This window comes from Phyllobates terribilis, unplaced genomic scaffold (assembly GCF_046119375.1).
Source record: "Phyllobates terribilis strain yellow unplaced genomic scaffold, ASM4611937v1 Scaffold_10__3_contigs__length_209671492, whole genome shotgun sequence".
NCBI lineage: Eukaryota > Metazoa > Chordata > Amphibia > Anura > Dendrobatidae > Phyllobates > Phyllobates terribilis.
In genome coordinates, this window is record NW_027362770.1 from 87,762,064 (window position 1) to 87,906,242 (window position 144,179).

At 46.6% G+C, this 144,179-nt stretch overlaps 2 protein-coding genes across 2 annotated transcripts; both read left to right on the forward strand.

Annotated features, from left to right (window-relative positions):
- Positions 1–4,741: 4,741 nt before the first annotated feature.
- LOC141164033 (SCAN domain-containing protein 3-like) lies at positions 4,742–9,070 on the forward strand. Its single transcript, XM_073649200.1, has 2 exons — positions 4,742–6,506; positions 8,994–9,070. The coding sequence occupies exons 1-2, from the start codon at positions 4,742–4,744 to the stop codon at positions 9,068–9,070; spliced, it is 1,842 nt and encodes a 613-aa protein (XP_073505301.1).
- A 37,283-nt stretch (positions 9,071–46,353) lies between these two features.
- Positions 46,354–93,190, forward strand: LOC141164420 (uncharacterized). The gene is made up of 10 exons (XM_073649620.1): positions 46,354–46,733; positions 47,137–47,208; positions 47,975–48,030; positions 49,345–49,476; positions 51,189–51,338; positions 51,468–51,647; positions 51,730–51,853; positions 51,937–52,034; positions 52,230–52,320; positions 91,986–93,190. The coding sequence occupies exons 4-10, from the start codon at positions 49,468–49,470 to the stop codon at positions 92,882–92,884; spliced, it is 1,551 nt and encodes a 516-aa protein (XP_073505721.1). The 5' UTR covers positions 46,354–46,733; positions 47,137–47,208; positions 47,975–48,030; positions 49,345–49,467; the 3' UTR covers positions 92,885–93,190.
- Positions 93,191–144,179: the final 50,989 nt, after the last annotated feature.

Here is a 144,179-nt window from a genome sequence, read left to right on the forward strand (position 1 = left end):
CACTTGGAACCCCCAGGTGCTTCACAAATTGATTCGTAACAATGAAAAAGTGAAAAAAAAAACACTTTTTCATTGTTACGAATCAATTTGTGAAGCACCTGGGGGATCCAAGTGCTCACTATGCATCTAGATAGGTGCCTTGAGGGGTCTAGTTTCCAAAATGGGGTCACTTGTGGGGGAGCTCCAATGCTTGGGGACACAGGGGCTCTCCAAACGCAACATGGTGTCGCTAACTATTTGAGCCGATTTTCCGTTAAATTTGTTAGCGGACACCATGTTGCATTTAGAGAGTCCCTGTGTGCCCAAACATTGGAGCTCCCCCACAAGTGACCCCATTTTGGAAACTAGACCCCCCAAGGCACCTATCTAGATGCATAGTGAGCACTTGGAACCCCCAGGTGCTTCACAAATTGATTCGTAACAATGAAAAAGTGAAAAAAAAAACACTTTTTCATTTTTATGAATCAATTTGTGAGGCACCTGGGGGTTCCAAGTGCTCACTATGCATCTAGATAGGTGCCTTGGGGGGTCTAGTTTCCAAAATGGGGTCACTTGTGGGGGAGCTCCAATGCTTGGGGACACAGGGGCTCTCCAAACGCAACATGGTGTCACTAACAATTTGAGCCGATTTTCCGTTAAATTTGTTAGCGGACACCATGTTGCATTTAGAGAGTCCCTGTGTGCCCAAACATTGGAGCTCCCCCACAAATGACCCCATTTTGGAAACTAGACCCCCCAAGGCACCTATCTAGATGCATAGTGAGCACTTGGAACCCCCAGGTGCTTCACAAATTGATTCGTAACAATGAAAAAGTGAAAAAAAAAACACTTTTTCATTTTTATGAATCAATTTGTGAAGCACCTGGGGGTTCCAAGTGCTCACTATGCATCTAGATAGGTGCCTTGGGGGGTCTAGTTTCCAAAATGGGGTCACTTGTGGGGGAGCTCTAATGTTTGGGGACACAGGGGCTCTCCAAACGCAACATGGTGTCCGCTAATTATTCAAGCAAATTTTACAATCAAAAAGTCAAATGGCGCTCCTTCCCTTCCGAGCCCTGCCGTGCGCCCAAACAGTGTTTTTTCCCCAAATATTGGGTATCTGCGTGCCCAGGGGAAATTGCACAACAAATTTTGGGGTCCATTTTTTCTTGTTACCCCTGTGAAAATAAAAAAAAATGGGTCTAAAGTAAAATTTTTGTGAAAAAAGTTAAATGTTCATTTTTTTCTTCCACATTCAAAAAATTCCTGTGAAGCACCTGAAGGGTTAATAAAGTTCTTGAATGTGGTTTTGAGCACCTTGAGGGGTGCAGTTTTTAGAATGGTGTCACTTTTGGGTATTTTCTGTCATAAAGACCTCTCAAAGTGACTTCAAATGTGATGTGGTCCCTAAAAAAATGGTTTTGTAAATTTTGTTGTAAAAATGAGAAATCGCTGGTGAACTTTTAACCCTTATAGCTCCCTAAGAAAAAAAAATTTTGGTTCCAAAATTCTGCTGATGTAAAGTAGACATGTGGGAAATGTTATTTATTAACTCTTTTGTGTGACATATCTCTCTGATTTCAGGGCTCAAAAATTCAAATTTTGAAAATTGCAAAATTTTCAAAATTTTTGCCAAATTTCCGTTTTTTTCACAAATAAACGCAAGTGATATCGTAGAAATTTTACCAGAATCATGAAGTACAATATGTCACGAAAAAACAATCTCAGAATCAGGGGGATCCGGTGAAGCGTTCCAGAGTAATTACCTCATAAAGTGACAGTGGTCAGAATTGTAAAAATTGGCCTGGTCATTAACGTGCAAACCACCCTCGGGGCTTAAGGGGTTAAAGGGGTTGTCCACTACTAGGACAACCCCTTCTCATGTTTGGCCTCGTTATTATAAAAACACTCATACTCACCACCCGTCCTGGCACTGTTCAATTGGTGCTGTGACTCGCGTTCCCGGGGCTCACATAAGGTTGATACATCACATAAGCCCTGCGCACAATCAACGCTGTCTTCACTGTCCCCGTCTTTAGACGTATTGAAGATCAACTGGAGGGCATGGCCTAGACATAGCACAGAGAAAACACACACACTGAGAGCACTGTCTTCAGTACTTGTTCCTGGGGAAATTATAAGCAATTTACAGCCTCCAACATGCCGTCCGATATGGGAAAGAAAGACGAGATTGGAGGTTAATCTGAGGTCCTCCACCTCCATCCGCATGTCTGGTGTACAGCATTTCTTATCAAAGGGCTCATCTTCCCATTCCGACGCCATTACAACCTCACCTCAGTGTGGAAAAAGAAGCAGTCTTAACCCTCATGACGCCAGCAGTGCTTGCTTCACATGGAAATTTACCCATCCAGTCAAAGGGGATTATTCTGATGTGGGGAACCCATTATTGATTTGAAACATCATATTGCATCTATCCCTACTAAACAAGACATGGAGCAATATGTACAAAGGCTGGAGACCACATACAAAACTGAAATCCATTCCCTCACTTCTAGCATGTCACAGTTTACTGACAAGGTACGGAGATTAGAGGATGAGGTCGTACAAGGTTGCTGCCATTATAATGCTCATAAACAAACACCGGATCTTCACAGCCAGCAAATAAGTAGTCTGTTTAATATGGCTGATGACCAAGAAAATCACAATAATATCCAGATAAGAGGTATACCTGAAAGCACCAATGCACAAGCGATTATGCCAACACTGCGAACGTTATTCAATAATATCCTTGGTGATCCTATTGATAAAGAGCTGGCGATTGACAGGGCGCACTGTACATTAGGCAGTTTAGGCATTCATAGCCCAAATCCTGACCGTTCAAGGGACATTATCTGTCACATACATTTTTTCAATGTAAAAGAAGCCATTATGAGAAAAGCAGGGGAGTTGAGTCCTGTTGATTTCAATGGAAAATGCATACAATTGTTCACAGATCTGTCCTGAATGACACTTGCTAAAAGAACGATATTGAAACCACTACTTGATGCCTTCTGGGAAAATGGCCTAATGTACTCCTTGGGGTACCCATTCCAGCTGTATATTTTCAAACATCCAAGCGACATGAGACCATTCTGTGATGTCCTGGACATTCTTATAATCCATATATCTTACTGGCCACCTGCTCTACCATTGCCACAGAGAGTTCCAGCACGTTGCAGAAGGCTTTCAATTGATCAGGAACTTGATGATAATGCACCCAGAAGGGAAAAGAACCTGCCAATCAAAAGAGCTCCAAGAATGAATCTTGTTTTCCCTGATGAGAGAGACAGTTTGCAGATGCTTACTTATTTCTTTAAGCATTTGATAAGATATATCTAAATAGAGTTTTAGGTGCCACTCTTCCACTATACAGAATGTCTCAGTTCATATCTTAGAACGGCATTTAAGTTGAGTTCACATTATATTATCGTAATATCAGGATGTACTACTTTGCTCGCTATAAATTCCATGGTTCCCCCTAATAGGAACTCTAGGACTGAAGGTTTGACTTACGCCTGTAAAGACAACCCCCAGTTAGGGACTTGCATTGGGATCTGCTTGATTCGCAATTTCCTAGTGTTCGATATATTCATAATCTATACCTCGTAGACACTGAGAGGTACACGTTACTATCTACCATCTAGACTTCCTTTTTGATCTTAATCTTTCTCTCCTTCCCTCCCTTTTTTTTCATATAATATGGCACAACTTAAAACTTGTTTATTGAATGTCAGAGGACTTAATCTTCCAGAAAGAAGAGCTTGTGTTATATCATATGCATAAACAACACGTTAATTTTCTCTTTCTTCAGGAGAACCACTTTAGAGGCGATTAATACCTCCATTTACTAACAGATATTATTCATCTTGGCATCACAGTACAAATGCTGTTTCGAAGTCAATGGTGCTGAGTATAGACCGACACAGATCACTGCCGCTTACTATTGTAGAAACACTGACACGGAGGGGAGGTATGTGTTTGTTAAGATCTCGATCTATTCCAAAATTGTGACTTTGGCAAACTTCTATCTCCCTAACTGTGACCTAATTAAGACATGCCGTCAATACTTAAGCAAACTAAAACATTTTGTGGAGGACCTTATCATCATTGGAGGTGACTTTAATTTTGTCATGGATCCTTCTTTAGACGCTTCCCTGGGCCGGAGTCACCAATCTAAATCAGAGGTCCCCAACCGCCGGTCCGCGGACAAGGACCGGGCCGTTGGGGTTTTTCAGCCGGTCCGCGGCGCCGCTGACAGTTGTAGAGGATCAGCAGGGAGAAAACCAGCATGTGATCAGTAGCCTATAAGAAAAGAGGAGGAGAGACTGGCAGTGAATAGATAATTAGCCATGCGGCCCTACTCGCAGAATGTGCTCAGGCAGGAGCAGGGACAAGCAGGTCATGTGTGTCCAGCGCTCCTTCCCCTCCTGCTAGCTGCAAGTTGGAGGGGGAGGGGCTCTGGATGCTAATGGGCAGCTAGATATGACGTCAGGCGTCCCACCCTTATGACTCCTGTAGCTGTGTTCTGGTGTCGTGCGGCCCAGCAGCAGATTTTCTGGTTAAAGTGAAAAAAGCAAATAACAGTGAAAATTCATAGCAACAGTGGCTGTGTCCAGTAGCAGCAGTAGTGGTCATCATCATCAGTGCCCGTCTCCAGTAGCAGCAGTAGTGGTGGTCATCATCATCAGTGCCCGTCTCCAGTAGCAGTAGCCATCTTTCTGTGTTAGGGGCCCACTACGCCTTCACCTCTAACCCTTGTAAAATGAGTAAAAAACAAACATCACTGAAGAGCTTCTTTGAAAAGGAAGAAAGACCCAATGAGACAGATGAAGACTCCATGACTGCTAAAAAAAAGAAAGCTGCATTTAAAAGAAAATACAATGAGTCCTACTTAAATTATGGGTTCATCGCAACTGGCGATTCACATGCCCCAAGCCCACTCTGTCTGATATGTGGCGACCGGCTATCCAACGAGGCCATGAAGCCTTCAAAACTGGTTCGCCACTTACAGACCAAGCACCCTGCATCAAAAGACAAGCCTTTGGAGTTTTTTGAAAGAAAAAAACACGAACACGAAGGACAGAAGCAATTAGTGAAGGCCACCACATCAACAAATGTGTCTGCTCTGAGAGCATCATTCTTAGTGGCTAACCGCATTGCCAAGGCTAAGAAGCCCTTCACTATTGGTGAAGAGTTGATCCTGCCTGCCGCTAAGAACATTTGCCAGGAACTTTTAGGAGAGGCTGCGGTTAAAAAAGTGGCACAGGTTCCTCTTTCAGCGAGCACTGTCAGTAGACGAATTAATGAAATAGCAGAAGACATCGAGATACAATTGTTGGAGAGGATTAATGCGTCACCATGGTACGCAATCCAGGTTGACGAGTCTACTGACGTTGACAACAAGGCAATGATGCTTGTTTATGTGCGATATATTTTTCAGGAGGATGTGCATGAGGATATGTTATGTGCATTATTGTTGCCAGCCAACACCACAGGTGCAGAACTATTCAAGTCTTTGGATGATTACATATCAGGAAACCTAAACTGGTCATTTTGTGTCGGTATATGCACAGACGGAGCAGCTGCCATGACGGGACGGCTTTCTGGTTTAACTACCCGGGTCAAAGAGGTTGCGTCTGAATGCGAGTCTACGCACTGTGTCATCCATAGAGAAATGCTGGCAAGCCGAAAAATGTCACCTGAACTTAACAGCGTTTTGCAAGATGTGATTAAAGTTATTAATCACATAAAAGCACATGCCCTTAACTCACGTCTGTTCGAGCAGCTCTGTGAGGAGATGGACGCGGAGCACAAACGTCTTCTCCTACACACAGAAGTCACATGGCTTTCTAAAGGTAGAGCACTGGCCAGAGTTTTTGAGTTACAAGACCCGCTTTATAGATTTCTTTTAGAAAAAGAATCGCCACTTGCAGCACATTTCAGTAGTAAGGAATGGGTCACAAAACTTGCTTACTTATGTGACATATTCAACTTTTTGAACGAACTTAATCTGTCACTTCAGGGGAGAATGACAACTGCCTTCAAGTTGGCAGATAAAGTTGCTGCATTTAAAGCCAAACTGGAAGTGTGGGGACGGCGAGTGAGAACAGGGATATTTGACATGTTTCAAACATTAGCAGGACTTTTGGAAGAGACCGAGCCTGAGCCTTCATTCTCCCAGCTGGTGCATGATCACCTATCTCAGCTTTCAGAAGAGTTTGAGCACTATTTTCCGACCACAAAAGACCCACGAACTAGGAAGGAATGGATTCGCAACCCATTTGTGAACAAGCCAGGTGAATCGACCTTGTCCGTGCTTGAAGAAGACCAACTGCTTGAGATTGCAAATGATGGTAGCCTTAAAAGTATGTTTGAGACTTCAAATCTCCTAACATTCTGGATTAAAGTCAAGGCTGAATATCCTGGGATCGCCACCAAAGCACTGAAAACTCTGCTTCCTTTTCCAACATCCTATCTTTGTGAAACTGGGTTTTCTGCCATGACAACAGCAAAAACGAGATTACGGAGTAGACTGGACATAAGGAACACACTTCGGGTTTCACTGTCTCCCATCACCCCTAGATGGGACCGTCTTGTTGCAGGAAAACAAGCCCAGTGCTCCCACTGATCCAGGGAAACAAGCCTGGTGCTCCCACTCATTCTGAACCTATGGTAAGTTGAATCACATTCTCATTATAAATGTCATAATTATATAAGTATGCACTAAGCTCCACCCCTCCATAACCCCACCCACATATGACCAAAGCCCCGCCCCCACCCCCACCGGGCCATTGAAAACTGGTCTTGCTTAAAGCCGGTACCTGGTGCAAAAAAGTTTGCCGACCACTGATCTAAATCACCCAAAAGCTTTGCTAAAGGTGCTTTAGTCTTTCCAACTGGTCGATGTATGGAGGATACTACATCCAGACGTAAAGGGTTATACATATTATTCTCCTTTACACAATACATATAGCCAGTAAAGTGGCTAATGGTCGCGTAGTCGATAGCTACCCACATACCTCACCTCTGGGTGTGGTTAAAAGCCTATATAATGGAGGCTGTTGTTTGACACATGGTCTACGTTTGGAGGGAGAAGGCCTCCTGTGTGCTGTCTCCAGACTGAGCTGTGTGCTGGACACATACCAACCTGTATGACCACAAGTCCGGTTTACCAGAGACTTTGCTTAAAGTACTGTTTTCTTTGTTTTTGCGTGCACCGAAGGCTGTTTGTTTGCATTTTACTTTCTGATCGGTTTAAGAAGCCAATAAACCGTTCTTGACTTTTAAAGGAACATGCCTCCTGTTTGCCTCACATCGCACCTGAGTGAGTACAATCCCTACAAGTCGTAGAGATTTTTCCTTAATTAGCCACAACTTTCTTACATGGCAACCTACATCTCAGATAGGAATTGCTATATGGTCAGATCATGCTCCTGTATATGGTAATCTCAGTATACCTGACTCCACCAAGGCTTCAACTGTTGGAACTTAAATGATAATTTGTTGAAGGACTCACTTTGTCTCTCAGACCTTCTTGACACTATATAACACATCCTAGATCTGAATGAATGAAATATTCTCATTGAATACTTTGTTCTGTACAAAGTTGAATGTGCTGACAACAAAATCACACAAAAATCATCAATGAAAATCAAATTTATTAACCAATGGATTTGGAGTCACCCCCAAAATTAAAGTGGAAAAACACACTACAGGCTGATCCAACTTAGATGTAATGTCCTTAAAACAAGTCAAAATGAGGCTCAGTATTGTGTGTGGCCTCCACGTGCCTGTATGACCTCCCTACAACGCCTGGGCATGCTCCTGATGAGATTGCGGATGGTCTCCTGTGGGATCTCCTCCCAGACCTGGACTAAAGCATCCGCCAACTCCTGGACAGTCTGTGGCGCAACGTGACGTTGGTGGATGGAGTGAGACATGATGTCCCAGATGTGCTCAATCGGATTCAGGTCTGGGGAACGAGTGGGCCAGTCCATAGCTTCAATGCCTTCATCTTGCAGGAACTGCTGACACGCTCCAGCCCCAGCCGACCGCACCAGCATATGGTCTCTCAAGGGGTCTGAGGATCTCATCTCTGAACCTAATGGCAGTCAGGCTACCTCTGGCGAGCACATGGAGGGCTGTGCGGCCCTCCAAAGAAATGCCACCCCACACCATTACTGACCCACTGCCAAACCAGTCATGATGAAGGATGTTCCAGACAGCAGATCGCTCTCCACGGCGTCTCCAGACTTTGTCACGTCTGTCACATGTGCTCAGTGTGAACGTACTTTCATCTGTGAAGAGCACAGGGTGCCAGTGGCGATTTTGCCAATCCTGGTGTTCTGTGGCAAATGCCAAGCGTCCTGCACACTGTGAACATAACCCCCATCTGTGGACGTCGGGCCCTCATACTATCCTCATGGAGTCGGTTTCTAACCGCTTGTGCAGACACATGCACATTTGTGGCCTGCTGGAGGTCATTTTCCAGGGCTCTGGCAGTGCTCCTCCTGTTCCTCCTTGCACAAAGGCGGAGGTAGTGGTCCTTCTGCTGGGTTGTTTCCCTCCTACAGCCCCCTCCACGTCTCCTGGTAGTGCCTCCAGCCTCTGGACACTACACTGATTGATACAGCAAATCTTCTTGCCACAGCTCGCATTGATGTGCCATCCTGGATGAGCTGCACTACCTGAGCAACTTCTGTGGGTTGTAGAGTCCGTCTCATGCTACCACAAGTGTGAAAGCACAACTAGCATTCAAAAGTGCCCAAAACATCAGCCAGAAAGCATTGGTACTGAGATGTGGTCTGTGGTCCCACCTGCAGAACCACTCATTTATTGAGGGTGTCTTGATAATTGCCAATAATTTCCATCTATTGTCTATTCCACTAGCACAACAGCATGTGAAATTGATTGTCAATCAGTGTTGCTTCCTAAGTGGACAGTTTGATTTCACAGAAGTTTGATTTACTTGGAGTTATATTCTGTTGTTTAAGTGTTCCCTTTATTGTTTTTAGCAGTGTATATGAGCATGATGAAACATCCTCACCATTTCAATGGGAAGCACTCAAATGTGTCCTCAGAGGGATACTAATAAAACATAGATCCAGGCTAAAAAGAGAGACCAGCTAAAGTCTTCTATTTGCTTGAGCGGACTGATCTCCTTGACAAACAACATAAAGGATCTGCTTCCCTCCAGGTATACGCACACCTGCTTAACACTAGAAAGGAGCTAAGGTAGTTTCTTGGATAGGGTACACGCAAATATTGTGTAATTTCTGGGCACCTACTTATGAATTGGCCAATTCATGTGTACCTGGTAGTTGCGGTAAGGTGTTTCTAAAAATACCAGGACCTACCAATGTGAATACCTCTCTAAGGAACATCCGCATGCTTATGTGTGGGAAAGTATATATGAAATATATGAAATTTGAATTGGCCAATTTATGCACTAAGATTTCTCATTTATTTCTATTTTCTAGAGCAGTAATGCTATTCAAATTTCATATATTTCATGTTCGCATACTTTGCGTTGCAGTGTGCTGCTTTGTTAGTATTTTTTGAGGTAGCTTCTCCTAGTAAGCACTTGTTCACACCTATTTCTTGTATTGGAAGTGCCATCAGTTTTTTTCTGTTTATATGTTTAAGCTTTGACTGAGCACTCCACCTCTATGCTGCAGGTGGTTTTAATTGCCGTAGGATCTTACTTTCCCACACATAAGCAGACGGATGTCTCTTAGAGAGGTATTCACATTGGGAGGTCCTGGTATTTTGAGAAACGCCTTACCGCAACTACCAGGTAAACAGGAATTGGCCAATTTATGCGGTAAGGTTTCTCATTTATTTCTATTTTCTAGAGCAGTAATGCTATTCATATTTCATATATTTCATGTTCGCATACTAAGCGTTGCAGTGTGCTGCTTTGTTTGTTAGTAAATACAGTAAAAATCACCCCTATGACTGAATGAGCAAGTAAGTTATAACTATATTAAGTGCTTTTGGCAAATGATTACAGCACTGATTTTCATGGAAAAAGCATGTTACTGATGCACATTGCATCAATAATTGTGACCTTGGGACAGTTTAAATTATACAAATGACACGACAGGTTCCCTTTAAGAGACTGTGGCACCCTTCTATTACAGGTATCACAGGACCCAAAAGGGTGCATGGACGGACTTCTCCACAAGAGGCCCTTACTACACACAGACACCTCCACCCTTCCACTTCATACCACCAGAGGGAGCCCTGTTAGGGATATATATACTGGAGGGTGGAGTTAGATAAAGTGTGCTGGCACTAGAGATCAGGGAAGAAGCAGCATGTGAGCTGCTGTGCTGAGGGCCAGCCAGGGCCTAAAGCACGGGCTGAAGCCTTGGGGCCTAGAGTGGGGCCGGAGGCAAGGAGAAGAGTGAGAGGAGTTATGGGGGCAGAGGAGCATCTTAAGCTCACCCCAGAACACAAGCCGAACACCGGGTCCGCGCCTACAGGGTCCTCTACGCCCAGTAGGAATAACCGGTATACCAGGAGGATTCTAGACCCCTGGTCCACCTGAAACTACAATCATCTAAAGAACTAGGAACCACGAAGGCCCCAGTGTCCAGGGATAGTGGTAGCCAGAGGAAAGTTCTTACCACCAAGCATGCAGGTGAGGAGAGTCAAAGAGTACAGAAGCTAGGCCTAGTTTCAGGCTGGTCAGAAGCTTCAGAGAGAGAGGAAGAAACAGATCAGGAGGCCTTATACCCGCTCACTGGGGAGAGTCCAGAAGTGCACCCTTCCTATCAAGTACCCTGGACCCTACCTGCCGTCTACACCAGTAAAGGTACTGAAGCGAACCCCCTGTGTATGTGTCTGTTATTCTCCCCTGGCCCGGCTGGGCCACCTCTCACCCGCATTCCTTCCATCAACCCTGCCCCGGGGGCCCGCTCCGCCTGTGTGGAGCTGAAGCATCCCAGCTGCCATCCCATCACCCCCGGAGGTCTGCAGCAGCGCTGGTACCCATTACCAGAAACCACAGGTGGCGTCACGAGGCAAAACTGTTATTCGTCCCTTCAAGTAACAAGCCCCTTTTAAAGAGTGACCCCAGAGTACGGGCCCGGGAGCCGACTGCCGTGACCTATACAGAAGGTAAAGGCCCGGGTACCAAGTCCTCCATATCCCACTGGGTGAGTCAAGACCATTCCGTCCTTTCAGGAAAGGGGCAGGCAAAACATAAGGACATAAAATGGAAAAAACCCAGGAATAAAGGGAAGGCCTTCCAGGGAGACTGTTTTTTGTCTGGGTTTCCAAAAAAAATCAGGGAGACAATGACACCAGGGCCCAGGTAGGTGGAAGGTTAAAAATGTACTTCCTTGCCTGGGAGAAAATTTCCCAAAGCCCCTAGGTACTAGACACCATTCAGGACAGGTTAAAATTCGAATTTCTCTCTATCCCCCAAACACATTTATTATTACCAAAAATTAACATTCGGGGTTAGGTCAAAACGCCTTAGAAAAAGTTCTGTCTCTAATTCAGAAGGGAGCGTTAGGTTATGTTCCAAAAGGGGAGGAAAAAGAGGGTTTCTACAGTCCCCTATCCCTAAGAAAAAAGCCAGACCAGTCATTCAGGACAATCATAAACCTAAAAGGTTTGAACAAATTTTTAGTGCCCAAGAGATTCAAGATGGAAACTATCGAGTCAACGCTAAAGCTATTTGTTTCCATGATGTTTCATGGCCACTATAGACCTCAAAGATGCCTATTACCATGTGCCTATTTTATAAAGTCATCAAAAATACCTAAGGGTAGCAGTCAACATTAGGGGACATCAAATGCACTTGCAGTTCCAGGTCCTCCCTTTTGATCTATCTATGGCCCCAAGGGCATTCACAAAAATAGTGGCAGAAATGTCAGTGCACATAAGGGAAACAGATGTGCTATTCATCCCATACTTGGACAACTTTCTCATCATGGGAGAGTCAGAGACCGAATGCAATTTAGAAGTAATGCAAGTGACAGAAATTTTAGCCTCCTTGGGATTGCTAATAAATCTAAAAAATCTTGGGTAAAACCAAGATCAGAACAGATCTTTTTGGGAATCTTGCTAGATTCAAGAAAACAAATGTCTTTCCTTCCGAAAGAAAAAAAAGGGAAAAACAATAGGACTGGTTTCAGAAATAATAAACAACCCAGAGACTACCCTAAGAAGGGCTATGTCTATCCTGGGGTCCCTGACTTCATGCATCTCAGCCGTAACTTGGGAGAGATTTCACTTCAGATCCCCCCAATGGGAAGTTCTAAAAGAGGAAGAGAATGCGGGAGGGTAGATGAAGTAAATCTGTCTCATGGAGTTCTGTGGGAAATCAGTGACCCCAAAATACTTACCATGGATGCAAGTCCCTTTGGGTGGGGGGCTCATACGGGGGTAAAAATCCTGCAAGGGGAATAGCCCCAAGAGCTAATAAATGTGTCTTCCAACAGAAAGGAGTTAGCGGCATCGGCCTGGCATTATGGGGGATCGTGCCAGATGTAAAAAAACAGCACCTCAGAGTACTGTCAGACAACAGAACGGTGGTAGCTTACATAAACAAGCAGGGAGGCACAAGGTCAAGGGGCCTTATGGCAGAGACACACAAAATAATGATCTTGGCAGAAGAAAATCTAAAATCCATTTGAGCAGGTTCTGTCGGTGTAGATGCCCTTCTCCACAAGTGGCCAAGGGATCTAGTCTAAACTTTTCCCCAATACACTTGATTCTGGCAGTTCTCAGGAAAATACGAACAGACCATGCCGTGGTAATTCTAATAGCACCCTTTTGGCCCAGGAGAACATGGTTCACCTGACTTGTTGGCTGACAATAGGAACGTGTAATGCACACGCCCGGGCTGAGCGGCGTGTGCGTGTGATTCCACTGGACCGTGCCGGAGAGTGAATGCCTGGAGGGGCGAAACTAGGTATTCACCCGATCCGACCAGGGTCGCACGACGGCATACGACGCCAGTGCACCAAGGAGGAACCGAGCAGAGGGACCAGGTGCTACTCCAGGACAGACCCCGGACACGGCTGTTGACCCACACAGGGGAATACAGGAACAGACTGGTTAGGCTGGCAGACAGACTGGTGGGAATAGGCAGGCACGACTGGTATGCAGGCAGGCGGGTATGCAGGCAGGCGGGTACAGGCAAGCACGGCTAGAGTGCAGACAGGAAGGCACTAGCAGGTAGGAACACAGGCGGGATAGGACCCAGTACACACTGGGACTCTGGAACAGAACCACAGATGTGGCGGACAAACACAGCAGAGTGAGGCCGCCCAGAGAGGTGAGCGAGAGCAGGGCAGGACGAGACCGCCTGGAGCGGTGAGCAAGAGCAGGGCAGGACGAGACCGCCTGGAGCGGTGAGCAAGAGCAGAGCAGGACGAGACCGCCTGGAGTGGTGAGCAAGAGCAGAGCAGGACGAGACCGCCTGGAGCGGTGAGCAAGAGCAGAGCAGGACGAGGCCGCCTGGAGCGGTGAGCAAGAGCAGAGCAGGACGAGACCGCCTGGAGCGGTGAGCAAGAGCAGAGCAGGACGAGACCGCCTGGAGCGGTGAGCAAGAGCAGAGCAGGACGAGACCGCCTGGAGCGGTGAGCAAGAGCAGAGCAGGACGAGACCGCCTGGAGCGGTGAGCAAGAGCAGAGCAGGACGAGACCGCCTGGAGCGGTGAGCAAGAGCAGAGCAGGACGAGACCGCCTGGAGCGGTGAGCAAGAGCAGAGCAGGACGAGACCGCCTGGAGCGGTGAGCAAGAGCAGAGCAGGACGAGACCGCCTGGAGCGGTGAGCAAGAGCAGAGAAGGACGAGACCGCCTGGAGCGGTGAGCAAGAGCAGAGAAGGACGAGACCGCCTGGAGCGGTGAGCAAGAGCAGAGCAGGACGAGACCGCCTGGAGCGGTGAGCAAGAGCAGAGCAGGACGAGACCGCCTGGAGCGGTGAGCAATAGCAGAGCAGGACGAGACCGCCTGGAGCGGTGAGCAAGAGCAGAGCAGGACGAGACCGCCTGGAGCGGTGAGCAAGAGCAGAGCAGGACGAGACCGCCTGGAGCGGTGAGCAAGAGCAGAGCAGGACGAGACCGCCTGGAGCGGTGAGCAAGAGCAGAGCAAGACTGCCGGAGCAGTGAGCAAAAGGATAAGAGCGGAGCGAGACTGCCGCATCAGTGAGCAAAAGGGTCAGAGCGGAGCAAGGCTGCCGGAGCAGTGAGCAAAAGGGTCAGAGCGGAGCAAGGCTGTCGGAGCAGTGAGCAAGGAGTCAGAGCAGGACGGACAGGGCTCTGTTCACACAGAACAGACAGGAAGGGAAAGGCAGAGCCAGATACCCACAGGGTACTTGCAGTGAAGTAGCGAGTGGACCACAAACTCACAAACGGGAGTACAGAGACAACAAGCAGGAGTTAGGTACGAGTTCAGACTCTGCAGAAAAAGGAAAGGAACGGACATAGAGAAAAAACAGGTAAAAGATAGGAGAGAGTTCAGACTGGAACTGAGTGTACGGAGGAGACCGACACTGCAGCGGGATACAGGAGCGGGTCTGGGAATACGGCCCCCAGAGAGGCGGGACGAACAGGCAAGGAGCGTGTTCAGACTGGCCTGGAAATACAGCCTCCAGGAAGACGGAACGAACAGGCAAGGAACGTGTACAGACTGCAGGTTAGGGTACACAGATAGGACACAGTACAGACATGGGAACAGATACTGCAAGACAGGTAACATAGACAGGACCTGGCATGTCAGAGACAAAAGCCAACTGACAGGGCAAGATGCTCAGGCAGGGATTGATTGGGGCAGCTGGGTTAAATACCAGGTGACAGACAGCAATAGGCTGAGGACGCACAAGGGGTGTGACCCACAGCAGGTACAAAAAGCAGGAAGTGATCGGGCGCCGCCCTTAAGCAGCAGAAACAGACACAAACAGACAGCATGGAGGGAAGCCAGAGAGACATTCTGGACTGGAGATCAAGTGCGCGTTCTTGCACAGTGGGAGATGGACCACTATGCAAGGACGCCGCCAGGTATGTTACAGTACCCCCCCCCTTACGCCCCTCTTCTTCAGGCCTGCCAGAATCTTCCGCAGGGAATTCGAGGGCCAATCCTTCACTTCAAGGAGATCACTTCCACTGTCCACTGGAAAAACTGGTCTCATCTGGTTAGCTAGGATGCTACCTCCTATCCAGCCATCCTCAGCAACAGACGAAACGGGTGGAGTACCAGGAACAGCACACAAGGAAGTCTCTCTCCACATATTTTCAGATGGCACCCCAGAGGGTACAGGAGACAACTGGAAGTCCTCCACCGGGTTGGAGGGGAGCAGAGACTTGGGGGTAATCTCTGCTTCGAGGTACATCTTGTCAAATTCACAGGAAGAAATAGACGGGTTATCAGGTACAGGGTGAGAAAAGTCACTGTCTCTTTGTTATCTGGTGGTACCCCGGAGGAGTCAGGAAACAACTGGAGGTCCTCAGCCGGGTCAGAAGAGTGCAGAGGCTCGGGGAAAACATCTGCTTCAGAGTACACTAGGTCGGACTCACTGGACGAAGCAGGCGAGGTATCGGGTACCGAGTATTGGAAAGTCTCTGTCCATTCACCACCAGGTGGCACCCCGAAGGGTTCTGGAGACAACTGGAGGTCCTCCGCCTGGTCAGAGGGGTGTAGAGACTCATGGGTAACCTCTGCTTCAGAGTACACTAGGTCGGACTCACTGGACGAAGCAAGCGAGGTATCAGATCCAGGATATAGGAAAGTCTCTGTCCATTCACCACCAGGTGGCACCCCGAAGGGTTCTGGAGACAACTGGAGGTCCTCCGCCTGGTCAGAGGGGTGTAGAGACTCGGGAGTAACCTCTGCTTCGGAGTACACTAGGTGGGACTCACTGGACGAAGCAAGCAAGGTATCAGGTACAGAGTATAGGAAAGTCTCTGTCCATTCGCTACCAGGTAGCACCCCGAAGGGTTCAGGAGACAACTGGAGATCCTCCGCCTGATCGGAGGGGTGTAGAGACTCAGGGGTAACCTCTGCTTCGGAGAACACTAGGTCGGACTCACTGGACGAAGCGGGCGAGGTATCCGGTGCAGGGTATAGGGAAGTCTCTCTCCAATTGTCCTCAAGTGATATCCCGGGAGATTCAGGAGGCAACAGGGGGTCCTCCGGTGTGAATTCTGGGTGGGCAGTAGTCTCTTCGGGCAGGAGAACTGGTGCACTACCCACGCACATTACCCGTTGGGGCTTCTCCGGGATACAGGGAGATGAAGCTTCAGTAGGGACTTCAAGGTTGGGGTCAGGAGGTCTCAGGGAGGACAGTACCTGGCGTGACGGCTTGCCTCTACGTCTAGCACGTCTGGACTGCCTCTTGAGGTTGGGAGAAGTATTCCGGAGAGTGTAGTCACCCTGTGAGGATTCTGGGTGGGCAGTAGTCTCATTGGGCTGGAGGACTATTGCGCTACCCACACACATTACCCATCGGGGCTGCTCCGGGATACTGGGAAGTGAAGCTTCAGCAGGAGCCTCCGGGTTAGGATCATCGAAGACCATTAGAAAGGCCACCAGGAAGGCCATTATGTCCAGGACGATAGGATCCTGTGCGTCCCATAGGGGAATGATCCAATTCAAGGCATCACCCGCTAGGTAAGACATCATGAATCCCACCTTAACCCGATCTGTGGGAAAACATAGAGGGTAGAACTTGAAGTGTAGCATGCATTGCTCCACAAATGCACGACTCTGTCTTGGATCCCCATAGTAACGTGGCGGATGCGCAGGAACGAGAGCTGATAGATCCATCTGGACGGGTGCGTAATTCGCCTGGAACTCAGCTAAGGAAAAAAAAAAATTATTTATTTATTTTTAATGCATGTATTCGCTGGAAAACATCTCAGAGAGCGAAGGCCGTGGGGCTCAACGGGAACCATGGCCTGAGCATGCTGTAATGCACACGCCCGGGCTGAGCGGCGTGTGCGTGTGATTCCACTGGACCGTGCCGGAGAGTGAATGCCTGGAGGGGCGTAACTAGGTATTCACCCGATCCGACCAGGGTCGCACGACGGCATACGACGCCAGTGCACCAAGGAGGAACCGAGCAGAGGGACCAGGTGCTACTCCAGGACAGACCCCGGACACGGCTGTTGACCCACACAGGGGAATACAGGAACAGACTGGTTAGGCTGGCAGACAGACTGGTGGGAATAGGCAGGCACGACTGGTATGCAAGCAGGCGGGTATGCAGGCAGGCGGGTACAGGCAAGCACGGCTAGAGTGCAGACAGGAAGGCACTAGCAGGTAGGAACACAGGCGGGATAGGACCCAGTACACACTGGGACTCTGGAACAGAACGACAGATGTGGCGGACAAACACAGCAGAGTGAGGCCGCCCAGAGAGGTGAGCGAGAGCAGGGTAGGACGAGACCGCCTGGAGCGGAGAGCAAGAGCAGGGCCGGACGAGACCGCCTGGAGCGGTGAGCAAGAGCAGAGCAGGACGAGACCGCCTGGAGCGGTGAGCAAGAGCAGAGCAGGACGAGACCGCCTGGAGCGGTGAGCAAGAGCAGAGCAGGACGAGGCCGCCTGGAGCGGTGAGCAAGAGCAGAGCAGGACGAGACCGCCTGGAGCGGTGAGCAAGAGCAGAGCAGGACGAGACCGCCTGGAGCGGTGAGCAAGAGCAGAGCAAAGCAGGACGAGACCGCCTGGAGCGGTGAGCAAGAGCAGAGCAGGACAAGACCGCCTGGAGCGGTGAGCAAGAGCAGAGCAGGACGAGACCGCCTGGAGCGGTGAGCAAGAGCAGAGCAGGACGAGACCGCCTGGAGCGGTGAGCAAGAGCAGAGCAGGACGAGACCACCTGGAGCGGTGAGCAAGAGCAGAGCAGGACGAGACCGCCTGGAGCGGTGAGCAAGAGCAGAGCAGGACGAGACCGCCTGGAGCGGTGAGCAAGAGCAGAGCAGGACGAGACCGCCTGGAGCGGTGAGCAAGAGCAGAGAAGGACGAGACCGCCTGGAGCGGTGAGCAAGAGCAGAGAAGGACGAGACCGCCTGGAGCGGTGAGCAAGAGCAGAGCAGGACGAGACCGCCTGGAGCGGTGAGCAAGAGCAGAGCAGGACGAGACCGCCTGGAGCGGTGAGCAAGAGCAGAGCAGGACGAGACCGCCTGGAGTGGTGAGCAAGAGCAGAGCAGGACGAGACCGCCTGGAGCGGTGAGCAAGAGCAGAGCAGGACGAGACCGCCTGGAGCGGTGAGCAAGAGCAGAGCAAGACTGCCGGAGCAGTGAGCAAAAGGATAAGAGCGGAGCGAGACTGCCGCAGCAGTGAGCAAAAGGGTCAGAGCGGAGCAAGGCTGCCGGAGCAGTGAGCAAAAGGGTCAGAGCAGAGCAAGGCTGCCGGAGCAGTGAGCAAGGAGTCAGAGCAGGACGGACAGGGCTCTGTTCACACGGAACAGACAGGAAGGGAAAGGCAGAGCCAGATACCCACAGGGTACTTGCAGTGAAGTAGCGAGTGGACCACAAACTCACAAACGGGAGTACAGGGACAACAAGCAGGAGTTAGGTACGAGTTCAGACTCTGCAGAAAAAGGAAAGGAATGGACATAGAGAAAAAACAGGTAAAAGATAGGAGAGAGTTCAGACTGGAACTGAGTGTACGGAGGAGACCGACACTGCAGCGGGATACAGGAGCGGGTCTGGGAATATGGCCCCCAGAGAGTCGGGACGAACAGGCAAGGAGCGTGTTCAGACTGGCCTGGAAATACAGCCTCCAGGAAGGCGGAACGAACAGGCAAGAGACGTGTACAGACTGCAGGTTAGGGTACACAGATAGGACACAGTACAGACATGGGAACAGATACTGCAAGACAGGTAACATAGACAGGACCTGGCATGTCAGAGACAAAAGCCAACTGACAGGGCAAGATGCTCAGGCAGGGATTGATTGGGGCAGCTGGGTTAAATCCCAGTTGACAGACAGCAATAGGCTGAGGACGCACAAGGGGTGTGACCCACAGCAGGTACAAAAAGCAGGAAGTGATCGGGCACCGCCCTTAAGCAGCAGAAACAGACACAAACAGACAGCATGGAGGGAAGCCAGAGAGACATTCTGGACTGGAGATCAAGTGCGCGCTCTTGCACAGTGGGAGGTGGACCACTATGCAAGGACGCCGCCAGGTATGTTACAGAACGTCGTGGGTACTTCCGGAAAGCCTGACCCTTCTACCTCAGGGTCCCATATTAAACCCCGACATAAAAAAAATCTTCATTTAATGGCCTTTCGCTTGAGCGTGAACTGTTGAAGGCTAAAGGATGTTCGGAAAAGTTAATCTCCACCCTTTAAAATCTAGAAAAAAACCACAACATCAGATATTTATTCCAGGGGAAATTTCCTAGAGTTTTCAAAGATAGATCTCCTAAAAGAGCTCTGTCTTGGAATTTCTGCAGAAGGGGTGGGAGATGGGATTGAAAAAGAACACCCTTAAAGTCCACACAGTAGCTCTTAGAGCTCTTTTTGACAAAAAGGGATCATAGACCATCCCTTGCTAATTTCTAAATTCTTTAGGGCAGTCAGTCCCTCAGACAAGAGCCGCTCCTTGACCTAAAACTAGTCCTTAAAGCACTAGTTAAATCCCCATTTAAGCCCATATCAGGTTGTGTGATAAAAAATCTGACCTTAAAAACGGCCCTCACTTCAGCTAGAAGGGTAGGGGAGATACAGGCACTATCTATAAATCTGCACCTTAATAGGTTTCTGCCAGACAGAGTTATTCTTACCTCTGACCCTGCCTTTCTCCCAAAGGTAGTTTCCACCTTTCCTAGATCCCAGGAAATAGCATTACCGTCCTTCTGCGAGAACGCCAAGAATGAAGGGGAAAGGGAATTCCACACCCTGGACGTTAAAAGATGGCTGATAAAATATTTAGAAGTAACCGGGGAATTCAGAACATCTACCTCCCTGTTTGTTCTCTTCCAGGGTCCCAGGAAAGGCCAGGCTGTGTCCAAAGGATCCATAGCCAGATGGGTCAGGATAGGGATTGCCCTAGCCTACACTTTGGGAGGTTTCCCCCCTCCTGATAATATTAAAACACACTCCACAAGGGCTGTCTCTACATCATGGGCAGAGAGGGCTAATGCTTCTCTAGAGCAAATCTGTAGGGCTGCCACAAGGTCTTCACCCTCCACTTTTTTTCAAGCACTATAGGTTTGATTTGGGTGCTGGGGACTTGTCTTTCGGAAGGAAAGTCTTACAAATGGTGGTCCCTCCCTAGGGAATTCCTTTAAAATCTCTCTCTATGGTGCTGTCGTAGGGAATGGGAAAAATGATGATTACTTACCGGTAATCAGATTTTCCAGAACCTACGTCAGCACCCTTACTTATTCCCTCCCTTCTCACCTTTCCTTGTTGAATGGTGCACATCTGGCTCACAGGGTGTCACATAAAAAAAGCATAATATATATATATATATATATATTTATATATATGCAGTACAGACCAAAAGTTTGGACACACCTTCTCATTTAAAGATTTTTCTGTATTTTCATGACTATGAAAATTGTACATTCACACTGAAGGCATCAAAACTATGAATTAACACATGTGGAATTATATAGTTAACAAAAAAAGTGTGAAACAACTGAAAATATATTCTAGGTTCTTCAAAGTAGCAACCTTTAGCTTTGATGACTGCTTTGCACACTCTTGGCATTCTCTTGATGAGCTTCAAGAGGTAGTCACCGGAAATGGTCTTCCAACAATCTTGAAGGAGTTCCCAGAGATGCTTAGCACTTGTTAGCCCTTTTGCCTTCACTCTTCGGTCCAGCTCACCCCAAACAATCTCGATTGGGTTCAGGTCTGGTGACTGTGGAGGCCAGGTCATCTGGCGTAGCACCCCATCACTCGCCTTCTTGGTCAAATAGCCCTTACACAGCCTGGAGGTGTGTTTGGGGTCATTGTCCTGTTGAAAAATAAATGATGGTCCAACTAAACGCAAACCGGATGGAATAGCATGCCGCTGCAAGATGATGTGGTAGCCATGCTGGTTCAGTATGCCTTCAATTTTGAATAAATCCCCAACAGTGTCACCAGCAAAGCACCCCCACACCATCACACCTCCTCCTCCATGCTTCACGGTGGGAACCAGGCATGTAGAGTCCATCCGTTCAGATTTTCTGCGTCACACAAAGACACGGTGGTTGGAACCAAAGATCTCAAATTTGGACTCATCAGACCAAAGCAGATATTTCCATTGGTCTAATGTCCATTCCTTGTGTTCTTTAGCCCAAACAAGTCTCTTCTGCTTGTTGCCTGTCCTTAGCAGTGGTTTCCTAGCAGCTATTTTACCATGAAGGCCTGCTGCACAAAGTCTCCTCTTAACAGTTGTTGAAGAGATGTGTCTGCTGCTCGAACTCTGTGTGACATTGACCTGGTCTCTAATCTGAGCTGCTGTTAACCTGCGATTTCTGAGGCTGGTGACTCGGATAAACTTATCCTCAAAAGTAGAGGTGACTCTTGGTCTTCCTTTCCTGGGGCGGTCCTCATGTGAGCCAGTTTCTTTGTAGCGCTTGATGGTTTTTGCAACTGCACTTGGGGACACTTTCAAAGTTTGTCCAATTTTTCAGACTGACTGATCTTCATTTCTTAAAGTAATGATGGCCACTCGTTTTTCTTTACTTAGCTGCTTTTTTCTTGCCATAATACAAATTCTAACAGTCGTTTCAGTAGGACAATCAGCTGTGTATCCACCTGACTTCTGCACAACACAACTGATGGTCCCAACCTAATTTATAAGGCAATTTATAAGGCAAAGTTATTAAACCTGACAGGGCACACCTGTGAAGTGAAAACCATTTCCGGTGACTACCTCTTGAAGCTCATCAAGAGAATGCCAAGAGTGTGCAAAGCAGTCATCAAAGCAAAAGGTGGCTACTTTGAAGAACCTAGAATATAAGACATATTTTCAGTTGTTTCACACTTTTTTGTTAAGTATATAATTCCACATGTGTTAATTCATAGTTTTGATGCCTTCAGTGTGAATGTACAATTTTCATAGTAATGAAAATACAGACAAATCTTTAAATGAGAAGGTGTGTCCAAACTTTTGGTCTGTACTGTATATTGAATAGAATAGATGTAGACCTGATAAGGAGTTTTGGTTTTAGGTTTCTGCAGCAAGGACTGTAAGGCTATAAACCCTGCCTGTAGGCCTCTAATGCACTAGTATCCCTTTCTTCAGCAGCTATCCATACACTAAATACTGATAGTAATACTAATAATGCAAAACTTTCCCTTCTAGAGCAACTCTCCCTACTCTGTTTCCAGGGTACAGTCTCCTATGTGATGTATATACAGCAGTCTCAGTGTCTCCTATGTGATATATATACGGCAGTCTCATTGTCTCCTTTGTGATGTATACTGTAGCTCTCCCACTGCTTGAGTCTGTACTGTATATATATACTAGATGGTGGCCCGATTCTAACGCATCGGGTATTCTAGAATATGGGTCGTGGCCAGGCGCGACCAATCCGCGAAGCGGGGTTTAAATTGTGCACCAATATAGCTGATTGGTCGCGCCTGGCCGGCCGCGACCAATCAGTGAAGCGGGGTTTAAAGGGGTTGTCCACTACTTTAAATTAACCCCCCAGTGTATCCCCCCGGGGCCCCTAATGAATTTCGTAAATACCTCATGTTGCCAATACTGCCTGCGCGCGGCGCTATCGCTGACCACGCACAGGCAGCACATGACCCCCGGCTGCAGCCGGCTCTTGCTTCCGCTTACGTCACGACTATTTGTGGCTGCAGCCAGGGGTCTCCTGTTCCGCATTCCACGGTGAGTGACGGGTTCGGCGGGTTTATCCCCCATCGCGTCACACCCGGCATCCGTGCGCCCATTCGTTGAGAGAGCGCGCGGCCTTTTCTTAACAATGTTTTCAAGGCTGCGGTTATCCCGGTTGCTAGTGCACCTTTTTCTACCACACTTTTTCCTTCCACTCAACTTTCCATTAATATGCTTGGATACAGCACTCTGTGAACAGCCAGCTTCTCTAGCAATGACCTTTTGTGGCTTACCCTCTTTGTGGATTGTGTTAATGACTGCCTTCTGGACATCTGTCAAGTCAGAAGTCTTCCCCATGATTGTGGATCCTACTGAAACAGACTGAGGGACCTTTATAAACGTGTAGAAAGCCTTTGCAGGTGTTTTTTGTTAATTATTCTAATTTACTGAGATAATGACTTTTGTGTTTTCATTGGCTGTAAGCCATAATCATCAATATTAACAGAAATAAACACTTGAAATAGATCACTCTGTTTAACTCTATATAATATGAGTTTCACTTTTTGTATTGAAGAACTGAAATAAATTAACTTTTTGATGATATTCTAATTTTGTGAGAAGCATGTGTATGTCTATTTAAACTAACCAACGGAGTTCCTCTAATGCTCTGTAAACCACTGAGGTGTGATAGAGGGCTCCGCGGTTTAAAGTTGTAGGGTTCCCTGTCCTTGGGGTGGATGCTCTCTCTCTATGGTGCTGTCGTGGTTCTGGAAAATCCGATTACCGGTAAGTAATCATCATTTTTTTCCCCTGCTTCAGGTGCAGACTCATTTCTAATCTGGGACAGATCTGCTGGGGTTAGTTTGAGACACGTTCTCATGAGATCAGGATCTTTTCGTTCCTTTACAGAACTTGGTGGCTCCTGCCCAAGTAGGCATCTATCCTGGCTGGCTTATTTCCAGCTCGGGTCATTTATAAATTCTCACATATTTTTGACTAGTATAAAAGATAAACTGACTCTGTTTGAAATCTTAATCATTCAGGTAGGTACTAAATTTCTATCTTGTATACAGTACAGACCAAAAGTTTGGACACACCTCATTTAAAGATTTTCCTGTATTTTCATGACTTTGAAAATTGAACAATCACACTGAAGGCATCAAAACTATGAATTCACATGTGGAATTATATACAGAAAAATCTTTAAATGAGAAGGTGTGTCCAAACTTTTGGTCTGTACTGTACATAAAGCAACACAAAGGGAGACCTGCAATGACTCTCTACCCTTTACTGCGTTTTGGGGGAAGGAATAGGATAGTCACATTTCAGAGGAGGATTGGAAAAAAACATTCATACTCTCCCACAAATTCTATATTACTTGCTGTGCTCAGGAGAAAAACTATAAGATTCTATCTACATGGTACCATTGTCCCACAATGCTACATAGGATCCTCCCCTCTGTGTCGGACTTGTGACGACAGTGTGGTGGTGCAACCGGGTCTATGTTACATATATGGTGGGAATGCCCATCATGGTCGGGTTCGGTGGACTACATCAGACCTGCATGGGTTTTTTTATGGGTTTTAATAAATCAGTGAACCAGGAAAAGTGTTGGGGCGTGTTTATTCAAATAAAGTATTTTCTGTGTGTATTTTGATTTTTGATTACTGGGTCAGTAATGGGGTTTTCTGATAGACACTTCTTCATTAGTGATTAGCGAGCATGCTCACTACTGCTCGGTACTCGCCCGGCCATTTCACTGCTCGACATGCTCGGCGAGTATTTCCAGGATGCTCGGGTGGGAGCTCGGGTCCCCGCCCTGCAGGTTTGGCACTCTTTTTAAAGAGCCAATGAACATGCAAGGATTGCTTGCCACGCACTGTAATGCCATAGCCATTTTGGTTGTGGCATTACAGTGATTGGCTGGCCACAAAGCGTCATCGGGTCTATATAAGACCTGTTGGCCCTATACTCATCACAGTCTAACCCAGAAACAGGCAGAGTAGGGAGAGATGCTGCTGAGCTAAGGAGAGAATTGGTGGTGTAAGAGATATAGATATTCCACACCAGGATACATATCCATCTGAACTAACAGTCCTTCTCAGGACTAATCCAGCTGCATATATTCAGTGGTGATAGCAGGAGTTAGGCAGGCAGGGTTTGTGGCAGTGTATACAGTACAAGAGGGTCCATTGAACGTTCTGTCTTATTCATGATTATTTGCTTAAAAAACAATCCAGAGTACACCATTTTACTGCTCTATTTGCTTGTTAGCAGAATACAGCCAGGTTTTTTTTAATTTTATTTGCATTACTGTATTGTGGAAGTAGAGAAACTTTTTTCAATGATCAGATGTAATCCCATATGACTGCGGTAATAATTTAGAAATTTTGTCGAGCGTGCCAAATATTACACTCCATTTAAAGACAGCCAGCTTTGTTTTGTTGAACCAATTGACACTTGGTCGCTGACAAATACCATACTATTAGGCAATTGACTGAAACCGTGGCCATCAGATGTGATCCCTCATGACTGTCGTAATAATACAGAAATTTTGTGGAGCGTGCCAAATATTACACTCCATTTAAAGTCTTGCAGTTGTGGGTTCAAACCTATTCACAGTTGATCGCTGACAAATAGCATATCTGTGAACAATGTTGTCAGAGTATTACGCCACTTTTGCGGACTGACAAAAAAAAAAACACACAAAAACAAGCTAAAATGGAAAAAATGTAAAGAAACATTCTTTCCAGGGTAATGACTTGTACATAAGGCCAAAGAAATACAAAAAAAAAAGTTATGGACTGTGGAAGACATTTATGCGACCAGAATGAACACTCCTCTGGAGCTGATGATACCACCTAGCACCTGTCCTTATTGTAAGTGCATCTAACAGCGTTATTGATAGGGAATAGAATAGATTTTAAATTTTTTTGGGCAGCACGCAGTATAAGGCAATAATACCTGGCTAGATCGGTGTAATACGCTATCCATACTGCGATACCACACCCGTAAACGTATTTCAGATAAGACAGGTAATCTAGAATTTAGAATCTATTTGAATTGTCCTTCCCATTATTAAGGAGTGAGTCTCCTATACTGTTATTGCATATGCAGCAATTTCAAGGGCTGCCAAAAATTAGGACAAACTCCAATACACATTTGAAGAGACCTAAAAAAAATAAAAAATTTAAAAACACAGTAGGATCTTTAGTATAAAAACCAGATTCGCTAATGTAACCTCAGTGTAATCACATTGTACAGCTCCTACACCTACTCCTCCTGTTCGGCCTCCATCTCCGAAAACACCACATCAGGCACAAGCAGGAAGCACTGCAGCACTGCCTCGGCCAAGCGGCAACAGGCTGTGCTGAAGATAATATGCTTATTCTTAGATGACAAACCACACACCGTTGCAAAGTTGTTGAAAGCTGTAACACAACAGGCAGATCTGTGGCTCTCACCACTGAACATACAGCCAGGAATGGTTGTGGGTGACAATGTTCGGAATCTGGTGATGGAGAAATGACAGAGTAGATACTGTTAGAACCCTCCTGTTAGTTTTTTTTCTGTCTTGTTGGTCACATGACTTTCTGCCTTTATAATCCAGCTCCGCCCTTCTGGCTTTGCTGGACTTCAGTGTTACTTTACTCTTGAGCTAGTCAGGTGCCTTTGTACCTTACTCAGTAGTTCGCTTGGTCCTTGGACCACTTTGTACTTTTTGTTTGTTTGTCTTTTTCCTGCTATAATTTCTACTAGGAGGTGTCCAATTTTTTCCCAGTCCTTAGTTCTTGTAGGGACCCTTCCCTTATATCTATAGGTCTGCGTTCAGACTAGCCGAGGACTGAGGCGGGTCTGTTCACAAGGAACAGGTCCCCCGTTGCATCGTAGGGTATCAGCTTAGTCCTATCGTAGGGACAGTCTTCCTATCTTTCCTTAGTGCTTGTAGCAGTTCATAACAGTAAGTCCAGCCCTAAAAACTAATAAAACACTCTAAGGAAAGAAATCCAGATTTCAGCATGGTGTCGGTTCAGGAGTTGGCCCAACGCCTGCAGGGACTGTCTTTGGAGGTGGCCGAGCTCCAACAACACGTGAGTAGCTGTCCTGGAGCGCATTTTGTGGAGCCGAAGGTAGGACTTCCAGATTTTTTTTATGGTAAACAGCAAGATTTTTTTTCCTTTAAAAACGCTTGTTTATTATATTTTCGTTTAAGACCCAGATCCTCTGGAAATGAATCACAGCGCATTGGGTTTATAATGTCACTTTTGCGCAAGGAACCACAGGGATGGACCTTTTCTCTCCAACCTAATGATCCGTGTTTTAGATCAGTGGAAGATTTTTTTTCTGCTATGGGGTTGTAGTATGACGATCCTGATCGAGTCTCATCAGCTGAAACTGAATTGAGACGTTTGAAGCAGGGATCAGGTGATGTGGAAAATTATTGTACATACTTCCGTAGATGGTCTGCTGAAGTGGAATGGAACGATTCAGCATTGAAATGTCTCTTTCTTGCTGGGCTAGGTGAAAGGGTTAAGGATCTGCTGATTGCCTTTCCAACACCTGGAACCTTGCAGGAGGCAATGCAATTAGCTATACGTGTGGACAGGAGACTGCGTGCTAGGGTTAATGAAGAGAAATCTATTGCTATTGCTGCTTCCAGTCTTCAGAGGGTCTGCTCAGACGGCGGAGAACCGATGGAGATTGGGGCGATGTCACCCCGCTCTCAGGAAAAAGACCGCAGGTTTGCTAAGGGATTATGTTTTTAATGTGGTAAATCTGACCACTTTATTAAGAGCTGTGAGCTTCGTTTGAACAAAGAAAAAAAAAGGTCAGTTACACCCGTATTGCCTGTTTAAATTCAAAGGGGATATTTCTTTCTGGAAGCACCTCAGTCCAGGAGGAATTGATTGAATTTCGGGTATTTGTGGATTGTAGTTCTACACTCAATGTGATTGATAAGGGATTTTTGGAAAAATTTAAATTAGAATCCAAACTTTTGTCATCTCCTATTTCTGTGGTTGCTGTTGATGGCTCTCCTTTGAAATGTATTACTCACAAGGTTTTTGAATTTCCCCTCACCATTAATGGTATTCACCAAGAGAATTTGGATTTGGCGGTATTAAATAATTTGCCTTCTCAAGTGGTTTTGGGGTTACCTTGGTTAAAATTGCACAATCCTGTTCTGGACTGGTCTACTAATGAAATTAAGTCTTGGAGTCCTAAGTGTTATGATAAATGTTGTAATGGTCGCATTGCTGCTGTGGAAAATGGGGAATTACCTGTACCTATTCAGGATTTTTGGAAGTTTTTTTCTGAGGAGGAGTCGCAAGTTTTGCCTCCTCATAGGGACTATGATTGCACCATTGAGTTTGTCCCTGGAGCTACTCTTCCCAAGAGTCGCTTATTTAATCTGACTATCCCTGAGAGAAAGGCCTTGGAGGAATACATACAGACAAGCTTGTCCGCCGGTCACATTAGACCTTCTAAGTCACCTGTGGCTGTTGGATTTTTTTTTGTAAAAAAAAAAGGACGGCGGTTTACGTCCATGTCTGGACTTTCGCAAAATTAATAAAATTACTGTATGCAATCCCTACCCACTGCCGTTAATTCCTGACTTGTTTAACCAGTTAGTGGGGGCCAAGTGGTTCTCTAAAATTGATCTCCGGGGGGCATACAATTTGTTACGAATGAAGGAAGGTGATGAATGGAAAACTGCTTTTAACATTCCGGTGGGTCATTTTGAGAATCTGGTTATGCCTTTTGGTCTTACCAATGCACCTGCATTTTTTCAGAACCTTATTAATGACATCCTAAGGCCGCTGATCGGTAAGAATGTGGTGGTGTATTTGGATGACATTTTGATTTATTCGCCGGATCTGGAGTCTCATTGGCAGAGCGTACGTGCAGTTGTTAAGTGACAATTCACCTTTTGCTAAGCTGGAGAAATGTGAGTTCGCTGTGCAGAGGATTAGTTTTTTGGGCTACATTATCTCCAGCGAGGGCTTTGAGATGGACCCGGTGAAGGTTCAGGCGGTGCAGGAATGGCCTAGGCCTATTGGTTTGAAATCGATACAGAGATTTTTGGGTTTTGCCAATTATTACAGAAAATTCATTAAGAATTTTTCTATAATTGTTAAGCCGCTGACCGATCTCACCAGGAAAGGTGCGAATACGGTTCAGTGGACTACTGAGGCCATTGAAGCTTTTGTGTATCTCAAGGAGAGTTTCAGTTCTGCCCCCATCCTTATGCAGCCTGATGAGACCAAGCCTTTTTTGGTCGAGGTTGATGCTTCTTCCATGGGGTCGGTGCTGTTTTGTCTCAGGAAAACAAGGATGGAGTACATCCCTGTGCCTTTTTTTCAAAAAAAATTTCTGAGACCGAATTTAATTACGATGTTGGTAATCGGGAATTGCTGGCTATTAAACTCGCATTTGAACATTGGCGTCATCTCTTGGAAGGTGCTAAATTTCCCATTCAGGTTTTCAATGATCATAAGAATCTGATTTATCTTGATGCCGCCAAGCGCTTGAATGCCCGTCAGGCTAGGTGGGCACTTTTCTTTTCACGGTTTAATTTTTCTGTTACTTACATCCCGGGTACCAAGAATGTTAAAGCTGATGCTTTATCTCGCAGTTTTTCTCCCATGGTTGGTACCGAGGAGGAGGAGAACATTTTACAGGAAGGTGTTGTGATAGCAGGATTGGACTCTGTTTTGGAAGATGGGATTCTGAAAGCCCAGGAGAATGCCCCATCTAACACTCCCCATGGGAGGTTGTTTGTGCCTAGGAACTTTAGGAGAGATTTGTTTGAGGAGTGTCATGAGTCTCGGTTGGCAGGTCATCCAGGAATTTCTGAGACTAAGAGACTTGTAGGTCGCAGTTTTTGGTGGCCTGGGTGGCAGAAGGAAGTCATTAAGTGAGTGCGTCAATGTACTGTGTGTGCTAGATCTAAGTCTTCACATGCTCCTGCTGCAGGGTTGCTTTGCCCTCTGGAGGTTCCTAGTGCACCTTGGACGCATCTTGCTATGGATTTTATTACTGACCTTCCTGCCTCTGAGGGTTTCACTCTCATCTGGGTGGTCGTGGACCGTTTTAGCAAGATGTGTCACTTGGTTCCTTTCATCAAACTGCCCTGCGCTAAGACACTCACTAAGGCTTTTGTTAAGGAAATCGTCAGACTCCATGGCGTTCCTACCGACATTGTTTCTGATAGGGGACCTCAGTTCGTGGCTCGTTTTTGGCATGCTTTTTGTGACAGGTTGGGAGTCCATTTGTCATTTTCTTCTGGATATCATCCTGAGTCTAATGGACAGACAGAAAGAAAGAACCAGGATGTTGAACAGTTTTTGCATTGTTTTGTGGCTGACAATTAAGAGGGGTGGTCTGAGTTTCTGCCACTTGCTGAATTTGCTCTTAACAACCATACATCCTCTTCTGCTGGGTGTTCTCCTTTTTTTTGTTGTACTGGGAGACATCCGTCGTTTGGGTCTTTCTCCAAATTGGTATCGGCTGTGCCAGAGGAGGAGAATTTTTCCGATGATTTGGAGAGAGTTTGGACTGATGTACGTGGTAACCTTCAAGAAGCTAACAAAAAATCCAAGAGGTACTTTGACAGGAAACGTCAAGAGGTTTTGTTTACGGTTGGTGACATGGTTTGGTTGTCCTCTAAGAATTTGCGGTTGAGGATTCCTTCTAAGAAATTGGGCCCGAAGTTTGTAGGGCCGTTTAAGGTCCTTCAGGTAGTTAACCAATCTGCTGTTAGGTTGGAGGTTCCCACCTCCTGGAAGATTAATCCGGTGTTTCATGTTTCCTTATTGAAAAAAGCTGATGTTTCGGATAGGGATGCCACTGTCCCTATTCCTCCGGTGGTGGAAGACGGTGAATATGAAATTTCTCGCATTCTTAATTCTAGATGGTATAGAGGGAGATTGCAGTATCTCGTTGCTTGGAAAGGTGTCGGTCCCGAGGATAACTCCTGGGTAAGGGCGGATGATGTCTCTGCTCCTAGACTTGTCGGAGCGTTTCACAGGAGGTTTCCTGATAGACCTGGGCCTGGAGGATCCGGAGGATCCTCATAGAAGAGGGGGTACTGTTAGAACCCTCCTGTTAGTTTTTTTTCTGTCTTGTTGGTCACATGACTTTCTGCCTTTATAATCCAGCTCCGCCCTTCTGGCTTTGCTGGACTTCAGTGTTACTTTACTCTGGAGCTAGCCAGGTGCCTTTGTACCTTACTCAGTAGTTTGCTTGGTCCTTGGACCACTTTGTACTTTTTGTTTGTTTGTGTTTTTCCTGCTACAATTTCTGCTAGGAGGTGTCCAATTTTTTCCCAGTCCTTAGTTTTTGTAGGGACCCCTCCCTTATATCTATAGGTCTGCGTTCTGACTAGCCGAGGACCAAGGCGGGTCTGTTCACAAGCAACAGGTCCCCCGCTGCATCGTAGGGTATCAGCTTAGTCCTATCGTAGGGACAGTCTTCCTATCTTTCCTTAGTGCTTGTAGCAGTTCATAACAGATACAGTTTCCCTCTATGCCAGTCCTTTCACCGAGCTAAAGAATATGGCTGTGGTGAAATACAACGCTCACCGAGAAGCAGTGTCAGACTGAATAACATTGGGTCCACCAGAGGATTTAATTCTGAGGGCCCACTTTTCTCCCTCGCTCAAGAGCCCCATAGCAGGTTTGCGCTATGAACTCTCCTGAAGGAGAAGCTAGGGCCCACCGGATTCTCCGGTTCTCTGGTGGGCCAGTCCAACCCTACCGATAAGCAGCCCTGGCTAAGAAAAGTCTGTGGGAAGGTTCCCAGACACTCTATGGCTGCTTTTTTAATGAGGGGGAAACCCACGCAAACACGAAGAGCACATACAAAATCCTTACAGATGTTGTCCTTGGAGGGATTTGAACCCAGGACCCAAGCGCTGCAAGGCTTCAGTGCTAAACACTGAGCCTCTGTGCTGCCCTCTCTGTTCTCCCTCTGATATCTAACATGCTGGAGAAAATGGCACCTACTGCCACTCAGTATCTTCAGCTCCTTTGTGAGAAACTAATGTATTTGGGCAGCCACTCAGTTTAACAAATAAAATTCCTGAGAAGGAAGTTGTGGATGGCTTCTGGTACTGGGGGCACTGCTAATACATGGCGTTGTGCCAAAATTCACTGGAAATATTCCAGCCTAGTTGGAGCCAAGCTAATTCCCACAGAAAAGTACCAGCAGCAAGCTAAGGAGATGGTGGCCTCTATCATCATCACGACCTGCAAGGTTTGCATTATGAACTCTCCTGAAGGAGAAACTAGGGCCCACCAAAGGAGTCTCTGGTTCTCTGGTGGGCCCGTCCAACCCTGCCAAGAAGAAGCCCTGGCTAAGAAAAATCTGTGAAAAGGTTCCAGGACACTCTATGACTGCTTTTTTTTTTTACTGTGGATTGGCTCCAGCAATCTATAAGATCACTACACTGGCTCCCAATTGCCCAGCGTATCTAGTTCAAACTAATAACACTGACCTACAAAGCCATCCATAACCTTTCTCCTCCGTACATCTCTGAACTAAACTCTCCTGATATATTCCCTTACGTAATCTCCGTTCTAACATGCTGGAGAAACTTGCACTTGCATCTTCTGCTACTTTGTGAGAAACTAGTGTATTTGGCCAGCCACTCAGTCTACTAAATAAAATTCCTAAGAAGGAAATTGTGGATGGCTTCGCTACTGGTACTTGGGGCACTGCTAATCCCATGGCGTAGTGCCATAATTCACTGGAAATATTCCAGGCTTGTTGGAGCCAAACCGATTCCCACAGAAAAGTACCAGGAAGTTAGGAGACCTCTATCATCATGAATAATTTGCTCGTTGACTGGGAGACCGACTACTGCTGCTATCTACCTTGTGAACAAACTGCGGCCAACCTCATATAGGGTGCGGGTTAGGGGTCTGGTTAGAGGAACTCATCCCCCGTCCCCACACAAACATGCCTACTCAAAACCATATACCAACTGGAGAACACATGAGTATAATGGCATAAAAAAACTATTAGTAGTGTAGGGATTTTTACTCACTGAGCCCCGATGGAGGTAGGCACGGGTTCACACAGTGATGCAGTCCACGGGTTCAAACAAACTGGTGGTTTATTTAGTGTCCATACACCAGTTAAGAAACAAAAGTAACAGCCTTTTCCTGGCACAAAAAGGAATTACAGAAGAAAGCTCAATCTAACAAGTTCATGCAGCACGGCCTCAGCCGTTTAAACAAGGTGCTTTTCTCTGCCTCCTGCAGAGTCTAAGAAGCACCTGCAAGTACCTGCAAGGTCTGCTCACCTTGCCCAACAAACACAGACAGACAGAGACAGGCGCAGCTGTCTTAAATTAGCCTTCCAAGACCTGGACTGGAGGTAAGTGAGCAGCTGTTCCCCCCCAGCTCTTTCAGCTGCTCGTAAAACCCGGCCCTGTAATCCGGGCCCATTAAATTCCTCTCAGCACTATGTGTGCTGGAGCCTGCTTCTCCAGGTCCTACATCACCGAAGCTTGGCACTTCGGAGACACATACTTCCCATCCACGACCTGTCCGGCAGCCACCTTACATACCCCCCCATCTGCCCAAAACCGGGGGGCTTGGCACCTTCTGTCACCATACAATAAACCCTTGACAAGGCATCAGCATACCCATGTTGTTTCCCAGGCCTATGCACTATCCGGAAACTAAAATCTTGTAGAGCCAGGAACCACCTAGTCACTCTGGCATTGTTCCCCTTCTTTTCTCGCATCCACCTCAGTGGGGCATGGTCTGACACTAACCTGAACCTTTTACCTAACAGGTAATACCTCAGAGCATCTAACGACCACTTAATGGCCAAACATTCTTTTTCTACAATGGAGTAGTTCTTCTCACAAGCGGAGAGCTTCCGACTGAGGTATATTACAGGGTGTTCTTCTCCGTTAATCTCCTGGGACAAGACTGCTCCCAGCCCGACATCTGATGCATCCGTCCGGACCACAAACTCCTTGGAGAAGTTGGGCGCCACCAAGACTGGTTGTTTACAGAGGACCAGTTTCAATTCCTGGGAGATTCAGGTTGCAACCACTTTTCGACCAGGTGTAGGAGGTCGAACATCTGGGACCGGGGAGGTTTGTCACTGCAATAGGCCCAGTGGTGCACCCGTTGCGCCCTGACAGTCAGAGTCACTCCCAAGCGTGCCAAAATCTCAGTTTTCAACTTAGCGTACTCTTTTGCGTCCTGCAAGGCCAGGTCATAATAGGCCTTCTGTGGCTCGCCTGTCAAATATCGCGCCAGTACCTCCGCCCACTGCTCTGAAGGCAATTTCTCCCGCTCTGCCACCCTTTCAAAGACAATCAGGAACGCCTCAACGTCATCACCCGGGGTCATCTTTTGTAATGCTCTTCTTACCGTCTTCCTGACGTGTAAGTCATCACCTGGATCTGAGGATATGGAGGTCGTCCTGTCACGGATCTGCTCTGCCAAGATCTCCATTTGTCTTTGCTGCTGTTGGAACTGCTGCATCAGAAGTTTATTTGTTTCCTGCTGCTGCTCCTGTTGCCTGCTCTGCTGCATGATCTGCTGCACGCTCTGCTGGCTCTGCAGGTACTGCTGCTGAAGTTGCTGCTGGTGCTGCGCTTGTTGCGCCTGCTGTTCCTGCAACAGATGTTTAAGCAGGTCCTCCATTTTGTCCGGCGACACTTGTTGGCTTATGGCCGACTTCACCCAGAACATATACGTCTTCTTGTAGCAGTCACACTGCCGCTTGGAATCTGTGCCCGTGCTTCTAGCACCAATTGTAGGGATTTGTACTCACTGAGCCGCTTTGGAGGTAGGCACGGGTTCACACAGTGATGCAGTCCACGGGTTCAAACAAACTGGTGGTTTATTTAGTGTCCATACACCAGTTTAGAAACAAAAGTAACAGCCTTTTCCTGGCACAAAAAGGAATAAGGCTATGTGCCCACAATGCAGAAATGCTCAGGATTTTTTTCTGAGCATTTCTACATCTCCCTGGCAGAAAAAAACGCATGCGGATTGTACATGTGTTTTTCCTGCCAGGGACATGCGGATGTGAAGTGTTCTTCACTGGCATTTCCGCATGCGTGTGACAAGCGCTTTCCAAGCGATTTTAGCATCACTTGGAAAGTGCTTGATAACTCGGTCACACTATATAAATCCATGCAAACAGCATGGATTTATACAGTGCCTACAAGTAGTATTCAACCCCCTGTAGATTTAGCTGGTTGACACATGCGGAATTAACTTGGCATTGTGACATTTGTACTGTAGATCAGCCTGGAAGTGGGAAATGCACTGCAGCAAATTTTTTTTTTTTTTTTTTAAAACGTTAAAAGTTAATTCAGAGTGTCATTTATTATTCAACCCCTCAAACCACAAGAATTCTGTTTGGTCCCCCTAAAGTATTAAGAAGTAGTTCAGGCACCAAGAATAATGAGCTTCACATGTGTGGATTAAAGATCTCTTTTGCCAGCATTTTCTGACTATTTAAGACCCTCCCCAAACTTGTGAACAGCACTCAGACATGGTCAACATGGGAAAGACAAAGGAGCATTCCAAGGCCATCAGAGACAAGATCGTGGAGGGTCACAAGGCTGGCAAGGGGTACAAAACCCTTTCCAAGGAGTTGGGTCTACCTGTCTCCACTGTTGGGAGCATCATCCGTAAGTGGAAGGCTTATGGAACTACTGTTAGCCTTCCACGGCCTGGACAGCCTTTGAAAGTGTCCTCCCGTGCCGAGGCCAGGCTTGTCCGAAGAGTCAAGGCTAACCCAAGGACAACAAGGAAGGAGCTCCGGGAAGATCTCATGGCAGTGGGGACATTGGTTTCAGTCAATACCATAAGTAACGTACTCCACCGCAATGGTCTCCGTTCCAGACGAGCCCGTAAGGTGCCTTTACTTTCAAAGCGTCATGTCAAGGCTCGTCTACAGTTTGCTCATGATCACTTGGAGGACTCTGAGACAGACTGGTTCAAGGTTCTATGGTCTGATGAGACCAAGATCGAGATCTTTGGTGCCAACCACACACGTGACGTTTGGAGACTGGATGGCACTGCATACGACCCCAAGAATACCATCCCTACAGTCAAGCATGATGGTGGCAGCATCATGCTGTGGGGCTGTTTCTCAGCCAAGGGGCCTGGCCATCTGGTCCGCATCCATGGGAAGATGGATAGCACGGCCTACCTGGAGATTTTTGCCAAGAACCTCCGCTCCTCCATCAAGGATCTTAAGATGGGTCGTAATTTCATCTTCCAACAAGACAACGACCCAAAGCACACAGCCAAGAAAACCAAGGCCTGGTTCAAGAGTGAAAAAGTCAAGGTGTTGGAGTGGCCTAGTCAGTCTCCTGACCTTAACCCAATTGAAAACTTGTGGAAGGAGCTCAAGAACAAAGTCCACATGAGACACCCAAAGAACCTAGATAACTTGGAGAAGATCTGCATGCAGGAGTGGGCCAAGATAACTCCACAGACCTGTGCCGGCCTGATCAGGTCTTATAAAAGACGATTATTAGAAGTAATTGCAAACAAGGGTTATTCCACAAAATATTAAACATAGGGGCTGTATAATAATTGACCCACACTTTTATGTTTAAAATTTAATAAAATTCAACTGAGCAACATAACTTTTTGGTTTGTAAGATTTATGCTTCTGTTCATAAAACCTACTCTCGTTTGCAGTTTGAAGGCTCTAACTTATTTGCATCTTATCAAACCAGCTAAATCTGCAGGGGGTTGAATACTACTTGTAGGCACTGTATAGTGTAACCCGAGAGAATCTTAAAAAATAAACCTATACTTACCTTCTGATGGCCCGTGCAGTCTTGCTGCGCTCCTGTGCTGGCTGCCGGCTTCGCCGTACGCTGTACTGAAAAACCTGCTGTCACATGACTCTGACGTCACCGCAGGTCCTTCAGTCCTGCACGATTGCCGGCAGCCAGCACAGGGTAGGAGACCATCAGACTCTCCTCTCCTCTACACCCGGGTACCATCCGCACATTAGAACGCGCCAATTACACAAGTACAGATGCAGTCTTGCGGAATTGGTGCGTTCTAATGCAAGTCAATGGCGGCGAAACGCAGCGCTTCCGCAAAATAATTGGTAGTACTGCGTTTTTTTCCGCAATTATAATCCGCAGCGGAAATTTCTGCAGCATGTGCTCAGCACATTATCATTGGGGAACATGGCAGGCCTTCTACCATGCGTTTTTTAAGCGTTTCTGCAGCGTTTTTGCCGCTGCGGAAACGTTTAAAAAACACATCGTGAGCACACAGCCTTAGGCTGCGTTCACACATTGCGTATTTTCGCGCGCTTTTTTGCGCGCGCTTTTTGAAAATATGCAATGTGCTTTGTGTCTGCCAGCAAAGTGAATGGGAAATTCACTTTGCCGTTCAGACACTGTAATTTTACGCAGCGGGAAAGCGCAGCTGCGTAAAGAATTGGCATGTCAATTCTTTAAGCAGGGCAGCACGCGCTTTCTCACTATTGTGCCCATTATAAGCGATGGAATTACGCAGCGGTGTTCACACACTGCGTAATTCCATCGCTTTTTTACGGAGGCGCAGGTGGATACTCACCTACCCGATGTCAGGGGAGAGGCGTCCGCTCCGGTCCGTTCCAATCCCGTGCTTCCAGCATCTGCCGGTGAGCCGATCAGCTGTTAGCTAACCGGCTTCCAGTCAGCTGATTACAAGCCGGTCACGTGACAGTCAGCTGATCGCTTCACGGCAGATGCTGCAAGCGCGGGACGGAGCAGACGCGTCTCTCATCCATCGGGTAGGTGAGTATCCATAGTCTGTACATACACTGCTAGGGACACACACACGACACATAGACACAGACAGTACACACACGACACACAGACACAGACAGTACACATGTCACACTGAAATGAAGTGTGACATTACACATGTCACCCTTCATTTCACACTGCGTTTTTTGCAGTACCTGCAAGGTCTGCTCACCTTGCCCAACAAACACAGACAGACAGAGACAGGCGCAGCTGTCTTAAATTAGCCTTCCAAGACCTGGACTGGAGGTAAGTGAGCAGCTGTTCCCCCCCAGCTCTTTCAGCTGCTCTTAAAACCCGGCCCTGTAATCCGGGCCCATTAAACTCCTCTCAGCACTATGTGTGCTGGAGCCTGCTTCTCCGGGTCCTACATCACCGAAGCTTGGCACTTCGGAGACACATACTGTACCTCCCGTCCGCGACCTGTCCGGCAGCCACCTTACAGTAGAAAAAACATTAGAGTTAATACATCACATCAAATATACATAATATGACAAAGCTGAAACATGTGGAATAGTAAGCCATAATCAATTGCTAGACTCTGAGCAGGGCCCAAAAGGTCTCAACAGACAATGATAGAAGAGCAAGAAAAGGATCAAGTGATCCTAAAGCTTAAATGCCAGTATAGTGAGATTCATTAGGTCAACTCTATCTAAAGGGTTATTTGCACATAGCTCACCAGGTAAAAAGGGGCCGATTCCAGAGTGCGACAGCACAGGAGCGGAGCGGTGGCCAGAAGGATCACTTCCGACTCTATCATCCGGTGGTGCTGAGAAGTCAGCCTGTTAGCATTGTCAGTTAACAGGTGGATATGCCTATTAGTTATATCAGTTATAAATTATAATGCCCCCGGCGGCACTAAAAACTATCTCTGACAAAACGCTAGCGGTCATGACTTCCAAGGCGTACAGAGACAGTTCATGCCACGTGTCCAGACTGAATGCCCAACAGTTGTAAGGCACAGAGAGGAATCATGGAGGATGCTGGTACAGTCACCAAGCAGTCAGCATCTTCCAAAGCTTTTCCCTTGTGAGAGTACCCTGTGTATCAGGGCCTGGGCGCTGGGAGGGTCTGAAAAAACTGTCCCAGACCTTTGACAGCATTCCCCTTGCCTCTGCCGCATCTGGTTTGTGTGTCCCTCACCTGTACTCCTTGATTGTCCAATGAACTGCCTGTGACCTCTGCCGCCAGTGTGGTCAGATGGGAATTTTTTCTTCAACAAGGGCCTGAACTGATTATCTCCAAAAATGAACTCCTTCAGTTTCCTCCCTCTACTAACCTACCTATATCTGTCTGTTAATAACCAACCTTTACTTGACTTTTACTAACCTACCTATACCTGACTTTGCAATTTCTTTTAGGCGGTGCCACCATAACTTCCACTCAGCACGCCTGCTGTCTTTCAGTCATATTTGACACACAACTTTCCTTTATTCAACGTGGAAAATCACTTACTCACTCATGTCACCTGCACCTTAAAAACATCTCCACAATTTGATCTTTTCTCACCTTTGATACTGCAAAAACTTTTACTGTCACTCTTATTCACTACTGCAACTCTCTTCTAATTGGTCTCACCCTAAATAAACTGTCTCCTCTCCAATCCCTTCTGAATGCAGCAGCCAGGGTCGTATTTCTATCAAGCCGCTTCACCCACGCCTCTCCGCTGTGCCAGTCATTGCACTGGTAAGGTTACACAATCACTACAGAATACAATACAAACTCATCTCTCTCACCCACCAAGCTCTCCACAGTTCTGCACCGCCCTATATCTCATCCCTCATTTCTGTCTATCACCCCTCCTTTCCCTCCGCTCTGCAACTGATCTAAGACTAACATCCTCCTTAATCAGAACCTCACACCTCCGTCTCCAAGAATTCTCTCATGCCGCGCCACTTTTCTGTAATGCCCAAAATGCATACAACGCGAGGGTCACGGTAAAGGCAGCAGAACATAAAGTCAGCCATATGTGCCAGACTGCCAAGAGCCAAGACTTCCCTGTTCTCACCAAGAGGACGACTGTCCATGTTCTCTTCCTCCTCCTCCTCATTATCACCCAATCCACGTTGAGATGAGATGAGGCTGGGCTGAGTAGAATCACCCTGTATAGTTCCTTGCTCCACCTGCAATGCATCCTCTTTAATTTTGAGCAGCGAGCATTTCAGTAGACAAAGAAGGGAGATGGTGACGCTAATTATGGCGTCACCGCTCACCATCTTGATGGAGTCCTCAAAATTTTGGAGGACAGCACAGATGTCAGACATCCATGCCCACTCATCAGCTCTTATGTGTGGAGGCTGACCTGAATGCTGACAGGCGTGTTGAAGCTGGGAGTCAACAACTGCTTTCTGCTGCTCAAAATCATTCCAAACATCTGCAACATTGATTTCCAACGCGTGGTCACATTACACATCAGTCTGTGAGCTGGAAGCTGCAAATGCTGCTGAAGCCCAGCCAGGGCAGCGGAACTGTAGCTGAATATCTGAAATTGGCACACACGCAGTGTACTTTCACAAGCAGCTCTGGCATGTCCGGGTAGGTTTTGAGAAACCGCTGAACCACTAAATTGAGCACATGGGCCAGGCATGGTATGTGTGTGAGCTTGCCTAGCTTCGGTGCCGCCACCAGGTTCCGGCCATTGTCACACATGACCATGCCTGGCTGTATGTTCAGCAGTGAGAGCCACAGATTTGCCCTCCCTGACAAAGCTTTCAACAACTCTGCAACGGTGTGCGGTTTATCACCAAAGCATACTGTCCTGCTTATTTTTATTGGCACCCATGAAGTTTAAGTAAATAATCTGGAATATCTCCTGAAAATAATGAATCAAGTTATGGAGATGGAGGCTGAAGAGAAGGAGGGGGAGGTGCAGGAGCTGTAGAATGTGGAGGCAACCCTGATTGACCCAGGGCCCGCAATCCTCTGCGTCGGGAGGACATGTTCTGTCCCTGGGTCCTGGCTTCCACAATATTTACCCAGTAATGCGTCAGTGAGATGTACCATCCCTCTCCACTTTCACTTGTCCACGTGTTTGTGGTTAGGCGGTCCTTCCCACTAACTGCACCCAGGCCACCGTTTCCCGCCTGTTTCCCAGGCCACCGACCACGTGCTCCGTCACAGAGATGGTATCCTTTATCTCTTTCTGAATCCTCGGCACTTAGCCCGTTCAGCATAAAGTCTCTAGTCCACTCCATGGACTTCCACAAAACTCCAAAGAGCCACACAGCTTTCCCCAGCTCAGCATTTGTTCTTAAGCAGGGACACAGCTTCCCTAGGGACAGGGGTTAACAATCCCCACAGGAAAGCTTCTGGAGAGAGTCTCACCGAACTTAAATCCTCACATTTCTCCTCAGACTCAGCTTCCTGCGTCTCACACAGCAGTCGGCTTCACAACACACAGGGTCTCCCGGTCTGCCCTTTCTCTCTGCTCAGCCAGGCAAAAGGCACAGGGTCCTAATGCTCTCCTGCTGCTATTACAGTTCACACTCTCACAAACGCACAACAGCAGAAGAGGCAATGGTGTCACCCGCAGACACTGTTTCTGGACCCTGGTGTTCGGCCCAGCTAGTTGGGTGCTTTGCTGTCATGTGCCTGAGCATGCTGATGGTGGTCAGGCTGGTAGTATTGGTGCTCTTGCTGATGCTGGCCTTGCAGATGTTGCAAATGGCCTTTTTGGTGTTATCTAAACAGTCTTTAAAAAAGAACCAGACTCGGGAAGACCTAACAGTTGTACTGGCAACTTCCGGCGCATTGGTGTTCTGGGGAACAATTGCCCGCTTTGTGTCTGTGGCCACCACACTGCTTGTTCCTGCCTGTTGTGGTCCTATGCCTCCCTCCTTTTGTGTGCTGCTGTCCTCGCTCTGCATTTCCCTTTGCCAGGTTGGACCAGTGACTTCATCGTCCACCGCTTCGTCATCCACGTCCGCATCCTGGTCCTCCACCTGACTTTCTGTCCATTGTATCTCATCATTATCCACCTTTTGCAACAGTAATTGCACTTTCCCACTGTCACCTTCGGATGACCATGGCTGCTGACATATTTGGTATCACTACAGTCATGGCCAAAAGTTTTGAGAATGACACCAAAACTATATTTTCACATGATCTGCTGGCCTCTGGTTTTTATTAGTGTTTGTCTGATGTTTATATCACATACAGAAATATAATTGCAATCATATTATGAGTACCAATAGGTTATATTGACAGTTAGAATGAGTTAATGCAGCAAGTCAATATTTGCAGTGTTGCCCCTTCTTCTTCAAGACCTCTGTAATTCTCCCTGGCATGCTCTCAATCAACTTTTGGACCAAATCCTGACTGATAGCAGTCCATTCTTGCATAATCAATACTTGCATTTTGCCAGAATTTGTTGGTCTTTGTTTGTCCACCCCTCTCTTGATGATTGACCACAAGTTCTCAATGGGATTAAGATCTGGGGAGTTTCCAGGCCATGGACCCAAAATCTCTATGTTTTGTTCCATGAGCCATTTAGTTATCACCTTTGCTTTATGGCAAGGTGCTCCATCATGCTGGAAAAGGCATTTTTGGGCGCCAAACTGCTCTTGGACGGTTGGCAGAAGTTGCTCTTGGAGGACATTCTGGTACCATTCTTTATTCATGGCTGTGTTTTTAGGCAAGACTGTGAGTGAGCCGATTCCCTTGGCTGAGAAGCAACCCCACACATGAATGGTTTCAGGATGCTTTACAGTTGGCATGAGACAAGACTGGTGGTAGCGCTCACCTCTTCTTCTCCGAATAAGCTGTTTTCCAGATGTCCCAAACAATCGAAAAGGGGATTCATCAGAGAAAATGACTTTGCCCCAGTCCTCAGCAGTCCACTCCCTGTACCTTTTGCAGAATATCAGTCGGTCCCTGATGTTTTTTCTGGAGAGAAGTGGCTTCTTTGCTGCCCTCCTTGAAACCAGCCCTTGCTCAAAGAGTCTCCGCCTCACAGTGCGTGCAGAAGCACTCACACCAGCCTGCTGCCATTCCTGAGCAAGCTCGGCACTGCTGGTAGTCCGATCCCGCAGCTGAAACAATTTTAAGATACGGTCCTGGCGCTTGCTGGTCTTTCTTGGGCACCCTGGAGCCTTTTTGACAACAATGGAAGCTCTCTCCTTGAAGTTCTTGATGATGCGATAGATTGTTGACTGAGGTGCAATCTTTGTAGCTGCGATACTCTTCCCTGTTAGGCCATTTTTGTTCAGTGCAATGATGGCTGCACGTGTTTCTTTAGAGATAACCATGGTTAACTGAAGAGAAACAATTTTACCAAGAATCAGCCTCCTTTTAAAGTGTCCAGTGATGTCATTCTTACTTAATCATGACTGATTGATCGCCAGCCCTGTCCTCATCAACACCCACACCTGTGTTAATGGATCAATCACTAAAACGATGTTAGCTGCTCCTTTTAAGGCAGGACTGCAATGATGTTGAAATGTGTTTTGGGGGTTAAAGTTCATTTTCTGGGCAAATATTGACTTTGCAAGTATAGTAATTGCTGTTAAACTGATCACTCTTTGACATTCAGGAGTATATGCAAATTGCCATTACAAAAAATGAAGCAGTAAACTTTGGAAAAATTACTATTTGTCTCATTCTCAATACTTTTGGCCATGACTGTACATGCGATCTTCTGTTGCCCTGCTTGAAGCGGGCCGGGCGAGAGGTCAGAATCTACAGATGGAAAAGTGAACAGATCTTGGAGTAACCCTTGACTCTAATCTCTCCTTCAAACCACATATCCAAGCTCTTTCCACTTCCGAGCCGACCGAGCAAGAGGCCAGAATCTATAAATGGTAAGATGAACAAAACAGCTCTTTGTATTGTACAAGTGTGGGATCAGTTGTCTCAGGGCGCTAGGAATGGTGGGAGGAAGGAGGATCAAGGTGAGGAATATGCCGACTCCAAGTAAAAAAAATCTCCCGGATCCGCACATTCCTCAACCACGAATCTACAAAAACTAGTGCACGCCCTCATCATCTCCCGCCTTGACGACTGAAACCTCCTGCTCTGTGGCCTCCCTTCTAACACTCTTGCATTCCTCCAGTCTATCCTAAACTCTGTTGCCCGACTAATCCACCTGTCCCCCGCGCTATTTCCTGGCCTCTCCTCTCTGTCAATCCCTTCACTGGCTCTCCATTACCCAGAGACTCCAGTTTAAAACCCTAACCTTGGCATGCAAAGCCATCCACAATCTTTCTCCTCCATACATCTGTGACCTAGTCTCCCGGTACTTACCTGAACGCAACCTCCGATTCTCACAAAATCTCCTTCTCTACTCCCCTCTTATCTCATCTTCCCACAATCACATACAAGATTTCTCCTGTGTATTCCCCCTAATCTGGAACTCTCTACCCCAACATTTCTGACTCTTGCCTACTGTTGAAACCTTCAAAAGGCTCCTGAAGACCCACCTCTTCTGAGAAGCATACAACCTGCAGTAACCCTCGCTCCACCATACCGCTGCATGACCATCTCTCTCCTCACCTACTGTATCCTCACTCATCCCTTGTAGACTGTGAGCCCTCACGGGCACGGTCCTCTCCTCTCCTGTACCAGTCACTGTCACATTTTTGTTCAAGATTATTGTAGTTATTTTTGTGATGTATACCCCTTTTTCACATGTAAAGCCCCATGGAATAAATGGCGCTGATGTAATAATAATAATGTGGTCCAGACTCACGGCTACTGAGACTGGACCATGTGGAAGACAGGTTGGTGGTGGTGGTGGCAAACTGACTGGAAGCATTATCTGCTATCCAACCAACAACCTTTTCACACTGCCGTGGCTTCAATAATGGTGCTCTTTGGCCCCCTAGAAATTGGGACAGGAAGCTAGTTCGACATGTGGGTGCTTGTTGTGCTCCCTTAGCAGGCACAGTTTCATCTTGTTCACGTCCTCGGCCTCTGTGTGCACCATCATCAAAATGACATTTTCTGCTGAATGTATTTTTCACTGTTAAAAGCAATGCAAAAGTGCAAAAACACTACATGTGAACATAGCCCAAGGTGTGGAGGAGGATTTTTGTTTTTGGTTATTTATTTTACCTTACATACACGTCATTACCCTGGAAAGGATGTTTCTTAAGATTTTTCCCAGGAAAATCCATTTTGGTTTCGTTTTTGTATGTTTTATTGTGAGTCCTTAACCCTCTGTCAGGGGCAACTGACCTGACAGGCGCAGCTCACTTAGTTTCATTTCTCTATTTTCAGTGGTTTGTCTGGGAAACACCCTCCTCCCAGTACCTTCCTAACTTTAAAGGCTGTGTGATTATGTGTATTCTCATTTATTACATTCCTATTAAGGTAACTGATCACTTTTAGAGCATTGAAATTTTAAAAAAAGGAAAATATAGCCAATTTTCTAGCCTGTGCCTGACAGGCGCAATGCCCTTAAACTCGTTATGAAACATATTGCCCCTGACGGAGGGTTAAAAGTGGTGTAATACCTTTGACAACATTGTTCACAGCAGTGACCTGGGAGTCAGAAATGCTTCCAGGGGTCTTCCCCATGCTGTTCCCATGTCATTTCAACACTGTTCCCATCGTTTTGGACAGTTTTTAGGCCCCCGCAGACTTCCAGAGGGGTTGCCGGAAAAATGCTTGAGTTTCCCATAGACTTACATTGGGCTTATTGCTCGGGTCGAGCATTCTAATTTGAGCAACAAATACCCGAGCATTTTAGTGCTTGCTCATCATTACCAACACCAGGGCTTTTATGCCAGCTGTGATTTTTGACAAATGACAGCTGAAATCAACCCCAAGACACTTTACACTAATTGTCAACGCATCAGGGCAATTGAAAAGAGCAAAGGCAAAAAGACCTAATTGGTGCATCTCATGTGTTGTGTGACTTCTAGGGTGGCTGTGGACTGGTATATTTAGGCTGGGGAGGGCCTTCCCAACGTGATAATATCAGCTCTCTTCTCTACTTTGTGGGTTACAAAAAATAGGGGGACCCCATGTCGTTTTTTTTTAAATGATTTATTAGGTTAAACAAGGCTAAAAACCGTTTAGTTCCACAGGAAAGGCTCCAAAGAGTGCAAATTTATAATATATAGGGGGTTATGAAATGATATATCTGCAGGACATCTATTTATCTATCATATATCTAACTTCTTTCTATCGATATCTGTATATAAGATTGCTTTCTTAGTTTTGTAAACCGACTTTCATTTACATAGAGCATTATAGTAAGGAAAAGATGATGTTAAAAACGTATTGTATACGGGTGCTAGGCGAGAAAAAGATCGCACACTCGCATGACACTCGTCCAACATTTTTGCAGGATGAACATCGGAGCGATTTATAATCCGCTGATGTGAACGTGCCCTTAGCCGGATTCTTCTGATCTGAATACATAGTCTATCAAGGCCGCCCTCCCTGGAAGAGGTTAAACAGACAATATTTCGGCATTTTAGCTCCTGGTATGAAGCTGATCACACAATCATATGCCGCCATATAGTAGATGTCCGGTAACTGGTAATAATTACCTCATGTGTGTGGTCTATTTGTTTCCAAGCAGAGAAAATCACACGTTACATTCCACATATAAAACTGTAGAAAAGGCGGCGCGGGGTAATTGTGCCAGTAGTGAGGAGTAAATAATGCTGGAAATGTCACTGACTAAGGAGACGCCTCCATGTAGCGTCTTCACTCCGGATATCACTGTACAGGAGCCGCACAGTTCACACTGTGCATTCACTGAGGCCCCTGATCATGTGACCCCTGACTCCTCCCCTCCGGTGACCTCATCACAGGTCCTGTGCGCACAGAGCAGCCATATATGTGGTGGCGGCTCTGCAGGTGGAGGTATGTGGAGATTCCCCATTACTGGGTGCAGGGGACATTAACCCCTTCAGCACTGAGACTCTTTTGGGGCATCTGTGTCCTAACAGCTGTGGTCAGAATGCGGCTTAGCTGGTTCCCGTCCACATTAGACCCATTCAGACAACTGCAGGATGAAAGGACAGAAGCCCAAAGAAGTTCTCACCTAATGCCATTACTTCTCCTCTAGTTCCAGCACAATAAGGGAGATCCAGTAGATAACAGTCCACACATAGAGGATGATCCATCAGCTCAAATAACATCAAACTTTTATCCCTTCATTTATAAAAACATATGTCACAAAAATGATGGGAAGTCATCAGAACAATGGAGGAAAAAATCCCAGAGAGAATTAAGGTGGAGGGTGACGTCTTACCCATAACTGAAGGTAAGAATGAAACCCAAGCTCGATAGAAATCTCTCTGGAGCTGCACAGGATGAATGGCGGCATTAATAGATGTAATAGATGTGATACAAAGAAAGACAATGCTGGAACAAAATCACCTTACAATCATCACAATATGGTCCCTTCACCTGTCTGGTAATGTAAGATCAGATCCGTCCTTCTCTTTATACCCTCCAGTACGATGGATTTAGTCTCAGTATCCAGAAAGCTTCACGGTTAAGCAATGCTCCTCTGCGATCTCCCCTCCACCTGAACGATCTACCCTTTCAGTGCCACAATACTGAAATATTTACATTGTGTTCTCTTAGGAAACGTTGGAGGGGTTAATGGCCGCGGGATTAGTGGAGACTCGGATGTGCTCATTAATTCTCTGCCTTATTTACAGGTGATGCAGCCGACATATCTGACATTACATCCCAGACACTGAACACTATATACTGGAAATTTACTGCTGCAGGTGATAAATTGTTTAATGAAATGTTTTTATTTAATGTGATTAAATTTATTTCTTTCGTTTGGCATATTTACTAGGTGTACATTTATCAATGCCGCATTTGTGAAAACCCAGAGGTGTAAAGGCCCCGTCACACTAAGCGATGCAGCAGCGATCCCGACAACGATACAACCTGTCAGGGGTCGTTGCTGCATCGCTAATACATCGCTGGTGAGCTGTCAAACAGGCAGGCTCACCAGCGATCAGGGGAGCAGCGATATCGTGGAAAGAATCGTTCCACGATGTCCTGCTCCCGTTACCAGCCTGCTGCTTAAGCAGGAGCAGGCTGGTAACTATGGTAAACATCGGGTTACTAAGTGCGCGTGTGCCCCTAGTAACCCGCTGTTTACCATGGATACCACTCTGCTACGGTGCGCGGGAGCCTCCGCGCACCGTAGCAGAGTGGTATCCATGGTAAACAGCGGGTTACTAAGTGATCGCGTGCCCCTAGTAACCCGATATTTACCATGGTTACCAGCCAGATCGTTGGTCCCGCTGGTCACACACAGCGATGTGTGCTGGCCAGCGGGAGGCCAACGACCAAAAAATGGTCCAGGACACTTTGCAGCGATCAGCGACCTCACAGCAGGGGCCTGATTGTTGCAAAGTGTCACACTGCTCTATCCAGTGCTCATCTATTATAACCGCAAGTTTATTGTAAATTGTTTTTCCTTATTATATTGCTCTTGTTCTGAACAATTTCTTTTTGCATGTATCATTTCACCCACAGGAATCCCCAATTAAGTGTGTCTGGGGTGACAAGAATCAGCTCTTAGAATGGTGTTTGTATCCACAACAAGCCATTGAGCTTGTAATTTTGCTAGCTTTAACTATATGTATGTTGTTAGTCCAGTTTCTAATGCATATATTTAATAAAGGTTTAAGATTTTAGGGATTTTTCCCAGAGTACTGCCCCCTACACACACAATATGGTAGTATCCACCCCACCGACGATCCCACGGCTAATGAAAAAATATTCACTTAGCCTCATTCTTGGTGCAGATACTAATGAACCCAGAACCTATGCGTTATTTACTACATAATAGTTGGCTAGGCAGTGTGGTATCATACATTGCGGCAGCCCACACGGCCACCATGGTGTCCATGAATTAAGAGGGCTCGGTGTAGCTTGGAATTGGGCACCCTATCCTTCCCCATCATCACAATTTTAGTGATATCCACATTCCCATGACGGTGATACCATTAAATAGAATAGTGAATCAGGGAGTCAAAACCTCCCTGATCCACCATTAAGACTTCGCCTGTGAGTCTAAGACACTGCACTGCTGGCACAATGACGTCATTACATCACACCTGTAGTATGGAGCCTCGGTACTCACACTGCACAGACCGGAGCAGCGCACCTCAGGAATGGGAAGGTTGAGTAGTGTGTTTTGTTTTTTTTCTTAAATATCTGGAATTCGGGGCACATCATATTCATTGAAGGGCTGTGGGGTCTCTCATTCTGAGTGGACTGCTGGTGGGGGCCATTATACTGAGTGGGGGGGCTGTGGTGGACTTTAAGGGTGGGTCATACTGGGGGGGGGTCTTCATTTTGTGTAGCAGGCTGCTGTGGCCATGATACTGTGTAAGGGGATGCGGGGTCCATCATACTGTGTGGGGTCTTTGAGGGCCCTCATTCTGATCTACATGGGCACACAGGAAAACCATTTCCTGGTGATGAGTCAGATAGGGATTAGTAAGTGAGAAATACAGACCTTTGGTCTATCTGGTTGCAGACTTGAATTGATATGGTGTTGTGTGCCAGGAGGGAGATATCCGATATTATGTTCAGAAGGAAAGCAAAGATATAATGGCAGTGTGAATCTGGATTCCAGGTAGGGAGCATATCAGAGACAAAGAGCTGGGTTAGATCCTTAGCTCAGGCCAGGAGGCCTATTTAAATGGTATGAAACTCTGACCATGGGGAGCAGGAGGCCTATTTAAAGGGATAAAACTTAACTATGTTGACAGCAGGATGAGGTCCTTAGCTCAGGCCAGGAGGCCTACTTAAATGGTACAGAACTTTGCCCTGGGTGGACACTAAGCCTAATTAAAGGGGATTAAGTAAAGGCAGGATTCCTTATCTTAGACTGACAGATTTTCAGGAAACAATTATCTGTAATCGAGAGCAAGCTATAATGTTGCCAAACTGGGACACGAGTTCTCCTGTGGACAGCTGAAGATGCAGTGCTACAGCAAGGCGTGTGTGGCCCTCATCGAATGGACTTTGTGAGTACTATTGAGGAATCGTTCTGATGCACCTCAGCCAGTGAGATCCTCACAAATCAACTGGGAACTGAGTAGCTCTGAGGGGCCGTAGCGACACATCTGGACCCGTATGGTCCCCACAGTGGATAATGGGCCTTCACTAACCTAAAAGCAAAGCCACAGTAAGAGAAATGAAAATGAATGAAAATACAGCAAAAAAAGGCAACAGTGTTTACTTGCACAAATCTCAGAGCTAATGCACTACCAGGATACCGCAAACCCATAAAATAAAGATGGCAACACAGGTGCAAAATACTGATGAGACAGTCACTCACAACCTACCAGTTCATGGGAGGGGGTGATTGCTTAGTATTAAAATTACACACAAAACGCTTGTATAGTTCACTGTTCACACTTGAGTAGTGCATAGCATCTTTCTTACAGCCTATTCGTGACGCCGGTACTATCAATTAGGCGGACTGTCTTGTACTATCTAAGTGCACCCCATGAGGACAAACACCCTAGTTTACAATGCCAACACTCAGGGGCCTGGCTGCGCACTGGAATAAAAAAGTGCAAAAAATACATATGTATAATATATGAGGTATTGGTCGATATTTTGGCCAAAATACGCAAGCTCGCAACCCACATCAAGGGTCCTCATACTTGCAAGTCCTAGCACTAAACTAATAGCAAAACCACAATAAGAGGAATTAAAATTCCCCCAAAAATTCAAGAAAATAAAGCAAAAAAGGGGCAACAGTGTTTACCTGCCCAGATCTCAGAAGTAATGCACTACCAGGATAACACAAACCCATGTATTAAAGATGGCGGCAACACAGGTGCAAAATACTGATAAGACAATCTCTCACAACTTACTAGTTTTTGAAGGGGATGATTGCTTAGTGTTAAAATTGCACACAAAAGGCTTGCACCTGTGTTGCCGCCATCTTTAATAGATTGGTTTGCTGCATCCCATATAGTGACGGATATTTTTTTCTTCACGTTAACCCTTTTTTAAAACTTTTTTAAACAACTCTCATTAGTGCAACATAGAAGCCTGTGATTGCTCAGGTGATGCACTGTACTGCTGTAGTGCGTGTATTATCACTGCCTGTCAGCGTAATACTAACAGCCCTATATACATGAGATAAGTGTTGGCTGAACAGTCATTTGGCAGATGGCTATCTCTCCCGACTCCCCCAAAAATTTATGTACGCGGTGCTTGTGCAAACAAAAAAACTTTTATAAAAGCCTCAAACTTCTGTGTGTGAATCAGACATGAGATCTAACATGATAGAAGATTACAGTCCGGGGAACACGGGAAACATTCATGTAGACGGACGGTGGTGATGTAGTCACTGATGGACTCTGGCTAAATATGTTTCTACCGTCGTAGTAGAAAATGAAGCCCTCATCATGTAGTAGTTATTTCTCATGTCACATGTAATGAATATCTCCTGTAGTATTTCTAATGCCAATTTCAGTGTCGGTAAATGAGACGAGAATTAACGTTATGGAAGATGAGTCTGAGAAACCTATTCAGCTGCAGACTCTGAGGAAGAAACTACTTGTCTGTGGCCTAAATATATAGGTTTTATTACTAGATGTAAAGAAGAAATCTAAACACTGTAAAATAATAAATCTCCTTGTATATTTCCCTTATTATCTCCAGTAATTGTGTTATTACACAGGATTTGTATGATGTTACATCGGCTCATCTTCTCATTCAGATCCCTACAATATCAGATCCTCTCAGTGAAGATCTTCTATATAAGAGAATTTTCCTGATTGACCCATCAAAGATGGGTATGGACAGAGACAAGATGGCAGAGAAAATATTACAACTCACCCTAGAGATCCTCTTCTGTCTTACTGGAGAGGTGAGAGATCCTGTTGACGTCACATTACATCATTCTTATCGATGGGAATAACAGATGGACAGAACTGGAGAGGTGAGGACTCTGGAAATGTCCGTAGTGAGATTTATTAATGTGTCTCTCCATAACCAGGATTATGCAGTAGTGAAGAAGACCTCTAGTGATTGCTGTCAGGACCCTGTGTCTGATGGATGGGGAAGACCCCTGAGCCCAATCACGGAGCCTCCACCTCACCCTCTGATACAAGAGGACATCATTGACCAGAAGATCCTAGAACTCACCTACAAGATGAATGAGCTGCTGACTGGAGAGGTGACACTGCTGTGAATGCTGGGACACTATATAGTAATGCTATGAAGGGATTGGGGTGAATAGTTGTCATTGTATCTGTCAGGTTCCTATAAGGTGTCAGGATGTCACTGTCTATTTCTCCATGGAGGAGTGGGAGTATTTAGAAGGACACAAAGATGTGTACAAAGACTTCATGATGGAGGTTGCCCAGCCCCTCATATCACCAGGTAATAGACAGGACTAAATACATACAGCCTATAATAATCTGTATGTAAAGAATTAATTCAGTCCATGTATGTCTTTCCTCCAGTTCTGTCCAGTAAGAGGACCTCACCAGACAGATGTACCCGTCCTCTTCTTCGACAGGACTCTAAACAAGAAGATCCCAATGTTCCTCAGGATCATCAGGTAGATGGAGAGAAGGTATCATGAGATCTCCCCTATGATGTGTAGACGGCTGTGAAGGTCTTGTGTTCAGTCTTGTTTTATCCTCCAGTATATGTTTTATACTTGTGTAATCAGAACGGTGGAGATGGCAGGATTAGAGCTGATCATAGATGTGACTTCTCCATTCATCTGAGACTTTTACAATATTTGTTTCAGGGTGAGGATCTGACCCATATTAATACTACAGAGACTTATGTGAGGGGTGATGAGCGGTGTAAAGAGGAGATTCCTACATATGACTACCCAGGTAAGTAGTAACCACTGTGGTAGGGCAACTCGCTCGGCCACTTCTGAAAGTAGACTCAGGAACCCGGGTTTTCTTTACAGGCTTTATTAAACAGCATAAAGCTCTGCAAAATATACACAGCCTTACTTGGAAAACAACAAAACAAAAGATAAACTATAGCACAGTCCATATATGTGTGTGCGGTTTGCCCACACAGGTTATGTCCAGCCTTCAGCTCCCTCCTGAGCTATGGCTGTACTGTCTGGAGACCTTGCCTCTCCAAACACAACAGAAAAAAAATGGTGACTGAGTGTTTAAACCTTGCTCAGCCACACTCTGAGGTGGAGGTATGGAGAATGACATCCCTCCCATCTCTACGTCATTCCCATAAAAACACACCCTTTAAGTGAGTTAACCCTCCAGCATATAACATGCTGGCAGAAAGTTTATTGATTTCAGCTCACACAGGCTAGCAATGTGTTTGACACATACCTCCCCTCATAAATCATACCAGTGACTCTGTCACATATTCCCCCCTCAGCCCAAAGCCCGGGGTTTGGGCATCTTCCGATACCAGACAGGGAATTCTAGAAAGGGCATCAGCGTTCACGTGTAACTTCCTGGGCCTATGCTCTACGTGAAAGTTGAAGTCCTGAAGAGCTAGGAATCATCTAGTTATCCAGGCATTTTTACCCCTCTTTTCCCTCAACCATCTCAACGGGGCATGGTCTGACACCAACTGAAACATCCGGCCTAGTAGGTAGTATCTTAGTGTATCTATGGCCTACTTTATGGCTAAACACTCCTTTTCTACTATTGCGTAGTTTTTCTCACAGGACAAAAGCTTCCGGCTCAGATAGAGAATGGGATGCTCTTCCCCATTTATCTCTTGAGAGAGTACAGCTCCAAGACCAACCTCTGAAGTGTCTGTCTGGATCACAAACTCTTTCTTGAAGTCTGGTGCGACCAGTACCGGCTGTTTACACAGTGCTGACTTCAACAGTGGAAACGCGGTCTCTGTTTCCTCCGTCCACTTCACCATGGTTAATCTGGTGCCTTTTAGGAGATCCGTCAGTGGCGCGGCCATCATGGCAAAATTTGGGATAAACCGCTGGTAATATCCCACCATTCCCAGGAACGCTCTCACTTGCTTCTTGGAGAGCGGTTTCGGCAAGGTCTGGATTGCCTCCACTTTATTTACTTGCGGCTTTATTTCGCTTCTTCCGACAACATAGCCCATGTACTTGGCCTCCTCTTTTCCGACTGCACATTTTCTCGGATTTATAGTAAATCCCGCCTTCCTTAGAGCATTCAGAACGGCCTGTAGCTTAGGTAGATGATTAGCCCAGTCTGGGCTGAAGACTAAAATGTCGTCAAGATAGGCTTCGGCATACTTCTTATGTGGGGCTAGGATCCGATCCATAGCCCTCTGGAAGGTGGCTGGGGCCCCCTGTAGTCCGAACGCTATCCAAGTATATTGAAAGCACTCATCAGGTGTCGAGAAAGCCATCTTCTCCTTGGCCGTCTGGGACATGGGGATCTGGCAGTAGCCCTTCGTCAGGTCAAGATTGGTGATGTACCTTGCCGGTCCAAGCCTCTCGATGAGTTTGTCGACGTGGGGCATCGGGTACGCATCACACTTAGAGACCTCATTTAGCTGGTGGTAGTCATTACAAAACCTCCACTCTCCGTTGGGTTTTGGCACGAGGACAATTGGGCTCGACCACCCACTCTTTGACTCACCCCAAGGTGTAGCATCCTCTTTACCTCATTGGAGATCACCTTCTGGCGGAATCTTGTACGGCTTCGGATTCACTCTTGCATCTGGCTCTGTCAGTATGTCATGCTCTACCACCTGAGCATGCCCCGGCAACTCTGAGAACAACTCCCGATTTCGCTGTAGTAGTTCTCGACACTTGCTTCTGGGCCGGCGTTAGAGTCTCTGCTATAGTGACCTCTTCCACCTTGCCTTCAGGAGCTGCTCCCAGGCAAGGAGTTTCCACAGGTTCCCTGTCCCGCCACAGCTTGAGCAAGTTCACATGGTATACTTGGTGCGGCTTTCTTCGGCAAGGCTGGTGGACTTGGTAGTTCACTTCACTGAGTTTCTCCACCACCTCATACGGGCCTTGCCACTTGGCCAGGAACTTACTTTCGACAGTGGGAATGAGAACCAGAATGCGATCCCCAGGCTGGAACTATCTCAGCCTTGCCGACCGGTTATTCACCCTCGACTGGGCTTCCTGTGCTCGGAGGAAATGTTCCTTCATGATGGGCATCACTTTTGCCATTCTCTCCTGTAACTGGGCGACATGTTCGATGATGCTCCGGTGGGGTGTGACCTCGGCTTCCCAGGTTTCCTTGGCGATATCTAGGAGATCCCTTGGATGCCGGCCATATAGAAGCTCAAACGGAGAGAAACCAGTGAAGGCTTGGGGAACTTCCGTGACGGAAAACAGTAGAAATGGAAGCAATTAGTCCCAGTCTCGACCATCCTTCTCGACTACCTTTTTCAGCATTGCTTTTAGAGTCTTATTAAAGCGCTCCACCAGGCTATAGGTCTGCGGATGGTAAACGGAGGTTCGCAGCTGGGTAATTCGAAGCACTTTACACAGCTCCTTCATCACCTTGCTGATGAATGGGGTTCCTTGTTCTGTCAGGATTTCCTTTGGCAGGCCGGTCCTGGCAAAGATGTGGACAAGTTCCCGAGCTATGCTCCTACTGGACGAGTTCCTTAAGGGTACCGCTTCGGGGTACCGGGTCGCATAGTCCATTATGACCAAGATGTATTGGTGGCCCCAGGCCGATTTGACTAAGGGGCCCATGAGGTCCATGGCAATCCTCTCAAAGGGAACTTCTATCACAGTTAGTAGAACTAAGGGGCTACGGAAGTGGGAGGTAGGCGTGGTTATCTGGCAGGTGGGGCAGGACCTACAATAGTTTAAGATCTCCCGGTAACATCCTGGACAATAAAACCTCCTCACTATTCTCTCCTGAGTTTTTTCCACCCCTAGGTGTCCCCTTAGAATATGTGAGTGGGCCATATCCAGTACCCTCCTTCGGTATGGTCCCGGCACTAACAGCTGTTCCACTGTCTCACCGCCCCTTAGTTTAGCCACCCGATATAGGAACTCCCCCCTGAACTGCAAATTGGGGGAACCTGGTATTGGCCACCGGCTCTTGGGCAACCCCATTACATACAGTAACCTGGTCAAATGCCCCCTTTAAGGTTAGGTCCCGAACTTGAGCAGTCCCAAAGTTCTCTCCAGACACATCTAACTCAGGGAGGTCGGGCTCCTCGGTCACCGTCTCGCCCTCATCACCGGCAGGACGCACAGTGGGAACTCATCCACTTGAGACTTTGTCGGGGGTTCTTCTCCAGGGACCTGGCTTTTTCTCATGCTACTTAGTCCGGTTCCCTTCCCCCACAAGTCCCAAAATAAAGAAAAATCACGGCCCAGTATGACTGGATGTATCAGGTCCTTAACCACCCTGACCTCGTGGGACTGGGCGCCACAGTCTGTTCCCACTGTCACTGTGGCCACGGGATAGTCCTTGGCGTCGCCATGGATGCACCGAACGCCCACAGCTTTGGAAGGAATCAACTGGTGGGGAAGGGTAGATCTGATTAAGGTCACCAGACTCTCAAGAGTCCAACAGTTGAAGCACCTTTACTCCATTAATGGATACGGCACATGCCTGCGGCCCCACGCCGAGTCGACAGTCCGCACTGCAGGCTGGATAAGCATAATAGGAAGCCCGTCTTCCTAGGCTGCAGTCCATGGGCTCAGGGGACATATGACACCGGGCGGCTACTTGTCCAGGGTTGTGGCACCACCAACAGATTATATATTTAACAACAGTCCTTGTGGCACCTTCAGTGGGAGTGGAACACCCCCCAGTGGTAGCTCTAGACCCCTTCCGTGGTGAACCCTTTTGGGTATCCCAGTACGGAGAAGTGACTTTATCTGGTTTCCCGAGGGATTTCTCAACCACCTGATTCCTCTCTACCATGCTGATGAAGTCATCTGCGTACTGGGGATCGCCCTGGGCAACCCAAGTCTGTACCAACTTGGGAAGGGAGTGCACAAATCTATCGATCACCACCCGCTCGACCATCTGGGCTGGAGTGAAGGACTCTGGCTGCAACCACTAATGAACAAGATGAAGTAGGTCAAACATCTGCGAGCGAGGGGATTTGTCGCTGGCATACGCCCAGTGGTGGACTGGTTGGGCTCTCACCGCCATATTCACTCCCAGGCGTGCTAAGATCTCTGTCTTTAGCTTGGCGTGTTCCTTGGCATCCTGCAGTGCCAAGTCATAATATGGTTTTTGGGGTTCACCCAACAAATATGGCGCCGGAACCTTTGCCCACTGTTCTGGTGGAAGTCTCTCCCGATCTGCCACCCTCTCAAAGATTGTCAGAAAGGCTTCTACATCATCCCCGGGGGTCATCTTCTGCATGGCCCGTCTTGCCGCCTTCCTGAGGTGGGAGTCATCAGTCGACCTTGGGGGTGGGGCGGCCGCCCTGCCCTGGATGGCGTCTGCCAGAAGCTGAATCTGCTGCTGCTGCTCCTGCTGGTGCTGCGCCTTTTGCTGCAACTGGATCTGTTGCAGCAACAATTTGGTAATCTCCTGGTGCTACTACTGCATACTCTGCTGGCTCTGCAGGTGCTGCTGCTGGTACTGTGCCTGCTGTGCCTGTTGTTTCTGTAGCTGCTGCTGGTGCTGAGTTTGTTGCAGCTGCTGTGCCTGCAACAGATGTTTAAGCAGGTCCTCCATGCTGTCGGATTTCTCTGGCTGGCTGGCGGCCTTTACCCAGGATGTCCACTATTACGGGACCGGGTGGTGGAATCTCTGTGCTGGGATGCAAGGAGGGACCAGAGGGGTGTAACTAAGTGCCAACTCGGACCGACCCTGGCCACATGGCGGCTTAGTCGACTCCGTGAACCAAGGAGGGACCGGGCAAGTGAACCAGGTGCCACTCTGGGACCGACCGTGTATGAGAGCAGGCGACTCCCACACGGGTCAGGTGGCTGCAGCTGACAGGTACAGCGGAAGAGTACGGCAGGTATCTTGAAGGGTGATCCGGGTAAGCAAGCAAACGGGTATGGCTGGTAGCCAGACAGGTGATCCGGGTAGACGAGTAGGGGGACACAGCAGGTAACCTGACAGGTGATCCGGGTAGGCAAGCTGGCGGGCACGGCTGACAGACAGGCTGGCGGGCACGGCTGACAGACAGGCTGGTGGGCACGGCTGACAGGCTGGCGGGCACGGCTGACAGACAGGCTGGCGGGCACGGCTGACAGACAGGCCGGCGGGCACTGGAACCTGAGGGCCGAGGAGAGTGTTAGCACACAAACAACAACCTTGCACAGGCACCTCCATTTTGGAGGAGGTGCTTTAAATAGGAGTGGTCCTCCGGCCATTGGCCGGGGACTCTTTAGGACGGCACGCATGACCCCTTTAAGAGGGAGGGAGCGCGTGCATGCGCCCTAAGCACAATGCTTGGGATGCTGTACGCGCAACAGCAACAGGGGAGCTGGAGGATGCTGGATCAGGACCGCGGCGGTGAGGGGAACGGCATCTCTGCCCGGCAGGAGGCAGAGACGCCGGTGCTACAGTAACCCCCCTTTACGCCCCCTCTTCTTTAGGCCCGCAAGAAATTTTTCTAGAAGACGAGGGGCATGAATGTTCTCCCTGGGCTTCCAAGATCTCACCTCAGGACCAAACTCCTTCCAATCCACAAGAAAGAAAGTCTTTCCTCTTACCCTCTTGATGGCCAAAATGTTTTCTACCTCAGACGTCCTCAGCGGAGACTGGAGCTGGAGTGGTACCTGGATCGTCAGAGAAAGAATTAAGGACAACCGGTTTTAGAAGAGACACGTGAAAGGAGTTGGGGATCTGTAAGGAGGCCGGGAGTTTCAGCTTGTAAGCCACTGGATTTATTTGGTTCAGAATCTCGAACGGACCAATGAACCGCGGACCCAACTTGTAAGATGGTATCTTGAGGCGGACATATTTGGAGGAATGCCAGACCTTGTCTCCCGGGCGGAATTGAGGCGGATCCAGACGTCTCTTATCAGCATGCTTCTTCATCCGTTTGGAGGACTGAAGGAGAGCAGATCTAGTGTCTTCCCAAATCACAGAAAATTCACAGACGAGAGACTCCGCATCAGGATTGTCCACTGAAGAGGAGACGGGAAACAGAATCCGGGGGTGTCGACCGTAGACCACAAAAAACGGAGACTTAGCAGAAGACTCACTCACATGGTTGTTATAGGAAAACTCGGCCCAGGGCAGTAGCTCAACCCAATCGCTATGGTGCACGTTGACAAAGTGTCAAAGAAAACTGGCAAGGATCTGATTGATACGTTCCACTTGACCATTGGACTGAGGATGATAGGCCGAAGAAAAATCCAAAGAGACATCCAGCAGCTTGCACATGGCTCTCCAAAAGCGAGAAGTGAACTGAACTCCTCGGTCCGAGACAATGTGGAGGGGTAAGCCGTGGAGACGGAAGATGTAACGAATGAAGTCCTAGCCAGCACAGGTGCAGACGGAAGACCAGGCAGAGGGATGAAGTGAGCCATCTTGGAGAAGCGGTCAGCGAACACCCAAATGACAGTACAACCGGCCGATACAGGAAGATCCGTGAGGAAATCCATTGCAATATGTTGCCACAGAGCGGAAGGCACGGGAAGAGGAAGGAGGCAACCGGCTGGAAGGTGCCTAGGTATCTTGTTGCGGGCACAAGAGGAACAAGCCGCGACAAAATCCGCAACATCCTTGCGCAGGGTGGGCCACCAATAGTGCCGGGTAATGAGCAGAAATGTCTTCTTCTGGCCGGCATGGCCAGCCAGTTTGGACGAATGGCCCCAGAGTAAGACCTTCTTCCGATCCTGAGCCGCTACAAAGATCTTACCAGGAGGTAGATGAGACAGGCCAAATGGAGCAACAGTCATAATTCTGGAGGGATCAATAATGTATACAGGCTCCTCCTCCAGGTCGGAAGACAGAAAAGAGCGGGATAGAGCGTCGGATTGAATTTTCTTATCTGCCGGGCGGTAAAGGAGATTGAAGCAGAATCGAGCAAAGAACAAAGACCATCTGGCCTGACACGGGTTTAGTCTTTGGGCGGTCTGCAAATAAGCGAGATTTTTATGGTCAGTGTAGATGATCACTGGGTGCAGAGCCCCCTCAAGCAAGTAGCGCCACTCCCCCAGCGCTAATTTGATGGCCAGCAGTTCTCGATCTCCTATGGAGTAATTGCGCTCGGACGGAGAGAAGAGTTTGGAAAAGAAGCCGCAGGTCACCATTCGTCCAGACGAAGATTTCTGGGTAAGCACCGCTCCGGCTCCAGAGGAAGAGGCATCAACCTCCAGGAAGAACTGTTTATTGCAATCCGGACGGTGTAGCACAGGAGCGGCGGAGAAGGCTTGTTTAAGATAGATAAAGGCATTCTCTGCCTCGGAAGACCACTCCCTGGGATTTGCTCCCTTACGGGTAAGAGCAGAGATGGGAGCTGTCTGGGAGGAGAAATGAGGAATGAAGAGGTGGTAATAGTTAGCGAATCCCAGAAACCGCAGAATAGCCTTCAACCCCTCCGGTCAGGGCCACTTTAAGACAGCAGACACCTTCTTGGGATCCATCCGCAGTCTTGTCTCAGAGATGATATACCCCAGAAATGGCAGGGAGGTCTGCTCAAAGAGGCATTTCTCGAACTTAGCATACAGGCGATTCTTCCGGAGCCTCAGCAGGACCTGACAAACATCCCTTCTATGAGAGGGCTGATCAGGGGAGAACACTAAGATATCATCCAGGTACACCACCACGCAGGAATACAGGAGGTCTCGAAAGATATTGTTTACTAACTCCTGGGAGACGGCTGGAGCATTACAGAGACCGAAGGGCATCACGCGGTACTCGTAATGACCATCCCGAGTGTTGAATGCCGTCTTCCAGTCGTCTCCTTGGCGAATCCGGACCAGATTGTACGCTCCACGTAGGTCGAGCTTAGTGAAGATCCTTGCTCCTTTTAGGCGATCAAACAGCTCCAAGATGAGAGACAGGGGTACTTATTCGTGATGGTAATCTGGTTTAGGCCCCTATAGTCGATACAAGGGCGAAGAGAGCTGTCTTTCTTTTTGACAAAGAAGAATCCTGCTCCAGCCAGAGAGGTGGATTTCTGGATAAATCCCCTAGCAAGATTTTCTTCAATGTATTCAGACATGGCATCGCCCGCTATTAGGTGAAGCACCAGGTATTAGGTCGATAGGGCAATCATACGGCCTATGAGGTGGTAGTGTCTCTGCCTCCTTTTTATCGAAGACGTCCGCGTAGGACCAGTAGGTTGCTGGCAGGCCAGGTAGGTTAGCTGGAGTAGACGGGGGTCGAGCAGGACTACCCGGAACCAGACAGGTCTTATGGCATTCCTGACCCCAACGGAGCACCTCACCCGAGCTCCAATTCAGGACGGGCTCATGTCTCTGTAACCCATGCAGGCCAAGCAAGAGGGGATGAGAGAGACCGGACAGTACATAAAAGGAGATCTTCTCCGAGTGCAGCATTCCCACCTGAGTTACCGGCTCAGTGACCAACAAGATGGTTTCAGGGAGAAGCTTTCCATCCACAGAGGAAACCGCTAAAGGATCCGCCAGACGTATGGTAGGAATCTGAAAACGCTCCACAACTGCCTGTTGGATGAGATTCCCAGCGGCTCCGGAATCCAGATGGGCAGTCTCGAAGAAGCGGGTCTCACCACTGGTAACGGAAACGGACAGAGTCAAGGGCGGAGAGGAAGAACTCTTGCCTAGGACGACCTCTCCGAGCGGTCCTAGACACTGGAGTTTCCCGGTCTCACCGGGCAAGAGCGGATCTGATGCTCTGTATTGCCACAATAGAAGCAATTCCCCTCAGCATGACGGGTCTCCTGGCGAGACTTGACCATCTTTACTTGGTCAATTTGCATAGGCACTGGAGAAGACACCCGGGGGATTGCAGGCTGCGAGACTGGACTTCGGAAGACGGGAGCAAGGTGCACGGGTCATCTCCTTAGTACGTTCCAGAAAACGGATGTCAATCCGGGTAGCTAATGACACCAGGTCGTCCAGGGAGGAAGATATGTCACGACCGGCTAGCTCATCCTTGATCCGTCCGGAAAGGCCCTCCCAATAGGTGGACACCAGGGCCTCATTGTTCCAGGCAAGTTCAGATACGAGGGTTCGGAAACGCATGGCATACTTCCTTGGCGGAGTCGGAGAAGTGAGGAGGCAGTAGAAGATTTTCGTCCAGGCTCATCGAACACCTTCCGGAAAGCCGCGAGGAAAGCCTGGAGATCGGACACCAGAGGATCCCCTCTCTTCCACAGAGGTTTAAGCCACGCCAAAGCCCCTCCGGTGAGGTGAGACATGATGAATGCCACCTTGGCCCGGTCGGAGGTGAACTGGTGTGCCAGGAGTTCAAAGTGCAGCGTGCACTGATTTATGAAGCCCCTACATAGAGCCGGGTCACCACCATAACATGGAGGAGCAGATAGCCGGGGTCCAAAGCCGGATGCCACAGCTCCACTGGGTTGGGGTGCCGCTCGGTTAGAGGCGGACACAGTCGAGGGAGGGAGCGCGCGCACCCTAAGCACAGTGCTCGGGAAGCTGCACGTGGTGCGCGCAACAGCAGCAGGTGAGCTGGAGGACGCCGGACCAGGACCGCGGCAGTGAGGGGAACGGCATCTCTGCCCGGCAGGAGGCCGAGACGCCGGCGCTACATCCACCGGTCTCTGTGGCAGGTACACGTGTTCCTGGAATCTTGCCAGCACTCTTCACACCAACTGTGGTCGGCCACTTCCGGAAGTAGACTAGGGAACCCGGGTTTTCTTTGCAGGCTTTATTAAACAGCATAAAGCTCTGCACTCCAGCAAAATAAACACAACCTTACTTGGCAAAACAACAAAACAAAAGATAAACTGTAGCACAGTCCATATATGTGTGTGTGGTTCGCCCACACAGGATATGCCCAGCCTTCAGCTCCCTCCTGAGCTATGGCTGTCCAGTCTGGAGACCTTGCCTCTCCAAACACAACAGAAAACAAAATGGTGACTGAGCCTGAGGTGGAGGTATGGGGAATGACTTCCCTCCCATCTCTATGTCATTCCCATAAAACCACACCCTTTAAGTGAGTTAACCCTCCAGCATATAACATGCTGCCAGAAAATTTATTGGTTTCAGTTCACACAGGCTAGCTACCTGTGTGATACATGCCTCCAGGGGTGGATTAAGAGTAGCAAGGGCCCTCGGCAGTTTAGAAGGTGCGCCGCCGCCCCCCCCCCCCCCCCACACACACACACACACCTGTTGTATCACATGTCACATGATCCCCTATGATAGATCATGTGATAGTTCACGTGAAATTAATTTGGCACAGTATTAATTATAATAATTTTTTTAGGCTGTGTGCCCACTATGCGTTTTTTAAGCGTTTCCGCAGCGGCAATTCCACTGCAGAAACGCTTAAAAAACGCATGGTAGAAGGTCTGCCATGTTCCCCAATGATGATCCGCATGTGCTGTGCACATGCTGCGGAAATTTCCACTGCGGATTATCATTGTGAAAAAATCGGCAGCATTACCAATTATTTTGCGGAAGAGCCGGCGTTTTCGCCGCCATTGACTTGCATTGGAACGCATGGAATCCGCATCACTGCATCTGTACATGCGGATTCCATGCGTTTCAATGTGCAGATGGTACCCGGGTTTGGAGAAGAGGAGACTCTCCTCCGGGCCCGGGTACAATAGAACCTGTAAAAAAAGAATAAAATAAAAAATAAATATTATACTTATCTTCTGATGGCCCCCGGTGTCTTTATCCGATGCGTCCTGGCTTGCCGGCAGCTCGAGATGGTCTGAAAAGGACCTGCCGTGATGTCATTTAGTCATGTGACGGGTCACGCGACTGCTGACGTCGGCAGGCCATCAGAAGGTAAGTATATATTTATTTTTTACCATTCTTTTACGGTCACACTATATAAATCCATGCTGTTTGCATGGATTTATATAGTGTGACCAAGTTGTCAAGCACTTTCCAAGTGATGCTAAAATCGCTTGGAAAGCGCTTGTCAACACGCATGCAGAAATGCATGTGAAGAACACTTCACATCCGCTTGTCCCTGGCAGGAAAAACGCATGTACAATCCGCATGCGTTTTTTCTGCCAGGGAGATGCAGAAACGCTCAAAAAAAATCCGGAGCATTTCTGCATCGTGGGCACATAGTCTTACATTAATTGTATGACTCAATATTGAGCACACGTAGCCATCTACACACAGCAGGAGGCCGCACGGTGCCATCTATACACAGCAGGAGGCCGCACGGTGCCATCTATACACAGCAGGAGGCCGCACGGTGCCATCTATACACAGCAGGAGGCCGCACGGCGCCATCTATACACAGCAGCAGGCCGCACGGCGCCATCTATACACAGCAGCAGGCCGCACGTAGCCATCTATACACAGCGGGAGGCCGCACGGCGCCATCTATACACAGCAGCAGGCTGCACGTAGCCAATTATACACAGCGGGAGGCCGCACGTAGCCATCTATACACAGCGGGAGGCCGCACGACGCCATCTATACACAGCGGGAGGCCGCACGACGCCATCTATACACAGCGGGAGGCCGCACGACGCCATCTATACACAGCGGGAGGCCGCACGTAGCCATCTATACACAGCGGGAGGCCGCACGTAGCCATCTATACACAGCGGAAGGCCGCACGTAGCCATCTATACACAGCGGGAGGCCGCACGTAGCCATCTATACACAGCGGGAGGCCGCACGTAGCCATCTATACACAGCGGGATGCCGCATGTAGCCATCTATACACAGCGGGATGCCGCACGGCACCATCTATACACAGCTGGGGGCCGCACGTAGCCATCTATACACAGCGGGAGGCCGCACGTAGCCATCTATACACAGCGGGAGGCCGCACGACGCCATCTATACACAGCGGGAGGCCGCACGGCGCCATCTACAGTACAGACCAAAAGTTTGGACACACCTTCTCATTTAAAGATTTTTATGTATTTTCATGACTATGAAAATTGTACATTCACACTGAAGGCATCAAAACTATGAATTAACACACGTGGAATTATATACTTAACAAAAAAGTGTGAAACAACTGAAAATATGCCTAATATTCCAGGTTCTTCAAAGTAGCCACCTTTTGCTTTGATGACTGCTTTGCACACTCTTGGCATTCTCTTGATGAGCATCAAAGAGGTAGTCACCGGAAATGGTCTTCCAACATTATTGAAGGAGTTCCCAGAGATGCTTAGCACTTATTAGCCCTTTTGCCTTCACTCTGCGGTCCAGCTCACCCCAAACCATCTCGATTGGGTTTAGGTCTGGTGACTGTGGAGGCCAGGTCATCTGGCGTAGCACCCCATCACTCTCCTTCTTGGTCAAATAGCCCTTACACAGCCTGGAGGTGTCATTGTCCTGTTGAAAAATAAATGATGGTCCAACTAAACGCAAACCGGATGGAATAGCATACCGCTGCAAGATGCTGTGGTAGCCATGCTGGTTCAGTATGCCTTCAATTTTGAATAAATCCCCAACAGTGTCACAAGGAAAGCACCCCCACACCATCACACCTCCTCCTCCATGCTTCAAGGTGGGAACCAGGCATGTAGAGTCCATCCGTTCACCTTTTCTGCGTCGCACAAAGACACGGTGGTTGGTAATCAAAGATCTCAAATTTGGACTCATCAGACCAAAGCACAGATTTCCACTGGTCTAATGTCCATTCCTTGTGTTCTTTAGCCCAAACAAGTTTCTTCTGCTTGTTGCCTGTCCTTAGCAGTGGTTTCCTAGCAGCTATTTTACCATGAAGGCCTGCTGCACAAAGTCTCCTCTTAACAGTTGTTGAAGAGATGTGTCTGCTGCTAGAACTCTGTGTGGCATTGACCTGGTCTCTAATCTGAGCTGCTGTTAACCTGCGATTTCTGAGGCTGGTGACTCGGATAAACTTATCCTCAGAAGCAGAGGTGACTCTTGGTCTTCCTTTCCAGGGGCGGTCATCATGTGAGCCAGTTTCTTTGTAGCGCTTGATGGTTTTTGCAACTGCACTTGGGGACACTTTCAAAGTTTTCCCAATTTTTTCACTGACTGACCTTCATTTCTTAAAGTAATGATGGCCACTCATTTTTCTTTACTTAGCTGCTTTTTTTCTTGCCATAATACAAGTTTTAACAGTCAGTCTATTCAGTAGGACTATCAGCTGTGTATCCACCAGACTTCTGCACAACACAACTGATTGTCCCAACCCCATTTATAAGGCAAGAAATCCCACTTGTTAAAGCTGACAGGGCACACCTGTGAAGTGAAAACCATTTCCGGTGACTACCTCTTGAAGCTCATCAAGAGAATGCCAAGAGTGTGCAAAGCAGTCATCAAAGCAAAAGGTGGCTACTTTGAAGAACATAGAATATAAGACATATTTTCAGTTGTTTCACACTTTTTTTGTTAGGTATATAATTCCACATGTGTTAATTCATAGTTTTGATGCCTTCATTGTGAATGTACAATTTTCATAGTCATGAAAATACAGAAAAATCTTTCAATGAGAAGGTGTGTCTAAACTTTTGGTCTGTACTGTATATGTTATGATCTGCAACATAAACTAAGGAAAGATAGGGGAAAGCTGCCCCTACAGTAAGACTAAGCTGAATCCCTACGATGTAGCTTTCTGCCTGTTCCTTGTGAACAGACCCGCCTACGTCCTCGGCTAGTCTGAACGGAGACCTATAGAATTATTCTTCTCAGTCACTGGCTGTGGCTGCTTTATCGGTTGTGTAGTCCAAACGTATCACAATCGTTTGATCACCATTTTGCCGTTAGACCACAACATTCTCCTCCACCCAAAATTGTTCAAATGACTTTGGGTATTGAAATCCCTTTTCTATAGAAATTACAACCAGGAAGATCCACTACCTCCCCCCTGGGATTAGAAGATGCTGTCTTTTACCTGACAAGGTCTGTAAACTACAAATCCAAATGACAGTGTACATAGGATGTGCTGACAAGTTAGAAAATCATTTGAAGAAAAATATTATGATGGGCCTCTAAGTGAAAGCGGAGGGTAATGATGCTGTTGGCTTCCTAGAATCCTGATATCTTATTGGATAAATCTTCCTTCTCTCCTTTCTGTGCTGCTGAATGTTCTCATAAGGTCCCTACAAGACCAGGTCCTGTCTTTCTGACTAAACTTTGCTTTTATGATCTACAACATTAAATGTGAAGTGAGGGTCAAGTGTGAATTTCTGTACAGTAACAACAGAGTTTCCCTTTACCCTGATTTTTCAGTTTCTTTTAAAACCAACTAACTTCAAGGAGGATTGTGATAAGCCACATAAAAAACATTACACCTGTGCCATGATATATCTCTAAGCTGTGCATGCCTGATGGCTGTAATATACATTTATTCACGCCTGCAGGAGATGTGTTTGCATGGCTCGAGCCTTGGTTTTATGGATTCACTCCGCGTCATAAATTCCATTATGTTTTCAATCCTAAGGAATTCAGATTACTGCACAATCTCTCCTGAAATGGGGAATACTAATACTTTCTCTACTCTTCTGGTCAGGACTCATAGTAGCTCCAATGGTCCACCATAAATGAGTGCAACTCTGGTTTAGGTTTGGAGTTCTCTCCTTGTACATACATTGTTGTTGGGGAAGTAACATTTTTTTATTCTAAGTCCTTTTTTACAGAAACCAACACCAAACTAGTTAAACCAACAAATGTTGGTACATTGTGTGTCTATCATAATAAAGTCCTACAAAAACGGGAGACGTCAACTGCAATGTAAAGATAAAATACAATAATTTTTATTAAATCAAAATAGAATAAAATTGGATATAGGGAATAGGGATAAAGTTATCCAATAAAACAGAGGAACACTGGGGGTATATAGTGACAGAATCCATAACAATAATCAACTATCTCAAAACAGCATAAGGCTGTGTGCACACGATGCGTTTTTAATGCATTTCCGCAGCGTTTTTGCAGCTGCGGAAACGCATTAAAAACGCATGGTAGAAGGGCAGCAATGTTCCCCAATGATAATCCGCATGTGCTGTGCCCATGCTGCGGATTTTTCCGCAGCGTTTATGCTGTGCTCAAAAATCCGCAGCATGTCCATTAATTTTGCGGAAACGCAGCGCTTTCGCCGCCATTGACTTGCATTAGACCGCATGGATTACCCATCACTGTATATGTAGATGCGTAATCCACGCGTTCTAATGTGCGGATGGTACCCGGGTGTGGAGGAGAGGAGAGTCTCATCCACACCCAGGTACCATTAAAAGATCTGTAAAAAAAAGAATAAAATAAAAAATAAATGTATACTTGCCTTCTGTCGGCCTGCGCACCGCTCCTGCTTGGTTCCCGACACTTTGCAGTGAGTTGAAGGACCTGCGCTGACGTCAGAGTCATGTGACGGGTCACGTGACGCTGACGTCGGCAGATTTTTCAATTCAATGTTGCCGGCAAGGGAGAACGGAGTGAGCGGGACACCGGGGGTCATCGGAGGGTAAGTATACATTATTTTTTTATTTTTACCACTCTCTCGGGTCACACTATATAAATCCATGCTGTTGGCATGGATTTATATAGTGTGACCTAGTTGTCACAAGCACTTTCCAAGTGATGCTAATCGCTTGGAAAGCGCTTGTCAATCCGCATGCGGAAATGTCAGTGGGTACCCGCTCCATTTCCGCATGTCCCTGGCAGGAAAGCGCATGTACAATCCGCATGCGTTTTTTTCTGCCAGGGAGATGCAGAAACGCTCAGGAAAAAATCCTGAGCATTTCTGCATCATGTGCACATAGCCTTACAAAATCAACTATAAATAAATAAATAAGTGCAACTGGAACCAGAATACCAGTATAAACTAGCAGCATATAGTCATATGGGGAATGAGTAAAGTGCAATCTGCTTCAGTATATATCCCTGACCTTCATGGCTAGACAGTTCTTGGGTAAAAGCTGAATGTGTATAGTAAAATGTGCAAGAAAATGCTGTAATAGAGATAGACTAAGTTGATAAGAATAAGAAGAATATTGACTCCCAGCGTGCCACCGATCACCCGACGCGCGTTTTGCCGATGCTTTGACGAGGATCAAATATGACTATGTGCTGCTAGTTTATACTGGTATTCTGGTTCCAGTTGCACTTATTTATTTATCTATTTATAGTTGATTCTGTTATGCTGTTTTGAGATAGTTGATTATTGTTATTGATTCTGATACCCTTTTCCCTATATCCAATTTTATTCTATTTGGTTTAATAAAGATTATTGTATTTTATCTTTATATTGCAGTTGATGTGTCCCCTTTTTGTAGGTCTTTTTCACAGTTTCATTCTGTATGATAGTTTGATTGTGGTGGGATCGGCCTGCCTCACTTATGAGAGTCTGTAACTCCCTGGTAATCTTTAAAAAAAAGTCTCCATTACCTCTTCCAAATGCCCGTGATCTAAATTTAAGACACCGCAGCTCTGCACTATTATAAAAAGTTCTCTTTAAATGTCTAATATTTCTTCTTGAAACTCATCTGACAGAAAATATTGGCCCTTATGATAGTTTAGATTACCAAGAGCCACCGAGCTCCATACACTTAATTACCCAGAGAGGTTTCACCACTAGTTACTCACTTTTTACTGATGAAGACTGTTGAGTTTGATAATTTCAGTAGAACTGTTATTGTCTATGCTGTTTTTGACTACAGTATTTAGTGCCCAAAATGCTCTGATTTAACCACTTCCTGCAGCCAGTTTTGTGTTCCTAATCGGGGTGTATTTTCTGATCTGACGTGTGTCACTTTATGTAGTGATAACTTTAAAATTCTTCACAAAGGATAATGGGAAACAAATGGACCTTACAAATTATTTTTCAACTTCTCTTGAATCCGACAATACCTTATATACGGTGTGGTATAGTGACAAGCTCATCTTTAGGCGGAGGTAGACACAGAACACTGTCTCTTTACATTTTGGGTTAGTTTATTCAGAGTCATAAACTACCCTGTAGTCCATAAAGAAAAAAACACAGACCATTCAGCTAAAGGGGCAAAACAAAATACAAAACTTGCAGCACAGTCCGTATATCGGTCAAGGTCTGGCCACTGACGATTAAGCAAACACAGTTCAGCACAGCACGTATGAGCTCCTCTCTGAAGCAGGTTTCCCCAGGTACTGAACACACCTGAGTGTAAAGGCTGGCTATTTAAAGCCCACACCACTCCCTGGATTGGAGATGTGGTGGATGATGTCCCATTCTGCATGTCGTCATCCACTAAAAACATTACCTTGTAAACCTGGTATGTCAAGCTTCCATGTTTTCACATCACTGAGGCTAACAACCTCAGTAACCCATATCTCCCTTCCGACTCACTGCCAGTGACTTTGTCACATATTCCCCCCTCTGCCCAAAGCCGGGGGTTTTGGCACCTTCACTTGTTAGACAGAGAAGACTGGGCATTGGCATTAGCATGCAGTTTCCCGGGCCTGTGCTCCACCAAAAAACTAAAGTCCTGGAGGGCCAGGAACCACCTGGTCACCGGGGCATTTTTCCCCATCCTTTCCCTCATCCATCTCAGGGGGGCATGGTCTGAGACCAGTCTGAATTTGCGGCCCAACAGGTAGTACCTAAGGTCGTCAACCGCCCATTTGACGGCTAGGCACTCCTTTTCCACAATTGCATAGTTCTTTTCGCAGGCCAAGAGTTTTCTGCTCAGGTACAGAATGAGATGTCCCTCCCCATTTACCTCCTGCGATAAGACGGCTCCTATGCCGACGTCTGAGGCATCCATTTGGAGCACAAACTCTTTACGGAAGTCAGGTGCTATCAAGACAGGCTGGAACGCTAGCTCTCCCTTAAGAAGACCACTTAGCCATCGCCGTCTTCGTACCTCTAAGTAGGTCGGTCAGGGGTGCTGTTATTGTGGTGAAATTTGGGATAAATCACCGATAATACTCCACAATTCCCAGAAAGGCCGTACCTGTTTCTTGGAGGCCGGTTGCGGGCAATTCTGGATTGACTCCACCTTGTTCATTTTCGGTTTTATTTCGCCCTTCCAACGACGTAGCCCAAGTATTTCGCCTCTTCCTTTCCTGTGGTGCATTTTCTTGGGTTTATGGTAAACCCGGCATATCTCATTGCGTCCAGTACTGCCTGGACCTTCTGCAGGTGGGTTTCCCAATCTGGGCTGAAAATCACTGTGTTGTTCAAGTAAACAGCAGCGTATTTCTTATGTGAGCCCAGAATCCGGTCCATGGCCCTCTGTAAGGTAGCTGGGGCTCCCTGTAGTCCGAACGTCATCCTGGTCTATTGAAAACACCCATCAGGTGTAAAGAAGGCCGTTTTCTCCTTGGCACCTGGGGCCAGGCGAATTTGCCAGTACCCTTTTGTTAGGTCCAGGGTAGTGATGTACCTGGCAGGCCCCAGCCTCTCAATAAGCTCATCGACCCGGGGCATCGGGTATGTGTCAACCTTGGACACATTGTTTAGCTTCCTGTAACCCTTACAGGAAAGCTATTCTCCGTCCGGCTTGGGTACATGACCAATCGGGCTGGACCAGCTGCTCTTAGACTCCTTGATAATGCCCATGCTCAACATTCTCCTCACCTCCTTGGAGATCACCTCGCGGCGGGTTACAGGAATAAGATATGGCCTCTGGTTCACCCATACGTGCGGTTCTGTCAGGATCTCATGCTCCACAACGTGCGTACATCCGCGCAATTCTGAGAACAGGTCTCTGTTTCTCTGCCAGAGTTCTCGGCACTGTTGTTTTTGGGCCTGTGACAGTGTCTCTGCCACTGTTACATCCTCGATTCTGGGTTCAGGATTGGCCCCTAGACACATAGCTTCCACCGATTCCCTGTCCCGCCACGGCTTAAGTAAGTTGATGTGGTAGATCTGGTACGGCTTCCTTCTGCCCGGCTGGTGGACTTTGTAATTAATTTCACTCAGCTTCTCAACCACTTCGTACGGCCCTTGCCATTTAGCCAGGAACTTACTCTCGACTGTGGGCACCAACACTAACACCCGATCTCCCGGGCTGAATTGTCCCAGCCCTGCGGCGCGATTGTAGTCCCTTGCCTGGGCTTCTTGTGCCTGTAGAAGGCTCTCCTTCACGATTGGCATCACCCTTTCGTTACATCCTACATTTAGGCTACATGCTTGATGACACTCCGGTGGGGTGTAACCTCTGTTTCCCAGGTCTCCTTTGTTATGTCCAGAAGTCCCCGAGGGTGTCGTCCGTATAACAGTTCAAATGGCGAGAACCCTGTAGAGCTCTGGGGAACTTCCCTAATGGAGAACAGCAGGTATGGCAACAGGCAATCCCAGTCTCTCCCATCCTTCTCCACAACTTTCTTCAACATCGACTTCAAGATCTTGTTGAAATGCTCTACCAGTCCGTCCGTCCGCGGGTGGTATACAGACGTTTGGAGATGTGTAATTTGGAGGACCTTACACAACTCCCTCATCACTTTTCACATAAACTGTTAGAACCCTCCTGTTTGTTTTTTCCATCTTGTGTTTTGCAGTCACGTGACCATCTGCCTTTATATTCCAGTTCCGCCTTTTTGGCTGTGCTGGACTTCAGTGTTGTTTGACTGTTTTGCTAGCCAGGTGCTTCTGTGCCTATCTGTCAGTTCGCTTGGTCCTTTTGGGACCTCTAGTACCTTTTTGTCAGTTTATCTTTTTGTGTTCTGCAACAACTTTCTCTGTTCAGGAGGTGTTCCATTTTTGTTCCAATCCTTAGTTCTTTTAGGGACCCCTTCCTTTTATTCTATAGGTCTTCGCTCAGACTAGCCGAGGACTATGGCGGGTCAGTTCACTCCAGCTTAGGCTCCTCCTACTCCCATGTCCTTCAGTCTAAAATTTGAGGTCGCAGAGGATAGTCGCTGCCTTTGCAGCTCCTCAGAAGAGTTTTTTATTTTACTCCGGAGACCTGGACCCCCCGTGGTCTAGAGGTCTCAGGGGGTCTCGGCGCTGCTGGGACCCCTGACCCTCCCCTGGCAGATCTGCGTACCCCCTAAGGAGGTCCCCGCAGAAGCCTGTCGGCCCCGGGGGATACAGGACACTCCCTGGCGGAGACGCACACCGCTTCTGTGGGGTCCCTGCGCGCTCCGCCGTGGGGGGGAGCAAAGGGCCACGGCGCCACACATCCCTGGGGGTCCCTGTGGCGCTCAGCTGGGTAAGTGCTCTCTGTGGCCTGAGTGCTTCAGCGGCTGCTGCAGCAGCCGGTTACTGTTTCATGTGGTGACTGCTTTTTTTGTCCCTGCAGGAAGATATCTCCGCTGCAGGCGTTTGTGCAGGGGAGCAGGGACGGGGGAGCGCGGGCTCCGTTAGTAGCGGCGGCGGGGGGCGTGGCTTCGCGCCTCTCTGCTGCCTGTCATCATAGCCTCAGACAGGAAGTGCCAGGAAAGCGCGCGCTGGAGCTGACCCAGCCCCCTCTTCTTCTCCTGGCCATTTCCTCGTGCTACCGCCTGCTCCCTGCTTTCTACACCAGACACCGAGCACTGTGACTTAAGGAAGAGCAGTCACCCCGGCCAGCTGGTGAGTCACTCCTGTCTTTTAAGGCAGAAGATTCATTTTTCACACCATTGCAGCGCAGAGCACCTTACTGCTGGCCTGTTAAGGCAGACAGAGTGTGCTATATACAGCGCTGCTACTTCCCCGCTGAGGAGGCTATGGGACTCGCACACCACTATCCTTTTAAGGCAAAGGTGTATTGCGTGGTCAGCAGCATTAACCCCTTCTGAGGAGTCTGGCCTCATCAGAGCAGTTAACCCTTTCTGGACCCTAGTCTGTTAGGTTAACTTTTGCTCTGCAGGCAGCTGGGGTAGCTCTTCTCCCTCTAAGGTGGAGCTTTTAACCCTTCAGTGCCTGGGGTTTTTTTGTGTAGGAAAAGGCTGTGGTAGCAGAATCACACATCCTCGGTTCCTGTACCATTTGTAAGGGGTTATTACCGCCTTATCCGCGACGCTCGCAACTGTGTGGGGGCATGTCGGATCAGGGACCAGGGGGCGCGGACCTCTCTCCCAGTCCGCTTCAGGATCGGTCACGCGTGTCTGATACGCCGGAGTCTTCGGCGTCAGGTTAGACACTGGTCGGGGGTCTCAGTGATGTTAAAGTGGAGGCGCTCACTCGCTCCATTGACAGTCTGTCTGACCTCCTGGGTCATTGGGTATCAGCTAACTCCCAACCGACGTCACGAGGCAAGAATCGCGACAGGCCTGTGGTGGCGCTGTCTCCTCTGCGCAGTGCATCGGAGGCTTCGGAATCACCGTCAGACTCTGCTGGTGAGATCTCCGATTCTGATGAAGAGGATCGACAGGGTCGCTCTGCTTCGCTTTTGGGCCGCGTGTACGCTTTTATTGGAGCTATGCGGGAAGCGTTACAGCTGTCTGAAGAGGCGCCCTGGCAAGTCGGCCCGGCTGTATCAGGAGTCGCGTCGGGCTCGTTCGACGCTGCCGGCGCACGATGAACTTAACGAGGCGGTGGAGAAGGAACGCCTGTGTCCGGATAAACGCTTCCAGGGGATGCGGTTTTTTGATGCCCTGTATCCCTGCTCCACGGAGACGATCACTAATTGGGTCCCCTCTCCGGAAGTGGACGTGCCATTGTCTCAGCTGAGCAAATCCTCTTTGCTTCCTGTTAAAGGGAAGGCAAGTCTACAGGAACCGCTGGACAGAAGGATGGAGTTAGCGGCGAAGTCCATCTATGAGGCCGCGGGTCATGGATTCCGAGCGACCTTGGGGGTCATGTGGGCTAGTGAGGCTTCTCTGCCGTGGTTGGATCAGCTGCGGACGGCGTGGCGAGATGGGACTCCGCTGTCTCAGGTGGAAAGGCTCTTCCAGCTGTTGGAAGAGACGGCCCGATATGGCAGGGACGCAGTGCTGGATACTACTTCGGTTCTGTCCAGGGCTCAATCCTCGGCCGTCACAGTCAGGAGAGCACTGTGGCTTAAACAGTGGACTGGAGACGCAGTATCCAAACAAGGTCTGCTGAGTCTGGCGTACAAGGGCGGTCAGCTTTTTGGTTCAGACCTCACAGAGCTGATTGCTAAAGCCAAGGCCAAGGATTCGGCTTTGCCGCAGCGGAAAGCAGCGGTTTCTACGTCTGGCAAGTCAAGTGCCGGTAGTGGTCGTCGGTCCTTTCGGCCCAGGGGACGGTTCGGTCAGCCCTCTTGGAGATCGGGTCGTCCCTCGTCTTCCGGGAAAAAGACCACCCAGAAATCCCGTACTCCCTGGAAACAACATTTCCGTCAGGACAAACGGGAGGTTGACAAAAAGCCCGCTAAGGCGGACTGACGCCAGGAACCCTCTCGAGGGCTCTCGGGTGGGAGGTCGTCTGCTACAATTCGGGTCGATTTGGGGCGTCCCACGTATCGGACGCCTGGGTGACGCGGGTTATGTCTGCAGGCTATTTCATAGAGTTTCATTCTCGACCCCCGGAAAGGTTTCGTCAGTCACGCATCCCGTCCGAGCCCAAGCTGGCTGCCGCACTGCTGCGGGAGGTCGACTCTCTTCTACAGCAGGGTGTGGTGGTTCCGATTCCGCCGGAGGACCGGGGAAGGGGGTTTTACTCCAACTTTTTTGTGGTCCCCAAAAAGGAGAACAAGTTTCGCCCCATTCTGGACCTCATAGAATTGAATGTTCATGTCCGGACCCGGAAATTCCGTATGGAGTCTCTTCGCTCTGTCGTGGCGGCCCTGTCACAGTACGATTTCTTGGTGTCGATCGACATCCGCGACGCCTATTTGCATGTCCCTATCGGCAGGGCACACCAGAGCTTCCTGCGTTTCGCCATAGGTCAGGCCCATTACCAGTTTGTGGCCCTACCATTCGTGTTGGCCTCGGCGCCCAGGGTTTTTACAAAGATTCTGGCGCCGCTCATGGCGCTCCTTCGAAGGCAAGGAGTTACGATTCTCCCCTACCTGGACGACCTGTTAATTGTGTCGCCCACAGCGGAGAAGGCGGTGACAGCTCGCGATCTCTCCCTTCAGCACCTGGAGGACTTCGGGTGGCTGGTCAATTGGAAGAAGTCGTCATTGGAGCCGTCGCAGTCAATCCTGTTCTTAGGGACGCATTTCGACACGGTACGGGCAGTGGTGTCCCTGCCTCTGGACAAACAAGCGAACCTTCGTCACCATGTCCAGGCTATGAGGTCGGCGATGGCGATGTCCCTTCGGAAGTGTATGCGCCTTCTGGGTCTAATGGTGGCGGCAATGGAAGCGGTACCGTTTGCACAATTTCATTCCCGGGGTCTCCAAGATCTTATTCTGACCCATTGGGATCGATCGCCGGCTTCGCTGGATCGCTGTATCGGTATCTCCCGCAGGGTGCGAGAGTCTCTTGGATGGTGGTTACGTCCCTGGGGAAATCCTTCCTTTCTCCCACGGTGGTCGGTCATTACCACCGATGCCAGCCTGACTGGCTGGGGGGGGGGTTTGGAACGATCTCTGGGTTCAGGGGATCTGGTCGTCAGAGGAGTCTTCTCTGCCGATCAACATCCTGGAGTTGAGAGCGATATTTCTCTGCCTCCGACATTGGACGGTCCCTTTGAGCGGTCTGCCGGTCCGGATTGAGACGGACAATGCGACAGCTGTCGCGTATATCAACCATCAGGGCGGGACGAGGAGTTCCAGACTCATGATGGAGGTCTCTCGGATCCTGGTATGGGCCGAGTCCAGGGTTCCAGCTATTTCCGCGATTCACATCCCAGGAGTGCTGAATACCACAGCGGACTTCCTCAGTCGCGAGCAGGTGGATCCCGGAGAATGGAGTCTTCATCCGGATGTTTTTGCACTGCGGTGCTCCCGTTGGGGGACTCCCCAGGTGGACTTGATGGCATCCAGGATGAACGCCAGGATTCCGACGTTCATGTCCAGGTACAGGGACCCGGAGGCTGTGGCGGTAGATGCTCTAGTGGCCCCGTGGGACCAGTTCGAGCTGATCTACGGGTTTCCGCCGGTATCCTTACTTCCTCTGGTGATCCGGTGGATCAAAGTCGAACGAATTCCGGTGATTTTGGCGCCGGATTGGCCGCGGAGGGCGTGGTATTCAACGCTGGTGTCTCTTCTGGCGGCGCCTCCGTTTCCACTGCCTCTTCGCCCGGACCTGTTAACCCAAGGGCCCATTCGTCATCCGGACCTGAAGTCGCTTCGTTTGATGGCGTGGCACTTGAGACCGAGATCTTGACCCGTCGTGGGTTTTCGGCCGAGGTCATTGCCACCTTGCGGGCGGCCAGAGGTCCTGCTACGACTAGGATTTATCACAGAACTTGAGAGGCCTTCTATTCATGGTTTTCTGGATTGTCAAGGAACCTGAGGGTTTTTTCCATTCCCAACTTCTTGGCTTTTCTGCAATGTGGTTTGGCCAAGGGTCTGGCGGTTGGTACCTTGCGGGGTCAGGTATCTGCACTATCCGTGCTTTTTCGGAAGGCTATTGCCTCGCGCAGGGATGTGCGTTCGTTTTTTTGTGGGGTTGCACGTCAGTTTCCGCCTCGGAGGGCGTTTGTGGCTCCTTGGCGTCTCAATCTAGTCTTGGAGGCTCTTCAGCATGGGCCGTTTGAGCCTATGGATTTAGCTACGCTTTACTTGCTTTCTTGGAAGGTGGCCTTCCTGGTGGCGGTCACCTCTTTGAGAAGGGTTTCTGAGTTGGCGGCACTGTCTTGCTCGCCCCCTTTTCTGGAGTTCCACTAGGATCGCGTGGTGCTTCGTACCCGTGGCGATTTTCTGCCTAAAGTGGTGTCGCGTTTCCACGTCAATCAGGACATCGTGTCGCCCTCCCTCTGTCCAAATCCGAAAAGTCCAAAGGAGCAAGCCTTGCACTCGTTGGATTTGGTGCGGGTTTTGAAGTTCTATCTTACAATCACGCAAGGGTTTCGGAAGTTGGACTCTCTTTTTGTGATTCCTGCTGGTCGTCGGCGTGGTCAGCGGGCTTCCAAGGACACTATAGCTCGGTGGATACGTTCGGCTATCCTGGAGGCGTACCGGCTCAAGGGCGAGCCTTGTCCGGTTAAGGTTTGAGCTCATTCCACGAGAGCTGTTGGTTCGTCGTGGGCTCTTCATCAGGGGACCTCGGCAGCGCGGCTACCTGGCGCTCCGTTCACACTTTTACTAAATTTTATAAAGTGGACGTGAGTGCTTCTGCCGATGCGGCCTTGGGACGCAGGGTCCTGCAGGCGGCGGTAGTTTAGGTTAGCTCTTTATCTAGTTTTGGCGCTTGTTGCGCGCTTGACTATGTTGTTGGGGTGTTGGCGATTCTGCCTCTGTTTCCCACCCTTGAGTTCTGGACTGCTTTGGGACGTCCCACTAGTAATGGATCTGTGTCTCCCTTCCTTCCCTTCTGCTGCTGAAAGACGGATTTTGGTAAGACCTTACCTGTAAAATCCTTTTCAGCGAAGGAAGGAAGGGAGACACAGCACCCTCCCATGGCAGAAGTGCATTATTGTTTTCCAGATGCGGCGCGACTCCTCTCTGATGGCGGTCATCTGGGCGGAGGTCGGCGCTCTAGGGCTCTGTTCCAGCATTGCCAGCTCATCGCAGTTGTCAGGTCCAGTGAGTAGTGCCTGGGACTGTGTGTTTTTTCTGTTATATGCATAACCTGTTCTCTCGCATTTCTGAATTTTCGGAAGGGGTTGTGTTGTTCCGCTGGTGTTGTCTGCTCTTCCTTAGCTTGTGTACGGACTGAAGGACATGGGAGTAGGAGGAGACTAAGCTGGAGGGGCCGGTCGTCACTTTTTCTAATCTGAGGTGAACTATCCTGTGGTGCTCCGCCTACCCACTAGTAATGGATCTGTGTCTCCCTTCCTTCCTTCGCTGAAAAGGATTTTACTGGTAAGGTCTTACCAAAATCCGTCTTTTCATTTGAGACCAAGGTCCTCTGGGAATGAATCACAGCGCATTGGTTTTATTATGTCACTTTCGTGCAATGAACCACAAGGGTGGGCCTTTTCTCTTCAACCTAATGATCCATGCTTGAGGTCGGTAGAAGAGTTTTTTTCTGCTATGGGTCTATTATATGACGATCCTGATCGAATGTCATCTGCTGAGGCAGAACTCAGGCGTATGAATTGGGTCAGATGATTCTGAGATTTATTGTACACACTTTAGAAGGTGGGCTTCTGAAGTCAGATGGAATGATCCTGCTCTGAAATGTCTATTTCTTGCTGGTCTGAGTTAAAGGGTTAAGGATTTGCTAATTGCATTCCCCGCACCTGAGGTTCTGCAGGATACCATGCCATTAGCGGTTTGTGTGGATATGAGGCTGAGATCTAGGCAAAATGAGGTAAAGACTCCTGTAATGCCAGGTCCTAGTCCCCAGAAAATATGCTGAGACGGCGGTGAACCAATGGAGGTTGGGGCGATGTCGCTCCGCTGTCAGGAAAGAGACCGGAGGTTCGCCGAGGGATTGTGTCTTTATTGTTGTAAAGCTGACCATTTGATTAAATATTGCGAGCTTCGTTTAAGTAAAGAAAAGAAAAAGGTCAGGTACGCCCGTATAGCTTGTTTACGCTCTGCAGGTGTATTTCTTTCAGGGAGTACTACTTTGCAGGAAAATTTGATTGAATTTCAGGTATTTGTGGATTGTGGTTCAACACTTAATGTGATTTATAAAGGGTTTTTGGAAAAACTTAAATTGAAATTCAAACCTTTGGCATCACCTGTTTCTGTGATTGCAATTGATAACACTCCCTTGAAATTTATTACTCACAAGGTTGCTGCATTTCCCCTCACTATCAATGGACTTCACCAATAAATTTTGGACTTGGTTGTTTTAGATAATTTACCCTCTCCGGTCGTTCTAGGATTGCCTTGGTTAAAACTGCACAATCCTTTGCTGGACTGGTCTACTAATATGATAAAGTCATGGAGTCCGAAATGCTATGATAAATGTTGTAATGGTCGCATTGCGTCTGTGGGAAAAGGGGAATTACCTGTACCTATTCAAGAATTTTGGAGGGTTTTTTCGGAGAAGTCACAAGTTTTACCTCCTCATAGGGATTATGATTGCGCCATTGAGTTTATTCCGGGAGCTACTCTTCCCAAGAGTCGCTTGTTTAATCTAACTATCCCTGAAAGCAAGGCCTTGGAGGAGTACATACAGACTAGCCTGGCTGCTGGTCACATTAGACCTTCTAAGTCGCCTGTGGCAGTTGGATTTTTCTTTGTTAAAAAAAAGGACGGGGGTTTGCGTCCATGTCTGGATTTTCGTGAAATTAATAAGATTACCGTACGCAATTCCTACCCATTGCCATTAATTCTTGACTTGTTTAACCAGTTAGTGGGGGCCAAGTGGTTCTCTAAGATTGATCTCCGGGGGGCATATAATTTGTTACGGGTGTTCTTTTAACAATCCGGTAGGTCATTTTGAGAATCTGGTGATGCCTTTTGGGTTTACCAATGCACCTGCATTTTTTCAGAACCTTATTAATGACATCCTGAGACCTTTGATTGGTGAGAATGTGGTTGTGTATTTGGATGACATTTTGATTTATTCGCCAGATATGGAGTCCCACTGGCAGAGTGTACGTGAAGTTTTGCAGTTATTGAGTGATAATTCACTCTTTGCTAAGCTGGAGAAATGTGAGTTCGCTGTGCAGAAAATTAGTTTTTTGGGCTACATTGTCTCCAGCAAGGGCTTTGAGATGGACCCGGTGAAGGTTCAGGCTGTGCAGGAATGGCCTAGGCCTATTGGTTTGAAATCTATACAGAGATTCTTGGGTTTTGCCAATTATTACAGAGAAATTCATCAAGAATTTTTCTGTGATTGTTAAGCCTCTAACCAATCTCACCAGGAAAGGTGCGAATATGGTCCAATGGACTACTGAGGCCATTGAAGCGTTTAAGTATCTCAAAGAAAGGTTCAGTTCAGCCCCTATCCTTATGCAGCCTGATGAGACCAAGACTTTCTTGGTCGAGGTCGAGGCTTCATCGGTGGGGGTCGGAGCAGTTTTTGTCTCAGGAGAACAGGAATGGAGTACATCCTTGTGCCTTCTTTTCGAAAAAAATTTCGGAAACCGAATTGAATCATGATGTTGGAAATCGGGAGTTGCTGGCTATTAAACTCGCGTTTGAACATTGGCTTCATTATTTGGAAGTCGCTAGATTTCCTATTCAGGTTTTCACAGATCATAAGAATTTGATCTATCTGGATGCTCCCAAGCGCTTAAATGCCCGTCAAGCTAGGCGGGCACTTTTTTTTTTTCTCGGTTTCATTTTTCTGTTACCTATATCACTAGTACTAAGAATGTTAAAGCTGATGCTTTATCTCGCAGCTTCTCTCCTGCGGTCGGTGCTGAGGAGGAGGACAGCATTTTACAGAAAGGAGTGGTGGTGGCGGCATTGGACTCCATTTTGGAGAATGGGATTCTGAAAGCTCAAGATGATGCTCCATCTAACACTCCCCATGGGAGGTTGTTTGTACCTAGAACCTTTAGGAAAGACTTGTTTGTGGAGTGTCATGAGTCTCGGTTGGCAGGTCATCCAAGAATTTCTGAGACTAAGAGACTTATCAGTCGCAGTTTTTGCTGGCCTGGATGGTAGAAAGAAGTCATCGAGTGGGTGCGTCAATTTACTGTGTGTGTTAGGTCAAAGGATTCACATGCTGCTGCGGGGTTGCTTTGCCCTCTGGAGGTTCCTAGTGCGCCTTGGACGCATCTCACAATGGATTTTATTACTGATCTGTCCATGTCCAAGGGTTGTACTGTTATCTGGGTGGTGGTGGACCGTTTTAGTAAGATGTGTCATTTGGTTCCATTCATTAAGTTGCCCTGCACCAAGACACGTGCTAAGGCATTTGTTAAGGAGATTGTCAAGCTTCATGGCGTTACTGTTATGTTCTGCTACCAAAGCTAAGGAAAGAGAGGAGATCTGTCCCTACTATAGGACTCAACTGAATCCCTACGATGTAACAGGGAACCTGATCCTGCGATCAGACCTGCTAAAGTCCTAATCTAGTCTGTACGAAGACCTATAGATGTGGGGAGGGAATCCCTACAAGTACTAAGGACTGGAAGGAATATGGGACACCTCCTAACAGAAATAGTAGCAGACAGACGAACAAACAAAATAGATAGAACATAGAGGTCCGTAGACCAAGCAAACTAACAGAGATAGATACAGAGCACAGGCTAGCTAGAAAGTAGATATACAATGAAGTCCAGCAAAGCCAGAAGGGCGGAGCAGGATTAAATAGGCCAACAAGGTCATGTGACCAGCAAAGGAAAAAAAACCTAACAGCAAGGTTCTAACAGTACCCCCCCTTCTAAGAGGATCCTCCGGATCCCCTAGGACCAGGCTTATCAGGAAATCTCCTGTGAAACGCTCTGATAAGTCTGGACGCGGAAACATCATCTGACCTCACCCAAGAGTTATCCTCGGGTCCGAAACCTTTCCAGGCCACAAGATACTGCAAACTACCTCTATACCGTCTAGAGTCAAGGATGCGAGAAATTTCATATTCCCCGTCCTCCACCACCGGAGGAACAGAGGCAGAGGCGTCACCATCCGACACAACAGCTTTTTTTAACAGAGAGACATGAAAGACCGGATTAATTCTCCAGGAGGTAGGAACCTCCAACCTAACAGCAGATTGGTTGACAACCTGAAGCACCTTAAAGGGCCCTACAAACTTGGGACCCAATTTCTTAGAAGGAATCCTCAACCGCAGATTCCTAGAGGACAACCAAACCATGTCACCAACAGCGAACAAAACCTCCTGTCGTTTCCTATCAAAGTAGTCTTTAGATTTTCTGTTGGCCTCCTGAAGATTACCACGCACATCCGTCCAAACTCTTTCCAAATCACCGGAAAAATTCTCCTCCTCAGGCACGGCAGATCCCAACTTGGAGAACGACCCAAACGACGGATGTCTCCCAGAACAACAAAAAAAAGGCGAACAACCAGCAGAAGAAGATGTATGATTGTTCAGAGCAAATTCGGCAAGTGGCAGAAACTCAGACCACCCCTCTTGATTGTCTGCCACAAAACAACGCAAGAACTGCTCAACATCCTGGTTTTTCCTTTCTGTCTGGCCATTAGATTCAGGATGATATCCGGACGAAAACGACAAATGAATTCCCAACCTGTCACAAAAGGCACGCCAAAAACGAGCCATGAACTGAGGACCCCTATCAGAAACAATGTCAGTAGGAACGCCATGAAGTCTGACAATTTCTTTGACAAAGGTCTTAGCGAGAGTTTTAGCGCAGGGCAGTTTGACGAAGGGAACCAAGTGACACATCTTGCTAAAACGGTCCACGACCACCCAGATGACAGTAAAACCCTCAGAGGGGGGAAGGTCAGTTATAAAGTCCATAGCCAAATGTGTCCAAGGAGCACTGGGGACCTCCAAAGGACAAAGCAACCCCGCAGCAGGAGTATGTGAGGACTTAGATCTAGCACATATAGTACATTGGCGCACCCACTTAATGACTTCCTTCTGCCATCCAGGCCACCAAAAACTGCGACCCACCAGTCTCTTGGTCTCAGAGATTCCGGGATGACCTGCCAACCGAGATTCGTGACACTCAACAAACAAATCTCTCCTAAAGGTCCCAGGCACAAACAACCTCCCATGAGGAGTGTTAGATGGGGCATTCTCCTGAGCTTTAAGAATCTCATCTTCCAAAACGGAGTCTAAAGCAGCTATCACAACACCTTCTTGTAAAATGTTTTCCTCTTTCTCAGCACCGACTATGGGAGAAAAACTGCGAGACAAGGCATCCGCCTTAACATTCTTAGTACCAGGGATGTAAGTAACGGAGAAATTAAACCGCGAGAAAAACAGTGCCCACCTAGCCTGACGGGCATTCAGGCGCTTGGCAGCATCAAGATATATCAGATTTTTATGATCCGTAAGAACCTGAACGGGAAATTCCGCACCTTCCAAGAAGTGGCGCCAGTGTTCAAATGCGAGTTTAATAGCCAATAATTCCCGATTACCAACATCGTAATTCAATTCAGTCTCCGAAAATTTTTTTGAAAAAAAGGCACAGGGATGTAATCCATCCCCGTTATCCTGAGACAATACTGCGCCAACCCCCACAGAGGAAGCATCAACCTCAACCAAAAACGGCCTAGTAACATCAGGCTGCATAAGGATGGGAGCAGAGGTGAACCTCTCCTTGAGATACACAAAAGCTTCAATGGCCTCAGAAGACCACTGAACCGCATCAGCACCTTTCCTGGTGAGATCAGTCAGAGGTTTGACAATACTAGAAAATTTTTTTATGAATTTTCTATAGTAATTGGCGAAACCCAAAAACCTCTGTATCGATTTCAAACCAATAGGCCTAGGCCATTCCTGCACAGCCTGAACCTTAACCGGATCCATCTCAAAACCTTTGCTGGAGATAATGTAGCCCAAAAAACTAATTCTCTGTACAGCGATCTCACATTTCTCCAGCTTAGCAAAAAGCGAATTGTCCATTAATAACTGTAATACCTCACGCACGCTCCGCCAATGAGACTCCAGATCTGGCGAATAAATCAAAATGTCATCCAAATACACAACCACATTTTTACCGATCAAAGGTCTAAGGATGTCATTAATCAGATTCTGAAAAAATGCAGGAGCATTAGTAAGACCAAAAGGCATAACCAGATTCTCAAAATGACCCACAGGAGTGTTAAAAGCAGTCTTCCATTCATCACCCTCCTTCATGCGCAACAGATTGTATGCCCCCTTAAGGTCAATTTTAGAGAACCACTTGGCCCCCAATAACTGGTTAAACAGATCAGGAATCAATGGCAGTGGGTAAGGATTGCGTACCGTAATTTTGTTAATCTCACGAAAATCTAGACAAGGACGTAAACCGCCGTCCTTTTTTTTTACAAAAAAAAATCCAACCGCCACAGGAGACTTAGAGGGCCTAATGTGACCGGCGGCCAAACTTGTCTGTATGTATTCCTCCAAAGCCTTCCTCTCAGGAATAGTAAGGTTAAATAAACGACTTTTAGGAAGAGTCGCTCCAGGGACAAATTCAATAGAGCAATCATAGTCTCTATGGGGAGGCAAAACCTGCGATTCTTTCTCAGAAAAAACTCTCCAAAAATCCTGAATAGGAACAGGCAATTCTCCCCTATCCAAAGCTGCAATACGCCCGTTACAACACTTGTCATAACATTTATGGCTCCAGGATTTAATTTCACTGGTAGACCAATCCAGTACAGGATTGTGAAATTTTAACCAGGGCAAACCCAATATTACTGGAGAAGGCAAGTTATTCAACACTACCAAATCCAATTTCTCATGGTGAACACCATTAATAGTGAGAGGAAATTCACTGACCTTGAGAGTAATATTCTTCAAAGGGGAGCCATCCACAGAAACCACAGCAATGGGGGATGATAAAGGTTCAGGTTTTAAATTGAGTTTTTCCACGAATCCCCCATCAATTACATTTAGTGTAGACCCGCAATCAACAAACACCCGAAATTCCATTAATTTTTCCTGAGCAATCGTGGAAGCAGCTAAAAATATACCCTTGGAATTTAAACAGGCAATACGGGCGTGACTGACCATTTTTTTTTCTTTCTTCATACGAAGCTCACAGCCTTTAATCAAATGACCAGATTTTCCGCAATAGAAACACAAGCCTTCCGAAAAACGACGGTCTTTTTCTTGAGAGCGAGGTGCCACCGATCCAATCTCCATCGGTTCACCACTGTTAGTACACACATTATCATAACCAGAAACTGACATAGCAGAGGATTTGCTCTCATTAACCCTAGCACGCAGTCTTCTATCCACCCGTATAGCTAATTGCATAGCCTGTTGCAAATCCTCAGGTGTAGGATAAGCAATTAGCAGGTCTTTAACCCTTTCACTGAGCCCAGCAAGAAATAGACTTTTCAGAGCAGAATCGTTCCACCCTGTTTGAGTGGACCAACGACGAAAATGAGTACAATATTTTTCCACATTACCTGATCCTTGCTTTAAACGTCTCAACTCATTCTCAGCTGATGCCACACGGTCAGGATCATCATATAATAGTCCTAAAGCAGAAAAAAAACTATCCACTGATCTGAAGCATGTATCACTAGGTTGCAAAGAAAAGGCCCACTCCTGAGGCTCTTTGCGCAAAAGTGACATTATGAACCCTACGCGCTGGGATTCATCCCCAGAGGACTTGGGTCTCAAACGAAAATACAATAAGCAAGCATTTTTAAATGAAAAAAATTCTCGATGTTCACCAAAAAATAAATCCGGCAAACATACCTTAGGCTCCAAGAAATATGCTCCAGGACAGTTACTCACGTGCTGACGGAGCTCGGCCACTTCCAGAGAGAGTCCCTGCAGGTGTATAGCCAAAACCGGAACCGACACCATGATGGAACAAAAAAAATCTTTCCTTAGAGAATTTGCAGGCTGGACTTACTGTTATGTTCTGCTACCAAAGCTAAGGAAAGAGAGGAGATCTGTCCCTACTATAGGACTCAGCTGAATCCCTACGATGTAACAGGGAACCTGATCCTGCGATCAGACCTGCTAAAGTCCTAATCTAGTCTGTACGAAGACCTATAGATGTGGGGAGGGAATCCCTACAAGTACTAAGGACTGGAAGGAATATGGGACACCTCCTAACAGAAATAGTAGCAGACAGACGAACAAACAAAATAGATAGAACATAGAGGTCCGTAGACCAAGCAAACTAACAGAGATAGATACAGAGCACAGGCTAGCTAGAAAGTAGATATACAATGAAGTCCAGCAAAGCCAGAAGGGCGGAGCAGGATTAAATAGGCCAACAAGGTCATGTGACCAGCAAAGGAAAAAAAACCTAACAGCAAGGTTCTAACAGTTCCCACGGATATTGTTTCTGATAGAGGACCTCAGTTTTTGGCTCGCTGTTGGCATGCTTTTTTTGACAGGTTGGGAGTCCATTTGTCATTTTCGTCTGGGTATAATCCTGAGTCTAATGGATAGACTGAAAGAAAGAACCAGGATGTAGAACAGTTTTTGCGATGTTTTGTGGCGGACAATCAAGAGGGGTGGTCTGAGTTTCTGCCTCTCGCAGAATTTGCTCTAAACAATCATACATCCTCCTCTGCTGGGTGTTCTCCTTTTTTTTGTTGTACTGGGAGACATCCGTCTTTTGGTTCGTTCTCCAAATTGGGGTCGGCGGTGCAGGAGGAGGAGAATTTTTCCGGTGATTTGGAGAGAGTTTGGACTAATGTACGTTGCAACCTTCAAGAGGCTAACAAGAAGTCCAAGAAGTATTTTGACAGGAAACGTAAGGAGGTTTTGTTTATTGTGGGTGACATGGTTTGGTTGTCCTCAAGGAACCTGCGGTTGAGGATTCCCTCTAAAAAACTGGGTCCTAAGTTTGTGGGTCCATTTAAAGTGCTTCAGGTTGTTAACCAGTCTGTGGTTAGGTTGGATGACCCTACTTCCTGGAAGATTAATCCAGTGTTTCATGTTTCCTTGTTGAAAAAGGCGGATGTATCTGATAGGGATGTCACTGTCATAGTTCCTCCTGTGGTGGAATACGGCGAATATGAAATTTCACGTATCTTGAATTCTAGATGGCATAGAGGGAGATTACAGTATCTCATCTCCTGGAAGGGTTTCAGTCCCGAAGATAACTCCTGGGTAAGGGTGGATGATGTCTCTGCCCCTAGGCTTGTTAGAGCTTTCCACAAGAGGTTTCCGGATAGGCCTGGGCCGGGAGGATCCAAAGTGTCCTCTTAAAAGAGGGGGTACTGTTAGAACCCTCCTGTTTGTTTTTTCCATCTTGTGTTTTGCGGTCACGTGACCATCTGCCTTTATATTCCAGCTCCGCCTTTTTGGCCATGTTGGACTTCAGTGTTGTTTGACTGTTTTGCTAGCCAGGTGCTTCTGTGCCTATCTCTGTAAGTTCGCTTGGTCCTTTTGGGTCCTCTAGTACCTTTTTGTCAGTTTATCTTTTTGCGTTCTGCAACAACTTTCTCTGTTCAGGAAGTGTCCCATTTTTGTTCCAGTCCTTAGTTCTTTTAGGGACCCCTTCCCTTTATTCTATAGGTCTTCGTTCAGACTAGCCGAGGACTATGGCGGGTCAGTTCACTAGGAATAGGCAGCCTGCTACATCGTAGGGATTCAGCTTAGTCTTACTGTAGGGAAAGCTTTCCCCTTCTTTCCTTAGTACTTGTTGCAAATCATAACATAAACAGAGTTCCCTCGTCCGTCAGGATCTCCTTTGGCAGACCCGTTCTGGAGAAAATATGCACCAGTATTCTGGCGATACTTCTGGTGGAGAAATTCCTTAATGGTACTACTTCTGGATACCAAGTTGCATAGTCCAACACAGGCAGAATTAATTGGTGCACCTGGGCGGATTTCACAAGGGGCCCGATAAGGTCCATGGCAATCTGGTCAAATGGGACCACTATGATAGGTAACGGCAGTAGGGGACAGCAGAAATGGGACACGGGAGCCATTATCTGACAGGAGGGACAGGACCGGTAGTAGTTCACAATCTCCCGGTGACATCCAGGCCAGTAGAACCTCTGTAGAACCTGCTCCCAATTCTTGTCTACCCCTAGATGCCCACCCAAGATGTGTGAATGGGCCAGGCCTAACACTCTACTCCTATAGAGTCCCGGCACTACCAACTACTCTATTACTTCCCCTTTTGGGTTAGTGGTCCGATAAAGAAGCTCCCCATTAAGTGAAAAATATGGGACCCTGGTGTCAGCCCCTAGCTCTTGAGCAACCCCATTGATCACAGATACATTATCAAAGGCATACTTCAAAGTTAGATCTGGCATCTGTGTAGTACCAAAGTTCCCCCCAGACACCCCCAAGTCCGGAACCTCGTCCTCCGGGGTCACCACCTCGTCTTCGTCCCCCACAAGCACACACAGGGGGAAGTCATCTGCCTCTGACTGCGACGGTGATGCATCATGGTGTAACAGCCTCCCGGTTGAGACGCTTGGCACCCCCGATTTCCACAAGTCCCAGAACAGACTGAAGTCCCATTCTATTACTACTGGGTGGAGCATATCCCTAACCACTCCAACCTCATGGGACTCAGCTCCACTGTCAGTGTGTATTGTCACTCTGGAAATAGGATAATCCTTTGCGTATGCACTGCACACCCACGTTTTTCCCAGGGATCAACTGGTGTGGGAGCATAGCCCTTATGAGAGTCGCCAAACTCCCTGAGTCCAGGAGTCCTGCCACCAGTACCCCATTAACAGTCACGGGATACGACTGTGGCCCCTCACCGGGCTGATAGTCCACACTGCAGGCGGGGTAGGCATAGAAGAAACAACGACGTCCCAGGCTACAGTCCATTTTTTTCAGAGGGCAGCAGACAGCTACATCGCCTGGGCCATGACACCGCCAACAAATAATCTCTCCCACAGGGACCTTGGGCACCGCCTTTCCCGCCCCTTTGGATCTTGGATTTGCCACCCCCTTTTGGACCTCCGTCCCTGACTGGGACCCCCAATATGGAATGTGCTATTTTCCCACAGAACCCTCGACCCCCTGGTACCTCTCAACCAATCCGACCAGTTCATCAGAGTTCCGGGGATCACCCTGGGCAACCCAAGTCTGTACCAGCCTCGGTAAGGAGAGCACAAATCGATCCATCACTACTCGCTCTATGATCTGCGCCGGGGTAGAAAATTTTGGTTGCAGCCATTTTTGCACCAGGTGCAACAGGTCAAACATTTGGGAGCGCGGTGGTTTCTCGCGATGATACGCCCGGCAGTGGACGCGCTGTGCCCTGACTGTCATTGTTACCCCCAAGCATGCCAGAATTTCAGTCTTTATTTTTGCAAACTCTTTGACGTCTTGCAAGGCTAAGTCATAATACACCTTCTGAGGTTCCCCTGTCAGGTAAGGTGTCAACACCTCTGCCCATTGTTCTGGCGGAAGCCTCTCCCTCTCGGTGACCCTCTCGAATACCGTCAGAAAAGCTTCTACATCATCACCCGAGGTCATTTTCTGCAGGGCTTCCCTTACCGCCTTTCAGGCTGCAAAGTCTTCCACTGACCTTATCATTGGAGCTGTTGCCGAGCTACGGATCGCTTCTGCGAACAAATCAATCTGCTGCTGTTGGCGGCACTTGTCCTGTTGGGCCTGCTGCTGGAGCTGCTGCATAAGCAACTTGGTGGTCTCCTGTTGCGCCATCTGCTGTTGCTGCGCTTGCTGTTGCTGGTGCTGCGCCTGCAATAGATGCTTAAGGAGGTCCTCTATTTTGTCTGGTGTCACTTGCTGGCTTATGGCCGACTTCACCCAGGACATGCAGCCCCTCCTGTAATAGTCACACGTGTTTGCTGAGAGTTTTGCCCGCATTCTCCACCACTTGTGGTATAGCGACAAGCTTGGCTGTAGGCGGAGGTAGACACAGGACACTGTCTCTTTAAATTTCTGGTTAGTTTATTCAGCGTCATAAACTACCCGGTAGTCGATAAAAAAAAAAGCCCATTCAGCTAAAGTGGCAAAACAAAATACAAAGCTTGCAGCACAGGCCGTATATCGACCAAGGTCTGGCCACTGACAATTAAGCACACACGGTTCAGCACAGAACGTGTGAGCTCCTCTCTGGAGCAGGTTTTTCCAGGTACTGAACATACCTGAGTGCAAAGGCTGGCTATTTAAAGCCCAGACCACTCTCTGGATTGGAGATATGGTGGATGAAATCCCGCCCTACACTTCATCATCCACTAAAAACATTCCCTTGTAAACCTGGGCCGGTAACCCTCTGCACTTAATGTGCAGGAGACAATTCCATGTTTTCAGATCACTAAGGTTAACAGCCTCAGTGACACATATCTCCCTTCCAACACAACACTGCCAGTGACTTTGTCACAACAGTTTTACACTACTGTCTGGGCAAATGGCAGGTTAAGAAGGGAAGGAGCGCCATTTAGCTATTTGAATGCTGATGTTGCTGGAATAATTTGCAGACACAATGTATTGGGGGCACTGTTCGTGGTCACCTGACAGCTCAAAAGATGACAACCACGAACAGTCTTGGTGCTATCTACTCCATTTTCCAGATCCCAGGGATTGCCTTGTTCATCGTCCTTTAACCCGTCTACATGGATATGGACTTGCACAGAGACCCCTATACTTGGGCCACAGTATTACCAACTGTTCTGTGGTGTGAGATGGCAAGAAGAATAGTCAGGTAACCTGGTCAGAATCAGAAGGGCAGAGAAAATACAAAATCAGAAGACACATGAGTAGTCAGTAAACAGGCCGGGGTCACAACAGGAAACAAATATATAAGCCGGGAGCTGAGCACAGAAGACTGAACCAGAGGAGAACAAGGCTGCATCTGCCAGCTTCCTGCAATATGCTTCAAGCTTTAGTGGGGTGTGGTTCTTTCCAATTGGCTGAAGCAGGGAGCAGATTACTTCAGCTGGACAGCACACCTTAATCATAGTGGCTGGACAGAGCCTATGCCGCCCATAGCTTCTGGTTTTGACATCTCCTCCATCACCAGAGCCTCCTGCAGAATAAATAAGGCGGCTCTTGGTGACAGAAGCAGATGTCGCAGGAGCAGATCTCAGAGGAGATGGGACACACCATTTGCAGAAGCCATAATATCACAAAACGGCAGAAAGCCAGAGCAGTAGAAATCCCCATAAAGTGATTCAATTTTGGAAATTATAACCCTCAGTGAATTAATTTATAGTAGTGACTATTTTGACTTCACAGGCACTTTCTGGAAATTAGCACGCAGGGGATGTTGGAGAGTGAAAATTGCAAATATACCTTTTTATTGCCCAACACATAGTGCCCAGATTGTGCTCCAGGAGACACACCGTAAATTAAGTGGGTTCTTCTCACTACAGTAATGCCAAATACATGGATGCTAAATGTGGTTTGGGCACACTGCAAGGCTGAGAAGAGGGGGAAATTTGACTTTGGGAGAGCAGATATTGCTGGATTGGTTTATGGAAGCCATTTTGCTTTTCAAGCGCTTTTGAGGCACTAATAATGTGGATAATCAACAACTGACCGTCACTTCCAAGCAGAAAACTGGTGTGTACAGACGCATACTAAGAGTAGCAATCTCTATGCATATCTAACAAAATTGTGCTCTGTAGTGCTATAGCATGTAAACATGAAATATATGAAATTTGAATTACATTACTGCTCTAGAAAATAAGAAAAAACAAAGGTACTTAGCACATTATTGGGCAAATTGTGGCTACTGGGCATGCATGAGTTTGCAAATTATGTGCTAAGTAACTGTTTTTTCCTATTTTCTAGAACAGTAATACAATTAAAATTTCATATATTTTATGTTTACATGCTCTAGCACTACAGAGTGCAACTAATAATGTGGAAACCTCTGTTTTTCGACTGGCCTGAGTGGGACTTGTTTTTTATGAGATGAGCAGAAATTTTTATTGGTATTATTTTAGCCTACATAACATTGTTTGGTGGCATTTTATTCCATATTTGGGAGGCAGAATGAGAAAACAGTTGAACACCACGCTCCACTGGTTCATCCTATAAGGTTTTCTACTAGGCTGTGAACTGTCATTGCCTTGGTGAATAATTCAATTTTTTTTTTACGTACCTTGTCATATTTACGGACAGTTTAAGTAGGAGTGTACAACATATCCTTGAATTTTATTGAAAAATAATAATTGGTTTTGTTCTTGGCAGATGACTGCACCAGGAGATCAGAGGGACAGCTGACATCTTCAATTTTTAAATCAGATGATCTTGAGATCCCACAGGATACAATTGAAGTGAATGCCATTACTCCTGAAATACCATCATCCCTTCACAGCAAAGATTTATCATCTGCTCCTTTGTCTGATCATCTGATCCTAAGTCACAAAATAAGCATTACAAAACGAGCTGCTTCTAAAGCAAAGAAGCCATTTTCACATTCAGAATATGGAAATAGTTTTCCCCTCGAAAAGTCTTTTCTAAAACATCAAAAACTTCAAACAGCAGAGAATAGATTTTCTTGTTCTAATTGTGGGAAATGTTTTAAACGGAAATCAGATCTTGTTAGGCACCAGAGAACTCACACAGGGGAAAAGCCATTTTCATGTTCAGAATGTGGGAAATGTTTTTTTTGGAACTCACTTCTTGTTAGTCACCAGAGAACTCACACAGGAGAGAAGCCTTTTTCATGTTCAGAATGTGGGAAATGTTTTATATTGAAATCACACCTTGTTAGACACCAGATCAGTCACACAGGGAAGAAGCCTTTTTCATGTTCAGAATGTGGAAAATGTTTTATATTGAAATCACACCTTGTTAGACACCAGATCAGTCACACAGGGAAGAAGCCATTTTCCTGCTCAGAATGTGGGAAATGTTTTAACCAGAAATGGAATCTAGTTTTGCACCACAGAACTCACACAGGAGAGAAGCTTTTTTCATGTTCAGAATGTGAGAAATGTTTTAACCAGAAATCAGATTTGATTAAGCACATTAGAATTCACACAGGGGAGAAGCCTTATTCATGTTCAGAATGTGGGAAACGTTTTAACCAGAAATCAGATATTGTTAGACACCAAAGAACTCACACAGGGGAGAAGCCTTTTTGATGTTCAGATTGTGGGAAATGTTTTGTAAAGAAATCTTCTCTTTTCAGTCACCAGAGCAGTCACACAGGGGAGAAGCCTTTTTGATGTTCTTAATATGGGCAATGTTTTACACGGAAATCTACTCTAAATAAACATCAGGAAAGTGACACAGGGGAGAAGTCTTTTTCATGTTCAGAATGATGGAAATATTTTAACCGAAAATTGTATTTTCTTCTAGGGGTTGTACACTACTAGGACAACCCTTTGTCATTCCTCTTGTTTGGCCTCGATTAAAATAAAAATAGGAAACCATTTTTTTAAATAAAATGGTGGTGCATCTTCTAGTCCGTTTTAATAATAGCTTATCTGGCGGCAGCGGTGGTGGAGCGGGGTCACAGGAGGCAGGGACGCTGCTTCAGGAGGTTGGTAGCGGCAGGATAGGGCGATGCTGATGGCCGTTGGCTTTCATAAGATGTTGGCGCCGGTGACCGGAGTCCCTTTTTCCAATGATTTACCTGCTGTGGGCTTCAGGAAAATGGCCGCTGGAGGCGGTGCATGCGCAGATTGACATCTCAGGAGACGGGTGTATGTGTATGAAAATGTGCAAGTGTAGCACAGCTGTGTGTTTATGAAGATGTGTGTATGTAGCAGAGCTGTGTGTATGTAATTGTGCGTATGTAGCAGAGCTGTGTGTCTATGTAAATGTGCGTATATAGCTGAGCTGTATGTGCTGTGAAGCTATATGTAAATAAAACACATGGTGCAGAAAACCACTAAATAGATTTATTACTACCCTCTTTCCTTTTCTTCACTAGTGCATTAAAATTTGCAATATTCACCCCTTTACTTTACACCATCAGGGAAGATTTAATTAGTAGAAAATATGTATTTCCTTTTTTTTTTTTTTCTGTCTATACCTGGACCTAGGGTGCATCTTATTATTGGTTATGTTTTATAGTTCGAGAAATACAGTATATTAAAATTAAAAATATATTCAGTTACTAATGTCTTTAAGCTAAAAAGCAATTTTCAATGTGCAGTCAATATTTCACATTGTTATGCAGCGGGTAAAATAAGTATTGAACACACCACCAATTTTCTAAGTAAATATATTTCTAAAGATGCTATTGACATGAAATTCTCACTACAAGAAACATCTCATGATGGGTAAAACCAGTGAGCTGTCTAAAAACCTTTGCAACTTTATTGTTGCAAAACATACTAATGGCATTGGTTACAGGAGAATTTCTAAACTTGAAAGAACATCATTTCACCATAAACCTGCCACGACCAGGTTTCAGATCATTTCAGATAGAGGAGTGAAAAGAATTATCTAAAAAATTGTCCAAAGCTTACCTGAGGAGAGCTCCAGAAAGACCTGGAATCAGCAGGTATAGTTGTTTCAAAGAAAACTATAAGTAATGTACTCGACCTCCGAGTCTTGTTTGCAGGCTCACCATGCAAGACTCCATTGCTGAACGAAAAGCACGTTTATAGTTTGCTCAACAACATTTAGGCAACAATGCCAAATACTTAGAGAGTATAGTCTGGTCAGATGAGACCAAAATTGAACTCTTTGGATGCCATAATACACCTCATGTTTGGAGGGCAAAAGGCAATGCATATTACCCCAAAAACACCATACCAACAGTGAAGTTTGAAGATGGGAACATCATTGTGTGGGTCTGTTTTTCAGCATACGGCGCTGGCAAACTTCATATAATTGAAGGAAAGATGATTTACCAAGATAATAAAGATGAAACTAAGGTGAACATTTTAGCAAGACAATGATTCTAAACACACAGCCAAAGAAACTCTCAGTTGGTTTCAGATAAAAAATAAAGCTGCTAAAATGATCCAGTCAATCATCTGACCTGAATCTAATAGAACATTTATGGAAGGAACTAAAGCTCAGAGTTCATAGAAGGAGCCCACTTGAGCTTCAGGATTTGAAGAGTGTGTGAATGAGTGGGCCAAAATCAATGCATGCGACTAGTTTCTCCATACAGGAGGCGTCTTGAAGCTGTCATCACCAACGAAAATTTTTGTACGAAGCATTAAATAAATTTCAGTAACCGAGTTCAATACTTTTTTCCTGTGTCTTTTCTCATTATTAAACATAACTTAATTTATAGCCATCTATGGTTTGATTTCTTTGTCTGTGAGGATTGGATGGGTTGTTACCAAAATCTGGTGAGAATTTTATGTCAATAGCACATTTAGATACAGTGGCATGTAAAATATATATATATATATATATCTATATATATATATAATAGATAGATATATATATATATATAATCATCTTTTACATTTTAAAAACTACAAAAAGGAAAATGGGCCTATGCAAAAGTTTGGGCACCCTACATGGTTACTACCTAGTTGCACCCCCTTTTGCAAGTATCACAGCTTGTAAACACTTTTCGTAGCCAGCCAATAGTCTTTCAATTCTTGTTTGAGGGATTTTCATCAATTCCTCCAGTTCTGCTAGATTCCCGGGTCATTTTGCATATACTGCTATTCTGAGGTATAGCCACAGATTTTCAATGATGTTCAGATCAGGGGACTGTGAGGGCCATTGTAGAACCTTCAGCTTGCACCTTTTGAGGTAGGCTATTGTGGATTTTGACGTGTTTAGGCTCATCCATTTGTAGAAGCCATCCTTTCAACATCAGCTTTTTTTTTACTGATGGTGTAATGTTTGTGTCATAGAAATATGTGTCATAGAAGATATTAACATCTCTATGCCACATGAAATTGCAGGGTCAAAGATGGCTGACAGTGCCAGGGACAGAGGTCTCTCTCCCTCCTCCCTTATCCCATTTACAGTAAGAAAGCAGGAACTAGCAATCTAAAAGCTGCCTTTATGTAAAATGGCAGTGTACAAAGAGAAGTGACAATCTTAGTCAAACGGGTTAATTAACATTCAAGAGCTGTACAATTGACAGGTACAGTTATATGAAAAAGTTTGGGCACCCCTATTAATCTTAAGCTTAATGTTTTATAAAAATTGGTGTTTTTGCAACAGCTATTTCAGTTTGATATATGTAATAACTGTTGGACACAGTAATGCTTCTACCTTGAAATGAGGTTTATTGTACTAACAGAAAATGTGCAATCTGCATTCAAACAAAATTTGACAGGTGCATAAGTATGGGCACCTCACCAGAAAAGTGACATTAATATTTAGTAGATCCTCCTTTTGCAAAAATAACAGCCTCTAGTCGCTTCCTGTAGCTTTTAATGATTTTCTGGATCCTGGATGAAGGTATTTTTGACCATTCCTCTTTACAAAACAATTCCAGTTCAGTTAAGTTTGATTGTCGCCAAGCATGGACAGCCCTCTTCAAATGATCCCACAGATGTTCAATGATATTCAGGTCTGGGGACTGGGACGGCCATTCCAGAACATTGTAATTGTTCCTCTGCATGAATACCTGAGTAGATTTGGAGCGGTGTTTTCATAGAATCATAGAATGGTAGAGTTGGAAGGGACCTCCTGGGTCATCTGGTCCAACCCCCTGCTCAAAGCAGGATTCACTAGATCATCTCAGACAGATGTCTGTCCAGCCTCTGTTTGAAGACGTCCATTGAAGGGGAACTCACCACCTCTCGTGGCAGCCTGTTCCACTCATTAATCACCCTAACTGTCAAAAAGTTTTTTCTAATATCTAATCTGTGTCTCCTCCCATTTAGTTTCATCCCATTGCTTCTAGTCTTTCCTTGTGCAAATGAGAATAAAGATGATCCTTCTACAATGTGACAGCCCTTAACATATTTGTAGACAGCTATTAAGTCTCCTCTCAGTCTTCTTTTTTGCAAGCTAAACATTCCCAAATCCTGCAACCGTTCCTCATAGGACATGGTTTGCAGACCAGTCACAATTCTGGTCGCTCTTCTCTGAACTTGCTCCAGTTTGTCTATGTCTTTTTTAAAATGTGGTGCCCAAAACTGTACACAGTATTCCAGATGAGGTCTGACCAAAGAGGAGTAAAGACCGATAATGACTTCACGTGATCTAGACTGTATGCTTCTGTTAATACATCCCAGAATTGTATTTGCCTTTTTTGCTGCTGCATCACACTGTTGACTCATGTTCAGTCTATGATCTATTAGTATACCTAAGTCTTTTTCACATGTACTGTTGCTTAGCTCTATTCCTCCCATTCTGTATATGCTTTTTTCATTTTTATTGCCCAGATGTAGTACTTTGCATTTTTCCCTGTTAAAAACCATTCTGTTGGTTGCTGCCCACTGCTCCAGTTTATTTAGGTCTTTTTGAATCCTCTCTCTCTCTTCTCTAGTATTAGCTATCCCTCCTAGCTTTGTGTCATCAGCAAATTTAATCAGTTTACCCTCAATTCCTTCATCTAAATCATTGATAAAGATGTTGAACAATACAGGTCCCAGGACGGAGCCCTGTGGTACCCCACTTGAGACATTCATCCAGCTGGATGTGAAGCCATTTACAACCACCCTTTGAGTCCGATCACTAAGCCAGTTATGAATCCACCTAACAGTTGCCTGGTCCATTGCATACTTGGTCATTTTTTCAATAAGGATGGTGTGAGATACTTTGTCAAATGCTTTGCTGAAGTCAAGATATACTATATCTACAGCATTTCCCTGATCCACCCAGTCAGTGATTCTGTCATAGAAGGAAATTAAGTTAGTCTGACATGACTTGTTAGTTACAAACCCATGCTGACTCTGGTTAATCACTTCATTCTTATCCATGTACTTACATACATGTTGTTTAATAATTTGTTCAAAGATCTTTCCTGGTATAGAAGTCAGACTCACCGGTCTATAGTTCCCTGGGTCCATCTTCTTCCCCTTTTTGAAGATAGGAACAACATTTGCTCTTCTCCAGTCTTCTGGGACTTCTCCTGTTCTCCAAGAATTTTCAAAGATTATGGAGAGTGGTTCTAAAATTTCTTGTACGATCTCCTTCAGTACTCTGGGGTGTAATTCATCTGGACCTGGAGACTTGAACTCATTTATGTTAGCTAAATATTCCCTCACAATCTTTCTGTTTACAGATAACTTGGATTCCTCTATTCCTTTAAAAGGACAGTGAAGATCAGTTGATGTTACATTTTCTTTCTGAGAGAAAACAGATGCAAAATAGGAATTAAAAAGTTCGGCCTTCTCAACATCCTCTCTTACCATTTCTCCATTTTCATCCTGTAAAAATCCTATAGCATCTTTGACTTTTCTTTTACTTTTGACATACCCCCAAAATCCTTTTTTATTGCTTTTGACATCTCTTGCAAGCCTTAATTCATTGTCAGCTTTAGCTAACCTGATACGTGCCCTGCAGGATCTGCAGACTGCATTATAATCTTCTTTAGATATGCCTCCCTCTTTCCATTTAATAAACATTTCTTTCTTTCTTTTTAGCATGTGTTTAAGTTCTGTGTTCATCCATCCTGGTTTCCTTAAATGCTTCCCATTCTTCCTACTTTTCGGGATTGTTAACGATTGTGCTTTGAGAATCTCATTTTTAAAAATTTCCCATCCTTCCTGGACATTTTTGTCCTTAAGGACATCCAGCCATTGGATCCCTCCTATTCTCTTTCTGAGTCTCTTAAAATCTGCCTTTCTAAAATCTAACCTTGAAGTTTGAGTCTTCACATGTCTTCCTCCTCTAGTTATCCAAAATTCTATAATAGCATGATCGCTGCCTCCTAGGGTCCCAGCCACCTTTACCTCCTCAACCATTTCCTCCCTGTTTATAAGGATTAGATCCAAAGTAGCAGATCCCCTTGTTTTCTCCCCTACCTTTTGGAAGATAAAGTTGTCAGCAAGAGAGGATAAGAATTTGCTTGACCGGTTAATTTTACTTGAGAGAGATTCCCAACAAATGTCTGGATAGTTGAAATCTCCCATGACCACTACGTCATATTTTTTGGAGAACTTGGTCATTTGATACATAAAGAGTTCATCCATATCTTCAGCTTGCCCAGGTGGCCTGGATCATTTGGATCATTGTCTTGCTGAAAGATCCATCCCCTGCGTAACTTCAACTTTATCACTGATTCTTGAACATTATTGTCAAGAATCTGCTGATACTGAGTGGAATCCATGCGTCCCTCAACTTTAACAAGATTCCCGGTGCCGGCATTGGCCACACAGCCCCAAAGCATGATGGAACCTCCACCAAATTTTACTGTGGGTAGCAAGTGTTTTTCTTGGAATGCTGTGTTTTTTTGCCGCCATGCATAATGCCTTTTTGTATGACCAAACAAATCAATCTTGGTTTCATCAGTCCACAGGACCTTCTTCCAAAAAGAAATTGGCTTCTCCAAATGTGCTTTTGCATACCTCAGCCGACTCTGTTTGTGGCGTGCTTGCAGAAACGGCTTCTTTCGCATCACTCTCCCATACAGCTTCTCCTTGTGCAAAGTGCGTTGTATAGTTGACCGATGCACAGTGACACCATCTGCAGCAAGTTGATGCAGCAGCTCTCTGGAGGTGGTCTGAGGATTGTCCTTGACTGATCTCACCATTATTCTTCTCTGCCTTTCTGATGTTTTTCTTGGCCTGCCACTTCTGGCCTTAACAAGAACTGTCCCTGTGTTCTTCCATTTCCTTACTATGTTCCTCACAGTGGAAACTGACAGGTTAAATCTCTGAGACAGCTTTTTGTATCCTTCCCCTGAACAACTATGTTGAATAATCTTTGTTTTCAGATCATTTCACAGTTGTTTTGAGGAGCCCATGATGCCACTCTTCAGAGGAGATTCAAACAGGAGAACAACTTGCAAGTGGCCACTTTAAGTAGCTTTTCTCATGATTGCATACACCTGGCTATGAAGTTCAAAGCTCAATGAGGTTACAAAACCAAAAAAAAGTGCTTTAGTAAGTCAGTAAAAAGTAGGTAGGAGTATTTAAAACAAGAAATTGATAAGGGTGCCCATACTTATGCACCTGTCAAATTTTGTTTGAATGCAGATTGCACATTTTCTGTTAGTACAATAAACCTCATTTCAAGGCAGAAACATTACTGTGTCCAACAGTTATTACATATATCAAACTGAAATAGCTGTTGCAAAAACACCAATTTTTATAAAACATTAAGATTAATAGGGGTGCCCAAACTTTTTCATATAACTGTAACTGAGACTTGGACAGCCATAGAGACTTGTACTGATGCATAAAAACAGAAGTGGGAGAAACCTTTTGTTTGCAGGAAGTACATTGTCAGTTCAAGGGAAATATTTTACATTTACACTGGACACCTTTTTGTCTCTGTAAAAGAAGTGGTACACGTACAACAGAATAGGGGAATTTCTATGAATCCGATTGGGATGTGACATATATTTTTAGCGGCAGGGCTAATTTGGGAACAACATGCATATTTTTTCATATCTGTGAGCCCTGCCGATGAGCCGTAAATCAATGGTGCAAAGATAACTGACGGCAGCTGGGTCATGTTTGATCTCTAAGGAAAGATAACATCCCAAAAAATATCAAAGAAAAAACAATGATCAGGTCACCCATTCATGTAGAAGATAGACTTCCTCGCACGGAAACTGGCCGTGCCACAGGAAAAGTATTGAAAAGACAAGAATTATCCAGCGTGGAAAAAAATCTCCATAAAAATAGAAAATTTATTAATGAAAAATGTTTAAAAACTTTTTCAGAGACATAAGATGATATCAAATCAGTACAGAGTATTTAGGCAAACGCGTTTCGGAATGAAACTTCCTTATTCATTGCTATCCACGACCATGTGCTTATCAGCATTTTTATGACCAATACTGATTATGCACGTGGTTGGATATGGCCAATCCCATCTGGTAAGGAAATATACAGACATTTAAAATCTAGAACAATCAATTATAAAAACACAAAACAAGAAAGGCAATATAAACTGTGGGAAATAAATAATTGATCCCTTGCTGTTTTTGTAAATTTGCCCACTGACAAAGACATGAACAGTCTATAATTTTAACCCCTTTCTGGCCCAGGGCGTACTAATGCGTATCTGTTCCCTGGGCCTTATGGGTCTGATACGTATTAGTACGCCCTGGCGATTTCGCCCGCACACAACCGGTGTGGGCGAGATCGCCGCTGGGTGTCAGCTGATTGTCACCCTAGATTGTTGGGCTAAGGTTAGGGTTGAGGTTGGGATTTTTTCAGAACTAAAGAAAAAAAAATGAAGATGATATGGCGACTAATGTTGAGCGCAAGTGCTCGCTACTTGAGTTTACATCGGGTGCTCTGCTATGCACCGAGTATCGCGGGTGCTCGAGTGACATGGGTCTTCCAGCAAGATAATGACCCAAAACATACAGCCAAGGCAACAAAGGAGTGGCTCAAAAAGAAGCACATTAACCCCTTTCTGATGTATGACCTAATAGTACGTCTCGGTGACCTGGGCCGATTGGACCAATGACGTATTATTAGGTCATATGGTGATCGCGCCCGCACACAAGGGGTGGGGGTGATCGCCGCTGGGTGTCAGCTAATAGTCACAGCTAACACCCGGTGCTATGTGCAGGGAGTGGTCCCGCACCACTCCTGGCACATTAACCCCCTCAATGCTGCGATCAAAGTCGATCGCAGAATTGCGGTGGCAAGGGGAGGTGATCGCAATACTCACCTCCTCTTCCGGCCTCCAGCGCTGTCTGCCGCGGCTTCCTGGATGTTGCCATGACGACCCGATGTCGTCATGACAACATCCGGGTCACCAGACAGCAGGAAGATTCTTTGGTCATGCGCAGTGCATGACCAAAGAATCTTCTCCCTGTGCATCACTGACAGCCTGTATAGCACAGGAATGGTGCTGCATCCCTGTGCTATACAGGCGATCAGAATAAAAAAAAGTGAAAGTCCCAGAGTCAGACACAGAATAAAAGTCCAAAAAGTGTTAAAAAATGAAAAAAAAAATATATATATAATTGTAAAAATATAAAAAAAAATAATAATAATCCACCAAAAATAAAAATATAATGTACCCATCAATAAATATTATTATGAAAAAAAAACAATAAAAGTACACATATTTGGTATCGCCGCGTCCGGAACGACCTGACCTATAAAACTGTCCCACTAGTTAGCCCATTCAGTGAACACGGTAAAAAAAAAAAAAAAACGAAGCAAAAAACAATGTTTTATCATCATACCGCCAAACAAAAAATGAAATAACACGCGATCAAAAAGACGAATATAAATAAAAATGGTACCGCTCAAAACGTCATCTCGTCCCGCAAAAAACAAACCACCATACAGCTCCATCAGCTGAAAAATAAAAAAGTTATAGCTCTCAGAATAAAGCGATGCAAAAAAATATTTTTTTCTATAAAATAGCTTTTACTGTGTAAAAGAGCCAAAACATAGAAATACGATATAAAGGTGGTACCGCTGTAAATGTATGACCCGATGAATAAAGCTGCCTTATCAATTTTACCACACGCGGAACAGCATAAAAAAAAAATATTAAAAATTTCTGGAATTGCTGGGTTTTGTTTATTCTGCCTCCCAAAAATCGGAATAGAAAGCAATGAAAAAATGTCACCTGCCCGATAATGGCACCAATAAAAACGTCAACTCATCCCGCAAAAAACAAGCCGTCACATGACTCTATCGGCCAAAATATGGAAAAATTATAGCTCTCAAAATATAGCGATGCAAAAACTAGATTTTACAAAAAAATGCATCTTTTAGTGTGTGACAGCTGCCAATCATAAAAACCCGATATGATTCTAGTATCGCTGTAATCGAACCAACCCGAAGAATAAAGTCGTCTAATCACTTATACCGCACGAGGAACGGCGTAAAAAATAAACTCTAGGGTTAGGGTTGTGATGGGGTCGGGATTTTTTTCGAAACTAAAAAAAAAAAGATGACGATATGGCGACTAGTGTTGAGCGCAAGTGCTCGCTACTTGAGTTTGCATCGGGTGCTCGGGTATGCACTGAGTATCGCGGATGCTCAAGTGACATGCTCGAGTCTCTGCCCCATATGCTTCATGGCCAAAAAAACCTCGCGGGGATTTCCTGCCATGCACGAGCGATCCCCGCATGTTTTTTTTTGGGTGTCTAACAACCATGAAACATGCGAGCGGGGATCTGAGTATGTCCCTCAAGCACGCGCGATACATGGTGCATACCCGTGTATCTGATGCAAACTCAAGTAGCGAGCACTTGCGCTAAAACTAATGACAACTTATTCAATATGATGACCCAATGTTATCAAATTCTGTGTCGTACCTCTGGATTCAAAATGTTCACTATACCCCTTGATAAAATCCTTGAGGGGTGTAGTTTCCAAAATGGGGTCACTTGTGGGGGGGTTTCCACTGTTTAGGCACATCAGGGGCTCTCCAAACGCGACATGGCATCTGCTCTCAATTCCAGCCAATTTTGCGTTCAAAAAGTCAAAAATGCTCCTTCCCTTCTGAACTCTGCCGTTCGTCCAAACACTGTATTTTCCCCACATATGGGGTATTGGCGTACTCAGGAGCAATTGCACACCAGTTTTTGAGGTCCATTTTCTCCTCTTACCCTTGTGAAAATAAAAAAATGGGGTTAAAACATTTCTTTTGTGGTAAAAGTTTGATTTTTTTATTTTCTCAGCTCCATGTTATAAACTTCTGCAAAGCACTTGGAGGTTCAGGGTGCTCACCACACATCTAGATAAGTTCCCTGAGGGGGCTAATTTCCAAAATTGTGTCACTTGTGGCTTTAGGCACATCAGGGGCACATCCGCTAAGTATTCAAGTAAATTTTACATTCAAAAAGGCAAATGGCACTCCTTCCCTTCAGAACCCTGCCGCGCGCCCAAACAGTGATTTTCCCCCACATATGGGGTATCTGCTTACTCAGGAGAAATTGCACAACAAACTGCATGGTGCAATTTCTTCTGTTACCCTTATGAAAATGCAAAATTGTGGGCTGAAAAACATTTTTGTGGGAAAAATGTGAAAATTTTATTTTTACGGCTCAATGTTCTAAACTCCTGTGAAGCACCTGGGGGTTCAAGGTGCTCACCACGCATCTAGATAAGTTGCCTGAGTGGTCTAGTTTCCAAAATGGTGTCACTTGTGGGGGCTTACATTGTTTAGGCACATCAGGGGCTCTCCAAACGCAACATGGCGTCCGCTAATTATTCAAGCAAATTTTACATTCAAAAGTCTTCCGAGCTCTGCCGTGCGCCCAAACAGTGGTTTTTCCCCACGTATGGGGTATCTGCGTGCTCAAGGGAAATTGCACAACAAATTTTGAGGTCCATTTTTTCCTGTTACACCTGCAAAAATAAAAAAAATTGGGTCTAAAGTAACATTTTTGTGAAAAAAGTTAAATGTAAATTTTTTTCTTCCACATTCCAAAAATTCCTGTAAAGCACCTGAAGGGTTAATAAACTTCTTGAATGTGGTTTTGAGCACCTTGAGGGGTGCAGTTTTTAGAATGGTGTCACTTTTGGGTATTTTCTGTCATAAAGACAAAGTGACTTCAAATGTGATGTGGTCCCTAAAAAAATGGTTTTGTAAATTTTGTTGTAAAAATGAGAAATCGCTTTTAACCCTTATAGCTCCCTAATAAAAAAAATGTTTTTCCAAAATTGTGCTGATATAAAAGAGACATGTGGGAAATGTTATTTATTAACTATTTTGTATGACATACAGTATCTCTCTGATTTAAGGGCATAAAAATTCAAATTTTTAAATTGCTAAATTTTTGCCAAATTTCCATTTTTTTCACAAATAAACGCAAGTGATATTGAAGAAATTTTACCACTATCATGAAGTACAATATGTCACGAAAAAACAATCTCAGAATCAGTGAGATCCGTTGAAGCGTTCCAGAGTAATTACCTTATAAAGTGACAGTGGTCAGAATTGTAAAAATTGGCCCGGTCATTAACCTGCAAACCACCCTCTGGGGTAAAGGGGTTAAGGTCATGGAGTGGCCTAGCCAGTCTCCAGACCTTAATCCCATAGAAAACTTATGGAGGGAGTTGAAGCTTCGAGTTGCCAAGCGACAGCCTCAAAATCTTAATGATTTAGAGATGATCTGCAAGGAGGAGTGGACCAAAATTCCTCCTGACATGTGCGCAAACCTCATCATCAACTACAAAAAACGTCTGACTGCAAACAAGGGTTTTGCCACCAAGTATTAAGTGTTGTTTGCCAGAGGGATCAAATACTTATTTCTCACTGCAAAATGCAAATAAATGTATCTAATTTATACAATGTGATTTTCTTGATTTTGTTTTGGATATTCTATCTCTCAATGTTAAAATTAACCTACCCTTAAAATTATAGACTGTTCATGTCTTTGTCAGTGGGCAAACTTACAAAAACAGCAAGGGATCAAATACTTATTTCCCCCACTGTCTATATATAATATTAGATTATTCATAGTGGTATATTAGATCATACTTAATGTTCATACCTTGTAGGGATCTTGTTCTGAGTTCATAGATCCACCAAGATTCCCTGTTTAACAACTGTCTCTGTGATAATTGGGATTGCAATTTCCTGACAGTTTACATCAAGAATTTGTTGAAATTTCATGAAATCCGTTCTTCCCACTACCCGTGAAATGTTCCCCGTGCCATTGGCTGCAACACAACCCCAAAGCATGATTGATCCACCCCATGCCTAATGGTTGACGAGATGTTCTTTTCCTGAAGTTCTGTGCCCTTTTTTCTCCACACATCATTGTGGTCAAAGAGTTCTATTTTAACCTCATCAGTCCACAGGACTTGATTCCAAAATGCATCAGGCTTGTTTAGATGTTCTTTTTGCATACTTCTAACACTGAATTTTATGGTGAGGTTTTCTTCTGATGACTCTTCAATGAAGGCCATATTTGTGCAGGTGTCTGTGAACAGTAGAACAATCTACCACAACTCCAGAGTCTGCTAAATCTTTCTGAAGGTCTTTTACAGTCAAGCCAGTGTTCTGATTTGCCTCTCTAGCAATCCTACGAGCAGCTCTCATTGAAATTTTGCTTGGTCTTCCTGACCTTATCTTGACCTCCACTGTTCCTGTTAACTGCCATTTCTTAGTTACATTTCCAACTCAGGAAAGGGCAATTTGAAAATGCTTTGCTATCTTCTTATACTTTCTCCTTCTTTGTGGGCCTCCATCATTTTACAGTGCAAGGCAGCTGCTTAGAAGAACCCATGGCTGCTGTTTTTTGGCACAAGGATAGAGGAGGCTGGGTTTTTATAAAGCTGGGAGATTTGCATCAGTTGGCCTTTCTGAGCACAAAAATCTCCAAAGGTGCCCAAGCATTTTCATCTGCCCATTTTATTTTATGTTACTTTTAAAATGTAAAAAATCACAATATAGATTTTTTTGCCTAAAATACAGAAAAGTATCATCTTTAATTTAGCCCTTTTAAGAGATCATTTCCTCTTCAACTTGCTTTTTCTTCTCAATAACAGTAATTTTGACCAAGGGAACCCAAACTTTTACATGTTACTGTAGCTAGGTCCAGAAAATATTTGAACAGTGACAAGTTTTGGCATTTTAGCTGTTTACCAAAACATATTCACGATACAGTTATATAATAAATTTGGGCTTAAAGTGCTGACTCTCCGCTTTAACTTGAGGGTATTCACATCCTAATTGGAATAAGCGTTTAGGAATTACAGTTCTTTAATATGGAGCAATATCTTTTTCAAGGGACCAAAAGTAATTGGACAATTATCTCAAAAGCTCTTCCATTGGCTGCATGGGCTTTTCCCTCATTAATCCATCATCAATTAAGTAGGTAAAAGGTCTGGAGCTGATTCCAGGTGTGTGGCATTTGTATTTTCAAACTGTTGCTGTGAACCCATAACACGGAAAAAAGCTCTCAATGAAGGTGAAACAGACCATCATTTTACTGAAAAAAAAGAAGAAAACCTATAAAGGATGAATGCAAGGCACAGTAAAATCAGCATAGCAGTGTTTAAATGTGGCGCCAAGATCGGTGATTGGTCGCGGCCGCTATTTAAATGTGGCGCCCAAATCGGTGATTGGTCGCGGGCAGCGACCGCGACCAATCAGCACAGCGGTGTTTAACTTTTGCGCCAAGATCAGCGAATCGTATTGGTGAGGACCGGGGAGTGTAATCGTATTGGTGAGAACCGAGGAGCACCGCTGCCTGTGCGGCTACTTCCGCTTCGAGAAGCCGGGAGATGAGCGACTGCTCACAGCAGAAGTATCCCGACCCGCAGCGCCGCTCCTCGGTCCTCCCTTGACACCCTAGCCGCATGGATGTCAGCGCCGCTGCCTGTATGGCTACTTCCGCTGCGAGAAGCCGGGAGATAAGCGTGCGCTCGCAGCAGAAGTATCCCGACCCGCAGCGCCGCTCCCTGGTCCTCCCTTGACACCCTAGCCGCATGGAGGTCAGCGGCGCCGGCGGTCGGGGTCCTTCTGCTGCTACCGGCCGGGAGATGAGCGCCTCGCGCCGGTCATCTCCCGGCTGCATCTCCGTCGCGCAGATGAGCCGCTAACGGCCGCCATCTTTTTTCAGAAATCCCGCGGCGCTGATTGGCCGCTGCCGGACCAATGAGCAATTCGGCATTTCCAGGACAGACAGACGGGATAAGACGATTATATATATAGATGGCCCCGCAGACACACATATAATGTCCCCACATATAATATAATGTCCCCACAGACCAACATATAATATAATATCTCCACAGCCCCACATATAATATAATGTCCCCACAGACCCACATATAATATAATGTCCACACATATAATATAATGTCCCCACAGCCCTTTATACAGTATAATGTACACACAGACCCACATATAATATAATGTCCCCACAGACCCACATATAATATAATGTCCCCACAGACCCACATATAATGTCCCCACAGACCCACATATAATATAATGTTCCCACAGAGCCACATATAATATAATGTCCTCACAGACCCACATATAATATAATGTCCTCACAGAGCCACATATAATATAATGTCCCCACAGACCCACATATAATATAATGTCCTCACAGACCCACATATAATATAATGACCTCACAGACCCACATATAATATAATGTCCCCACAGACCCACATATAATATAATGTCCCCACAGACCCACATATAATATAATGTCCACACAGAGCCACATATAATATAATGTCCCCACAGACCCACATATAATATAATGTCCACACAGAGCCACATATAATATAATGTCCCCACAGACCCACATATAATATAATGTCCCCACAGACCCACATATAATATAATGTCCCCACAGACCCACATATAATATAATGTCCTCACAGCCCCACATATAATATAATGACCTCACAGACCCACATATAATATAATGTCCACACATATAATATAATGTCCCCACAGCCCTTTATACAGTATAATGTACACACAGACCCACATATAATATAATGTCCCCACAGACCCACATATAATATAATGTCCCCACAGAGCCACATATAATATAATGTCCTCACAGACCCACATATAATATAATGTCCTCACAGAGCCACATATAATATAATGTCCCCACAGACCCACATATAATATAATGTCCTCACAGACCCACATATAATATAATGACCTCACAGACCCACATATAATATAATGTCCCCACAGACCCACATATAATATAATGTCCCCACAGACCCACATATAATGTCCCCACAGAGCCACATATAATATAATGTCCCCACAGAGCCACATATAATATAATGTCCCCACAGAGACACATATAATATAATGTCCTCACAGACCCACATATAATATAATGTCCCCACAGACCCACATATAATATAATGTCCTCACAGACCCACATATAATATAATGTCCCCACAGAGCCACATATAATATAATGTCATCTAATGCTCTGCTGACCCATCTCTCTGTTACATGCTCTGCATAATTCCCCTGCTCCTATGTATGCTGTCATCTAATGCTCTGCTGACCCATCTCTCTGGTACATGCTCTGCATAATTCCCCTGCTCCTATGTATGCTGTCATCTAATGCTCTGCTGACGCATCTCTCTGGTACATGCTCTGCATAATTCCCCTGCTTCATCTGTCCCACTCCAATCAATATTCACATATGTTTGTCCCTTCCCCACTATATATCTTATCTGATTTTTAGAGGTGCTAAACTGCAGAGACTAGAGTCCTGGCTCTGTCTTTGATCACCCAGCCATCTCCTGTTGAAATGACCAGCTGTTAATTTATCCACAAGCCGTTCCCACAATGCCCTTCACCTGATATAGTTTAATGTGGCCTATATATTTAGACTCTCTGTAAGGGGTGCACGCGTGCTGGGGTGTGCACGCGTCTTCTTGTGCAAAGTGGCTTCGGAGAGAAGTGGCAGTTATTTCAGAGGCAGTTAGTCGGGGCAGGAGTCAGGTAACAAACACTTTGACCACTTACTCTCCTTTAACTATGTTTCTGTTAGCTCTCACTTTTTCCTCTATAGTCCTCCACTTTCTAATAACCCCTCAAATCCCTACACCAAGTAAGAAACTCTTCATCTCTCCCTCTATCCTCCCCATTCATCTCACCTCCTCCTCCAAATTATTCCTCAACATTCAATCCTGGATCTCCAAACACAGACAGCCACCTCATGCTCTCTCTTGCTCCCACCTGCTAACACTTTCTCTGCTCCTCCTCACTGCTGGAGATATCTCTCCAAATCCTGGTCCTCCTCGCCATATCCCCACAGTCACTTCTACCTCCTATCCACGACCTTCCTCAAACTGTCGCAACCCTTCTAACCTCATACCCATCCAACTAATACCCACCTCCTCAGCTATACTAACAGGAGCTCTATGGAACGCTCGCTCTGTCTGCAACAAACTTTCCTTCATCCACGATCTTTTCATTACAAACAAACTCTCCTTCCTCGCCATCACCGAAACCTGGCTCACCCCCTCTGACACAGCCTCCCCAGCTGCCCTTTCATATGGCGGATTCCACCTTTCCCACACCCCCCGTCCCAATGGCAAACATGGTGGAGGCGTAGGTTTCCTCCTATCAGAACTCTGCGCTTTCACCAAAATCCCACTGCCACCCTTCGTTACACTCCCCTCTTTTGAGGTGCACTGTGTGCGCATCTATTCCCCCTCCAACCTCCAACTGGCCGTCGTTTACCGACCCCCAGGGCAAGCCACCACCTTCTTAGACCACTTCACTACCTGGCTGCTTCACTTCCTTTCCATTGACATCCCCACTATCATAATGGGTGACTTCAACATCCCCATTGACACTCCCCACTCGTCTGTCTCTAAGCTCCTATCCCTCACTTTCTCCTTTGGACTCACTCAATGGTCTTCCACACCCACCCACAAAGATGGCCACACACTGGACCTCATCTTCACCCGCCTCTGTTCCCTATCTAACCTCTCTAACTCACCACTCCCTCTCTCTGACCATAACCTCCTCACATTCTCTACCCTCTCCTCTCCGGGTGCACAATCCCCACTCCACAAACTCACACACCCTCGCAGAAATCTCAAACACCTTGACCTACACTCTCTCTCTGAATCCCTCCTTCCTCTCACAGACATAAATTCCTTACACGATGCAGACGTTGCTGCTGCTTCATATAACACAATAGCTTCAGCTCTAGACTCGATCGCCCCTCTCACACACACCACACCTCGCACATTCAACAGGCAACCCTGGCACACTAAACTTACCAAAGAACTGCGCCGGGCCTCCAGGGTTGCGGAGCGGAGATGGAAAAGGTCTCACTCCATCGAGGACTTCATCGCATTCAAGCAATCCCTCACTAATTTCAAGTCCGCACTCACTACAGCAAAACAAACCTACTTCTCATCTCTCATATCCTCCCTATCTCACAACCCTAAACAGCTATTTAACACTTTCAACTCTCTCCTTCGTCCCCCAGCACCTCCTCCCTCTTCTCTCATCTCAGCCGACGACTTTGCCTCATTCTTCAAACAGAAGATTGACACCATCAGACAAAACTTTGGCCTAAAGTCCACACAACCCCTCCTCATATCTACTCAACCCTCCTCCTCCAAACCCCACTTCTCCACCATTACAGAAGGTCAAGTCTCCTCTTTACTCTCCAAATCACACCTCACCACCTGCGAACTTGACCCAATCCCATCCCACCTCATCACTAACCTCACCACAGTCTTCACCCCAACCCTAACCCACCTCTTCAATCTATCACTAACAACCGGAGTCTTCCCCTCATGTTTCAAACATGCCGCAATCACACCCATCCTCAAAAAGCCCTCCCTTGACCCTTCCTCTCTGACCAGCTACCGCCCCATATTACTCCTCCCCTTTGCCTCAAAACTTCTAGAACAACATGTCCACCTTGAACTGTCCTCCCACCTCTCCTCCTGCTCCCTCTTCGACCGTCTACAATCTGGCTTCCGACCGCATCACTCGACTGAAACTGCCCTGACCAAAGTCACCAACGACCTACTAAATGCCAAATCCAAGCAACACTACTCCATCTTCCTCCTTCTGGCCCTGTCATCTGCCTTTGACACAGTGGACCATTCCCTCTTACTCCAGATTCTCTCATCTCTTGGCATCACGGACTTGGCTCTATCTTGGATCTCCTCATACTTAACAGACAGGACATTCAGCGTCTCCCACTCACGCACCACCTCCTCATCTCGCCCCCTATCTGTCGGTGTCCCCCAAGGTTCAGTTCTAGGACCTCTGCTCTTCTCCATCTACACCTTCGGCCTGGGACAGCTCATAGAGTCTCACGGCTTTCAGTATCACCTCTATGCTGACGACACACAGATCTACCTCTCTGGACCCGATATCTCCTCCCTACTAACCAGAATCCCACAATGTCTGTCCGCCATCTCATCCTTCTTCTCCGACAGATTTCTAAAACTCAACATGGATAAAACAGAGTTCATCATCTTTCCACCCTCTCATTCACATCCCCCAATGGCTGTTCACTCTCCCCAGTCCCACAAGCTCGCTGCCTTGGGGTAACCCTGGACTCTGATCTCTCCTTCAAGCCACATATCCAAGCCCTTTCCACCTCCTGCCGACTCCAACTCAAAAACATCTCCCGGATCCGTGCATTCCTCAGCAAAGACTCTGCAAAAACACTAGTGCATGCCCTCATCATATCCCGCCTCGACTACTGCAACCTCCTGCTCCGTGGCCTCCCTTCCAACACTCTTGCACCTCTCCAATCTATCCTAAACTCTGCTGCTCGACTAATCCACCTGTCCCCCCGCTATTCCCCGGCCTCTCCTCTCTGTCAATCCCTTCACTGGCTCCCCATTGCCCAGAGAATTCAGTTCAAAACTCTAACCATGGCATACAAAGCCATCCACAACCTGTCTCCCCCATACATCTGTGACCTAGTCTCCCGGTACTTACCTGCACGCAACCTCCGATCCTCACAAGATCTCCTTCTCTACTCCCCTCTTATCTCCTCCTCCCACAATCGTATACAAGATTTCTCCCGTGCTTCCCCCCTACTCTGGAACTCTCTACCCCAACATATCAGACTCTCGCCGACCGTGGAAACCTTCAAAAGGAACCTGAAGACCCACCTCTTCCGACAAGCCTACAACCTGCAGTAAACACCACTGCACGACCAGCTCTACCCTCACCTACTGTATCCTCACCCATCCCTTGTAGACTGTGAGCCCTCGCGGGCAGGGTCCTCGCTCCTCCTGTACCAGTCGCTGACTCGTTTTGTTAAGATTATGTAAATGCTTTTGTTATGTATATCCCTATCACATGTAAAGCGCCATGGAATAAATGGCGCTATAATAATAATAAATAATAATAATAATAATAATGTCCTCACAGACCTACATATAATATAATGTCCCCACAGACCCACATATAATATAATGTCCTCACAGACCCACATATAATATAATGTCCTCACAGACCCACATATAATATAATGTCCCCACAGACCCACATATAATATAATGTACCCACAGACACACATATAATATAATGTCCTCACAGACCCACATATAATATAATGTCCTCACAGACCCACATATAATATAATGTCCTCACAGACCCACATATAATATAATGTCCTCACAGACCCACATATAATATAATGTCCTCACAGAGCCACATATAATATAATGTCCTCACAGACCCACATATAATATAATGTCACCACAGACCTGTCACGGGTGTGTCGCCACGAAGATCGTCACGATTACACAGCCTGACTTCTCGCAGCTGAGTTTTTGGTGCTTTGTGTTTTTCGGCAGTGAGGGAGTTAACTCTCTCTCTCTGTGCTAGACAAGGTCCAGCCTCGCCCAGCTGCAATCAATGCTGCTCTAGTGGGACTCCTTCAAATGCCTACCGGTCTGTTGGGGAAGTAGTGTCGGTGAAAGCATTTCATGCAGACTAACAGAGCGGATCGTGGTATTTGGAGTTTCAGAGCTAAGTGTATTTGGAATGTTTTTTCCCTTCCTCGCTTTATCATTTATCTCCTTTCCCGTTGGTGTTCCCTCTGTTGTAGTTGTGTAGTTTTTTGTATGCAAGGTGGTTTTGGTTTTACCCTTGTACTGTCTCGTTCGTCTAAGTAATGAGTGTGGGCATATTATTACCTGTCCCCTTTTGTTGTGATCGGGGTCCTTCTCAGGACTAGATTACTTAGGTGCAGGGATCCTCAGGAGGTAGGGGTTACGCTGGCGGCCTGGACCTCTGTACCTTCAACAGTACCTCCAGGTTGAGGGATTAGTCAGGGCCCCAGCTTAGGGTCAGCTTAGGCCCCCTACCTCCAGTACACAGAGACAGCGTGACAAGACCCACATATAATATAATGTCCCCACAGACCCACATATAATATAATGTCCCCACAGACCCACATATAATATAATGTCCTCACAGATCCACATATAATATAATGTCCTCACAGATCCACATATAATATAATGTCCTCACAGAGCCACATATAATATAATGTCCCCACAGACCCACATATAATATAATGTCCCCACAGACCCACATATAATATAATGTCCTCACGGACCACATATAATATAATGTCCTCACAGACCCACATATAATATAATGTCCCCACAGCCCCACATATAATATAATGTCCCCACAGACCCACATATAATATAATGTCCCCACAGACCCACATATAATATAATGTCCCCACAGACCCACATATAATATAATGTCCTCACAGAGCCACATATAATATAATGTCCTCACAGACCCACATATAATATAATGTCCCCACAGTCCCACATATAATGTCCTCACAGACCCACATATAATATAATGTCACCACAGACCCACATATAATATAATGTCCCCACAGACCCACATATAATATAATGTCCCCACAGCCCCACATATAATATAATGTCCTCACAGAGCCACATATAATATAATATCCTCACAGACCCACATATAATATAATGTCCCCACAGACCCACATATAATATAATGTCCCCACAGAGCCACATATAATATAATGTCCCCACAGAGCCACATATAATATAATGTCCCCACAGAGCCACATATAATATAATGACCCCACAGACCCACATATAATATAATGTCCGCACAGACCCACATATAATATAATGTCCTCACAGGCCCACATATAATATAATGTCCTCACAGGCCCACATATAATATAATATCCTCACAGACCCACATATAATATAATATCCTCACAGGCCCACATATAATATAATATCCTCACAGACCCACATATAATATAATATCCTCACAGACCCATATATAATATAATGTCCTCACAGACCCACATATAATATAATATAATGTCATCACAGACCCACATATAATATAATGTCCCCACAGACCCACATATAATATGATGTCCTCACAGACCCACATATAATATAATGTCCCCACAGACCCACGTATAATATAATGTCCTCACAGACCCACGTATAATATAATGTCCTCACAGCCCCACGTATAATATAATGTCCTCACAGACCCACGTATAATATAATGCCCTCACAGACCCACGTATAATATAATGTCCTCACAGAGCCACATATAATATAATGTCCCCACAGACCCACATATAATATAATGTCCTCACAGACCCACATATAATATAATGTCCTCACAGAACCACATATAATATAATGCCCTCACAGACCCACATATAATATAATGTCCCCACAGACCCACATATAATATAATGTCCCCACAGACCCACATATAATATAATGTCCCCACAGACCCACATATAATATAATGTCCCCACAGACCCACATATAATATAATGTCCCCACAGACCCACATATAATGTCCCCACAGACCCACATATAATATAATGTCCCCACAGACCCACATATAATATAATGTCCCCACAGACCCACATATAATATAATGTCCCCACAGACCCACATATAATATAATGTCCTCACAGACCCACATATAATATAATGCCCTCACAGACCCACATATAATATAATGTCCCCACAGACCCACATATAATATAATGTCCTCACAGACCCACATATAATATAATGTCCCCACAGACCCACATATAATATAATGTCCTCACAGAGCCACATATAATATAATGTCCCCACAGACCCACATATAATATAATGTCCTCACAGACCCACATATAATATAATGTCCCCACAGACCCACATATAATATAATGTCCCCACAGACCCACATATAATATAATGTCCCACAGACCCACATATAATATAATGTCCTCACAGACCCACATATAATATAATGTCCCCACAGACTCACATATAATATAATGTCCTCACAGAGCCACATATAATATAATGTCCCCACAGACCCACATATAATATAATGTCCTCACAGACCCACATATAATATAATGTCCCCACAGACCCACATATAATATAATGTCCCCACAGACCCACATATAATATAATGTCCCACAGACCCACATATAATATAATGTCCTCACAGACCCACATATAATATAATGCCCTCACAGACCCACATATAATATAATGTCCCCACAGACCCACATATAATATAATGTCCTCACAGACCCACATATAATATAATGTCCCCACAGACCCACATATAATATAATGTCCCCACAGACCCACATATAATATAATGTCCCACAGACCCACATATAATATAATGTCCTCACAGACCCACATATAATATAATGTCCCCACAGACTCACATATAATATAATGTCCTCACAGAGCCACATATAATATAATGTCCCCACAGACCCACATATAATATAATGTCCTCACAGACCCACATATAATATAATGTCCCCACAGACCCACATATAATATAATGTCCCCACAGACCCACATATAATATAATGTCCCACAGACCCACATATAATATAATGTCCTCACAGACCCACATATAATATAATGCCCTCACAGACCCACATATAATATAATGTCCCCACAGACCCACATATAATATAATGTCCTCACAGACCCACATATAATATAATGTCCCCACAGACCCACATATAATATAATGTCCCCACAGACCCACATATAATATAATGTCCCCACAGATCCACATATAATATAATGTCCCCACAGACCCACATATAATATAATGTCCCACAGACCCACATATAATATAATGTCCCCACAGACCCACATATAATATAATATCCTCACAGACCCACATATAATATAATATCCTCACAGACCCACATATAATATAATGTCCTCACAGACCCACATATAATATAATGTCCCACAGACCCACATATAATATAATGTCCTCACAGACCCACATATAATATAATGTCCTCACAGACCCACATATAATATAATGTACCCACAGACCCACATATAATATAATGACCCCACAGACCCACATATAATATAATGTCCCCACAGACCCACATATAATATAATGTCCCCACAGATCCACATATAATATAATGTCCCCACAGACCCACATATAATATAATGTCCTCACAGACCCACATATAATATAATGTCCCCACAGACCCACATATAATATAATGTCCTCACAGACCCACATATAATATAATGTCCTCACAGACCCACATATAATATAATGACCCCACAGACCCACATATAATATAATGTCCCCACAGACCCACATATAATATAATGTCCTCATAGACCCACATATAATATAATGTCCCCACAGACCCACATATAATATAATGTCCTCACAGACCCACATATAATATAATGTCCCCACAGACCCACATATAATATAATGTCCTCACAGACCCACATATAATATAATGTCTCCACAGACCCACATATAATATAATGTCCCCACAGACCCACATATAATATAATGTCATCACAGACCCACATATAATATAATGTCCTCACAGACCCACATATAATATAATGTCACTACAGACCCACATATAATGTAATGTTCTCACAGCCCCACATATAATATAATGTCCTCACAGAGCCACATATAATATAATGTCCCCACAGACCCACATATAATATAATGTCCTCACAGACCCACATATAATATAATGTCCCCACAGACCCACATATAATATAATGTCCCCACAGACCCACATATAATATAATGTCCCCACAGACCCACATATAATATAATGTCCCCACAGACCCACATATAATATAATGTCCTCATAGACCCACATATAATATAATGTCCCCACAGACCCACATATAATGTCCCCACAGACCCACATATAATATAATGTCCCCACAGACCCACATATAATATAATGTCCCCACAGACCCACATATAATATAATGTCCCCACAGACCCACATATAATATAATGTCCTCACAGACCCACATATAATATAATGCCCTCACAGACCCACATATAATATAATGTCCCCACAGACCCACATATAATATAATGTCCTCACAGACCCACATATAATATAATGTCCCCACAGACCCACATATAATATAATGTCCTCACAGAGCCACATATAATATAATGTCCCCACAGACCCACATATAATATAATGTCCTCACAGACCCACATATAATATAATGTCCCCACAGACCCACATATAATATAATGTCCCCACAGACCCACATATAATATAATGTCCCACAGACCCACATATAATATAATGTCCTCACAGACCCACATATAATATAATGTCCCCACAGACTCACATATAATATAATGTCCTCACAGAGCCACATATAATATAATGTCCCCACAGACCCACATATAATATAATGTCCTCACAGACCCACATATAATATAATGTCCCCACAGACCCACATATAATATAATGTCCCCACAGACCCACATATAATATAATTTCCTACAGACCCACATATAATATAATGTCCTCACAGACCCACATATAATATAATGCCCTCACAGACCCACATATAATATAATGTCCCCACAGACCCACATATAATATAATGTCCTCACAGACCCACATATAATATAATGTCCCCACAGACCCACATATAATATAATGTCCCCACAGACCCACATATAATATAATGTCCCCACAGACCCACATATAATATAATGTCCCCACAGACCCACATATAATATAATGTCCCACAGACCCACATATAATATAATGTCCTCACAGACCCACATATAATATAATATCCTCACAGACCCACATATAATATAATGTCCTCACAGACCCACATATAATATAATGTCCTCACAGACCCACATATAATATAATGTCCCACAGACCCACATATAATATAATGTCCTCACAGACCCACATATAATATAATGTCCTCACAGACCCACATATAATATAATGTACCCACAGACCCACATATAATATAATGACCCCACAGACCCACATATAATATAATGTCCCCACAGACCCACATATAATATAATGTCCCCACAGACCCACATATAATATAATGTCCCCACAGACCCACATATAATATAATGTCCTCACAGACCCACATATAATATAATGTCCCCACAGACCCACATATAATATAATGTCCTCACAGACCCACATATAATATAATGTCCTCACAGACCCACATATAATATAATGACCCCACAGACCCACATATAATATAATGTCCCCACAGACCCACATATAATATAATGTCCTCATAGACCCACATATAATATAATGTCCCCACAGACCCACATATAATATAATGTCCTCACAGACCCACATATAATATAATGTCCCCATAGACCCACATATAATATAATGTCCTCACAGACCCACATATAATATAATGTCCCCACAGACCCACATATAATATAATGTCCCCACAGACCCACATATAATGTCCTCACAGACCCACATATAATATAATGTCACTACAGACCCACATATAATATAATGTCCTCACAGACCCACATATAATATAATGTCACTACAGACCCACATATAATATAATGTCCTCACAGCCCCACATATAATATAATGTCCTCACAGAGCCACATATAATATAATGTCCCCACAGACCCACATATAATATAATGTCCTCACAGACCCACATATAATATAATGTCCCCACAGACCCACATATAATATAATGTCCCCACAGACCCACATATAATATAATGTCCCCACAGACCCACATATAATATAATGTCCCCACAGACCCACATATAATATAATGTCCCCACAGACCCACATATAATATAATGTCCCCACAGACTCACATATAATATAATGTCCCCACAGACCCACATATAATATAATGTCCTCACAGACCCACATATAATATAATGTCCTCACAGACCCACATATAATATAATGTCCCCACAGACCCACATATAATATAATGTCCCCACAGACTCACATATAATATAATGTCCCCACAGACTCACATATAATATAATGTCCCCACAGACCCACATATAATATAATGTCCCCACAGACCCACATATAATATAATGTCCTCACAGACCCACATATAATATAATGTCCCCACAGACTCACATATAATATAATGTCCCCACAGACCCACATATAATATAATGTCCTCACAGCCCCACATATAATATAATGTCCTCACAGACCCACATATAATATAATGTCCCCACAGACTCACATATAATATAATGTCCTCACAGACCCACATATAATATAATGTCCTCACAGCCCCACATATAATATAATGTCCTCACAGACCCACATATAATATAATGTCCCCACAGAGCCACATATAATATAATGTCCTCACAGACCCACATATAATATAATGTCCTCACAGACCCACATATAATATAATGTCCTCACAGACCCACATATAATATAATGTACCCACAGACCCACATATAATATAATGACCCCACAGACCCACATATAATATAATGTCCCCACAGACCCACATATAATATAATGTCCCCACAGACCCACATATAATATAATGTCCTCACAGACCCACATATAATATAATGTCCCCACAGACCCACATATAATATAATGTCCTCACAGACCCACATATAATATAATGTCCTCACAGACCCACATATAATATAATGACCCCACAGACCCACATATAATATAATGTCCCCACAGACCCACATATAATATAATGTCCTCATAGACCCACATATAATATAATGTCCCCACAGACCCACATATAATATAATGTCCTCACAGACCCACATATAATATAATGTCCCCACAGACCCACATATAATATAATGTCCCCACAGACCCACATATAATATAATGTCCTCACAGACCCACATATAATATAATGTCACTACAGACCCACATATAATATAATGTCCTCACAGACCCACATATAATATAATGTCACTACAGACCCACATATAATATAATGTCCTCACAGCCCCACATATAATATAATGTCCTCACAGAGCCACATATAATATAATGTCCCCACAGACCCACATATAATATAATGTCCTCACAGACCCACATATAATATAATGTCCCCACAGACCCACATATAATATAATGTCCCCACAGACCCACATATAATATAATGTCCCCACAGACCCACATATAATATAATGTCCCCACAGAACCACATATAATATAATGTCCCCACAGACCCACATATAATATAATGTCCCCACAGACTCACATATAATATAATGTCCCCACAGACCCACATATAATATAATGTCCTCACAGACCCACATATAATATAATGTCCTCACAGACCCACATATAATATAATGTCCCCATAGACCCACATATAATATAATGTCCTCACAGACCCACATATAATATAATGTCCCCACAGACCCACATATAATATAATGTCCCCACAGACCCACATATAATATAATGTCCTCACAGACCCACATATAATATAATGTCACTACAGACCCACATATAATATAATGTCCTCACAGACCCACATATAATATAATGTCACTACAGACCCACATATAATATAATGTCCTCACAGCCCCACATATAATATAATGTCCTCACAGAGCCACATATAATATAATGTCCCCACAGACCCACATATAATATAATGTCCTCACAGACCCACATATAATATAATGTCCCCACAGACCCACATATAATATAATGTCCCCACAGACCCACATATAATATAATGTCCCCACAGACCCACATATAATATAATGTCCCCACAGACCCACATATAATATAATGTCCCCACAGACCCACATATAATATAATGTCCCCACAGACTCACATATAATATAATGTCCCCACAGACCCACATATAATATAATGTCCTCACAGACCCACATATAATATAATGTCCCCACAGACCCACATATAATATAATGTCCCCACAGACTCACATATAATATAATGTCCCCACAGACTCACATATAATATAATGTCCCCACAGACCCACATATAATATAATGTCCCCACAGACCCACATATAATATAATGTCCTCACAGACCCACATATAATATAATGTCCCCACAGACTCACATATAATATAATGTCCCCACAGACCCACATATAATATAATGTCCTCACAGACCCACATATAATATAATGTCCCCACAGACCCACATATAATATAATGTCCTCACAGCCCCACATATAATATAATGTCCTCACAGACCCACATATAATATAATGTCCCCACAGACTCACATATAATATAATGTCCTCACAGACCCACATATAATATAATGTCCTCACAGCCCCACATATAATATAATGTCCTCACAGACCCACATATAATATAATGTCCCCACAGAGCCACATATAATATAATGTCCTCACAGACCCACATATAATATAATGTCCCCACAGACTCACATATAATATAATGTCCTCACAGACCCACATATAATATAATGTCCTCACAGCCCCACATATAATATAATGTCCCCACAGACTCACATATAATATAATGTCCTCACAGACCCACATATAATATAATGTCCTCACAGACCCACATATAATATAATGTCACCACAGACCCACATATAATATAATGTCCTCACAGACCCACATATAATATAATGACCCCACATATAATATAATGTCACCACAGACCCACATATAATATAATGTCCCCACAGACCCACATATAATATAATGTCCTCACAGACCCACATATAATATAATGTCCTCACAGACCCACATATAATATAATGTCCTCACAGACCCACATATAATGTAATGTCCCCACATACCCACATATAATATAATGTCCTCACAGACCCACATATAATATAATGTCCCCACAGACCCACATATAATATAATGTCCTCACAGACCCACATATAATATAATGTCCTCACAGACCCACATATAATATAATGTCCTCACAGACCCACATATAATATAATGTCCTCACAGACCCACATATAATATAATGTCCCCACAGACCCACATATAATATAATGTCCTCACAGACCCACATATAATATAATGTCCTCACAGACCCACATATAATATAATGTCCTCACGGACCCATATATAATATAATGTCCTCACAGACCCACATATAATATAATGTCCCCACAGACCCACATATAATATAATGTCCCCACAGACCCACATATAATATAATGTCCTCACAGACCCACATATAATATAATGTCCTCACAGACCCACATATAATATAATGTCCTCACAGACCCACATATAATATAATGTCCTCACAGACCCACATATAATATAATGACCCCACAGACCCACATATAATATAATGTCCTCACAGACCCACATATAATATAATGTCCCCACAGACCCACATATAATATAATGTCCCCACAGACCCACATATAATATAATGTCCTCATAGACCCACATATAATATAATGTCCTCACAGACCCACATATAATATAATGTCCCCACAGACCCACATATAATATAATGTCCTCATAGACCCACATATAATATAATGTCCCCACAGACCCACATATAATATAATGTCCCCACAGACCCACATATAATATAATGTCCTCATAGACCCACATATAATATAATGTCCTCACAGACCCACATATAATATAATGTCCTCACAGACCCACATATAATATAATGTCCCCACAGACCCACATATAATATAATGTCCCCACAGACCCACATATAATATAATGTCCTCATAGACCCACATATAATATAATGTCCTCACAGACCCACATATAATATAATGTCCTCACAGACCCACATATAATATAATGTCCTCACAGACCCATATATAATATAATGACCCCACAGACCCACATATAATATAATGTCCTCACAGACCCACATATAATATAATGTCCTCACAGACCCACATATAATATAATGTCCTCACAGACCCATATATAATATAATGACCCCACAGACCCACATATAATATAATGTCCTCACAGACCCATATATAATATAATGTCACCACAGACCCACATATAATATAATGTCCTCATAGACCCACATATAATATAATGTCCTCACAGACCCACATATAATATAATGTCCTCACAGACCCACATATAATATAATGTCCCCACAGACCCACATATAATATAATGTCCTCACAGACCCACATATAATATAATGTCCTCACAGACCCACATATAATATAATGTCCTCACAGACCCACATATAATATAATGTCCTCACAGACCCACATATAATATAATGTCCTCACAGACCCACATATAATATAATGTCCCCCAGTCAGAGGCCAAATAATATAAGAATAAAAATGAACTCTCTTCTCCTCCTTCTTCCAGGCTCCGGGTCACCGCAGCCTCCGCCTCCTCTTCTATCACGTCTCACAGTCAACGCTTGTCGGTGCCATGCAGTGACGTCATCGCGCTGACCGACGTCCCCTGCGTAACACCGGCTCCAACGGCATGAAGTATCCTGCGTCCTGCTGAGGTAACAAGCGCAGCCTCATCTCCTGTCCCGGGCGGCGCTGACAGAGCTGGGAGGTACCGACGGCCGGGGGCGGGCAGAGGGCGGTGTTGGAGGCCGTCACTGTGCTTTATGCCGGAGGAAGGACCCTGGAGGCGGCGCTGGCGAGCTACAGTTGGTGATTTTATTTATTCCTTTTTTTATCAAATTGCGCCCTCTACCGCCCGGTAATTGTATACATAGGACATGTAATGTGCGGCTTTATGCTGCTCGCTCTTGCGCTCCCTCTACTGGTGAATGCAAGTATTGGTTATTTCACTTTCTGTGCCAGGATGTCCATATTTATAGATTACATCAAGTGCACAATAGCAGTGATTCCGGGGCCCATCCTGTGCTGTGTATGGTGGGGGTGGTTGTTCTATCACAGAGAAGCCTCTGCATAAAGATTTATTCCAGATTACAAAAAACATTAAGCTGTGAAAATAATGAATTGCTGTAGGAGCTATTGCTGTGCTCGTCCTGGGCTTCTCTCTGCTCTTATGACATCATCACCTTTTCTTCCTTTATGACATCATCGTTTTCTCCCTTATTACATAGCTCAATCCCCCACTCACACCAGTTGCAGCCGATCACTGGAGCAGAGCAGTCGTCTCACCGGCAGATGTGTCCTCCCCTTCGATTACAAGCAAGACCAGCATTTTCTCCAGGCCACAGATGGAAGATGGCGATTACTAAGTGACGGATAAGTATGAATGATCCCTTTCCGTGTTCCTCCTTCCACTGTCTTCCCTGGGGTATAACTTTCTAGGACCCCAGTACAGCGGCCGCAGTACTTCAGGATACAAGGATTGCAGCAGGTATCACCCCTCGCCCCGGGGTCCGATCTGTGCGGCTGAAGCTGCAGGGACTGTGGGAGAAATGATAAGAACACGATCCCATATTACTGCGCATCCTGGGGACAGGCCAGAGATAGCACCGGACGGGCCAGAGACAGTACGGGACAGGCCAGAGACAGGACGAGATGGGAAGGGACTGGCCAGATACAGGAAGGGACAGGCCAGATACGGGACAGGACAGGCCAGATGCGGGACGGGCCAGATACGAGATGGGACGGGCCAGATATAGGACGGGACGAGGCAGAGATAGGATGGGATGGGCCAGAAACAGGACTGGACGAGCTATACATTATGGGACGGGAAATAGACAGGATGGGACGGGCCAGCGACGGTATGGGTCGGACTAGATACAGGACAGGACGAGCCAGAGACAGGACGGGGTCGGGCCAGAAACAGGACGGGACAAGCTATACATTATAGGACGGTCCAGATACAGGAAAAGATGGGCCAGAGACAGGACGGGATGCCCCAGATACAGTACGGGACAGGCCAGATACAGGACGGTACGGGCCAAATATTGGACAGGCCAGATACAGGACGACATGGGCCAGATACGGGACGGGCCAGATATGGGACAGGACAGGCTAGATATGGGATGAGCCATGGACAGGATGGGACGGGCCAGATACTGAATGGGCCTGGCCACATACGGGACGGGCCAGATAGGGACTGGTATGGTCAGATACGGGACAGGACGTGCCAGAGACGGGAAGGGACGAGGTGGGCCAGATACGGGATGAGATGGGCCAGATAAGGGACAGCCAGATACGGGACTAAACAGGTCAGATATGGGACTGGACAGACCAGATACGGGAAGGGGCGGGTTAGACATTACAGGACGGGCCATAGACAGTATGGGAGGGGCCAGGGACGGGCAAGGGACGGGACGGGCCAGAGACCGGGACGGGCCAGAGATGGGACGGGTGAGATACAGGACTGGGGACACATTAGGAATGCGTGCTCTATTCCTTTAAGAATCAGGAAGTGCTGCCGCTGCCGCCCTCAACAAGCAGCCAAGACACAGCCAGCATAGGAACATAGTGCGTAGCCTGCATTGGTGGATAAGTCGGCGGTCTTGCATGGTGTGAGATGGGAAGCCATGCCAGCACGCCGCCAGGGATGTTACAATTAAGTAGTGTAGGTCAGGTGTAGAGAAAATGGAAATTTTGCAAATAAATATTACAACTATTGTTTAATAGGCAAACATCACATGTAGAGTTTACATGATATACCTTCCTAGTACTTTATCTAAATTAGAAGCAAATTGTTTGAAGATTACTTCTACCTAAATGGCAGAAAATGCACCTATCTTGGTGATGGATAGGACAGCTTGAGGGGATATGGAGGAGGCTGTTTTTTTGATAGGTGTCATTTAAACATTTTGCTAATAATTTATGGAAAGTATATTTTTCTAACTATTGAACTCACCTTAATTTAAAACACACCCCAGGTTAAAGTTCCTTTATGTGTAAATTTGTGGAGGATTTGATAATACTACTTTTAATGGGATGGGTGTTATGTTCTGCTACCAAAGCTAAGGAAAGAGAGGAGATCTGTCCCTACTATAGGACTCAGCTGAATCCCTACGATGTAACAGGGAACCTGATCCTGCGATCAGACCTGCTAAAGTCCTAATCTAGTCTGTACGGAGACCTATAGATGTGGGGAGGGAATCCCTACAAGTACTAAGGACTGGGAGGAATATGGGACACCTCCTAACAGAAATAGTAGCAGACAGACGAACAAACAAAATAGATAGAACATAGAGGTCCGTAGACCAAGCAAACTAACAGAGTTAGATACAGAGCACAGGCTAGCTAGAAAGTAGAAATACAATGAAGTCCAGCAAAGCCAGAAGGGCGGAGCAGGACTAAATAGGCCAACAAGGTCATGTGACCAGCAAAGGAAAAAAAACCTAACAGCAAGGTTCTAACAGTACCCCCCCTTCTAAGAGGATCCTCCGGATCCCCTAGGACCAGGCTTATCAGGAAATCTCCTGTGAAACGCTCTGATAAGTCTGGACGCGGAAACATCATCTGACCTCACCCAAGAGTTATCCTCGGGTCCGAAACCTTTCCAGGCCACAAGATACTGCAAACTACCTCTATACCGTCTAGAGTCAAGGATGCGAGAAATTTCATATTCCCCGTCCTCCACCACCGGAGGAACAGAGGCAGAGGCGTCACCATCCGACACAACAGCTTTTTTTAACAGAGAGACATGAAAGACCGGATTAATTCTCCAGGAGGTAGGAACCTCCAACCTAACAGCAGATTGGTTGACAACCTGAAGCACCTTAAAGGGCCCTACAAACTTGGGACCCAATTTCTTAGAAGGAATCCTCAACCGCAGATTCCTAGAGGACAACCAAACCATGTCACCAACAGCGAACAAAACCTCCTGTCGTTTCCTATCAAAGTAGTCTTTAGATTTTCTGTTGGCCTCCTGAAGATTACCACGCACATCCGTCCAAACTCTTTCCAAATCACCGGAAAAATTCTCCTCCTCAGGCACGGCAGATCCCAACTTGGAGAACGACCCAAACGACGGATGTCTCCCAGAACAACAAAAAAAAGGCGAACAACCAGCAGAAGAAGATGTATGATTGTTCAGAGCAAATTCGGCAAGTGGCAGAAACTCAGACCACCCCTCTTGATTGTCTGCCACAAAACAACGCAAGAACTGCTCAACATCCTGGTTTTTCCTTTCTGTCTGGCCATTAGATTCAGGATGATATCCGGACGAAAACGACAAATGAATTCCCAACCTGTCACAAAAGGCACGCCAAAAACGAGCCACGAACTGAGGACCCCTATCAGAAACAATGTCAGTAGGAACGCCATGAAGTCTGACAATTTCCTTGACAAAGGCCTTAGCGAGAGTTTTAGCGCAGGGCAGTTTGACGAAGGGAACCAAGTGACACATCTTGCTAAAACGGTCCACGACCACCCAGATGACAGTAAAACCCTCAGAGGGGGGAAGGTCAGTTATAAAGTCCATAGCCAAATGTGTCCAAGGAGCACTGGGGACCTCCAAAGGACAAAGCAACCCCGCAGCAGGAGTATGTGAGGACTTAGATCTAGCACATATAGTACATTGGCGCACCCACTTAATGACTTCCTTCTGCCATCCAGGCCACCAAAAACTGCGACCCACCAGTCTCTTGGTCTCAGAGATTCCGGATGACCTGCCAACCGAGATTCGTGACACTCAACAAACAAATCTCTCCTAAAGGTCCCAGGCACAAACAACCTCCCATGAGGAGTGTTAGATGGGGCATTCTCCTGAGCTTTAAGAATCTCATCTTCCAAAACGGAGTCTAAAGCAGCTATCACAACACCTTCTTGTAAAATGTTTTCCTCTTTCTCAGCACCGACTATGGGAGAAAAACTGCGAGACAAGGCATCCGCCTTAACATTCTTAGTACCAGGGATGTAAGTAACGGAGAAATTAAACCGCGAGAAAAACAGTGCCCACCTAGCCTGACGGGCATTCAGGCGCTTGGCAGCATCAAGATATATCAGATTTTTATGATCCGTAAGAACCTGAACGGGAAATTCCGCACCTTCCAAGAAGTGGCGCCAGTGTTCAAATGCGAGTTTAATAGCCAATAATTCCCGATTACCAATATCGTAATTCAATTCAGTCTCCGAAAATTTTTTTGAAAAAAAGGCACAGGGATGTAATCCATCCCCGTTATCCTGAGACAATACTGCGCCAACCCCCACAGAGGAAGCATCAACCTCAACCAAAAACGGCCTAGTAACATCAGGCTGCATAAGGATGGGAGCAGAGGTGAACCTCTCCTTGAGATACACAAAAGCTTCAATGGCCTCAGAAGACCACTGAACCGCATCAGCACCTTTCCTGGTGAGATCAGTCAGAGGTTTGACAATACTAGAAAAATTTTTTATGAACTTTCTATAGTAATTGGCGAAACCCAAAAACCTCTGTATCGATTTCAAACCAATAGGCCTAGGCCATTCCTGCACAGCCTGAACCTTAACCGGATCCATCTCAAAACCTTTGCTGGAGATAATGTAGCCCAAAAAACTAATTCTCTGTACAGCGAACTCACATTTCTCCAGCTTAGCAAAAAGCGAATTGTCCATTAATAACTGTAATACCTCACGCACGCTCCGCCAATGAGACTCCAGATCTGGCGAATAAATCAAAATGTCATCCAAATACACAACCACATTTTTACCGATCAAAGGTCTAAGGATGTCATTAATCAGATTCTGAAAAAATGCAGGAGCATTAGTAAGACCAAAAGGCATAACCAGATTCTCAAAATGACCCACAGGAGTGTTAAAAGCAGTCTTCCATTCATCACCCTCCTTCATGCGCAACAGATTGTATGCCCCCTTAAGGTCAATTTTAGAGAACCACTTGGCCCCCAATAACTGGTTAAACAGATCAGGAATCAATGGCAGTGGGTAAGGATTGCGTACCGTAATTTTGTTAATCTCACGAAAATCCAGACAAGGACGTAAACCGCCGTCCTTTTTTTTTACAAAAAAAAATCCAACCGCCCCAGGAGACTTAGAGGGCCTAATGTGACCGGCGGCCAAGCTTGTCTGTATGTATTCCTCCAAAGCCTTCCTCTCAGGAATAGTAAGGTTAAATAAACGACTCTTAGGAAGAGTCGCTCAAGGGACAAATTCAATAGAACAATCATAGTCTCTATGGGGAGGCAAAACCTGCGATTCTTTCTCAGAAAAAACTCTCCAAAAATCCTGAATAGAAACAGGCAATTCTCCCCTATCCAAAGCTGCAATACGCCCGTTACAACACTTGTCATAACATTTATGGCTCCAGGATTTAATTTCACTGGTAGACCAATCCAGTACAGGATTGTGAAATTTTAACCAGGGCAAACCCAATATTACTGGAGAAGGCAAGTTATTCAAAACTACCAAATCCAATTTCTCATGGTGAACACCATTAATAGTGAGAGGAAATTCACTGACCTTGAGAGTAATATTCTTCAAAGGGGAGCCATCCACAGAAACCACAGCAATGGGGGATGATAAAGGTTCAGGTTTTAAATTGAGTTTTTCCACGAATCCCCCATCAATTACATTCAGTGTAGACCCACAATCAACAAACACCCGAAATTCCATCAATTTTTTCTGAGCAATCGTGGAAGCAGCTAAAAATACACCCTTGGAATTTAAACAGGCAATACGGGCGTGACTGACCATTTTTTTTTCTTTCTTCATACGAAGCTCACAGCCTTTAATCAAATGACCAGATTTTCCGCAATAGAAACACAAGCCTTCCGAAAAACGACGGTCTTTTTCTTGAGAGCGAGGTGCCACCGATCCAATCTCCATCGGTTCACCACTGTTAATACACACATTCTCATAACCAGAAACTGACATAGCAGAGGATTTGCTCTCATTAACCCTTGCACGCAGTCTCCTATCCACCCGTATAGCTAATTGCATAGCCTGTTGCAAATCCTCAGGTGTAGGATAAGCAATTAGCAGGTCTTTAACCCTTTCACTGAGCCCAGCAAGAAATAGACTTTTCAGAGCAGAATCGTTCCACCCTGTTTGAGTGGACCAACGACGAAAATGTGTACAATATTTTTCCACATTACCCGATCCTTGTTTTAAACGTCTCAACTCAGTCTCAGCTGATGCGACACGGTCAGGATCATCATATAATAGTCCCAAAGCAGAAAAAAAACTATCCACTGATCTGAAGCATGAATCACTAGGTTGCAAAGAAAAGGCCCACTCCTGAGGCTCTTTGCGCAAAAGTGACATTATGAACCCTACGCGCTGGGATTCATCCCCAGAGGACTTAGGTCTCAAACGAAAATACAATAAGCAAGCATTTTTAAATGAAAAAAATTCTCGGTGTTCACCAAAAAATAAATCCGGCAAACATACCTTAGGCTCCAAGAAATGTGCTCCAGGACAGTTACTCACGTGCTGACGGAGCTCGGCCACCTCCAGAGAGAGTCCCTGCAGGCGATGAGCCAAATCCTGAACCGACACCATGATGGAACAGAAAAATCTTTCCTTAGAGAATTTGCTGGCTGGACTTACTGTTATGTTCTGCTACCAAAGCTAAGGAAAGAGAGGAGATCTGTCCCTACTATAGGACTCAGCTGAATCCCTACGATGTAACAGGGAACCTGATCCTGCGATCAGACCTGCTAAAGTCCTAATCTAGTCTGTACGGAGACCTATAGATGTGGGGAGGGAATCCCTACAAGTACTAAGGACTGGGAGGAATATGGGACACCTCCTAGCAGAAATAGTAGCAGACAGACGAACAAACAAAATAGATAGAACATAGAGGTCCGTAGACCAAGCAAACTAACAGAGTTAGATACAGAGCACAGGCTAGCTAGAAAGTAGAAATACAATGAAGTCCAGCAAAGCCAGAAGGGCGGAGCAGGACTAAATAGGCCAACAAGGTCATGTGACCAGCAAAGGAAAAAAAACCTAACAGCAAGGTTCTAACAGTGGGCCAGATACAGGACGGAACAGGCCAGATACGGAATGGGCCAGATACAGGACGGGCCAGAGTCAGGACCGGACGGGACGATCCAGAGACATGACGAGACGGGCCAGAGACAATACGGGACGGGCCGGAGATAGGACGGACTGAGGCGTGCCAGAGACAAGACTGGACGGGCTAGAAACGGGGCGACAGATGCAGGACAGGACGGTCCAGGGATAGGACGGGACAGAGCAGTACGGGACTGGTCTGAGGTAGGACAGGACAGGTCGGGCCAGAGACAGGAGGGGACGGGCAAGAGAGAGGACGGGACGGGCAAAAGAGAGGACGGGACGTTCCAGAGACAGGACGTGATGGGCCAAAGACAGGACGGGACGGACCAGAGATGGGACAGGCAAGAGACAGGATTGGACAGGCTAGAGGTAGCACCGGACGGGTCAGAGACAGGACGGGACAGGCCAGAGACAGAACGGGACAGGCCAGAGACAGGACTAGATGGGAAGGGACTGGCCAGATACAGGAAGGGACAGGCCAGATATGGGACAGGACAGGCCAGATGCGGGACGGGCCAGATACGAGATGGGACGGGCCAGATACAGGACGGGACGAGCCAGAGATAGGACAGGACGGGCCAGAAACAGGACTGGACGAGCAATACATTATGGGACGGGAAATAGACAGGATGGGACAGGCCAGAGACGGTACGGGACGTGCCAGATACAGGACAGGACGAGCAAGTGACAGGACGGGACGGGCCAGAAACAGGACAGGACATGCTATACATTATGAGACCGTCCAGAGACTGGACGGGACGGTCCAGATACAGGAAAAGACGGGCCAGAGACAGGATGGGATGGCCCAGATACAGTACGGGGCGACCAGATACAGGACGGGACTGTTCAGATACAGGACGGGCCAGGGACGGGACGGACCAGAGCAGGACGGGACTGGCCAGAGGCAGGACTGGACCGGTCAGGCCAGAGACAGGACGGGACGGGCCAGATACAGGAAGGGACGGGCCAGATACGGGACGGGCCAGATTCAAGACGGGATGGGCCAGAGATGGGACGGGCCAGTTACAGGAAGGGACGGGCCATATACTGGACGGGCCAGATACAGGACGGGACGGGCCAGATACAGGACGGGACGGGCCAGATACAGGACGGGACCGACCAGATACAGGACGGGATGGGCCAGAGACAGGACGGAATGTGCTAGAGACATTACGGGACAGGCCATAGACAGGACGGGTCGGGCCAGAGACAGGATGGGACAGGCCAGATTCATGACGGGATGGGCCAGAAACGTGACGAGCCAAATATGGGACGGTATGGGACAGATATGGGACAGCCCACATACATTACGGGACGGGCCAGATACAGGACGGTACGGACCAAATACGGGACGGGACGGGCCAGATACGGGACGAGTCAGATGCGGGACGGGCCAGATACGGGACAGGCCAGATACAGGACGGGCCAGATACGGGACAGGCTGGGCCAGGGACAGGACGTGCCAGATACGGGACAAGCCAGATATGGAACGGGCCAGATACTGGATGGGATGGGCCAGATACAGGGCGGGCCAGATACAGGACGAGACAGACCAGAGCTGCGCCAGAGACAAGAAGGGATGGGCCAGAGACAGGACAGAACTGGCCAAAGACTGGACCGGACGGGCCAGAGACGGGACGGGTAAGAGACAGGATTGGACATGCCAGAGAAAGCACCGGACGGGCCAGAGACAGGACGGGACAGGCCAGAGACAGGACAAGATGGGAAGGGACTGGCCAGATACAGGAAGGGACAGGCCAGATACGGGACAGGACAGGCCAGTTGCGGGACGGGCCAGATACGAGACGGGATGGGCCATATATAGGACGGGATGAGGCAGAGATAGGATGGGACGGGCCAGAAACAGGACGGGACGAGCTATACATTATGGGACGGGAAATAGACAGGACGGGACGGGCCATAGACGGTACGCGACGGGCCAGATACAGGACAGGACGAGCCAGAGACAGTACGTGATGGGCCAGAAACAGGACGGGACAAGCAATACATTATGGGACGGGCCATATACAGGACGGGACGGGCCAGAGACAAGACGGAACGGAACAGATACAGGAAAAGACTGGCCAAAGACAGGACTGTACGGGCCAAATAGTGCGCAGCCTGCATTGGTGGGTAAGTCGGCTCTCTTGCATGGTGTGAGATGGGAAGCCATGCCACAACGCCGCCATGGATGTTACAATTAAGTAGTGTAGGTCAGGCGTAGAGAAAATGGAAGTTTTGCAAATAAATATTACAACTATTGTTTACTAGGCAAACATCACATGTAGAGTTTGCATGATATACTTTCCTGGTACTTTATCTAAATTAGAAGCAAATTGTTTGAAGATTACTTCTACCTAAATGGTAGAAAATGCACCTATCTTGGTGATGGATAGGACAGCTTGAGGGGATATGGAGGAGGCTGTTTTTTGATAGGTGTCATTTAAACATTTTGCTAATAATTTATGGAAAGTATCATATTTTTCTAACTATTAAACTCACCTTAATTTAAAACACACCCCAGGTTAAATTTCCTGGAGGTGTAAATTTGTGGAAAATTTGATAATACTACCTTTAATGAGATGGGCCAGATACAGGACGGGACAGGCCAGATACGTGACAGGATGGGCCAGATACAGGACAGGCCAGAGACAGGACCGGACGGACCGTGCCTGAAAAATGACGGAACGGGCCCGAGACGGGGCGACCAGATACAGGATGGGACGGTCCAGATACAGGACGGGCAGCGAAGGGACGGACCAGAGCAGGACGGGACTGGCCAGAGGCAGGACAGGACCGGTCAGGCCAGATACAGGACGGGACAGGCCAGATACGTGACGGGATGGGTCAGATGCAGGACAGGCCAGAGACAGGACCGGACGGGACGTGCCTGAGAAAGGACGGGACGGGCCAGAGACGAGGCGACAAGATACAGGACGGGACGGTCCAGATACAGGACGGGGCCAGGGACGGGACGGACCAGAGCAGGACGGGACTGGCCAGAGGCAGGACAGGACCAGTTAGGCCAGAGACAGGTCGGGACGGGCCTGATACAGGAAGGGACGGGCCAGATACGGGACGGGCCAGATTCAAGACAGGATGGGCCATAGACAGGACAGGATGGGACGGGCCCGATACAGGATGGGACGGGCCAGATTCAGGATGGGACGGGCCAGATTCAGGATGGGACGGGCCAGATACAGGACGGGACCGACCAGATACAGGACGGGATGGGCCAGAGAGAGGACGGAATATGCTAGAGACATTAAGGAATAGGCCATACACAGGACGGGTCGAGCCAGAGACAGGATGGGACGGGCCAGATACATAACGGGATGGGCCAGAAACGTGACGAGCCAGATATGGGACGGGACGGGCCAGATACAGGACGGGACGGGCCAGAGACAAGACGGAACGGGACAGATACAGGAAAAGACGGGCCAAAGACAGGACGGGATGGCCCAGATACAGTACGGGACAGGCCAGATACAGGACGGTACGGGCCAAATAGTGCGCAGCCTGCATTGGTGGGTATGTCGGCGGTCTTGCATGGTGTGAGATGGGAAGCCATGCCAGCACGCCGCCATGGATGTTACAATTAAGTAGTGTAGGTCAGGCGTAGAGAAAATGGAAGTTTTTCAAATAAATATTACAACTGTTGTTTAATAGGCAAACATCACATGTAGAGTTTGCATGATATACCTTCCTAGTACTTTATCTAAATTAGCAGCAAATTGTTTGAAGATTACTTCTACCTAAATGGCAGAAAATGCACCTATCTTGGTGATGGATAGGACAGCTTGAGGGGATATGGAGGAGGCTGTTTTTTGATAGGTGTCATTTAAACATTTTGCTAATAATTTATGGAAAGTATCATATTTTTCTAACTATTAAACTCACCTTAATTTAAAACACACCCCAGGTTAAATTTCCTGGAGGTGTAAATTTGTGGAGAATTTGATAATACTACCTTTAATGAGATGGGCCAGATACAGGACGGGACAGGCCAGATACGTGACAGGATGGGCCAGATACAGGACAGGCCAGAGACAGGACCGGACGGACCGTGCCTGAAAAATGACGGAACGGGCCCGAGACGGGGCGACCAGATACAGGACGGGACGGTCCAGATACAGGACGGGCAGCGAAGGGACGGACCAGAGCAGGACGGGACTGGCCAGAGGCAGGACAGGACCGGTCAGGCCAGAGACAGGACGAGACGGGCCCGATACAGGAAGGTACGGGCCAAATACGGGACGGGCCAGATTCAGGATGGGATGGGCCAGAGATAGGACGTGATGGGACGGGCCACATACAGGAAGGGATGGGCCAGATACAGGACGGGCCAGATTCAGGACGGGACGGACCAGATACAGGACGGGACCGAACAGTTACAGGACGGGATCGGCCAGAGACAGGACGGAATGTGCTAGAGACATTACGGGACAGGCCATAGACAGGACGGGTTGGGCCAGAGACAGGATGGGACGGGCCAGATACATGACTGAATTTGTCAGAAATGTGACGAGGCAGATATGGGACGGTATGGGCTAGAAATGGGACAGACCAGATACATGACGGGACGGGCCAGATACAGGACGGTGCGGACCAGATATGTGACGGGCCAGATACGGGACGATTCATATGCGGGACGGGCCAGATACGGGACAGTCCAGATACAGGACGGGCCAGATACGGGACAGGCCGGCCCAGGGACAGGACATGCCAGATACGGGACAGGCCAGATATGGAACGGGCCAGATACTGGACGGGATGGGCCAGATACAGGGCGGGCCAGATTCGGGATGAGACGGGCCAGAGCTGGGCCAGAAACAGGAAAGCACGGGCCGGAGACCATACGGGACGGGCCAAAGACTGGACGGGACGGGCCAGAGACGGGACGGGAGAGACAGGCCAGAGACAGGACGAGATGGGAAGGGACTGGCCAGATACAGGAAGGGACAGGCCAGATACGGGACAGGACAGGCCAGATGCGGGACGGGCCAGATACAATGTGGGACGTGCCAGATATTGGACGGGACGAGGCAGAGATAGGATGGGACGGGCCAGAAACAGGACGGGACGAGCTATACATTATGGGACGGGAAATAGACAGGACGGGACGGGCCAGAGACGGTACGCGACAGGCCAGATACAGGACGAACCATAGACAGTACGGGACGGGCCAGAATCAGGACGGGACAAGCTATACATTATGGGACGGGCCATAGACAGGACGGGACGGGCCAGAGACAAGACGGAAGGGGACAGATACAGGAAAAGACGGCTAAAGACAGGACGGGATGGCCCAGATACAGTACAGGACAGGCCAGATACAGGACGGTACGGACCAAATAGTGCGCAGCCTGCATTGGTGGGTAAGTCGGCGGTTTTGCATGGTGTGAGATGGGAAGCCATGCCAGCACGCCGCCATGGATGTTACAATTAAGTAGTGTAGGTCAGGCGTCGAGAAAGTGGAAGTTTTGCAAATAAATATTACAACTATTGTTTAATAGGCAAACATCACATGTAGAGTTTGCATGATCCTAGTACTTTATCTAAATTAGAAGCAAATTGTTTGAAGATTACTTCTACCTAAATGGCAGAAAATGCACCTATCTTGGTGATGGATAGGACAGCTTGAGGGGATATGGAGGAGGCTGTTTTTTGATAGGTGTCATTTAAACATTTTGCTAATAATTTATGGAAAGTATCATATTTTTCTAACTATTAAACTCACCTTAATTTAAAACACACCCCAGGTTAAATTTCCTGGAGGTGTAAATTTGTGGAGAATTTGATAATACTACCTTTAATGAGATGGGCCAGATACAGGACGGGACAGGCCAGATACGTGACAGGATGGGCCAGATACAGGACAGGCCAGAGACAGGACCGGACGGACCGTGCCTGAAAAATGACGGAACGGGCCCGAGACGGGGCGACCAGATACAGGACGGGACGGTCCAGATACAGGACGGGCAGCGAAGGGACGGAACAGAGCAGGACGGGACTGGCCAGAGGCAGGACAGGACCGGTCAGGCCAGATACAGGACGGGACAGGCCAGATACGTGACGGGATGGGCCAGATGCAGGACAGGCCAGAGACAGGACCGGACGGGACGTGCCTGAGAAAGGACGGGACGGGCCAGAGACGAGGCGACAAGATACAGGACGGGACGGTCCAGATACAGGACGGGGCCAGGGACGGGACGCACCAGAGCAGGACGGGACTGGCCAGAGGCAGGACAGGACCAGTTAGGCCAGAGACAGGTCGGGACGGGCCAGATACAGGAAGGGACGGGCCAGATTCAAGACACGATGGGCCATAGACAGGACAGGATGGGACGGGCCCGATACAGGAAGGGACGGGCCAGATACGGGACGGGCCAGATTCAGGATGGGACGGGCCAGATACAGGACGGGACTGACCAGATACAGGACGGGATGGGCCAGAGAGAGGACGGAATGTGCTAGAGACATTAAGGAATAGGCCATACACAGGACGGGTCGAGCCAGAGACAGGATGGGACGGGCCAGATACATAACGGGATGGGCCAGAAACGTGACGAGCCAGATATGGGACGGGACGGGCCAGATACAGGACGGGACGGGCCAGAGACAAGACGGAACGGGACAGATACAGGAAAAGACGGGCCAAAGACAGGACGGGATGGCCCAGATACAGTACGGGACAGGCCAGATACAGGACGGTACGGGCCAAATAGTGCGCAGCCTGCATTGGTGGGTAAGTCGGCGGTCTTGCATGGTGTGAGATGGGAAGCCATGCCAGCACGCCGCCATGGATGTTACAATTAAGTAGTGTAGGTCAGGCGTAGAGAAAATGGAAGTTTTTCAAATAAATATTACAACTGTTGTTTAATAGGCAAACATCACATGTAGAGTTTGCATGATATACCTTCCTAGTACTTTATCTAAATTAGCAGCAAATTGTTTGAAGATTACTTCTACCTAAATGGCAGAAAATGCACCTATCTTGGTGATGGATAGGACAGCTTGAGGGGATATGGAGGAGGCTGTTTTTTGATAGGTGTCATTTAAACATTTTGCTAATAATTTATGGAAAGTATCATATTTTTCTAACTATTAAACTCACCTTAATTTAAAACACACCCCAGGTTAAATTTCCTGGAGGTGTAAATTTGTGGAGAATTTGATAATACTACCTTTAATGAGATGGGCCAGATACAGGACGGGACAGGCCAGATACGTGACAGGATGGGCCAGATACAGGACAGGCCAGAGACAGGACCGGACGGACCGTGCCTGAAAAATGACGGAACGGGCCCGAGACGGGGCGACCAGATACAGGACGGGACGGTCCAGATACAGGACGGGCAGCGAAGGGACGGACCAGAGCAGGACGGGACTGGCCAGAGGCAGGACAGGACCGGTCAGGCCAGAGACAGGACGAGACGGGCCCGATACAGGAAGGTACGGGCCAAATACGGGACGGGTCAGATTCAGGATGGGATGGGCCAGAGATAGGACGGACCAGATACAGGACGGGACCGAACAGTTACAGGATGGGATCGGCCAGAGACAGGACGGAATGTGCTAGAGACATTACGGGACAGGCCATAGACAGGACGGGTCGGGCCAGAGACAGGATGGGACGGGCCAGATACATGACTGAATTTGTCAGAAACGTGACGAGGCAGATATGGGACGGTATGGGCTAGAAATGGGACAGACCAGATACATGACGGGACTGGCCAGATACAGGACGGTACGGACCAGATATGTGACGGGCCAGATACGGGACGATTCATATGCGGGACGGGCCAGATACGGGACAGTCCAGATACAGGACGGGCCAGATACGGGACAGGCCGGCCCAGGGACAGGACATGCCAGATACGGGACAGGCCAGATATGGAACGGGCCAGATACTGGACGGGATGGGCCAGATACTGGACGGGATGGGCCAGATACAGGGCGGGCCAGATTCGGGATGAGACGGGCCAGAGCTGGGCCAGAAACAGGAAAGCACGGGCCGGAGACCATACGGGACGGGCCAAAGACTGGACGGGACGGGCCAGAGACGGGACGGGAGAGACAGGCCAGAGACAGGACGAGATGGGAAGGGACAGGCCAGATACGGGACAGGACAGGCCAGATGCGGGACGGGCCAGATACAATGTGGGACGTGCCAGATATTGGACGGGACGAGGCAGAGATAGGATGGGACGGGCCAGAAACAGGACGGGACGAGCTATACATTATGGGACGGGAAATAGACAGGACGGGACGGGCCAGAGACGGTACGCGACAGGCCAGATACAGGACAGGACGAACCATAGACAGTACGGGACGGGCCAGAATCAGGACGGGACAAGCTATACATTATGGGACGGGCCATAGACAGGACGGGACGGGCCAGAGACAAGACGGAAGGGGACAGATACAGGAAAAGACGGCCAAAGACAGGACGGGATGGCCCAGATACAGTACAGGACAGGCCAGATACAGGACGGTACGGACCAAATAGTGCGCAGCCTGCATTGGTGGGTAAGTCGGCGGTCTTGCATGGTGAGAGATGGGAAGCCATGCCAGCACGCCGCCATGGATGTTACAATTAAGTAGTGTAGGTCAGGCGTCGAGAAAGTGGAAGTTTTGCAAATAAATATTACAACTATTGTTTAATAGGCAAACATCACATGTAGAGTTTGCATGATATACCTTCCTGGTACTTTATCTAAATTAGAAGCAAATTGTTTGAAGATTACTTCTACCTAAATGGCAGAAAATGCACCTATCTTGGTGATGGATAGGACAGCTTGAGGGGATATGGAGGAGGCTGTTTTTTGATAGGTGTCATTTAAACATTTTGCTAATAATTTATGGAAAGTATCATATTTTTCTAACTATTAAACTCACCTTAATTTAAAACACACCCCAGGTTAAATTTCCTGGAGGTGTAAATTTGTGGAGAATTTGATAATACTACCTTTAATGAGATGGGCCAGATACAGGACGGGACAGGCCAGATACGTGACAGGATGGGCCAGATACAGGACAGGCCAGAGACAGGACCGGACGGACCGTGCCTGAAAAATGACGGAACGGGCCCGAGACGGGGCGACCAGATACAGGACGGGACGGTCCAGATACAGGACGGGCAGCGAAGGGACGGACCAGAGCAGGACGGGACTGGCCAGAGGCAGGACAGGACCAGTCAGGCCAGAGACAGGACGAGACGGGCCCGATACAGGAAGGTACGGGCCAAATACGGGACGGGTCAGATTCAGGATGGGATGGGCCAGAGATAGGACGTGATGGGACGGGCCACATACAGGAAGGGATGGGCCAGATACAGGACGGGCCAGATTCAGGACGGGACGGACCAGATACAGGACGGGACCGAACAGTTACAGGATGGGATCGGCCAGAGACAGGACGGAATGTGCTAGAGACATTACGGGACAGGCCATAGACAGGACGGGTCAGGCCAGAGACAGGATGGGACAGGCCAGATACATGACTGAATTTGTCAGAAACGTGACGAGGCAGATATGGGACGGTATGGGCTAGAAATGGGACAGACCAGATACATGACGGGACTGGCCAGATACAGGACGGTACGGACCAGATATGTGACGGGCCAGATACGGGACGATTCATATGCGGGACGGGCCAGATACGGGACAGTCCAGATACAGGACGGGCCAGATACGGGACAGGCCGGCCCAGGGACAGGACATGCCAGATACGGGACAGGCCAGATATGGAACGGGCCAGATACTGGACGGGATGGGCCAGATACTGGACGGGATGGGCCACATACAGGGCGGGCCAGATTCGGGATGAGACGGGCCAGAGCTGGGCCAGAAACAGGAAAGCACGGGCCGGAGACCATACGGGACGGGCCAAAGACTGGACGGGACGGGCCAGAGACGGGACGGGAGAGACAGGCCAGAGACAGGACGAGATGGGAAGGGACTGGCCAGATACAGGAAGGGACAGGCCAGATACGGGACAGGACAGGCCAGATGCGGGACGGGCCAGATACAATGTGGGACGTGCCAGATATTGGACGGGACGAGGCAGAGATAGGATGGGACGGGCCAGAAACAGGACGGGACGAGCTATACATTATGGGACGGGAAATAGACAGGACGGGACGGGCCAGAGACGGTACGCGACAGGCCAGATACAGGACAGGACGAACCATAGACAGTACGGGACGGGCCAGAATCAGGACGGGACAAGCTATACATTATGGGACGGGCCATAGACAGGACGGGACGGGCCAGAGACAAGACGGAAGGGGACAGATACAGGAAAAGACGGCCAAAGACAGGACGGGATGGCCCAGATACAGTACAGGACAGGCCAGATACAGGACGGTACGGACCAAATAGTGCGCAGCCTGCATTGGTGGGTAAGTCGGCGGTCTTGCATGGTGTGAGATGGGAAGCCATGCCAGCACGCCGCCATGGATGTTACAATTAAGTAGTGTAGGTCGGGCGTCGATAAAGTGGAAGTTTTGCAAATAAATATTACAACTATTGTTTAATAGGCAAACATCACATGTAGAAGTTTGCATGATATACCTTCCTAGTACTTTATCTAAATTAGAAGCAAATTGTTTGAAGATTACTTCTACCTAAATGGCAGAAAATGCACCTATCTTGGTGATGGATAGGACAGCTTGAGGGGATATGGAGGAGGCTGTTTTTTGATAGGTGTCATTTAAACATTTTGCTAATAATTTATGGAAAGTATCATATTTTTCTAACTATTAAACTCACCTTAATTTAAAACACACCCCAGGTTAAATTTTCTGGAGGTTTAATTTTGTGGAGGATTTGATAATACTACCTTTAATGGGATGGGCCAGATACAGGACGGGACAGGCCAGATACGGGATGGACCAAATACAGGACGGGCCAGAGACAGGACCGGACGGGACACGCCAGAGACAGGACGAGACGGGCCAGAGACTGGACGGGACGGGCCAAAGACAGGATGAGACTGGCCGGAGATAGGAAGGACCGAGGTGTACCAGAGGCAGGATGGGACGGGCTAGAGACGGGGCGACCAAACACAGGATACAGGATGGTCCAGGGACGGTATGGACCAGAGCAGGACGGGACTGGCCAGAGGCAGAACAGGACGGGCAAGAGAGAGGATGGGACGGGCCAAAGAGAGGACGGGACGGGCCAGAGACAGGACGGGACGGGCCAAAGACAGGAAGGGACGGACCAGAGATAGGTCTGGCAAGAGACAGGATTGGACAGGCCAGAGACAGCACCAGACGGGCCAGAGACAGGACGGGACAGGCCAGAAACAGGACGGGACGGGCCAGAGACAGGACAAGATGGGAATGGATTGGCCAGAAACAGGAAGGGACAGGCCAGATACGGGACAGGACAGGCCACATACGGGACGGGCCAGATACGAGATGGGATGGGCCAGATGCAGGACGGGACGAGCCAGAGATAGGACGGGACGGGCTAGAAACAGGACTGGACGAGCTATACATTATGGGACGGGAAATAGACAGGATGGGACGGCCCAGAGACGGTATGGGACGGTCCAGATACAGGAAAAGACGGGCCAGAGACAGGACGGGATGCCCCAGATACAGTACGGGACAGGCCAGATACAGGACGGTACGGGCCAAATATTGGACAGGCCAGATACAGGACGACATGGGCCAGATACGGGACGGGCCAGATATGGGAAAGGACAGGCTAGATATGGGATGAGCCATGGACAGGATGGGATGGGCCAGATACGGGACGGGCCAGATACTGAATGGGCCTGGCCACATACGGGACGGGCCAGATAGGGACTGGTTGGGTCAGATACGGGACAGGAAGTGCCAGAGACGGGAAGGGACGAGGCGGGACAGACACGGGATGAGATGGGCCAGATAAGAGATAGCCAGATACGGGACGGGATGGTCAGATACGGGACCAAACGGGTCAGATATGCGACTGGACGGACCAGATACGGGACGGGGCGGGTTAGACATTACAGGACGGGCCATAGACAGGATGGGAGGGGCCAGGGACAGGCAAGAGACAGGACGGGACAGGCCAGAGAGCGGGACGGGCCAGATACGAGATGGGACGGGCCAGATACAAGACGGGACGAGCCGGAGATAGGACGGGACGGGCCAGAAACAGGACTGGACGAGCTATACATTATGGGACGGGACAGAGACCAGACGGTCCAGATACTGGAAAAGACGGGCCAGAGACAGGACAAGATGGCCCAGATACACTACGGGACAGGCCAGATACAGGACGGTACGGGCCAAATATGGGACGGGCCAGATACAGGACGAGCCAGAGACAGGACGGGACGGGCAAGAAACAGGATGGGACAAGCTATACATTATGGAATGGGCCAGAGACAGGACGGGATGCCCCAGATACAGTACGGGACAGGCCAGATACAGTACGACATGGGCCAGATACGGGACGGGCCAGATATGGGACAGGACAGGCTAGATATGGGATGAGCCATGGACAGGATGGGATGGGGCTGATACGAGATGGCCAGATACGGGAGGGGCCAGATACTGAATGGGCCTGGCCACATACGGGACGGGCCAGATAGGGACTGGTATGGTCAGATACGGGACAGGACGTGCCACAGATGGGAAGGGACGATGCGGGCCAGATACGGGATGAGATGGGCTAGATAAGGGAAAGCCA

Excerpts from the sequence above, each read along its gene's own strand:
- LOC141164033 (XM_073649200.1), top strand. The coding sequence starts at position 4,742 with ATGAGTAAAAAACAAACATCACTGAAGAGCTTCTTTGAAAAGGAAGAA. Across the intron at positions 6,507-8,993 it reads AGCAAAAACGAGATTACGGA|CAGTGTATATGAGCATGATG; the intron begins GTAGACTGGACA and ends TATTGTTTTTAG.
- LOC141164420 (XM_073649620.1), top strand. Across the intron at positions 51,339-51,467 it reads TCTTCTGTCTTACTGGAGAG|GATTATGCAGTAGTGAAGAA; the intron begins GTGAGAGATCCT and ends CTCCATAACCAG. Across the intron at positions 51,854-51,936 it reads CCAGCCCCTCATATCACCAG|TTCTGTCCAGTAAGAGGACC; the intron begins GTAATAGACAGG and ends TCTTTCCTCCAG.